Source organism: Limanda limanda, chromosome 10 (assembly GCF_963576545.1).
Source record: "Limanda limanda chromosome 10, fLimLim1.1, whole genome shotgun sequence".
Classification (NCBI taxonomy): Eukaryota; Metazoa; Chordata; class Actinopteri; order Pleuronectiformes; family Pleuronectidae; genus Limanda; species Limanda limanda.
Genome location: NC_083645.1, coordinates 11,841,815 through 11,985,993, shown reverse-complemented (window position 1 = coordinate 11,985,993; position 144,179 = coordinate 11,841,815). Strand labels below are relative to the sequence as shown.

General features: G+C 41.5%; 1 protein-coding gene across 2 annotated transcripts; it reads left to right on the top strand.

Moving 5' to 3' along the window:
* Positions 1-56,855: 56,855 nt before the first annotated feature.
* Positions 56,856-137,850, top strand: gria3b (glutamate receptor, ionotropic, AMPA 3b). Of its 2 annotated transcripts, none has more exons than XM_061079365.1 (15): positions 56,856-56,934; positions 57,335-57,493; positions 81,448-81,687; positions 101,626-101,813; positions 113,161-113,214; positions 114,129-114,290; positions 115,435-115,602; positions 115,980-116,084; positions 118,109-118,213; positions 120,041-120,247; positions 122,517-122,890; positions 124,174-124,372; positions 132,106-132,353; positions 136,071-136,185; positions 137,605-137,850. In XM_061079365.1, the coding sequence occupies exons 1-15, from the start codon at positions 56,856-56,858 to the stop codon at positions 137,848-137,850; spliced, it is 2,649 nt and encodes an 882-aa protein (XP_060935348.1). The 2 variants fall into 2 exon arrangements, with proteins under 2 accessions (XP_060935348.1, XP_060935349.1); XM_061079366.1 differs by lacking the exon at positions 136,071-136,185 and adding an exon at positions 133,110-133,224.
* The last annotated feature ends 6,329 nt before the right edge of the window (positions 137,851-144,179 follow it).

The window sequence follows — 144,179 nt, the reverse complement described above, 5'->3', positions numbered from 1 at the left end:
AAAGCTACTGAGCTCACATATGTATTTTCTTTCAAAAATGTACAGTAAAAAATAAACGAGTTACTGTGTTGACACAAGCTCATTACTGGGTCGGAAAATGTCCTTGTGGCACCACCACCACCACAAATACACAGAGCAAGCAGAGGAAGAAGAAGAAGGAGGCCCCTCTCAGTGCCTGTTTTTACCCCTTGCCTTTTAATAACTAACAACCAAACACTGCACATCCAAAGCCTTCTAGCAATTTCACTGCAGACACAAAACAAATGTGAGCTGGCAAGTGATGAATGGCTGGACTTTGTGTGGACCCTGTGGTGTTATCATCTCCCTAGCGCATCAAGTGAAACTACTACAGACCAGAGGAGCTGTAGGTGTTCTTTTTCCCTTTTTTTTTTTTTTTTTTACAGTTGAGATGGATGTTAATAAACAGCCGCACCTGAGCACATTCACCAATCCAGTTTCACATGTAGTGATTAGGCAGGCTTAGCTGGTTAAGCCTAATCCTCAGCGTTGTAATCCTCACTGTATTTCGACACATCAAACATTTAATTTCCAGCATAGTGCAAAATGTTATGGTGCAGTAACAGACGATGTAGAGGAAATTATAGTTAAGAGAATGTTGGTAGAATAAGCCTGTACTCAGTAAATGTTTAGTCATCTTTGCAATGCACAATAGCATACTTTGCAAAGCTAAGAAAGTGTAAATGGGTAACTAATTTCTATATTTATGATTTAATAAAAAAAAAAAATCCTCTGCCTCATTAATGGACCAATATAACAAATGCAGTCACATCAGTAAGTAATTAGAGTTTCATCGACCTGCAATATATGCTCTCTAAAGAACAATGAACAAAAGTAAACATTTCAGTATGTGGCTGTGAAACCAGTACAGTGAGTACAGTGAGTACAGTGAGGCACACCAGTGTTGCCTTTCAAATTCACCAATATGTAGACTTGGCTGTAGGCACTCCTCGTCCATTTAATCAGACATGAGAAAGCTTCAAAGACGGTTTAGAAGGCCCAACATGAAGAGCCTGAAATCTCACTCAGCTTTTATACCTGCTTCTGGCAATCAAACGAACAGTAGCACCTACAGCACACCATATTGACTACCCCTTTAATAGAGCAACCCAGAGAATTGTGATAAAAAAAAATTCTCACATAATGTCTGAAAAACAGCCAACTATAAAATAGCCGATCCTGTGGCTTCTCAAGTTTCCATCCAGCAGTTCAGACAAGGCATTGTAGCGAAACAGCAGTCATGATTTAATTGGTCAACGGACCAAACTGGCTTAAACCAAGATCTTCAGAAAAACTATTTTGCTGCCAATCAAGTCATCAATGGAGCACATGTCCCGTTCTGAAATGAAACATTCACTTAATCATTCAAACACAGAATTAACTGAGGCTGAATGGCAATGTTTTGCATGAAATGACCTGCTCCCCACTATAGAGAATCAATATACAGAAAAGAAGCGGAGTACTACTGCTTTAGCAACAGTATACAATATTTCATTAGAATACACTGTTTTGAGAAAGTATTTTGTATGTATTGGTTCAGTAGGTTGACCAACTGTGAAGGACATCTGGGGTTTCCAGCTTGCCGTTATTTGAGCTACAGTGAATTTACTCGTGCTTTTTTTCCAAAAATCACATCTACTTCCAACAAAAATTCTTTGTTTTCACTCCTTCCTACTTCATCCATTGTCCCTGCTTAGCTTAGGAAGCTGTTTTGGCACAACTTACTGTTTTCTTTACTGTATTGGAATCTCTGCCAATTCCTTCTATTGTGTGGCTGTTTCTTTGTTTTACTCTGGTTTGCTTATGCCAAGACCAAGACCTTCACCACCTTGCAGCACATGCTCTAATATACCATGTCTTAGTGCCAATTGTGCTCACTGAGCCGCTTCTTATGGGTTCATTTCCCTCTCCGTTGAGAGAATGGCTGCTACTCGTTGTGGCTGTATGCAGTGCGTGCAATACAGAGAGGTTTTTCTGCAGCTGCACATCTGTTTATAAAAAAAACATGTGGCCGTCCCTTCAAGCGGAAAGTCAAAGTCAATCCGTTACTTCTGATGGCAATGGCCTAGCTGTCGTTGATTTATCTTGGAACTGTGAAGTAGTTAAAAGAGCATGCCAACCTACATGTCAGTAAATATTAACAATCTTTTTTGTCAAAGCAGATTACTTCAACTCACGTCCCATGCTATCAGGGGAGTCCATCTTTCATTGTGTTTGATTCAGCAATCTGAGCTTTGAAGATAAACATCAGTAATAGACCAACAGGCAAGAGTATAACGCCGCATTCTTGAACTCTTATCAGAGAAAGAGGGTGTCATAATAAATGTGAAATTAATTTATTGGAAATTACATCCCTCAGTATCACATTAAGTCATGTAGGTGAGGATTATAATTCAGAAAGTGTTTCCAACCTTGGTTTAAATTTATGCTGGATTTCTAGTGATGAAAGGGAAGTATTGACTAGTTTTCAGCGGATGGATGATGCTGTGATGTTGAGCCCAGCATCATTATGCCTATATCTCACATACAATGTTTTTGTAAGCTTCTTGTTCCAGATATGAATTTCATGGTTTACAATAGAAAACTTATTTATTGATTGTATTTCAATGAAGGTCATGGTTCACAATGTAACGCTTATTTATTGATTGTATCTCAATGTCAGTTCATTGTGGGGAATGCTAAGATGTCTCATTCAGTTGGATTTGTTGGAACAGAAACACTGTGTTCAGTCCTGGTTGTACAGTGGTGTTCGAGTGGCAGTTCCTCTCTCACAAACTATCTTTTACAAGACTGCTGTGTCTAAAAAGCAAACAAACCGATAACAGCCAAATGCAATTTGGACCTGTCATCAAGTTAATTAGTTAAAGCTGTTTTGATGTACCAGCAGCACATTTGTTTTTTTAAACTGACGACAGTGAAGCTCAGCATCAGCTAAAAATTAGAAATTGCAGCAGGCTGTCTTCTACACGTCTCTGCTAATGTTAATAACTTTGCTAATGATTAATAGCATTGAGGTTAAGTAAACCTGTATGTGCCTCCATCCCAGTGTGGACTTATCTAATGCATTGATCCATTGTTTGACTACTATCAAGATAATACAGTACAGTCGTAGTAGTATAATAGACTGTGAAGAACACTATGTAGTGGATGTTGTAGGAAGATCAGTTGGGTAGATCATAATCATGGCTGATAAAACACAACTGCTTTGCTTGCCTCTTTTAATCATTACATTTTGTATTTGAAGGTTTTGGAAAACATATTACTGCTATAACTTTTGCACCAACATTTCTATCCAGCTGTACTAGTGCCAGCAACTAGCTTTTTTTTGGTGGAAATGCATAGAACCAGTTCTAGATAAGGCACCAGGTCTGTGGAAATGGGATAGGTGAGAGTGGCTATGAGGAGCCGCAGTAGCGATGTAAATAAGCAGTCGACGAAGAAGAAGACTTTGTGTCTTCGACAAAACACGTTACTCCGCCTAGTGTTCTGGCGGGGAATTAACATGCGCAACCCTTGGGGAACCATAAACCAAAACGAGTCCGTCGATGCAACTGCGTGGCCAGCCACAGTTGCAGTCGCAGTAGTATAAATCGGCCTTAAGTTATCGACCCAGTGGGTATAATGAGCCATCCACTGTATCCAGGTACCAGTAACCACAAGTAATCACAAAATGGTGGTATTGTTCAAATTGCTCAATCCCTCTTGGATTTACACACACAGGGAGAGTGGCAAGCAAATCAGAGAGGAAATTGATTTATCTCATGAAAAGTGAACGAATTCTGTTATTAAGTTATCAGTCTTGTATCTTAATTAAAATAGATACGTTTTAGACGTTACTACATGTTTAAGTTATTGTAAGCTACACACAGAGGTGGAAAGGCAGCAACAAAGAATAGAATAGCTCTCTCTGATGATATAAAGAGAACAACAAAGCTTGTGTCAAAGGGGATTTTGATTTGTTAGATTGACAGAATGATGCTGAAGAGGCGTATCAGCAGAGCAAGTAAAGGCAAATTTGTTAGAAAAGGTTGTGTCAGATGAGCAAAAGCTCATCAGAGTTTTGATGATACCAGTTTTAGCTTGCTAGCTACATCACAAAACGTTCAAACCAGCATTAAAGGCATTTCTGTTCCTGAAACTGGATGCAACAAAAGGTTACTTTTTTTTGAAAAGGTTAATTTCTGTTAATTTTGTCCCGATACTCATTGTACACTTGTAAATAATTGGGTCTCTGTTCTAGAATCATCACAACATCCATGGGTAAACAACAATGTGAGATATATAAGGAAATTAACATGTTCATACATTTTCTCCATTTAAATCGAAGACTTTCTTTGCACTTTATTCAAAATAAGTGCAAAGAAAATAAGAATCCAGCGGTATAATTGACACCACGACCGTCTTACCTATCAACGTATAGGTAGACCCAGCCCACATGGGTGATGATGATAAGATGTATGTTTGTCATTCAACATTCTCTAGTCCACTCCCTAAATTGCAACGTGAAACCAAAACTAACTGGATCTATTGCAAACAATGTGACAAAGACCTAATTTTCAACATAAAGATGTCAAGACGACACAATGAATCAGAATTACAATCCAGTGATGTCTTGAGAGGCCGACACCATTCAGCCAAGTCTACCATGTTTATCAAACAGATGTGTGCCCCACATGTTCACATTCCGTGTTTGGGGGATTGTAACGGTGATGAGGTAAATATCAATTGTTTAAAACTCTGCATTGTCGAAACACAGATGACTCCGATGACTAAACTATGGCAATGGGATGGGATCTCCATCAAACAAGACAGAAGGCAAGCCAAAGAGAACCCTTCATTCACCAAACTGCTGTTCCTTCAAATAAACCCTCCCAGCCACTGACCATAGAGGAACTTCCATCTGTCGCCTTTTGTGTTTTCGATTATAGTTTTGCACTTCTCTCACCACCCACCCATTCCGTCAGACATACACTCTTTCAGCGAGATTGCTGCCTGTTGATTCACGCAAGATATGATGCAATTTCCTGTACCATGCCTGAACATGTTTCTCAGATACAGCTACGAAACCCTTCTAACCAGTTCTGCAGTATTATGAGTCGTGCTGAAGTCTGCACCACCACGCTGTGCATGTCTGCCTCAGCACACTGATAGCACTGTAAAAGCACTGTGGTAATTGAAATAAGTAAAACCACGCCATTGGAAGTCGTAATCTGTGCAGTATGTACATCACTGTTGCCTTAATATTAGATTTAATCTGATTTGCAAAGCATTCTGTGTTTGATGTTATGAAACTAAGAAACAGAAACGGAATTAAAACTCCCGCAAGAGAAGCTGATAAATGTGCTTTACTTTTACGCCCCGCTTAATTCCTATAAAATATAATTGACCACTGCTGCGTGGTTTATTTTTGTGAAAAGAGACTGATACCACTGGGCGGCACACAAGGGCTTGCAGCTGAATAACCCCCTCACACACACACACCCCCCCAAATGCCTTAATGCTCATTCTTATAGAAACACTGCAAAGCCAGGGTGGGGGTGCACTGCAGCATAGAAGACTCAACTCACCAGTGGTGACTCAGATATCCCTAAATTATCTTTGAGGAAGGACATTGCTTTTGTTTCAGGCTTTTCTTTGACATTGGATGAAAGTCTGTAGCACTGAACCTATTAGATAAGAATTTGACAGCTAAATAAATTGACGTGAGACACGTTATCTGGAAATAGTCGTTATTCTGTAACCATCCGTCTGTAAGTCTATCTGTGTATGTCAATACAGATATCTGGGGTGACACATGTCTGTCTGCTATCAAAAAAAATCATATTGCCTCTCCTGCGAGACATAAAGTTCCCCATGCAGCTTTCTGCAGAAAGGGGTCCTCCTGCTTGGAGGTTAATCTCGGATTTGTGCAGCTGTATGAATCAGCATTAAGCCCCTGACATTGACATAATAGTGAGGTTGCACTCTCAGACACAGTTAAATAGGGTAAAGGAGATTTCATTGCTGATGTCCATGGAGCCCGTCTGGAGGAGGCCAGATTGCTGCGGCACTCAGTCTGCTGTCCTCATCAGTCCTGCTATCACGCCGGGCTGCTGCAGCTGACCTCCATGCCATCCCAGCCCCACACCTACTTCTCCTTTAGCATTTCCCCAGTAATCTGGAGTGGAGGAGAAACACTAATTTCTGCTTCACAATAAAAATATAAATACATTTGACAAAGTTGTTCTATATTATTCTCAAAGAAAGATTTATGCATTGTTTAAAAATCTACCATTACAGCAAAGAAATTGCAAAGTGATTTACTTGGCAATAAATAGTGACCGAACGTACATTTTGTCTTGGTATCCTAAAACGTACAAGTTCACCTTTCCTTGTTTATAATTTACTATCTCTACTGCTCTTATGATAAGATTTATCATTCATGCAGTGAGAGAAATATGGATTTTTACAGCCACGACACTGCTGTGTGTATTTGGAAGAAACTCCATCTAAAAATGATGAACCAGCGTGACTGGAAAGGTCTTTTCTGGGAGGGAGTGCTCAAAGCCAGAAGTGAGAGTGGGCAGGTTCAGTTGGTTGGTGCTGTGTGGGAGCTGCAGCAACTTTTATTTCCAGACTCAATTCAGTCTGCACTTTTGAGAGATCATGAACTTGTGGACAATTATCTCGTTGATGACAAGAAGAGTCCAATCATGGGTAATAGCGTTTCGTTTTCACTCTCCGTGAGAAGCTTCCAAATAAAAGCTATAATCACTCTCGAGCAATTACAGCCCAGCCCCTAATATCCCTGAATGCACATCTAAATATACCAACAAGGTTTACCTGGACATTCGCCCTCTCATTGTTTTTGCTCGTCATAACCATTCAATTATCTGTGAGAGGAAAATGGATAATTTTTTTAATGGAGAGACTCTAGCATTTACAGGCTCAAACAATTCCAAAGTATAGGCAGATATAAACTGCTGTATCCTGTATTGTGACTGACTGAAAAACATGCTCAGCCTGAAATTATGTGACAGTGGGAAGAGATAAGGGAACAGACCAGATACAATTTTCTGCCCCTCTACACAGTTTTCTATCTTTTTTTTTATATAATTAAATTAAATGGTGACTTATTACTGTAATTTAAACAGTTATTCATCAAAACATGCAATTCAATATGTAGACAGTGTGTGTGTGTAGTACCTGCATGAGTTTGTGGCTTGAATGGTTTGCCAGGAGGAAGCAATTTGTGCGTTTGAGATTCAAATTAAAAGGATTAAGTAGATGACTTGAAAAAATGGCCACTGGTAGTGTTGTGTTTTAATTGTGTGCCCAGAATGAGTCCATTTGCTGCAGTTTAATCTGCCGTTTGCACATATCCGACAGTCTGCATGCATCTGTTTTGGTAACTCTGCCAGTTTATATCACTGCAGGCTGTGTGACTGTTATGCAGTCTGTATAACCGGGAAGTCTTTCTTTTTCAGGCTATAAAGTTAAATATCTACTACTAGCTGTGATATCCAAATTACGACATTCTGCTTGTCCAGCAGAGCGGAATAATGGCCATTAGTTTTTTATCACATTTGAAAGTCACATTTTAAAATTGTGACTGAGAAAACAGGGAGAAAATGTCATTCAAAGACCAAAATTCCTCAATTATATATCTGTTGCCCAACAATATTGTCCGATATGAGCCTTTCACAGATATATTGGTCTCACCGTTTATGTTTGTTTGTATGAAAACGGTACTCATATTAGCCTGGCTCTAAAACCAATGTTCCTTTTTCATTTTTTTTTATTTTTAATTTCAGTGTTTCAATGTCATTTAAACTTTTGATATTTAATTCAACATTTGTTGTTGTCCCCAAATCACACTGACAACATGTCAACCCCTAGAGTATGAATCCTTCTGTGTAAATAACAGTTAGATGTCATTTTATAAAACAGAGTAAAAAACACGAACTTTATGACTTTTTTGGTAGACCAGTGGACATCTGCAGTGGAGCCTGTGAGATCTGATAGCCAATGCCCCCAGCTTTAATTAGCTCACAACACTGGGCATGAACATTACACCAATTATCTTTCTCCGAGCATCCACTGGGAGGAAACGTTACCCATGGCAGGTTCTCTATAGGGGATGCTTTGGCAGCTGCACATCTAATTATACCTATAGGGAGAATCTCTTGGATATCTGAATAGTCCACTTTATGTTCATACTGGCCAATTAACAGTCCCTGTATGCCCACGGCACAGCGTTTAGTTTTGTTAAAAATACTCAAACTAGTGTACATGCTTTGGTGTGTTTTCTGCGGTGAGCTACGCCTCCTGTAGGAAGGTTTCTGCAGACGTGTGACTGATGCCTATGAGGATTAACCTCCTCTCAACCCTACTCTCATGTTGCGTTTAATTTCATGAATATTTAAACCTTTACTGCAAGTCCTCTCACATGTCGAATCAGCAAGATCGCTAATTTTTTTTAGACACCCTGTTGAATTATTCATTTTAACACACACTTTTCTTATATTGACTTTGTGTAGAACTTGCATATTGCATAAAGCACGAGTCCAATCAATGGGCTTTTCCTGTATTAATACCTCATGGAATCCAAATTCGATCAATGGAGTCTTTCCTTTGATTTCTCTTTGTAAAATATGAAACAGAGTCTAGATAAACACAAGCACTCATGCAAACTCCTGGCTGGGCCATTCACAGACATACTCTCCCAAAGGTCAGAGGAAGAAGACTTGTTTTCAAATTACAATGTGGAAAATGAGAAACAGCATTTCACATTTCCATACACCACATGTAAAGATGCAAGGTAAAATGTGAGCGGCAGATTAGGCCTGTGCGCTGTTTTCATTATTTCTTTCCATTGAAAGTAATCAGACTTTAAATTTTCCAAAAGGTCAGCGAGAGGAACACTGCCCAAGGCAAACTTGAGGCACTGTGTTTCAGGAGGATCTTTGTTCAATAATGTATGAAGGCCTGCTGTTTCATTTAAATATATCCTAATTCAGAGATGTCTTTGATAAATATCTTACTAAACCTTTTCGGCTGGTTGGCTTCGAGACAATGTTGCACCATACTGTTCGACTCTTCAGTTAGAGACATGGGATCAGCATTACTTATATTATATTGAGCTTTGTCATGCACCTACCTGCAAGATTAGAACATTCTCTAATTTAAAATAAAGGTAATACACAACATACACATGTTTCTCTTTGATATAAGAGATGGCCGTCTAGCTACATTTACTGCTGGTCATATGAGTATGTGGTGATAATGTTAAATTTGGTCTGAAACGTTTGGTTTTATATGGTTATAGAATAACGTACTTTTTCACAGTGCAGTGTTTATTGCCCTTAAGATATTGATGTTTACCATTTCTCCAAGAAAATATTTTCCAGTGTACTTAGCTTTAGGTCCAATGCTATGTCAGTTTACCGGTATGGATAAGCCTCATTTTTATTTAGCCTCTCAGCTGCCACGCTTGGATGAATGGAAAGAAAAGCCAGTGGGAACTCAGACTACAAATGAGACTGAAAATGCTTTGACACATGCAATGTCAAAATACTGATAAGTTTTAATACTTTCCCCTTCCAGTTTCTTGGTGCCCTCCCAGACTTGAGAATACTGACAGGCCACTTCATATTTTTAGATTTCCAGCAAGAGCTAGGTTACTGACCTCACCTGTGGCGGATGACTTCGGGTGACATCCTTTTAATAGAGGGTCATGGTCTCACCTGTTTACCCCTGGCCCCTTGGCAGCCTGCCTTCTTCGGGGGCACACTGTTGTTTCTTTACACTCTGTCCTGTCGACACTGAGGCTACCGGCCCTCTCTAGCTTGTTTTTAAAGCTGTTGAAAAACTGAAGTTAAATCATCTGGATCACCCCCTGGTGGCTGGCTGCGGTATAGGTCCTAATCCTCGCTGACCAAATGAAGGTCAACGTACAAATTTCTATTAGAGGGTTTCAGTAATGTTTTGGTAGTTCTTATCCAACTGAACTATTCGAGAATTTTTTTTTACATTGAGTTTGGAATTTCAATACTGGTTTTGACACTATCAAAAGGAGTGAGATGTCATGAGTGACTGAGTTGGGATTGGTTTAGCTCATGTTAATACAGGACCTTGATCCCGAGGCTTCTTTCCCAGATCGTTACTGTGCAAACTTTGGCTCCAAATGATGCCAAAAGAACAATTTCCCGGGACCAGTAACCAAGATGTTTCAGCTACGTTTTGACAGAAAAGAATGAAGTGTAGATCTGTTATCTATTTTTATATATAAGCTATGCTAATAACGTAATAACACTATCAGTAAAAAAAAGCGACTGGCATATATTAGCGTACACGTGTTGATAAAAGTCATTTCTCCTTTGTACTATGTTCACCTCTTGGATGCATGAGAACTAACCTGGAGTTAGTCTAGGTAACTTTCTTGATTGGTCAACAAGGAATTGAAAAAGCAAACTATACAATACCTGATTGCTTCACGGTCAATTATGGCTTAGAGCAAAGCAGATGAGATCAATGCCGTCCTTCCAGAGGATTTAATGGAGAATTAAGACATGTTAGGCAATGTCCAACATCTCACAGCATTAAAAACTTTAGGGCTTGTGCACAAGTCTGAGTGTAAATAAAAGAGGGCAATAATAAGCTCCCGAGTCCTGATAATTGCAGTCAATTTAGCTATGAGTAGATGTGAGGGTGAATGGAATTGTTATCTACATGGGACCAGCCTGTGATAGTAACGCAGAGTCCCAGGGTCCTGGGAGACTAATAAAACAGTAGGATTACTGAGCGCTCACTCTGCTGGCACCAAGGACATTTGCCAATAACAACTTTATCTGCCTCCTCCATGCGCCTTGGGTTCTGGCATTTGTAACTGCTGGAAATTAAGAATCGCTTTGTTTTGTCTCCAAGCTGGCGTTTGCTGACTGGGGCTGTAATCAAGAGAGAGAGGAAGAGGATTCTTTTTAAAAAACGTTTTGATCAAACCTGAGAGCAATTTCATCATGTCACTGTCATTTTGCCATGTCCCCTATCAGTTGATTAATCAGGGAGAGTTGTCAGTCGAAGACAGCCATTTGAAGATTTGGAGAGAGGTTTTCCCTATGTGTTTCCTTGTGTCGACTGCGCTCCTCTTCCTTTACAGTGACGTTCTTATTACAGCATCTAATCAGGCATTAACAGAGGCTGACAAAGGCCTCAAGATTTTGTTTTGCATAGATTAACCTTCATTATCGAACGCTTGTGCTGTAACCATTCCGCATTTCCTCAAAATCTCCAACTATAATCTACAATAGGGGGTAATGATTTGGTGTGAATATGTTTTACTATTGCAAAAATAAACATAGTTTGACCTGAACAAGGAGTTGATTTACTTGATTTAGATACCTTATTTGGAAATATTTTGATAACCAGTAAAGCACCATTCACAAAACTATAAAATGCTCTGCGCTCTTTTAGAGTAAATCTATCACATACCTTTGGACTGTCAAGAGGCCCACTTCAGGTACCTGACATGGTAAAGACAAAAACAAAGAATTGATGTATATGTATTTTATGTATTTATTGTATCTGATAGGCACAGTGGTCATTAATCAACAGACGAAAAACATGGAATGAGCCAGAGTTAGTTTTATGGGCAAATTTGCATCTGTTATCCCAAGCCAGTTCTTAAAAGACAACATAATATAAATGTAATGACCCGTTTTATATAATTACAGGGAGGCATGGTGGTGCAGTGGTTAGCACTGTCCCCTAAAGATGATGGATGGATGCATATATAATTAAAAATATCAATGGATAACATGTAGTACAATGCACACAATCGAAACAACAGCAAACCTATGATTAAAACACTACATGTGAACCCAAGCTGTGGGATGCATTGCTAGCCTTCCGCTGGCTTTCATCAGATCCATAAGGTTTATTCAGAATAAATAACCAAAGGCACCAGCTTCATTCTTATTCACCTGAAATCCAACAAATATAAACAGAACGATTATGGAAATCGGACAACGCTGTTAACCACACAGATACAATATTAAGTAAACTAACACACAAAATAAATGTTGTGTTAACACATGATCACATGGCAAGTTTCCTATACGTCATGTTTGAAGTCAGTATTTAAAGATTAGATAATTACTACTGTCTATTTAAATCAATAGGTAAATTATAATGACGAAGATGGTTTCTCAAAACATTGTCGTGCACAGTCCCCTGTGGTGATCGTCCTTGTTGTCCTAAAACAATGCTGTTTTTCTGATCAATTATTAAAGAAAGTAATGTTGGTTAATTGATAATGAAAATATCCCCCAGTTGCAGCCCTAGAGTCTATCTGAGATATTCAGCAACCCGAAGTAGCACTGTAGCAGCTCTACACTGGTGGTATTCATTTGATTTAATCACAGTGAACTTTTGACTACATGGCAATAACCTGATAAAATTTCGAAAAAAAATACGAGGTCATGGACAGTTTCTTTGCTCTTTTTGTAAAGCATGTTTTTATCTAACCAGCAGGATCCATGTTTCGTACTGGTGCCAAAGAACAAGTGCCGCTCCCTCTCCGTCTCATACATGACGTAACAATGCAGATGTTCCCCTTTTAATTTGTGCCTTTGTGTTTCACCACATGTTAAAAACAATGTTGCCCCTCTTCCCTGAAATGAGCCAGCTGCTGCTGACATTGCTGCACCGTGGGGAGCACCTGACATTAACATAGTGCTCTTCAGGGCTGTTTTTAATATGTATTTGAGCCCTTTTTGTCGCAGCAGACAGACCCCCTCGCCGGTGTGTGCCTCCTGTCTCGCTGGGCTGAAGAGAGGAATTCAAACAAGGACCCCAATCCTGATGCTAGCGTGCTCGATCCCAGGGTGCTGAAGTGCGGCACAGGCGGGAATGTTTTTGAAATGCCGTCACTGTGGTTTAAATTTGTTTAAACATATTCATCTCTCAAATGCCAATTGTTGGTGGGGAGTTCAAACCACATGCCCAGCTTCAGTCCTCCCAGGCTAAGCTAGTTTTCAATTTAACTGCTGCCCAGGGCTAATCTTCTCAAGCTAAGAGATAAGAAAGTGGATCAGGACTCAGATTTTTGTGCTCAGGTGCTGTGGCCCGGCACTAAATAGTCAAAAACAATTATTTTTCAATATTCCAGCCTGTCAAACTTATACCAAAGAGTCCAACAGCTCATGTATCACAAACATAAATTGGACTGTGAGGTGATTTATCTAAGTTGTTTTTAGTGGCTTAAAATGGTCTTTACCATTGGATTTCAGCAAATAGAATGAGGTTTGCTATGATGTACTAAATTACCACATTGGCGGCCACATGTGAAAGACAGGAGCAATCCATTATTCCTATGGATTTGTCTGTTGGCTCGTTATAAACTGTGTGGCAGTGAAAAATTTAGAGTACAATTCGATTACAGCAGTTTTCCCGAAAGGCACCGTACTAATTTGCAGTTAAGTCCATTGCACGTACACAGCTGCCATAAATGATTGTAAGGGTGCACTAGATGTGAGTTTAGTGTGTGGTTAGACTTCCTCGTCAGTGGCTGAGCAAGTTCCTTTCAATTATGGTGACGTAATAAAAAAAAAAGACAGTCTCAGAGACGATGAGAACCTGAGCGTATGCTGCAGAGTGAAGTGCCGGAGGTTCACGCAGTAATGTGTAAGCCATTCTGTGTCTTGCAGCTATCAGGCAGCGCAGTGACAAGTGGAGTGTTTCCATCATGTTTGATATGAACCTTGTGTGCATTGTTTTTTTCATAATCAGGCCATGTTTGATACTGCAGACCACTTTCAGCTCTGTGCTAAATAGCCTAACATGAGAGAGCATGATAATAACAATTGAAAGTTGGCATTAATACAACGTGTTGGTACCTGCTTCAGACTAAAACTCCCCTCCCTCCCTCCCTCCCAGACAATGTGGTGGTTCACTAAATAAACCAGAATCTAGTCGTGAGCGTAACCCCCCGACCTGCTGCAACATCAGCAATTAAAAATAGACAGCATGTGGGTTCAGAGGAGCAGGAGAGGAGGATCGACAGAAGCCGGCATAAAGTGTAAAGCATTGTACAGATGTGTTGCATAACCAGCATGAAAAGGGTTGCATGAAAGAGACGCTGGATGATGGCATGAGATGGAGAAGCACAGTGATGTGAGTTGCGACTCTGTCTCGGAGCTGATGGGGCGGAGGGGGGGGGATGGGGGTTTGAACGCTGGAGCTCGGTGGCTATTTCAGTGCTTGTTCCCATCGGGGATGGGTCTTAGCAACATGCCACAGGACATTATTTCATGCATCACTGAGCTGCCTTGAAACTAATGCAGCCACTTCTTGATTTTTTTTTAGGCTCCTGCAGAGCTGTGTTTTACAGAATGTCGGGATATTCAGTCGCCATGTAACGTTCATGCACCTTGTACCTGTTGAAAAAGAAGGCGAGTCTAGCTATTTATCGTGCTTAGTATCACAAAGGAAAAATTAGCTAAAAGGAAAGTAAAGGAGACTGAAGTTATCATTTGCTGCACGATGCAGGGACAAAGATGTCGGGAATGATCTTTTCACACATCCTTTATTTAAACTGCGATTACCATTACAACTCAAGACAGCAATGGACTTCCAGGAACAATGGTTTGTGCACAGCCGCTACACATAAACTATGTAGAGACCTACAATTTGTGCGTGTAATTGTATGCTGTCTTGTCCAGTAACCATTACTCTATAAGAGCCTGTGATGCTAATCTTCTGGCACTGCCAAAAGACTGGGATATTTATGTTGCACAGGATAATAATGCCTGTTGCAAATTGTAGATATACAATTATTTACTCTGTGACCTGTGTTCATCACGTTAATCATGACTGTCGCTGTGTTCTTTATCTTGACAACAATCATTAGCTCCATCCTTATTAAAGACAGATGGGATGTGTCATGATTGTGTGCGATCGTCACTACATCCTGTATATATGATGGTTAAGAATAAACTAGAGGTTGAGATCATAAGACAAACATATCACAAGGTCAAATAAACACAAATGCTTACTACACTTTGGGGCTTAAAATTCTGAAATTACAATTGCAAAATGTGTTTTTAAAGCACATTTTAATGTGATACATAAAATCCAGTTTAAACATTGAAGATTTGGCTTTAGTTAGTATTCATCTATATATTAGTGCTGCTATTAGTGGATAACTGTTATGAAGCCTCCTCTGAACTTTGCTTATAACCTTTCAAAGTCAAATGGACACTATATGAGAAATTTCATCTATTTTTGTCTCTGTTGTACTTATTCTCCACCAGGCAATATTGAATTGTAATCTACAGCTGTGATGATAAGCTTTCTTCAGTCAGTCTCATCTGTCAATCATGACGTTCCACCCCATTTTTTAATAACTTATCAAAACCAAACTTACTGGGAAATTTGAACAAACATCATTGTGATAAGAAATACCTAAAATGACAGAAACCTTATGGTTAGTTCCTTTTTAGTTTGGTCCATATCCCATTTCCTAACATGTGTTCATGACCTGTACTACAGCTGGACATCAGGGGGCAATTGGGACACTTAGGCTTCACTTTTGGCTAGCAGTCATGTCATCCATCTTTTATATATATATATAAAACTGCTTTATCTTTGCTCCAGATATCTAAACATTAGTGGCATGTATAAGTGGGTTTTAAAACCAAGACATTTACCCACTTACACAAACACAGTTTAACATCACAAATAAAGAAACCCATAAACAGAAAAAAAAACTATCTTCCACCCTTTATGCTCTGCTCTGATGCAACTGTTGCCCTGGCTGCCGAAGATAGTATTTCCCTTCAAATGTTAATCATCGGGCCAACATAATTAGCCGCTGGTCCAGTGTAACATCCCGTGTCAAATGAAGAGCAGGACTTTCGGGGGGAGAGTGATTGCACTTGAAAGTCTGGAAGATTACCACACATAAGCATAGCCTCGGACAAAATTTCCCGCTTGGCAAACTTAATATGTGCTATGCAATTGCCTTGAAGGTCTTGAAGATTTAGCAGAGGAAGTTGTGATTGTTGAACAGAACATCTACTGAGACGTTTGTGTGAAACTCCGCTCACGCACACACACTATCACACACACACAGCTCTGTGGGCTTATTTGAATTTATAGTGAACATTTACATGCCTTACAAGGAGCCTGAAATAGAGAAACTAGCTGAAGTTGGAAATCTTGGATGCTCCTTCCTTGTTTTGTCATTAAACAGTGAACACATCAGCAGATAATGACATCAAAGTGAAACAGGACTACTCTCATTTACGTACTCATCCTTTCCTTCACCATAGATACTCATTCAAGTCTCCTGAGATTTCAAATCTCTGGAGGGCGTTGTTCGTTAAATTAATTGTTCTTTGCCGTGATAAAGGAATTAGCCTGTCATTTGTAATGTCTCCCTATATTGAATTTTTTGGGGGGTTTGAGACTCTGCGACAGATTGCGCCTCTTACTGTGAAACTCAAACTGTCTGAGTCATCTGGGATGCCTTTACCAACTTCTGACTGTTTCACACATTGTTATCTCTGCACAGTACACACATCACTCCCGGGGGAAATCAAAGAAGACGAGAAGAAGAGAAAGATTGGTGGAAAATATTCAATACTAATATTTTTCTACCGAAAGGAAAAATGCTTTAAACTATAACTGAGGACACATTTGCGATGTGATCCATGAGTTGCATTCACAGTCGGTTGACTGTAAGTAGTGCAGAGCCTCGTGACCTGGGTCCAGATTTCTGTCTGGCATAAATATTGATAAAAGCGGCAGGCGTGTTCCCTAGGCTGACAGAGTTCAAAGACAGGACAGGCCAGACAAAGAGAAGTGGACAGCTCTTGGGATGAATATACAAGAGCCCCACAAATACACAAACACACACACATAAACACACACACACACCACACTGCAAGTCCAGCAAGATAAAAAGCACTTCAATTAGTGCAGGAAATATTGATTGCCATGCTTTTCTTCATGTGCCCATTGTAAAACGGGACACGTAGAGCGCCAAGCAGATTCGGCGGAGATGGTCCGGGTATCTGCTCTGGCATCTAAATGTCTTTGTAAGGATTTGTCATTGCCGCACAGCTTGCATCCCACCGGTTTTCATCAGATTCATTAAGTGCAATTAAAACAATTCGCCAAAGTCTCCAGTTTCATTTTTATTCATCTGCAATTGTTTGGGAGTCTGTTTTCCATGGGCCCCATTCTTCTATCGATCATTGTAACGCCGGGTGATTTACCCTCATGAAAAGTGTTCCATGTTCGCCGCCCCTTACATTTTGCCCTGCGTGCTTTTTCCGCGACATTTTTAGCAACACAATTATTAATGTGACAGCAGTATATACACGTGTCAGCATAAATTATTGACATTTGCACACGCTCAGTTATAAATAGTGTTGTGGGAGAGGGTTTGTGCCTTTATCTTGTGACAGCCCTTCCATCGCTGTCACTGGCCACTCACTGGCTTTATACATTCCCTCAGTGAAAGGGCGTGTGGACAAGGAAGTGCTTGTGCCTCACTATTCATCCATGAGGCAGGTCCATCTGTTCGTGTTTCTCACAAACATCAACAGATTACTGTCACATACATAAAAGATAAACTAAACAGATTTTTTCTTCAAATATAGTGTATAACAATAATGCACACGTTTTGTTGAGCAGCGGGTGGAATACAAGGAGAAATTTCCGAATGCTAGAACGATAGGTAGCATGTCAGCTATATATTGTTTATTATTATTTAAATGTTAAAACTGGTTGCATCACTCATATGCTACTAGTTATTTGCTGTATCCATAATTATGAATGTAATGCTGTATTTTTCAACGTGCCTTGCAACTGTAAAATGATGCACATTTGTATTTATATATGTGTATCTGTGGGATTATGTAGAGACAATTTTGTGGAGTTTCTACTTTTATTAATATATTTATTTACCATTTATATTTCTTATTTTTTGCCTAGCTCTATATGTATAACATTTGTTTTGTAACATCCATCATAATGAATTTAAAAAGGTTGAAAAAAAAATACTCTTATCAAAAATATATTCATATGATATAGATAATTATAGTAATTGCTACAATTAAATGTGTATGGAGCAAAACAATTTATACAACATACTTTAACATACAATATGAGGCCTTATCATAGATGCTGTACAGGTGCACAGGCATAGGCTGGCTGTAAGTTCACATGGGGTGCAGTGATTATCAGTGTTCTTATTATCATAAATTTCAGAATTTGTCCACCAGAGCGCACTGACAAGTTTATGTTGGAAACATCCCACACAGCTCATCTCTCGGTCACAGCTCAGTAATAACCAGCAGATCAAAAATGATGTGGTGGAAAGGCAAAAAAAGGTGCAGTTGAAGAGTTAGCACATAAATCTTTTAAAATGAAAAAATCCATAATCTACGAATATTCACTCAAATTTTTGTTGTCCATTGTCAGTGTGTGTGTGTGTGTGTGTGTGTCAAATTTCCACATCACTCACCTGTAACTTATACTTGTGGTGTCACACAATCCTACACAAACGTAACCACATTAACCTGAGATTTAAGGTGAGCGCAGAGAGACTTTTACTCCTGAATTTTAAAACAACCTTCTAAGTGTCTGACGTGCACATACATCATTCTCTACAGTGGAAGCCAAAGTTCCAAGTAAATATAAGCCAAACACGGAATTGTGTTGCTAGGAACTGTCGAACTATGAATGACAAAGTGATGAGATGGAATAAAAACGTCAACGTGCATCTGCATATCTGTGCACCGTGAAATGCAGCGTTTGATTCCAGATGAGGGGAGAAGGGGTATTCAGACGAATACAGCTGCGAGGATGAGAAATTGAAATCGCTTGTTCTCTCTTTCTTTATCTTTCCTCCCTCCATCTAACCCTTCCTGCCTCCCTCTAATAATGATCTCCCCTTATCATCCATCATCATATCATTTATTTGTCTCCTCCTTCCTTTATCTCTCCGTACTTGTTTCACTCCCCTGCGTTTGCCTCCGACTCACTTCTGCAGACATGTTGAGTGAAGTCAGTCAAAGCCGCCGAATCCAAACAGATTAGAGCGTAAGAACTTCGACTTGAGGAATCCCAACTTTTACTTCTTGTTGAGGTGATAAATGTCAGCCTTGGTTTTTGCCTTGACAATGATGGGGCATTCCATCAGACTTGTTCATCCACTGCAGATCACAGAAACCATATTTGAGACATTTATCGCAACTGCTATTGCTTTTCCAAACAGGTCACACCAAACCCAGGCAATCCTCCCCAAAAAATGTTAACAAGCCCTATCATCCCCCCCCGACTACAATTACAGGTCTACCGGCGAGGATGGATGCCGAATCAGTGGCCGCAGTGGCAGGCGGTGCTGAGGAGCTGCATGTTGTAATGGTCTACCATTGCTCAGTGTCTGCTTGAATGAGAGAGCGTACCATTAGCGCCACAGGCTACTCTATGCTGGTGTCTCCAATAATGGGCCAATCAATGGGAACACAGGGCTAGAGAGCACAAAAACAAGGAATTGTCGGCATTAATGATGTCCATCCGAGGCTCTGAGACAAGAAGTGGGCTCCATGTTTTCACCCTGTAAATATGTAAATGACACTTAAGTGCACAGACTACTGTCGTGAGATCCAAATCTGCACCCATAAAAATAAGAGCAATTCTGCATTGCGGCATTCGCACTTTTGAAAAACAGCACCGTCTTCTTTTGAGAGGGCCAGACAGAAGCTGAAATCTGAAAAGATGCTTCAATACACTCCTCTCCCATTAGACAGAGAAAGGTTTTTTTGGGAGGATAGGCGTTCGAGAACTTTCCACATCCAAGAACAGATTCCAATTATAGATCTGGGCCGTGCCCGTCTCAATCTACTTTCCTTCAGATCATACTCGGGAGTGCATGCATTTTCCGCCTCGACAAAACAAACACAGAAACACTTTTGCATTCTAAACTGCTCGCGGTCAGGACGGCAGCAGCCAGAGAGAGCGAGAGAGGACCTTTTGAAATCATGTCAGTATGTTCTCGTTGGGAGACGGAGAGTTTTTACCCTGCGCTCTTTGGCATAGGGAGGGAGAGGCCCACTGTGAAGATGCAGCTTCAAAGTGAATAACTCTGTGAAACTACCATCTGTTTACTCAGACATGTGAATTCAGGGCTGTAAAACTGATTATTTTCAGAGCGGGGTGTTGTAGGCTTTGATGTCGATAACATGCTTATAATGCTTTAAATTTGGAGTAAATATAGATGTTTTGCCTGAGAGATCTATTCTTGGGCAACGCCTGTCCGCAGAATCGTTTTCTTTAAATAATTTAGATAGTTTCCGGATTCAAATCTTTCCCGCATGAAATCCAGTGGTCATCCTTGTTACCGATCAATGCTGCGTTGGTGCAGCGGGAGCTAAGTTAATTTGGAACGTAGTGTGAGAGCACTCTGGTGTGATGAACAAGTCTTTTTTTTGCATCCCACCCCCCAGTTTGGAAACATTGCAGATCACTGTCACCTCCCACTGATCGGAGTGGACAGCAAATATGATTATCTGTGTTGGTCTATTTACATAACTGACAGAAACACAGACTCATAAATTAATCTATTCGCCAAATAGAGCTGAAACAGAATATTATTTCTAATGTGGATGAATCCAGAGTTTTATTCTTCTGTTGTCTACAAAATGAAATGACCTTCAGAAGTCACCAGCATCCTGAGGTGGCTGATGTTTAAAATCAATCTTGTCAAAGAGTGGCAAGAGCACGAGTGCCTGTTCTGTGGTATCGTCCAGGAGCTGATCCAAGCTTCAGAGATCAGAAAGAAATAGGAAATCTCAAAGGCTGTATCAGCAAATATTACGCAGTTTTGCTTGTCAAACGATTTACCGATTTTTCAAAATTGAAAAAGAATATGGTGGTGGTAGAGGGGGAGTACTGCGCCACATGTAAATATTGATCCAGGATAAATTATTTGCCTATTTCTTAATAAATTTGCCTCGGAGCAACACAGATTACTAAGTGAGGCTGCATGAATTTGTCACTTGAGGGTTTTTGAATGGAGTGTCAAGCAAACAGTTTTACTAAATACGACACTTTTTTCCATGGGCTGGGGAGAAGATCAAATGAACTGCACAGTTTGTCTCTCTGAATTAATAGGCATTACACTCTGGATCTCCCTCGTGATGCCAGCAGCGCAATGCCGCTGCAACACCTCTGCTATGACTAATCACTCTTTTCTTGTGGCAACAGTCTTAAAAGCTTTAAGCAAGCATCAGCAATCCATGGCAACACTATGGAAAATGGAAAGATAAGACCAGGCAGTGTACACTGTATGATGTACAAGAAGCACAGATGCTTGTTTTTATCTGGCAAAGCAAAAAAAGACCAAAGCATTCAATGAAGTTTGTCATGATGATTTTTACTTATTTCTTTTGAGTGCTTCTAAGGAGACCAGGCTCTTTTACATTGTGCTGGTAAACAAACACATTTTCATTATTTTTTCTGAAGCACAATTTCAGTGTCACAGTGAGCTGGAAAAAGGGCATTAATGCTAAAATTATCAATAGTGCAGAAAGCAGCGGGGGAGGCTTGAAATAGCTGTGGCCAGCCTGGAAACCTCCGTCTATCCTAATGAAAGTGTCAATCAGTCAGGGGAGGATGAATGCCCCCACGCTGCTGAATGTTTAATTTATATTCAGAAAAGACAGATAACAAAGCGCGTAAATGGTGAGTGTTTTTTTCTTTTCTTTAGGGAAATACAGCAGCTTATTTCATTGTATACTCAATATCCCCACTATTGTAGTGTTGCTACCACGGGTTGGCTCTGTCGTACGGTTGATTAAAATGTAATATGTAATTCATTAAAATGTCTAAACCTATGTTTTATATTTTGGTAAGTTGTGTATACTTACATTATCAAAAATTTAGTAATGCTCCAACCCAGACAAATCCCCAATTTTATAAAAAGATTTGTTTTGGTCTCCTTTTAATTACGCCATATCCTCTTTACCTTTGACTTTTGCCGTCTCTGCTATAACTTCCTTGGCAAATGATGTATGCAAGGGAAAAACACGCTGCTAGCAAGTTAGCTGTATTTTCTTTATACTGTTTGTTTTGGTCACTCATAATGGATCAAAGTTATTCATTGCGTTTTTCCGCGTAACGCGAATAAAACGTATGCTCATCCGTGAACAGGAGTCGCGCCTCAGGTAGACTATTATTCCCATGATTCCAAGCTGCTTGGAGACGTCATCCAACTAGTAGAGGAGAGATGTTGAGGGAAACAAGGCTGCGATAAAGCTGATTCTGCTGATAACTAATCCTGCTACTGACAGAAACCAATAATGAAGCAATCGACTGACCAGATAACATGACTACTGCTCCTCTGTGACCCTTGTCCTGGAAGTTGGGATGTATTAACTGAAATGAGCCAAATCTTCATGATGCCCAGTCTGGTTGTGGATTCTTCTCCAGAGTACGACAAACACTCTCCTTATATGTTCAAAGAGAGAAGACAGTGTTTATCAATGTTTATTGTGTATTAATGTGTGCGAATAAGGCCTATCACATTTTTACACTCATGCAATGTTGAATGATACCTGTGTATTTCTATTAATTCTATTCTATTCTATTCTCCATCTCTTATTTGAGCACCTATTGTAATTCTTTCACTGGAATGCGAGACAGTCAAAGTCTGCTGCCAGTCGCGTAAAGATGAATAAAATGTGGAAATTGACAGTTCAGCTCAGTATGATCAATTCAGATCTCACTAATTTGGCTTTGGGGAAAATTATGTTTCATTTAGACCTTTTCGAGCTTTTTGCATTTCTGTCTGTTCAGTGTCAATTATAGCATTATTAAACCCACCTCAAAGGTCAATGCTGACAGCTTCTGAAAGAACACGGTGTTTATACTTGTCTGTGATGAGATGACTCACTGCTGCAGATAAAGGAGCAGGGGGCCTATAGATCAGTCTTGGAGGCAATGAGGCCTCTTTTAGTCGAGTCTTAAGTGTTGAAAACAGTGAAACTGATAGTATAATAATATGAGTTATGTGCTGTTATTATATGAGGCAGGCATCTTGTGCACCATCTCATGCCTGCTATTGTACTTAAAGTATAAAAACACTGACGTGTGCCAGTTGAGATGCTTTGTTTGCAGCCCCAGCTCTTCATTTCTAATTATAAAATGCCAAACTTCATTCTGTCTGGTTCTCCTTGGTCGACGGCTTGGCTTGTTCATGCTTCATAGCACTTCCCCCTCTCAAGCTGTTTCCCCCCATAGCCTAACCTAAAATTGACTTGAATAGGAAATTCAAAGCTGCTGTAAACATTCAAAAGCAGGGCCGGGTCTAGGCAGGGGCAAGAGGGGGCCTGGCCCCCTCAAATAAATGTTGTGCCCCCTCAAACTAAATCCCAATTTATAATAATAATAATATAATAAAGCACAATGCCCCCTCAAGATTTGTGGCTGCCCCCTCATACATGCCTGTCTAGACCCGGCCCTGTTCAAAAGTCTGACAAGCCAACTTCCAATTTCACAGATCCAGGGCGGGTGAGTTATTATGGCAAAAACAAACCGCAATCTTGCTGTGCATTAAAAAGAAAAGGGACAACACTGTTTTCCTTTCAGTGCTGTGTCTCCTGTTCCTCGCCATGAAAGAAGGAATCATTTTAATGCGGAGAAGCTATATCAAAAAATCTGGGTGATTTGTAATTTCTCAATAACACACATTTGTACAGGTTAGTGTACTGCTCCTGCGGGGAGTTTGTTGAAAATTATGGCAATAATTGCCATTTAAGGAGCCAGTGTTTACATTTAAGGCTTATCTCAACAAGGGGTCAACCCCCGTGCCTCGCTATAACTTGAGTGAGTCTGCCCCTCCTGTACGTGCAGGTCTTGCAGGGGTCAGAAAACCATGTCAATGTGTCTTTCAGTTTAATTCTATTAAGCACAGGTTCAAGCTCCAAATTAAAATGCAAATTACCTCCTGTAATAAAAGCAAGCGAGAGCACAGGCAGAGATAAGGTACATCCTTCCCCCTCTATTGCCGGCGCTTATGAAGTACAAACCTCTTTTTATGTAAAACTTAATTTAATTCTTGAAGAATAAAGTGTGTCAAAACACATTGTCTCAACAGCTTCTGTCCAACGTGTCATGTTTCAAACATAAAGGACTGATGGCTCTGAAGTGTGTTTTCTCTCTTCCCTCTTTTTTCTGTCTCAAGGTGACATGGACAGCTTCTGAGGAATTCCCTTGGTAGCGCTTGTTTCTACTACATTTAAATAAAGTGTACCTGTTATCAGAATTAAGGTAAAATATACAACAATGTCTTACTCAGTCTAGATAATCTAAAAGCTGAGTCACATGGCCTGAACCGCCCTAGAGTTACCTATGAGACCTGAGTTAAGGCCACCTCTCTACACGATAACTGTACTTATGAAAAGAGATACGTGTGTTTCAACAGTAAAACTGTTATCGCTCACATACCTCCATGCATCCTTTATGTTGGCATGGTTGTTAAGTATACCTCCACTAGAGGGCAGCACAGAGTCGAGAGTTTCCGACTACGATAATGTTCCTCTTTAGAAAGTGACAAAAGAGGCTTTTTGTCCCCGTTATATCCTATAAATCACTCTTACAAACTGACAGAGTTCCGCATTTCCTCCTCATATCCTATGACCCTCTTTATTGGCATAATGGCTATCCTGCACCTACATGATTTCTGTGTGTAGTGCTACATAATGTCTCTTTTGTCCGTATCCGTACGCTAGGATAGAGGGAATAGGGATACGATTAACGCAGAGAACAGTCTGAGCCGTCAGTCCGTGTCCGTATATATATCTAACATCAACCATAAATAAGCCTTTAGACGGACTAACCGTTTTTCTTGCACACCAGCGTTCAACAATATTAAGTAGCCTAAGATGTGGTGGTACTGTTATATCAAGGATTGTCAAAAACAGATATCTGTACTAAGGTGGATGTAGTTAACTCTGTTTGCATTTCATGTGTAATTGTCAGTATATGTGCCATCTTTTTTCCCTGTTTTTGCCTCTTCAGTTCCCTGGAGCATTCTCAGCAAGCACACTGTACCTTTTGGGCACATGTTACCAAGTATATGAGGTGAATGTCAGCATCAAGGAGATAACAGCTTGACGTCTCGCTGGTCTGTTATCACTGTGCAATGCTTCAAAGCAGCACAGCTGCAGGAGCAGAAGTCTTATCAATTCCTGAGTTAAGGTGAGAGAGCAGCAGAGGGATGAGTCTCCAAGAACGACGAGCACGGCGCCTCAGGTTCCCCCCAGCGACACCCTCTGACTCCCCACACGCAGATAGTCGTACTAATATTCTGAAGGGCCAACCTTTGCATTCCTATGAGGCGGGGAAAAAAGGAGGAAAAACAGTGTCATAATCCGAGCTCTTTAGTCATCCAAAGACGATTAATACGTTGCCCTACGACACAGCAGGTGACACAGACTCTTTGACGGATCAGTGCATGCAAATAAGGGATTTTGCTGTGCAAGGTAGACAAACTGTCAATTACAGTTCCTATCTGGGCTTAAAAAGAAAGTAATTAGAAACTGTGAAAAATAGCAGGCAAAGAAAGAGAGACATTATAAAAGTTACAGAAAGACAGTAATCAACTGTGAATGAAACACGCATCAGTATCTTCAGTATGACTCTTGGTTATCTCAAAGATGGCATTACCCTGGTTGTCTCATCCTCCCCAAAATACAAGACGGCTTCATATATTGTTCCCAGTCATGATGAGTTGTTGAAAAATTTAGTAGAGGTGTGCTGAATGCAGTCGAGGCGTCTAAAGTGAATACATTTTGTTTTATAAATGAACATCTGGTAAATGCCTCCGGGCTATTATTCACCTTTCTCGTGGATATATTGCTTCAGATGAGCGGTAAACAATACATAATAGATAACTCTTGTACTCTGAAGTGCTTTTGACTATATCAAGGCCACGTGTACTTGCAGCTGTATGTCACCGGCTGCAGTATGTAGGATGACAGTGAAACAAGCCAAGAAAGTATTTGTGCCCCTTCACTGCCTCTTTCTTTCTTAAAACACTGGTGTGACGCTGTAGCTCCACCAAGATGATATGAATTCATCTACCATCAGGATTTCAGCATTACAGTTTATGCAGCTATCTCTATAATCTGGGCCATTTTAATTAGGCCATTGTGGACATGATTTTTTCATCAAGTTTATCTTTTTTTGGGGGATTTTTTTTTTTCTGGGGTTGATTTGCCATAAGCAGTTCCACAATAGATTTGAGAGAGAACTGAATGTTCCACATTACAAATTGATATTGTGTCATTGTAAAATTCCATAGGCCTTATGACACGATAGAAGGTTATAAATATGACATGTGATCTTGTCGTATGTTGTTTTTTAGCGATTATATTTGTAGTCTCCTAAAACTTGCTTGGTCTCAGACAGTGAGAGTACGCCAAAAGTGAAGCCAAATTGAAGCCAAATTGTCTGATTTCCACCTGGTGGCTGGCTGCAGTAAATGTCATGAAACCACCTCCTCCATGTTAATGGAAGGACGTAGCAAACTAGAAAGTAATAACAAAATTAACTTTGAACTTTTCCCAAAAATGGGTAATGTCATTTTAGGTTGTTCTTATCATACTGATGTATGTCCAAATGCTCATTTTGGTTGTAATTAGTTAATTGATGCTATGAAAACTGAAACGCCGTGATTGACAGCTGAGATCGAACCCACGTATTTGCTACAGCTGCTCCTTTTCCTGATTGCTATTGCACAAACTGTGGCATTTGTATTCATTGGAAGTGCAGGTGGTTCGTACATGCAGTCTATGGCTACCCAAGGAAAGAATCATGTTAACATACAAACTACTAGCCAAGTTAGCAAGGCTTTGCTATGTACGTTATCTTTTTGTCGTACAAATAATTGGTTAGCAAATTCAAACGTTATCCCGTCAGTGCTTCAAACTACCTCTACTTGTTATCCATCTCCCATTATCCTCTTCATATTGATCCTTGAAGACTCAGTTTGCTCGTGTTTTTAAAGATGGAATAGCAGCATTTGCTTTTATAGTTAAAAGAATAGTCCACTGATTTAGCATCTCACTACCATACCATTGAGGAACTCATAGAAAGAAGAAACAATGTTTTTGAACTCTTCTTCTTGCTAAAACCAAAGGCCTTCTTTACCCACAATGCAACTCGGCTGCTGATAGTTTGAGTGGAGATTCAGGTGTGTGATGCTAGTAAGGGCGAATGTAGCGGAGTGGAGTCTCAAGTAGGACCAGGCCACAGAGGTCTGTTATGATCACTTTCTCCTTACCTCACACCAGTCTGTTTTCTTTTTTCCAAACTTATAGCCTTCAGCCCTGGAAGAAAGTGACTCATGTGACATCAGTTGAGTCACTTTATCAGATTTGACACAGCTCCCCCTGGGGCCAAAAAAAGCTTAATACAACTCTTATGTCCCTCCACCATGATACATGGTACACAAGACATCTTAATGATGGTACCTGTTCACAAGAATGATAGATAGAATAAACTTCTTACCTACACTATAGATACCTCATAGAGAAGATGTTCTGATAAGAACCCAGAGCACCTTACTGTATACATTTGCATATATGAGGAAATACTAGTTTCCAAGAAATGTCACTTTGAGCGATATAAAACTGATCTAAGATATTGTATATGGTACTTAAAGTAACCACATTAACTTAAGTAATGAGCTGGATTAATTATGAGGACCTTGTTTTATGTTTCTTTCCATTGCCTGGGGGAAGAAACCATGACAACTTGGCAGAGACAGACCTCAGTGCTCTGGTCAGGTTAGTGGTGACATAGTTTACTGGTGGTAAATATACACTGTATATATTCAGCTTTGGTTGACACATAGCCCCTTTAAAAATATTTTGATTTTAGTTTCATTTTAAATTTGAGTAACACCACAAGATAATTTGCCTAATTTAATCACTTTGCCAAAAAATTTTGCAAGCTCCCTTGACCAAGAATAATTACCCTAAAAACCTCTAATCCAGTCAGTGGCACTTCACATGGCTCCCACCCATTACAGTACCCAGTGCAAAATAATTAGACTGATCTAAATTAAAGGTTTTTTTCTGAATGAGATTTCAGCTGTGGCGTTAACCTTAGCGCCACATGACCTTCCATTTGGATTTTAGCACTTAGTGTGAAAGGCTAGGGGATGTGCTTGCTCATAGGCCTCTTGTATTACATAAGTGACTGTGCACATGTTGAGGACGAGCCAAAAATTAATCGGCACTATTAATTACGAGAGCCATATGGTCAGCAGCGTCTCTGTGCCATTTCCAGTTAGACTGCTTCGGAGGTGCTGGGAGGCCTGCTGACATTTTCAGATACAGTGTCTCCCTCTCTCTCTTGTGAGGACAAATATGCACACTCACACTTAACATATAAATATAGTATTACTGCATTCCATTGTTGCTAATGTTCAGTCAACACTTCCCCCATTCAGCCTGAAAGTGTGTGATGTTGCTGCGATTTTTAAAAACATTGCCGAGCATCCAGAAAGAGACAAGTCATTAGAGACCAGACTTCAAAACGGGTCACAGTATTTTTCACTCTTCTCCATCTAGCCTCGGCGTTCGAGTATCTTTGGGGGGGAAAAATGGAAATTGAAGTTAATAACAGCAGAGAAGATTCAAGAGCTTACTTAATCAAACTGACAGGTGATCGCGCACCGTTTAAACCGACAAAGGAGAGGATGGCACCATCACACTCCTCAGAAAAGAAATGGATATTCTCCCATTCGCCAAGGGCTCTGTGAGTCATGGTAGACACTGGTTACATAGTGAATGTACTGTATACACACAGGCGCTATTAATCATGCATACATTCCCATAGGGAGTTTGTGGGGCTTTCAGCTGAACTTCCTATCTTTCTGATGATAAGCATTTTGCATGGCCAGAAGTGCAACATATAGGAAAGTCTGAATAATTATACAAGCTGTGCAGCTGCCAGAAGCCTCATCAAGCCTACGTTTGCAAATACCTGTAAAAATCCTGTACTCTTGTATAATTGGAAAAATTGTATAAATAATAACTGTGTGTTATGAGTTTTTTTTTTCATGTAATCACATAAAATGAAAAATCAAGAATTTCGTTGAAAGAATAGTTTTTGGGTGGAAATTGTTGCTGCCACTGATATATTATTTTCTCTTGTGAGAAGGCCAGGCTGCCCGTCAGTGAGTGGTGACGTCCATATCTGCAGCCTTGGCAATGTTCAGTCCTGGTTCTCATTCATCAGGTTATAAGCATGATGCACACAATACTGAAGCTGTTTTATAATGGGCCCAGTGTGTTTCATTTGTTCACATGGAGCTTTATGTGTTTTAATATTTAATGATTGAATAATTTTGGTTTTCTGTCTATACTCAGCTAATTGAATGAATAACAATGAATGTAACGTTGTGAAGCTCCCAACTGCTTTTACTCTGTATTGAGCTAATTGTTGACTGTGCTTATCAGAGGCTCATGTAGTTTTGCAAATTAAGCTTCGTCTCCAGTGTTGCGTGTTGTTTACTGTGAGATGTTTTCTATAGGGTCCCCAAGAGAAAGAGCTGAGGGAGGCAGTGATAAAAGAAATGTCTGGTTTCAAAACCAACTGAAATACTGTCATATAAAATAAATTAACAATTTCTGAAATACTTTATAAGATCTTATCATATTTAATATAAGATTGAATACAAATACTTTATATTACCAATATTGCTTTATTTTGTAAATAAAGTCCTTTTCTATGACATCAATGTAGGTAGACAGTTAGTCTAATGTATAAGGTGATAGGGAAATACTTGTGAAATATTCCTATTAATTTTAATCCAGGTGCATAGTTAACTGTGTGTGTGTGTGTGTGTGTGTGTGTGTGTGTGTGTGTGTGTGTGTGTGTGTGTGTTTGTGTGTGTGTGTGTGTGTGTGTGTCTGTGTGTTTGTGTGTGTGTGTGGGTGTGTGTCTATGTATGCATACTTACTTATGCTATCTATTCAGGACCTTGTCAGGACCAGTACACCTCTTGGGGACTTAAGCTTGGTCTACATTTGTGTTTCTTTGTGTTTCTTTGTGTTTGTGTGAGTTTGACTGTGTTTGTGTGTACCCAGCCTATGTAAGATGAGTGTATACATGGTAGGGCATACAATTTGATGTAATGAATAGAATATAGTGAGTGGACAAGAGGGGAATTAAAGGTGAATCCTTCATAAATTAGTGGAGGAACAACAGATGCCTCTATACCGGTCACAAGAGGTCACTCAGTTCTCTAATGAGATGGTGAACAGGATGTGATTCAGAGGAGGAGAAAATTATTTTAGACAAAGAGTGTTTATCCCTCCAGTAGTTTCCAGTAAATACAAATCTGAAATAATTTAGCTGTGTGTACTGCTTGGCACTCTCTTTGTTAATCCAGTTATTAGTTGTTCTGTTTGTGTTAACTCTTATGACATTGGTGGACAGAGTTTGAACTGTTCTGACCTTCTGCTTCAGCCTGATCCTACGAATAAAAAATAAACTGAGTTAACATTTACTGGTTGTTTTTAAATGTTTTCCTGTCATTTTCTGCCCCATTATTTAGTATTTGTTGCCCACAAATTGTGATGAGATTAATGATTAATGTATGTACAAGAAGGTACTGCACAAATACATCTTTATTCGCCCATATGGATCAGACATGGTACTACACAATCATTGAGGTTAAACAGAAAAGGAAATGTGCAAACTTAATTAGTTCTCATAGGAACCACTGGTTTAAACCAAATCAATTAACACACGTCATACATCAAGTTAACTCAAATCAAATTTGAAATGCAAAGCCAACTAAGAAGAAAATCCCTGCAGATAATCCACTATGGTTGCAGTGATAGCAGCCCTGGTGCACAGTGCTGCACTGATGTAAACTCATCTTTAGGAACTACCATCCCTTATAATTTATCTTATTCGAGCGAGTTGTGGACATAGTCCAAACAGATGAGGACTTGTCAGACTAGATCCAAATATGGCTGATTTTGCTGCAGTGATTGACAACAGCTCCTAACGCCCTGGGATATTCTGTCATCCTACCAGTCCAGGCAGATAGGATTGAATGACGGCTTTTCTCTCTCTTCAACAGCATTTTACTTATTAATCACATTGAGAGTATGAACCGTGAAATGAAAGCCATCCCGCTAAACTACTCTGGCCTTGACTAAATAAATGGTCGTCCAAGGGAAATAACTTTTCATGGGATTGGTTTGTTGGCAATATTCCGAGACTATTCAAAATACCCAAAGTACGCTGTAAATCAGACGCCGACAGAAACCTCAAAAAGTATTAAACAAGCTGCTTCTCTTCCAGAGTTTGCAGACAACTTGAGATTACTGGAGATAATTTCCTAACTAAACTGAAGCTACCAAAATGAGTATGAACTGCTACACGTGAATTATTTATTTTCAATGAGAATGGGGCCTTCTGCTAAAATGTTAAACTCCTATTCTGTACTTTCTGTGCAGAGATGTGTGCAGACAGAATAAATAATACTCTTGTTTTTTTGGATCGTAGGCAAGCTGAAAATAGACTTCATGTCACATCTCGTCACATCAGTCTTCGTCACCTGCATGCCGAAGTGTCCTTGGGCAAGAAACTGAAGCCTGAATTGCACCTCATAGAAAATGTGCTGGCCACAGATGCACTGTATGAATCTCTGTCTGAATGGGTGAATTTAAAGCGACCTGAACCTGAATTTGAGGCCAAATGTTTAACTTTTGTTAAAAAACAAACAAACATTAAATCCAAATCTTTCACAACAATATAAAATAGAGGCAAATGCTGAGCAGTGCTTGGCATCAGCTTTGCCACATAAAAAGTGAGTCAGTTGCATCTTTTGATTCATTTAAATGAGCTCAACGAACTGTGAAAAATGTTAATTTTCTTCACGGGGGCCTTTTGTGTTCCACATCCCTAAGGAAATGGCAAGAATACATTTCAGAAGTTGGACCGAGTCTGACTTGGTTCGAATTCAGAAACGATGTCACTCACTCAGCTCGGCAGAGCGTGTCCTTATTTTCGGTGAGTTTTGCTTCGATGATCTTACATGGCAATTTGAGTGCAACATAAAGGCAGTTAACTTTGTCTATTGAACACCGGGTGATGATGAAGATATAATGGGTGAGCACAGAACCTTGTATTTAACAAACCCGAGTCTTATAGTGAAAACACAGTCTGAAAGTACATATGTCCACCGGCTAATTAGGTGGTTATTTAAAAATAACCCTGGCAGTGTTATACATCACCATATGTTGTGCATGTAGGCTGATCCGTGTATGTTACTGCAGATCCGACTCGATACACAACACCCATCACAATTGAGTTGCCTGTGTAGGTTGGCAAAAGATTAAATTTGAAAAATGACTGTAATCGAATAATGTCACAGTGTTTTGTTAAGACTTGATTTGAATTTAAACTCTACACCCATATGCAATATGGTGCATGGTTTTACAGGGCTAAAAGACTAATTTCCTGACACAAGATTCAGGATACTGTATATGCCCCCTGGTATAAGCAGACATTGAAATGCACAAAGTGTGCTTAAGCTGTGATAATAAACTATGGATGTTCATGATCAACTCTGCCTTTCATAATTATCTTTATTTAATCCATCAAAGAAAATGTGACTCTTCTAAGACCTTTCATCATTAAGTTCAAAGAAACCACGTCAGCCCCACTTGATATGTCTTCCAATTTTATCTGATGACTCCGTTTGTAAGAGGCTTTAAAGCTATGCAAAACTCACTTCAGTGTTAATGACACTGCTTCTCACTTAAGGCTCTCTTCTCATCGCAGGCCCTGTTCAACACTATTGTGCTCTTTCAGACAAATACAGTTCACACTCTTCACCCTGTAAAAGTCACTTTTTACTAGAACAGTGTAGCACATACAATAAGCTCCAGGGCAACCCAAATGGTTGAATGGATTAATTATTCTGGTGAATATGTGTGATCATTTTATTTCGGCAGGAACTGATAGTCAAGTGGTAACAGGTCATTAGAAATAGCTAGGTACATTAATACCATGGCATGTGTGGTTAAAAAAAAAAAATCCTGAGCAAAAATACAAGTCAAACCAGCCACGCCAAACAATGGTTACCGCTGTCACTCCCTTTGTTCCCCAACAGGCATTGCATGTTTTACTTAAACTACATGATGTACTGTTGACCAAGACTACAACTGGGGACCAGGAAAAGGCTTGATGCTGACATACTCAGGTCAGGGACAGACCTGGGAACTGCCTTGACATCAGGGTGACTGACCTAAGAAAAGCTTTTGAAACAGGTAGGATGTTGGCCTGGATGTCAGACTTAGGAAAAGACTAAGACTTTGGTTGGGATGGCCAACTCAGGGTCTAGCTTGATTAATATGTGGTCACGACATGGTGAACTTAGCCTGTGGGCAGCAGTGGATCTGAGGGGACACCCATTTGGGACCCAAGCTTTCTCCCTTTGGGACTTCCTGGAAATGGCAATGTGAGTCTCCAAGGAAAAGGAACTGCTCAAGTTCTCAAGGTGGCCTGCCAACTGGGATGAAGCTAAGCTGGAAGCTATAAAAGGCTTGAGAAGATAATAGTCTCAATGATTTATCATCACACAACACAAAGGGTACATCACTGACTCTGCATCTAAACTCTAAAATTAGCCACAACCAAAGAGCATTTTCTCTAAATCTTCTAAAACCCAAATAACCCGTTGTATCTATGTTTCTATATTTCACACCAAAACAGCTGGAATTAATGGTAATTCATGAATTTTTTGAGACAGTTAGTTTCCTTTTATAGAAAAAAGACAAATCTCTTTCTTCTCTAATGGAGATTTCTACCTTTGGGTAACTTTGAGTCCGGTAGTCTTGATGAATGTACATCAGAAAGCAATGCAGGAAGCCGATATAAAGGTCTCAGGTTTGTGATCTTTCAGACTCCTGTCGCTGAAGATGAGAGTGGGCTCATGTGGTGCGGTCTGTGACAAGGCAAGGCATTGATGAAGGAAGCAGCAGGGGCCACACACTCTACGTCCCATCTCCATGGTGCAACATATTAAACTCTCATTTACTGACAAAAGACATTCAGCCCTGCTGTTAGTCCCACTAGTGCTACAACAAGTAGTGGCAGAATGAGAGATGGCCTCTCTTTGTCTTAATCACCATTCAACATATCTGTTCTCTACTTTTAGCTTTTCGGTGTCTTGAATCCTACAATATTCAGTGCAGGTAAACACAACATATCACGCCTTTCTTAACTGAAATGCTAGAAATAACCAGCAGAAAGATACAGTTTGCTGCTGAGCGCTGATTGTTTATTTTTTTTAGGGTTTACGTTCAGGAAATGCAAATTTGCTCCACACATTTATGCTCTTAGGGTTTCTGTTTTCCATTCAACTTGGAATTAGAGAGAGGAATCCTTTCAACACAGCCGTCTGAATTCCTACAGTAGTGATTTAAAAGCTGTGGATGGGGATAAAAAGTAACTGTCTGTTTAATGGGTGGATTTTGACACAGAAACACCCTAATCTGCTGTTGCTCCTGTTGTAAACAGAAGTGCTCAAGACAGCTCTGTCAAAGGAAGAGCCATCATTTGATGATGCTGCGTCCATAACTGATCAAAATGTGTCTGGTGTTTCCCTAAATGCATTTTCTCAGTGTGCAGTCGTGCTAATGGCAGAGGTTATTCGTATATTCGAGGAAATTCAAATCTCAGTTAAACTGTTATTAATTCTGAAAGGGGATGTGCAAGGCTTATGTCATGCTCTTCAAATATATGCTACAAACCTGATTCCTTTCATATTTTGCCAGCTTTATAAAACATACTGCAGACACCAACTTATGAAGGAGATTTTGTTGTATTCCACTACAGTCATGCAAAGTATGAACATGCAGTATAAGAAAAATGAAATTGCACTGAATCCGACTATAATTGAAAATAAAACTCACTTGAAAATGTTGAGCTTTGATTTGATTTGTATTTTTGTTGTTAAATAGTTTTAAAAAGATATTATGAAAGTTTTCTTATAAGGCAGAAGTTCAAATTGTATAATGTTCACTATAAATTAAACTGTATAATTGTTTACGTGTGGAATTTCACTCATAAAACAGACATAAAGGTATGCAGTTGATAAATTAATAATGTAGGATATAAATATATATTACACACATTCTAATGCTGTACATTGCAGCTTGGGAAGTTAAAACTACTTTTACCTTTACTACTTTCCATCGAGTTTACCTCATAAATAATCATATTTGGTGATGTCAATTCCTAAAATTGCTATGTATTGTTGATGGTGACTTCGTCGTGCTGAGCGTCTTAAAAATTATAAACTTTCCTATATAAATGCTAGGGGGACAATTTATCACTGTCAAGTAATATGCAAATAGTTTATACAGTACAGGTTATGTGGTCCCTCTATTTGGTTGATTGCAGCATGAAAGTGTACAGGCCTAAGAAAACAACCCCAAAACCGATATAATACATCTGACAAGAGTTTATCTTATCTCTCCTCATGCAGCCGAAAGTCTGCAAGGTCTCTAAAATTTTGCAGAATAGTGGAACGTCAGTGCTTTTGAGAATGGTTCAACTGAGTGTAAAGCGTTCTGCCAGATGACCAGAAACTCTGCAGAAACAAATGTTTCAGCCAGATAAACCCGAACAATTGTCAAGTTCCACAATAACAGGCACCAGTTTCCTCACAATACCAAATGAGTACTTCTGCCTAATCAGGAAGGAGGCTGTAAAGAAAAAAATCACAATGGCAAAAATCCAGGCGCACAAGGACAAAGCTGCCAGAGAGAGAAGACAATATGAAGACACATTTCTTGGCTGATGATAATGTAAAAGTTTGCCCTCATGTCCTTCAAACATTACAAATCAGTGAGAAAAAAAGATCTGCTTTAAACAAACTTAAAATCGATTGCTCTCTAAATCACACTAGGGTTAATAGTGACAGCGGAGGGAATAGTAAGAGTTTCTTTATTGCATCGAAATAAATTAGATTTCAACACTTCCTTGACTCAAAGCCTGGTGTAATCTGTGTTCCAGGTTGCAGTGGTTTTGTGCTATTGCCTTGTCTTTACTCATTCACCATGTTCACAGCAGCTTTGGGTGAGAAACCCAAACAGAGCATAACATGCTGAGGAGTGTTCCAGGGAGACGGATCAGTGGCCAGGGAGAGAAAGATGTTCAGTTCAGACAAGCTCATGTCAATGAGCTGTGATCTCTTAAAGACAGCGAGATCCCAGTGGACACGCTTTCAACCGTGTGACATCTCAGGGGGGAGCCGAGCCGGATGGTCAGAGTGCTCCTCTGCCAATTGTCATTTCAAAGGCTATGTTAAATTCATATACATGGATGTTTTACTGATTTAATTGACCGAACACAGACTAGGATTTGCCCTTTAAATTCTGAAAACCACCACATTTTAATCCATTTTCCCAGTAAAGGATTTTCTTTACACAACTAATTAAAGACCACATCAATAATTGATTTGGAGCTAATAGGGTTCAGCAAATGGACAAATATATTGTCCATCAATGATTGGCTGGTTGTTTTTGTGGGGATTCTTTGGGCAATATGTGATCTTATTAAGCTACTAAAATGGTATGGCTATAAACAATGAACCTCTAACTGGCATTATAATATATATACTGTATGAATTCATTCTGTTGGTCCTTGACTCCGCTTGCTCACATTTAGTCTCTTTCTCCACGATATTGATCGTCACATAATGATTGATGCTCTTGTTAAATGAGTGTGAAATTCATTCATTCAGCCCCACCTGCCTCTGCTGACTATATATATATATGACTTAAAAATAGTGTCACCAGAGAACACTGACTAGTTTTTTTCAGCTGTAAAATGTCCAACTCAGTGCACGGTTCTATCATATTGTAATGAAGGAGAAATATATAGTATTAATTAAAAGGGTCTAGGTTGTTTTCACTCCTTTTTCTAGTCTTCATGCAGAGCTAACCAGTAACTCTCGTGTACACACGAAAAGAATAATTGCAGAAAATATGACACTCCTCTTAACTATGTGTTTATTATTGCAACCATGAAAAGCAACATCCTATATGTAATTACTAGATATGGAGGATGCTCTCAGCTTAATGGAAATAGTTTCCACCACGTTAGGTCTTTCACATTGCATCAGCAATCCTTATTAATCTTGAGATTATTTATTGCACTTCTGTCAGGGCATTTCTCAATTGTACGTGAACACAACGTGTCTTTTTCATCTCCTCACACTATGCGTGTGTTAAACTTTTTAGACAGGAACACATATTTCTGTATTTCTTTCACATTTTAAATAATGACAAAGCTCCACAGTGACATGACGCAGGAAGTCATTTTAGAAAGAATTTGTCCTTGCACCTCTCGTTAACTGGAGATGTAACTCACCTAACCCAACTGCCCCGACTGATTTAATGGCCCTAAATCTGGTCATTTAGACTCCTATATTATTTCAGTGCACAGCTGTAGGTGACTTTGTGTCATGCCATTTTGAGCTAAGTAATTCTGTGGAATAACAAAGGCGTTGCATTTCAGGGACCGTGTAGAAATAAATCATTTTATAGTACATTGATGTTGTGACTCTGCCTTCAGAGCTCAGTGAAAATCCCATTACCAATTATTGTAGCGGCCTGACAAGTCACCACAAGAGATTAAAGCTTTTGTTTTAACGCAGGTTCATTTTTTAGACGAAACACTGTGCAGCGACCAGAGGCGCAGCCGACTACTGATACAATTTATATGACTTATTAGCTTTGTTGGTGCATGTAAATGACGGCCAATGTTTGAGCTCATAGCGACACTGTTTGTGAGCATGTGTATAGAGGTGCTGTGTTGGCAGGAGCGGCTGTAAAACTGCAGGAATCTGAAGCAGGAACACATTGACCAATCTGATCAGCCTTTTTGTATTAAGAGGTAAACCCATGTTGTTCTCTCTTTGTCCTCATTATCCTGTAGTTGCGGTTCAAAGTTACAAAACTAATTGTGTACTTTTTGTTTTCAAACACAAACGTGATCCAGTTTCTGCCTGCACGTGAATGCCCCAATTCATATTTAAGTTTACTATATTCATTGTGTAGCATCCAGTGATGGATGTAATAGGACAGTTAGGTTATATTGTGTGTCTGAGTCTACAAAAACAAACTAAAAAGGCAGGAAAACCTTCAACACTGATTATATAAAGGTCCTTCATGCCTTGTAGACGTATCTTTGCCCCGTTTCACATAAATACAGCCAACGCACTGTGGTCCGTCTGTGAGAAATGCTTGTGACTGAGAGGTAATTGCCTGTATATTCTGCTCTACCTGTTTCAGATTTCATCTAGATAGACAGATTTGCTGTGGCGAGGCTGTGTATTTATAGCAAAGGGAGAAAAAATAACCTTAGTCATCCCTCAAAAAAGCAACAGCACAGATGAAAATATCCTCATGTTGAAAAAACTTTACAAGCTTGTATAAAATAATAAATTATACACTGTATGAAACATTTATCTGCTGAATCAACCCCATGCAGGGGTTACCTGATTCAAGAGGAAGAAAAAGGTCTTCAGAGATTATAACGTTTTAAATTCCGCTCTGGTGTGGAAGTGAGGGCACAAGGTTCACATTATATTGTTTACTCTGCCACTGCACTGTTAATATGAATTTATATGAAGTAGTTTGACCCAATTAACATTAAAAAATAATATAACTTACTTTGTGCCAGCGAAACCAAGTTGTTTTTATCTTTAAAACTACTTATTCAAGTTTTAAATTTTGAATGCTCATTAATGTCACTATAAGCTCGAAGCAACCTGCAACCTTCTCGGTGTCTCTCGACGACATCAGAAGGCTGAGCTGAGCAAAAGAGTGTCTCCTTTCAAGTCCAGGACATTTTCTGCAGCAAGCACATTGAATTTCCACCAGAGGCCTCATTGATACTCAGGGCGACTGCATGGACAGATTATATAATGTCCTGTACAGCGAGGGCGAGGCAGATGTATTCTCTCAGTGATGGTGTCTGTTTCTCGGTGTAGGTGCAATATGATAACTAATAAAGATGGACAAACAACTGAGAGCAAAATATCTAAACAAGAATAATGTCTACAGCTCACACAATAATGTTATGTGACTTTTGAGTTTAATGAATTGTACAGAAAACTAAACAAACTAAATTGTATTTTCACATATCTAATGGCAAATGTCTGGGGCCACTGGTAACAGCAAATGATTCTTTATTTCATCCTGCAGAGCAGGGTATCATACTCATACATACACACACACACACACACACACAAACACACACACATGTACACAAACAACCACAGATCTCCTCCACTCCTGTGCTGCGAATAGTCAACCACCAGCAGTCTGCAAGGTGACAAATGAATACTGTCACTTGGCTAAACACCTACCTTTTATTACAGGTATGTACTGTAGTTCTGTGTGTGCCTGTGTGTCGAGAGAGTTTTATTTTTTTCCCACATTTTCTGTGTCTCCTATACCCAAGATTGTTTATGAGCCAATGTGAGGTTTTTTTCGAAAAAATATGGAAAACGTTGCACCAGAACCATCGGTTTCTGAATCTTAGCTGTATTCCTACGCTGTATAAAGCAGAACTTGGCTGACCTCATTAGTTTGGCACTAAAACACACAGAAAAGGAATGTATTTACCAGACATTTACATTTGACTGTGTGACATTTAAAGAGAAATTATTATTCAGTGTTAAACTAGGATTCCAGCTTTCCACGTTCATCATTTCTTCAAGTATGGATACCAGGTGAGAATTATATGACAAAAGGTTGGACTACAGTTATAAGTGTAAGTTCAGTTTTAGTCTTATACTTGAGTATGAACTGCAGAACATCATCTCTAATCTGAATGTTTTTTAATAAGATGGATCAATATCTGCAGTGAGTTGTTAAGATGAAGAAAAATAAATGGTCCTAATATATACATATCTTGTAATGTCTGAATTGCTGCTGTTTAGATGTGAGAGATTTAGCAGGACATAACAGGGCTACACGGGAAGCAATCTTTAGTAGCCATTAATGAGAGTCAGTTGATGATTAAAAAAGACAAATCCTTCTTCTGTCTTGAGTTTGCAGAAGCAGATCTTTATTTTTTAGTGTGTGATGGTTGTTGTTCCAGATAACTTGAGTCATGATGTTTAATTAAACAGGACTTTTGCTAAACAGATTGTGAGATTTCAGAACAGGTAGATCAGTCAAGGTAAACATATTGTTCTATTTGTGTTCGCTCTGCCAATAAGGGAAAGAGGCCTGTGTTTTTACATATAACTTGTAATTTAAAGGAGGGACATATTCTCTAAATCAGAGGTCTTCAACAGGGGGTCCGCGGAGGTACTGCAGGGGGGCCGCGAAATCTTTGGTTGATTAGACAATTTTTTAAATTTTTTTCACAAATTTAATTGTCTTTCAATACACATTAACATGCATCCAACATATTGTGAGGCTGATTTGACCCTCTGCCTGACAACCTCCATCCATCCAAGATTAGATAAGTTGTGTGCTACCTATCAGGGTCCGACATCTCACTAATGTGGGAGTATGTGTGCCATCCACAGATGAGGATTCACTGTCTCTTCTACATGTATGTTTAAAATAAAAACAGGAATCTGTGAATTACTTTAATAGCTCAGTGTTGTATGCAAGATGTACAGTGGGTACGGGAAGTATTCAGACCCCTATAAATATTTCACTCTTTGTTTCATTGCAGCAATTTGCAAAAATCAAAAATGTTCATTTTATTTCTCATCAATGTACACGCAGCACCCAATCTTGACAGAAAAAAAACAGAAATGTAGAAATTTTTGCAAATTTATTAAAAAAGAAAAACTGAAATATCACATGGTCATAAGTATTCAGACCTTTTGCTGTGACACTCATATTTAACTCACATGCTGTCCATTTCTTCTGATCCTCCTTGAGATGGTTCTACTCCTTCAGTGGAGTCCAGCTGTGTTTAATTAAACTGATTGGACTCGATTAGGAAAGGCACACACCTGTCTCTATAAGACCTTACAGCTCACAGTGCATGTCAGAGTAAATGAGAATCATGAGGTTGAAGGAACTGCCCAAGGAGCTCAGAGACAGAATTGTGGCAAGGCACAGATCTGGCCAAGGTTACAAAAGAATTTCTGCAGCACTCAAGGTTCCTAAGAGCACAGTGGCCTCCATAATCTTTAAATGGAAGAAGTTTGGGACGACCAGAACTCTTCCTAGACCTGGCCGTCCAGCCAAACTGAGCAATCGTGGGAGAAGAGCCTTGGTGAGAGAGGTAAAGAAGAACCCAAAGATCACTGTGGCTGAGCTCCAGAGATGCAGTAGGGAGATGGGAGAAAGTTCCACAAAGTCAACTATCACTGCAGCCCTCCACCAGTCGGGGCTTTATGGCAGAGTGGCCCGACGGAAGCTTCTCCTCAGTGCAAGACATATGAAAGCCCGCAGAGAGTTTGTCAAAAAACACATGAAGGACTCCCAGACTATGAGAAATAAGATTCTCTGGTCTGATGGGACCAAGATTGAACTTGTTGGCGTTAATTCTAAGCGGTATGTGTGGAGAAAACCAGGCACTGCTCATCACCTGCCCAATACAATCCCAACAGTGAAACATGGTGGTGGCAGCATCATGCTATGGGGGGGGGGGTTTCTGCTGCCGGGACAGGACGACTGGTTGCAATTGAAGGAAAGATGAATGCGGCCAAGTACAGAGATATCCTGGAAGATATCTGTCAAGATGGGGTGCTAAGTGTACATTGATGAGAAATAAAATGAACTTTTTTAGATTTTAGCAAATGGCTGCAATGAAACAGAGTGAAAATTTAAAGGGGTCTAAATACCTTCCGTACCCACTGTATGTTTATAAATGGCAGTGGCATGGCCACCCTGTACCTTGCACATGTTTAAATTAAAAACATGAATATATGAACCCGTGTATTATTTGAATAGCTTAGTATTGAATGCACAATATCAGGGTAGTTATGTTGAACATGGCACTAGGTCCAGTTTAATATAAAACACAATTTTATGCAATATATATAGTAGGGGGTCCCTGCTCCATCTCTCCACCTGTTTGGGGGTCCTTGGCCTGAAAAACGTTGAAGACCTCTGCTCTAAATAACTATATAGGTAAATTAGTTCAGGCTCACTTTAGATGGAAAGGGTGTGTAATATATCTGGATCATGCATTCCGAATGGCATGAGCTCACTCTTCACTCCATTTTATATGGCTTCTAGAAGAAAATATCCAAACAGCAATTTTTTCTGAAATTTCTTCTCCAGAAAATACTGAATCGTTCACATATAAAGATCATGTTTTATCCTGTGTTTCTATGTCATGACAAGTGATACAATGTTTGGTTATATATTCTTGGGATCTGATTCTATCTCAAGTGCAAATAGCATTGTTGTGTGTGTACAACCTTGTATTGGATTTGAATTTGTGGCTCTCGCCAAGAGATAAATTCCACTTGACCCGTGTAAACACATATCTGCAACTATCAGGTCTTTATAATATTATACATCGAAGAGACACCTAAAAAATGAGTGCAGATTTTGAATGAATCCTGTCTGCCTCGAACACTGTTTGTGTGAGTTCTTCTTCCTCCAGTGAATAGATAAACATTCTATGCAGGTGAGGAAGAATATATATGAACATCTTTTTTTTGCAGTGTTGGTATCAGGCCCCAGGCCATTGTCATTCTTCAGTCCTTTTAATGGAAGTTTTATTTCTTCTCAAGTTACAGCTTTATTTAAAAAAATATATATATTCTTGGTGGAAACCAGGGAGATTGCAGTCATTTGAAATGTTTTGACTGGTAATAAGGTATTTTTCAGACCTTGAGCATTCAGATTCTTCTTCCTCAAAGAAAAAAAAAATCCTTACACAAGAAAAAAGAAAAATATGATAAAAAAAAAAAAAAAATCTTGCCCGTAGCCACATGAAGAAGGGATTTTATTTTTAAATAACAGTGGTAGCTTTCCTGTCCTTGGTATCAAAATGGGAGCACTGCAATAATAGAATACATTTGACTAGATAGATAAGTGGCTGAATAGACCTGTAACCCAGTGCCCTTCACGCCACCCAGCTTTGTGTGTCTATCTGAAGGCCATTAGTGGAGCCGCTGAGAGACCGTGTGTCACTCTGCATTAGTCTGCTGCTCTCGTCCATCCATTCCATCCTGTCTGATAGGATACAGTCTTGTATCATAACCTGCTGTGTCAAATCTGAAATCGCAGAGTCCGCACAGAGCATTATCGAGCCTGCTCTGATCCTAATCACGCAAATGCTTTCTTTTATGCAAAGGCTCGGACATAATGTCTGTGTGAAAATTTCAAGATGACAACATAGATAAGGATCCTGGTAAATCACTCTGCAGCTGGTCGCTGGTTGCTCTTGTCCAGACAGAAGCAACACGAACGCTATCTCTGGAAATCACTATTTATCTCAGTCGGAGCGAGGGGTGAATGAGTCTGGCTCTCCCCCCCCGATAGACCAAGAAAGAAACAATATAAAAATATACCAGTTTACTGTCAAAATGCTGCATGTTTGAGAGTTAGAGGGAAGGTTTCATTGTGGGCTGCGTCTCGGAGGCCATGATTAGTGGGCTTTGTCTGTGTGGGTGTCAGTGTAGAGGGCACAAGGACACTTAGATACATGTGATGGGTTTTCCATTTAGTCAAGAACTAATGTCTAATATCCAGACAATCAGCTGAAACCACCTCTTGAGCCTGTCACTGCAGTGCATTGTGGGGGTGTGCTTTCAGTGATGGGATTATTATGTAAGATCCTATCGCTGCATTTAGATCCTCCGGAGCTGCAGGGATGATATGCACAATCTCAACAACAAGAAGTCTTGTGTTGATGTTTTTCTCGAGACTGTAAAAAAGTACAAATTTCAAATTGACTGTTAATGTTCGCACAATGCAGTCTGCAGTGATATTCATAATAATGTTTCAAACAGCAGGTCTTTTAATTTACAGAAGTAGAAAAAGCAGGGTTCACATTTTTAGCATTTTAAATTAAACCGTCATTAGCAGACTATATCAGCTGTAGCTAATATTTAAGCTGTTCTTTGTTTGAAAATGTTTTATCTCGTGATGTTAATTCGTTTTGACTTAATTGTTTTCAAACTAATATCACAAGGGGTGTTCAAATTGCATTTTGCATTCAAAGCATTGTTACCAGTTGAATTATGTATAAAACAGTGTTTTTGAATTGCAGGGTTAGTTTTGTAATAATAATAATAAGGGTGAATTAAGGTGATTGGGAAATCTTTTGTTAATTTAAGCCTTGTGTGCGTTTCTTGCCACCCAAAAAAATATATCTACAATACTTAAGATGTGACCAGTGCATTTAAGGAGAAAACAGGGTTATATCATATTCCCAGCAGCTGCAGAGGCTTTAATGTAAACTAAGTCTAAACCTGTCTTGGGGACAGAGACCCTGGGTGTTTGAACACTTATAATAGATGTCAAGAACTTTTTACATATAACTTGAACTAGTTTTTATTAAATAAATATGTATCAAATAAACAAATATATTACAAAAAGTAAAAATATTTAAATACAACTATCTGAAGTAAAAAAAGAAGGTCTCAGGTTCATTAAGCCCCAGCCCCCATCCCCACAAATCAGAATCTACACAATATCTGGCTACCCCATGTTAGACCATGAACCTGTCTGTGGTCTATTTTGGGTCTGCATGAATTACGGCCCTCTACCACTAATCCAGAGTTTACAACATTTCAACATTGGAAAGCTTGATAGTTTGCATTGTCGTCCCAATCACCCACAATCATGCTGTCACCATCCCCCTAAACAGTGTTTGGGGTTCAATGGACAAAGTATAAACAAACTAAATGAAAAAGTGAAATCGTTTCCAATAATTCATCCAAAGAGAGTTTAGGTTAGATTTATGTATTATTATTAATATTTTTAAAACAGTGTCAAAACAAAACAGAGACCCCAAGAAATATCATATTGTGTTTGAATCTTTAGCCGGGGTTACTGGAATAACCTCACAACATATTGAAGTATGAGGTGGTCTTGGCTACGGAACACTTTGTAGTTATTTAACCTTTTATTGCACAAATGGAACAGTTATGCTTGGCACTGACGGCTCCATTCTTTTGATGTGCCCTGGATTAGCCACGCAGCATGCTAAGATTAAACAGGGAACACACACAAACCCCCCCGAGTGGGAGTAGCAGGCAAAATACATTTGTTCAAGATGCATACAATTTACCACAACCATGTTTATACTCAGAGCTACAGGGTGAAGGCTGGGGTGGTGGAGGGAAGATGTATTTGAGTGGAGCGCTTTGTGGAGAGGATGGATTGTGATTGGTGGGTGACTGACGAGCTCCCATTCACCAGACGCTGACAGCTTGTGACAGCTGAGCACATGACTCCGTGTCCTGCATGAACTAACGCGATGCTTCATTTAACTTATGACATTTGCACCTTATGTAAGAGCACAAAAAATAACCTCACAAATTTTGCTCTTGCATTTTGGGTTTTGGAGAGTGGACAAACCACTATCCAAACTAGGGAGTTGGTATTACTCCATTTACAGTGGTTAGTAGGGTTTGGGTTAGTAACAGTTATGTATATGGAGCAGTACACTTCTTCATAGAAATCCAAAGCTTGAATTGAAAATGGTATTCTGCAAAATACATGGTAATGTTTGGCCCACAGTATTTTCTCCCTTTACTCCCAACACATCAGTCTGACTGGCTGCCACTGCTTCCACTAAAGTGCCTCTAAATGATGATCTAATATTTGTGAGATACGTCTCCACAGCGATTAGCTGATATCTTTTCTCTTTGAGAAAAAATTATTTAATTAGCTTGCCCTTTCTGGGGAGCTTAACCTTTCGAAATGTCAGGTGGGTTTAAAATAAGTGTGCCATATTTTCTGAAAATTCCTCTTTTAGGGGGCTCGTCATGACCTATACAAGTGTGGCAAAAAGGAAGGTCTGACAGTGATGAATCTTACAGCTCAGAGCAATTTGTTTCAGTTCAGAATTGTTCCTGAAAACCCCCTTTTAAAGCTTAACTCCCTGTGAGCCGGACTAACCTGCCTTTGGGCCTGAATAATAACCATTTCAACCAGGGTTGTGCTCAATAAGTTCTTGAATTCATACGTAACGTTGAACAAAAGTCGGGGATTACTTGACGGGCAATACGTGATACATATAACCGTTTTCCTTTTCGACAGGGCTATTAGTTTGTTCTGCGGCGGATCAATCCAACTCTATCTCCTCTGGATTTCCTCTGCCTTTGTTGTCACCACTCGAGCTGTCTTAAGCAATCATCAGCTCTCATGTCAAATAAATGAGCTGTTTTATTGCTCCGAACCGCCGCAGCTCCATCACTGGTCGAAATAAATGGGAATGAAAAAAAGAGTGTTATTTTGCTAGGACACACAAAGAGAACATGTAGAGTAAACGTGGCCGTGCAATAAAGGCTCCTGTCGGGGGGGATCGGATCACACGGATGACACGCCGAGTGCACTTTACCTCTGGAAAGTCAAAACTAAAATATGTGAAATTTTAATGACTCTAAGAGGAATATGGTGTTCAGGAAAAGTGATGTGAGAGATGTGATAAACTGCAGCATGTCAAAGAGATGTCACAGGCGCAGAGTGGTAAAAATAAAATGTGTCGTGTTTTAGGTCAGCGATCGTAATATGATTTCAGGAAAATACTGTATCTCAAACATATAATCTCATAAAAAACACACAAACTCCATCCTTAGCGTATCTGTATCAGTACTCTGTATCGTTTTAAGAGCCATCATTATTCTTAATCTTCATGAACACTTCAAGTGACTTAAGTGCTTATGGAATAACCCCTCCATCTGCAAGGTGTACACTGTATGTCCTAGACATACAGTCGAGCATCTGTGTTTCCTCTGCTGCCGTCAGTAAATAATGCACTCCTGTGCATCTGCAGCCCGACTTAATATTTAATTCACACAACGTATGCAGGGAGGCAGCCCTGGTGCTGTACACAGCGGAGATGGAGACACTGCATAGACCTACCATAGTATGTCTGTGGCAAGTCTGTTTTTGTCAATAAAGCTATTATCACCCTCTTTAACCCATCTCTGATCAATCTTTACATGACATCCGAATACAAATTACTTATAATGTTACATTGGGTGCACATTATGAATTTTAACGCTGTATTTCTGGTACTCACTGTATTTGTTTTGGTCGTCACCATCTAACTTCTTCTGCTGCATCGCATTGAATTCATCTTGTATGAATCGGAATCGATGGAAGCCTTGTTGAGGCGGCTGTAACCCTGATCCTCAGTAATTTATAGAGTCACACCAGCGTGCTGAGAGGCTCTTGAAGGCCTTGTATTCCTCAGGTGGTGTTTATAGGCCCGGCAGTGGCCTTGCAGATGTCCTAATATAATTATAGCAATAGTTGTCTGCCAAACTGAGCAAACACCGAAGCCTGTCTGCGCTCCGCCATGCACCACCCGCTGACGCCACTGACAGCACACCACATGAGAATATGCAAATATACATCAAAATGTAGAGAATTTACATTAAACTTAATACTATTCCAAGGTGATATTTTCTGGGTGATTTGTATTTTGAAAGAAGAAAAAAAAGCTTCATTCTCATTCGGGTGCAGGCGATTCGCCCAGCTTCATTCTCATTCGGGTGCAGGCGATTCGCCCGGTCTCGGCCTTGTCAAGCACTCGTCACTATCGCAGATGAGAGAATGCTGCAGTGGAGACTTGTTGGGTTCTGTTCAGTCGTGCAAAAATGAAAAACTGGCTTCATTTCAACTCGGGCCGCTAAACTATTCTACTGAGAGCGTTGCATTAGCTTGATTACAGTTTTATCTGTCAAACGAATGCACAGAAATAGCTGACAAAACATTATGTTGCAAATCCAATTTCGTATTGATTGACAGCGCGAGATTCACCCGGCCCCGCGTTATGGCTTCCTGCACTATTAGAGCATATTGCTGTGTTATTTGCCCTGGAAAGAGGGGCCATTTGCTGGGTGTAATTAGTTAAGCTCCTCTGACTTTGGAAATTTAATTGCAGGTACAGTAGAACTGGCGAACAACGGGATAACTGAAGCATTACCGACTGTGAGGGACTAACAAACAGCAGGAGCATCCCCCTCTGACAAAATACACACACACACACACAGGATGACACACAAACACACCAGCACAGACACACACTGACGTATATGTGCATTTAAAAAATAATATTAATAAGAAGCATACATGGGCTCCTGACCTCTTGATTCTTTGATCCATTAATGACATGCAATATTCATACTCCCTGCTCCTGAATGTTTCATTATAACTGCAGAGATGTGGAGTGCCTTATTAAAAAGTATGGCCCAGACTATCTACAGTATGTTTATCATTCATCATGTGCTGTTAGCTCGGTGTTTCTCCTCCGAGGAAATGCTTCCTGTGACCTTGAATGCTGCTTTCCTGCGTCCCGGTATGTAGGAAATCAAAGCATAAGAGGGTTCCATTAGGTTAATATCATGTACTAAATGTGCCTGAAGACCTGGATGTCTGCTTTACAAAGATAAATATTTTACTTGTGCTCCTAATATGCTCGTTATCATTACTTCCCACAATTTATGCACATTTAGTGCTACTCATCATGTTTGCTGTTCAGCCGACATAAAACCTTGTGTAAGGCTGTTGTTAAAGGACCTCAAACTCTAGTATTTGTTCAGAGAAATTTATCATATACCATAATAAGTAAGATTGATTCCTCTTTATATTAGCCGGTTTATCTGAACACCCATAATAGCCAGGAGATCAATCATGGGAACACTGGTAACGTGCCACAGTGGACACTGGTAATTATTTAAAAAGGATCACTAGCTATTAATGGTATTTCTCCTCACCTTTCCCATTATCTGTAGCAACCAGTTTGTTTTCCTCTCAATTAGGCACGCAGGCAGTGAGCAACACCCATCTCCCGTTACTGGGATATGGCAACAGAGGCCATGGGGGGGAAGGGAAAATAATAGGCTGCTGTTGTTGTTCCCACTGCTGCTGCTGAGGGATTGTTTTGAGCATTTTCTTGGCTGCATTTCATTTCTTTATCCTCTCCCACCATAACTCGCCGACACCATTACACCTCTGTCCCTCCTGTTTGGTGGTCTGAAATGACTGGGTCACTGAAACCTGAGCTGAGTCAGAGCGCGGGACATTATGTAGTAATAGGAGAAAAAAATACAATAAAAAAACAAAAAACAAGCCAATAATAGACAAGTGGGATCTGTTCCTTTCCTGTAACAACTGCTTTTACAGGAGGATCTGTTCGGGAAATGGACAAGGACATTCACAAATTGGGTGAATTGAGTTTTTAGAGACCGGATGAGTGTGTGTATATATATAAATATAAATATATGTGTGTGTGTTAAAGAACAGAGCAAACTAATAAAAGCACACATAATCATGTGTGTGTATGTACAGTATATAAATACATATATATACATATATGTATTATGTATGTATGTATGTATATATTATGTATGTGTGTATTCATATGCATACATATCTGTTATATATGTACAAATGTATTTGTTGTTGTTGTTATAATCAGCTGATCATTTCTTTAATCAGCCACTTAATCAATAATCTGACATTACAAACATTGACTTTTCACCCAACAAATAATCAAACCTTACAGGCTTTTACTTTATAATAAAGAGGTAATTTTCAGAAGCTCAAATCAGGATTGATCGGTTTACCGATTAGCGTCAGTACTTTTTCTGTTGATCCACTCACTGTGTAATCAGCTATTTCAGTCATTTCAGCAACCAACCACGTGTATGCACTGCTGTACGATTTACCTTGTGCCCACATGTAGACATGCATAACTGTGTTTGTCCACCACATGTTTGTGTGTAAGCGGGGAGGGGGTTCACTCCCGCACGCAGACGGCCTCGACCATGGAGCTCAACAACGCACGGTGAAGATGTCTACCCGCCACGCTGGGCTGACTGCTGTGGTCGCACGGCTGTGACTGTGCAAAGCCCGAGGCGAGAGAGTGAAATGTGTCAGCCTGTGCAGCTGATAACGCCGCCTCTGTCACACTCGGGCCAAAGAGTGTTTTCTGGGGGAGCCAAAGCTCATGATGGGTTTGTGACGCAGCACGCAGTGGCATTCGAATAGTGCGAGTGGGTTAGGCACTTTTTCCTCATCCCTTGAACTGTGTCAGGTCTTATGCCTCATGATGCGTTTTCATTTTCCTCATGGAGCCTTCATCCAGACTCCTCCCGAACATCTTTTCCATTACAGTGTTCTGCCGCTTGACATATGCCGAGTTTTATCCAACTGGAGATTTTTTTTCACTTTGTTAACCAAATGTGATTTTCGAGTTGTACAGTGTTTGTACAAAATGTTTTATTCAAGTAGAGTTGTTGTTTCCTTACATCTGTGTGACTCCCTACCACAATGGCAAGTGCTTCTCTATCTCCTTAGGCCATGGCTCCCCACACTCTCTTTCATGGTGAGAGGCCCTGACAGAATAAAGAAGAGCTCCTTGAGAGCAGAGTCTCTTATCAGCCTCCAACATCTGGCCAAGACTGATAGCTCCTTGGAATAGCTCTTCAAATATCATTGAGTTGGAGCTGCATAATGCTTGTTTAACTGCATCCTTCCTACAATACTAATTCACCCCCTCTCATTATGTATCTTTCACCAGAGGAAGCCATTTCTATGATTAGTCATTTTAGTTCCTCAGCAGGGTAGGATTGATGTGTGGCACCGCATTAAATCGTTGGAAAAAGAGAGATTGAAAGGTGAGTCAAGTCATTTGCGAGCAAAGGAAATAAAAAACGATGTGACCGTTCTGTTCACACATTACAGGAAAGGGAAATATTGAATTTTCAAGCTGTTAAGTGTTTAAATATTTTGGCATGAAAAGCTGCTTTTCTCTTGAAATGCACAAACTTTCTGCAGAGAGGAGTCTTTCTTAATCTGAGTAATTATCACTGATTCCAGACGTATGGCCTTGATGCATTGCAACTCATTAAATGAAAGCTCTGAGGTAATCTGCACCAGATTTAAGAATTTATCCGAGCACCTGGTTCTGTATGAAGTCACAGGATGCCAGTTTTAAACAGATGTGTGGTCACAACAGTGCGACACGAGCAGGATATTGTTTTCAAGAATTATAATTAATATTTTGGTCGGCTGCAGCCAGGCCCGGATCTAGACTGCCCAGAATTGGGGGGGGAATAAGAAATTTGGGGTGGGCACCTTATCACACAATGGCCTTAGTGTTGAGAGTTTTTCCAAGTTTTTAAGAATGCATCACAATAAGTAATTCAACCTAGACGTGGTATAATAATAATAACAATACTAATAATAAGTGTTTTTATTTCATTATAATTTGTTCCCACGCCACGCACGGACTAGCACCACCGAACTTTTTATCCCTGCCCAGCAGCACATATGCAGGTGATGAGTTCCAGTGAGGAAGCTGTGAGGGATGACTCTGCAATTAAACACAACAATGAAGATTATTTTTAGTGATACAGGTGTAATTAATCTGAAATATGTTTATTCAACAGCCCGGTTTTATTTAGTAAAGCAAAATATTGTCTTATGTCGCAACATTTTGTTAATTCCCGGACGTTAAAATGCGATTGAGACGAAAACTTTTCTACAAAATACTCCAAGTATTATTCTTTTCAGTATGACCTTATTCAGGTTAAGGTAATGAGACAATGCTGTTTTTATGGCAGTATCTTATTCAGACTCTTGACCTAATCATGTTAATATCAGAATATCGGTGTCCCTGTAAACATGCTATTGTTTTGGCATTTGCTCTTTCTACTCCCATTCATAAAGGCCAAAACCACACGTACCACAGAAACCACCGAGCTAACCCCCACCGATCACCTGGGGAGGGTGTAGACAGCCATGTGCTTCCTCCAATGCACACAGAGTCACCAGCTGCTTCTTCTCACCTGACAGTGAGGAACTCCACCACAAGGATGTCGCGTACCCGGTGGTTCAAAGAAGCTCCTGCAGATCTGAACCCAACGCCCTGACCTAACCCTGTCCATTAAAAATGACTTAATCTTCGCTTCATATGAAATTGGCATTTTAAACAAGCCTAATCAGGATATGTTGATGATTTATGTATGTTAACCCCGGCAATCTCTCCCTAATCAGAGTGTTGTTTTTGCCTAATCCCAACCACACATGAGACCCTGTGGTCTGACAGTCATGTGCTTTGTGTCTCTGGCCTCTCCGCTGCCATCAAAGGGATAGTTCACTGATTCGTATTGGACTCGAAAAAGAGTCATTTCCACCCTGTTTTAAGCCTAAATGTCTCCTGATGTCTTCTGACGAAGTGTGATTAGGGACCATCGGAAATGTCACTGTCCGCTAGCTTAGCCACTTTTGCTGGACTATTTTTTTTCTGTTGTTTTATTACTGCTGAAGATTTGGTCACTAGTTACTTCAGTTGCATTGGATCCTGCTCTAACCCTATTGAGACTCATAAAGTGTTTTGTTGACTAAGAACACTTCACCCACCCCTCCATCGGCATAGTGGTGAATAGATAATGAGGGAGTTATCATTTCTGGGTGAACTATCTCTTTAATACAATATTTGCTTAATTCAGTAAAAAATAAGTTACAACTGGACATAATGTCACCGGTGACTATGTTTCCTATAAGGTATTTATTTGATGCCTCCGCACCGACGATAGCCAGTAGCCAGAGGCATTATGTTTTTGAGTTGTCGGTCCGTCCCTTGAGGGAATGTTCTCAAATCTCCAAAGTGCTTGAGGGAACTTCTTCAACTTTTGATAAGTTGTGACTTGCACTCACAGATAAAGTGATTACGTTTCAGTTGTCAAAGGCAAAGGTTACGTTGACCTTTATATGAATCTGGAACAAAAGTATGTAGAAATATATTCACAGAAACTGCACTGGTTGGTGGAGGCATACAACCGCAAAGCAGTAATTCTAGTTATACAGTATAATTAGGCATGTTTCCTTATTAGACAGTGTTGCCTGACCAGCCAGTCGGAGTCACTATAGCAGCTACACGCAACATTGAGATATTGATGAATTGAACCCAAACACAGCTGTGTTTGGACGACTATTTTAACTGTCCTGATAGAGAGGGCTTTTTGCTTCCTTAGGACTTGCATCACTCAACGAACATTTTTAGAGAATTCTTTGTGCCCAAATTTTCTCTTCGTCATGTTTAGAGTTGTTTGTCAGCCTTCAGTAAACACTCGGCTCCAGTCTAATTGTTATTGTGCAAACAACATTGTTCAACACCCATATTTGTTTTTAGGTGAAAATTTGATATTTTCACTTCATAGGATCACAACTAGAGCTAATGAAGAGGACATTTTTCAAGTTAATTATTTAGGTACATAGGTATAATGTGGCCCCTTTGTAACAACAATATTATATTTCAAAACGAACATGTTCAGCGTATGATGGTAATTCTTGCATAACCAAATGGACCTGTATTTAAAATGGTGATGCATAATAATTGAATGAGTGAAACTGTATCGGAATCAGTGTCGGCCTCAAATATCCAGAGTCAGAGTCAGTCACTAAAGTCACAAAACAAACACAGACACTGACTGAAACTAATGGATTACACCAGCTGAAAATAGATCATTTTGCACACTACAGGGTTTTATCTTATGATTGTAACAAGGCACTTTGGTGTTGAGTTTGATCGTGAGAAAGTTCCTTGAAATGTCTGGAGAACAGAATCCAGTCATGAGCAAATCAAATGTAAAACTAAATTCATGGTCCCGAATAGAGACAGATCGAGAAATATAGAGAGACAGAAAATGTTGTTTTATAAAATAAATGTTGTCGTCTCCAACTTACACGCTCACGTATCCTCAAAGAGGCAGAGATGAGGATCTTATCCTGTTTAGTTTGCAGGAGAACACAGAGAGAAAATTAATAATTCTTGCTGGTGAGGCTCACACTGCTCTGAGCTATAGCCTGTGAATCATCATTATCATCACAAGATAAAAGAGAACATCTTTTCATCTATTTTTCAGGCCTTTCATTTCGCCAGCTCCAGTAACACTCCTGTGAGTGTTTTCAAATCCAAAAAGGCGTATCGTATAATTATTTGTTTTCATACCGATGGTATCTGTGAATTTCTACAGTGGTGACAAAAATTGAATTCCAACAGAGGCTGAGCCCAGGGGATAATGCGGCATGGCCAAAATGTCTTAATTGCAAATAATGCAGCACAATCATCATCATTTAATATCAATTATATCAAGGCCTTATCTCAAATATTTGGCTCCCCTTGTAGCGAATAATATATTTTTCTTTATGGGGATTATTTGAAATGATGCGTGATTAGCTCAGTTCACACTGAGAACCAGCATGCACTGTAAATGACCAATTAAATGGCTCCTTTGGTATTCTTCAGTTAATTATTTTGTACGGCAGCTTAGCAACGCAGCATCACAGGTGGCCTCTCTCTCTTCCACCAAAACAAGCAGCAACATCTCGGATTCAGTGGCGATGTGATGCAGGGTCTGTGGCAGCGTCGGACCAGAGGAGTCAGCGGTTCAGCAGTTTGACACCGCTCATTATGACTTTAGCCATTGAGGTCACGCAGCTGACGTCCTGTGACTTTGACACTGACGCTGCGGAGTCTCGAGAATCAATGTGATGTAATCGTGGATTCATCCCAGCAGGCTCTGATGAGTTGTGGGAACAGAGATCAACTCTGACCCCTTTTGGAAAGGAAATATCTCCGTCCGAAGACAAGGTCGCGTCACGTCATTACTTTATTGACACAATTGATTCACAGCAAACCTTCAATCACGCGATCCCAGTTACACTGAATATAAACGTGAAAATGAGTCATATCGTCATCATGAACTTGAACGCAGCAGGTCGATGTTGAGTGACAAGTCCTTATCTTTCTGTTCAATTAGACATAAACTCTTGATGACACAGCTCTGCGTTCATGTATTTACGTGGCTTTTAGTGATGCTTCATCAGCTGCATAGTAGCGAAGCCTCATTAGATGCTATTCATTCATAATTCTCTGAAATCAGCTTCCAAAGCGTCACTGCACTGCACTTCTAATGCTAAACAGGACACACAGTATCTCCCTGTGTTTAAAAGCAACTCAGTGCATTCCAGTATCAATAGCCGGAGCATCAGCCATTTGCAGTGCAATTAAAAACTCAATTTTCAAAGGCTTAGCTGAGGGTGATAAATGGGCCAGTAATCCCCTAATTGTTCTCTCTTAGGCAGAATCATATGAATGATGGATGTTTCATTAGAGACAGCGTCAAACTTAAAGTAAATAAAAAGAGGTAGATTTAACACCCTAATTCTAACTACTACTATTATAAATATTAGAAGTATTGTTGTTTTTATTATTATTATTATTGTTATTATTATTGTTTCACATTCAAATAAGGTTAAATGCTTTTTGCATATGTTCATGGTTGCAGAAACCGAGAATCAGAGTCGCTTATTAATGACCACACAACCGAGATGGTGGAATTCCTTTTCATCACAGCATGGAACATAAAAACGTAGACAGCGGTGACACGTGAGTAGACATGTGGACAGGACAGCATCACACACAGTAACATAACAGTGTGTTAAAGTGCATGTGCATCATAATTGTTGCAGAGAGGATGAGAAAAAACAGTGCTCCACTACCGTTCACTTATTTTCCTGCTCAGTTTCAGGACCATAGACAGCTCTGCTGCCTGTGTTTCCCTCTGCCACAGTACAACATGTGTAGGCCTCTGTGTGTGTGTGTGTGTTTAGAGGCCTCTGTGTGTGTGTGTGTGTGTGTGTGTGTGTGTGTGTGTGTGTGTGTCCAGGCATGACGTGTTTTCAACTTCCCATCACTTCAGCTGCTGCTGTTGTTGAGCCTCTCTCCAACCTTAAGAAAAAATGTCACTGTTTCTTGAGTCGAGCTGAGAAAACAAGGACAGTGTACTCGACTGCAGAGTGAGTGGAGTGGAGAGAGAGAGAGAGAGAGAGAGAGAGAGAGAGAGAGAGAGAAAGACCGATGCACAGTGCAATGCAAACTTTGGGGGAAATAACCGCAGCTCTCGGCTTCAATGGGGCAAACGCAGCTGCTGCGAACGTGGAGAAGCGTCGAGCTCCTGCAGCGGCTGCATGCGGCAGCTGGATGTGTCCGGGCTCGCTCTCCATCGCTGGCCACATGAGACTGCGGTGTTTCATACTGATTCCAGCGGCCCGGTGCTAATATTGAAAAGTGCCGCACTTATGCCAAACAGTCGTAATCAGGCTTTTATATCATTTCATTCTAGCGTCAGATCAAGTTTGACCAACACCGGCCAGCACCGCCACTGGTCCAATCGGAGTTCAGATCAGCTCCTTCCTCCCCTCCCCTCCCCGCATCTCCCTCTCTCTCTCTCTCTCTCCCTCCGTCTCTCTCTCTCTCTCTCTCTCTCTCTCTCTCTCTCTCTCTCTCTCTCTCTCTCTCTCTCTCTCTCTCTCTCTCTCTCTCTCTCTCTCTCTCTCTCTCTCTCTCTCTCTTAGTTGCAAGGGGGGGAAAGCAATGCTCTGCAGCTGCTCGGGCTGCACCTCAATGAACCTAATTGGTGCGCTGTGAGCGACCATCATCACCACATCCACTGGATTTTCCTCATCGCGCCCGGCTCCCCATCCAGAACACAGCCTCCTATATGAATGTGCCCAGACAGACGCTTTTTGAGGAGTTGAACAGATCATAGGTCGGAGGGAAAGAAAATGGCACAGCGCGTGGTTTTGTTTCTGCTCTGGCTCTGTGACAGATCGATCGCAGGGTTCCCCAATCAGATTAATATCGGTAAGTGCTGTTTTAATTGATAAGGAGCCCGCGGGTTTGTGTGGGGGGGGAATCGAACGCAACGTTGCATGCTTTGAATGTTGTGTGCCGTACGGAGCGCGGAGCTGTGCGCAGTGATGTGGCGGAGACGAACTTGATTATGCTGCAAGCTCAAAGCCGCTGATTGTTGAAAACTAGATTAAAGCGACGTGTGTGTTGTGTGGAGAGAAGTGAGAGTTAGTGACGGGCGCAATGGCCAAAGACGCAGTATAGTAACATGCTTTAAAATCACCATGGGACGTATAGAGTCTCCCCACCTCACTGAATAAAATCGAGTCTCCGCTGCCTCCACATTAAAATGCACGGGTGAGATGTGGAAGTTTGTCTCATCTTCATGTTTTTTTTTTCCCATCTCTTCAAGGGGGACTTTTCATGCGCTCCACGGTGCAGGAGCACAGCGCGTTCAGGTTCGCTGTCCAACTCTACAACACCAACCAAAACACCACCGAGAAGCCTTTCCACCTCAACTACAACGTGGACAACCTCGAGTCCTCCAACAGCTTCTCGGTCACCCACGCGTGTAAGTCTGCTTTTATTCGGTTCCTTTTCCAGATCCTCTCCACCGCTGTCCCGAGCAGAATTATTTATGTCCACACTCATATGGAGCTCATAGGGGGGGGGGGGGGGGGGGAAGCCAAGTCAAGTTCATACCACTCCGCTCTGGCTCCTGGAGTCTCAGTGGGAATAACAAACACATCCACAAACAGAATTTTTTAGAGCGTACACACTGTTCCTGCTGCATTTCTTTGGGTTTACCACAATATATCTAGTATTCTGTCCCTCTGGAGTTGTGCAGAGGTGACACTTCACCAACCCTCACATCCCACCATGAAAAATAAGTTGCTGCTGGGAGAGTTTATATGGAACACAATTGGATGTTAGTGCATGTGCTGCAAATATCTTTTAACTTTCTTCACACACACAATTCACTCTTCAAGAAGAAAGGACATAAAGGAATACGGTGCACTATCTTGATTTGTCCGTGCTTTTTTTATGGGCGCTTTTATGTGGACACCTCATGGTGCAACTGGTGCACATAGCCCTTTTTGATTTGTAGCTGATCTAACATCATTTCTCTACACCCCCTTGGCAGCCGTTTCTCGAAATCAGCAGAAACAGAGTGGATGAAAAGGGGGAAGAGATAGAGCCGAGATTGCCATTTTGTGATGTCATTTTAAATGATGGGTTCAGTTTGGCTGAATGGCCGACTCCGGAGAGACACACAGCTCGGTGTGAGCTGTCCAGTCTGTCTAACCCCTGTGTGGCACGGTCATAATGGCCCCTCTGACTTCCTACGTGCCAGAGCATCTCTGCCGGCTCCCTCCTCTGACTCCCCCCCACCCCCCACCCCCTGTGTTACAGAGCATCTCCCCCAGCATTGCAGAGTCAGCTCATTAGCACCCAGCCCTCATAGCACCTCACCGTGCTGTCATTGGGTGAAAGGAAGAAAAAAAAAATCCATAGCTCCCTAACCAACGCCAGCAAATGAGTTAGGCTCAGACCTGCAGAGGAGGTGGGTCTGAGCAGTGAGGGAGACCAAGCAGAGCGTCGTATCACAAGAAGCAGAGCTGCCGCTGCCCGAACCAATGCATCCATAAGAAACAATAAGCAAATGAGAGGGAATAAATAATAGATAGTCCTTTGCAATTTCACGCATGTTGAAGAGGAAGGGAAGCATAGGAGGAAAAAAGCTTGATATCAGAATCTAATTAAATTCAGGGGCAGACAGAGCTTTAGTCAGAGGAAGTGGCTCCTGTGGGAGCCGTGGCCCCGTTTCTTGTTTCTTGCTGCCACGTCTCAGCATCTCTCTCCATCAAGAGCACTGTCTCAGGACTGCCTTGAACTTCACATACAAGAAAACGATGAACCTTTAATAACGCAAAAAAAATTAATGCATGGAAGAAATGCATCATTTAATGATGCAAAGATAAGAGGCTGACTGTCAAATGTCATTATACTGTTTGCTGCAAGCAGAGAGCTTTGATTTGCTTATTAAAAATCTGCCCGTGTGTTTAGCCTGCTACATTATACCGAAAAGAAGTTTTATACCTAACACATTAAAGGTTATCTGCTTGATTATAAAATATTCAGGTAAATAATAAAAAAAACCTTTGAGCAAAGACTGTTTTAAAAGCAGCCTGAGATGTAGCATTCTTTTAATATCAGAGTTTTTTCAAGGTAGTGCCCTCAGAGTCTTGTCAAGCTCGGCTGGCAAACGACAGACAGCTCATGCTGAGCTCACAACAGTCCACAAGCACCTCAGATTGTCTGGACCGATGCCGTGAAAAAAATAGAGATGATGGTTATTAAATATCACTTATCTCCTGACTTCCAGGCCTTTGAGGCTTAGCCCCGAGCGAGCGAGGACCTCCCGTGTTCTGTGTTTTACATTTGTCAGCGCTGTTGTTTGTTCTGCAAGCTGTCACAATTATTTAGTGGACGTTTCGAATTCCCTTTGTCATCAATAGCCCCGCGTGGATGACTCAGACCTTTTGTGAGCGATAGCACACATCTACTTTATGATTGGGACAATGTGAAACAAGGTTTTACAATAGTGGCATTTATGCGGGTTTGGGGAGTAAATCTATTTCGAGGCGAGCTTCATTGCTTTGATCAAGATGAGATGTGGCTGCCTTAGGCCTTGAAGGGTCGTTGAGATGACAGCCTTTATTTTATTTTGTTTTTGTCCGGACCTTTTTATCTCGCAGCTGATGTGGTTGTGCTTTAGTGTTTATTCTGTCTTTACCCTGGGACAGAGAGTGCCAAAGCCCTGTTCTCTGACTCATCATGTAGATCACTCCCCCTCATTTGCTCTACATCCTTTAAAAGTCATATAATAGAGGGAGAGGAGGGAGAGGAGCAAGAGGATGCGAGCACAGGAATCCAAATGAAACTTGCCGTAGTTTATTTTGCTTTCTAGTAACAAAATATGGAAATCCTTAGGTATAATTAAGTCGAGTCCTTGTGTCAGAACCATTTCTTTCAAGTCAGTTTTAAGCCTTATGCTATTAATTGAATTAGAGACCGGCAGCAAAACAATGTTTGGCTTCAGTAATCCTTAAGGCTCGGCTTTGTACTGCAGAGGGATGGTATGTGCTTTGGTGGCAAGACTGTTGTTGCTTTGAAGTGACATCAGAAAAAGTGAAATGTGTAATTACCAGTGCAGGGTCCATAATAGCAGTGGAAGCTCGGAGTCAGGTATGCTCACAGAGGCGTAGTTCAAAGCAAAGGGTAGCGGCCTGAAGAAAGCAGAGCAGGCAGCATTAATGTTCCTGATGGTCACGGCCAGCCAACTTAATGACGCTGCCATCCCTTTTTCTCCTGTTTACCCTTCATCTTCTTCCTTTTTTACCTGAGGCAGGGGAAAAGAAAGGCACCGAGCGCCCCTCCGTCTCTCTGTGCTGCGCTATTTATTAGATTACTGGCCTTGATTCCTGTTAAAGGGAAATTTTGCAATGCATGGCTTTTGAATTTCATCTCTCTGTTCCTCATTCCTCATTCTGTCATTAAGCTAATGGTCTGTGTCCTCTCTGCCAGCCTTTTTACATGTGCCTACCCCTGTTTTATTAAATCCTTCGGGTTCTTAAACCCTGGCAAGCAGCTGCTTCTTTGGCTGAACCGTTCAGCTACCTTCTCCGACCGCCTATAGCTACTGTCGTCAGAACCGCCTCGCTACCAAGAGGATGGAATTACATTTGTCTCTCCAGAAGGCAAAAGAAAAGACGGGAGAGGGACAAGAGAGAAAAACAGAGGGCATGCGAGATGCAATATGTCTTATTGTAAAAGGAGGGATAATGAAGGAATAGTCTGACATTTTGAGAAAATGTGCTTTCATGCTTTTGTGCCAAGGCTCGGATCAGAAGATTGATTGGCTGCCACTCTCATGTCTGTACGTTGAAAAGTTGGAACAAGAGCACATTTTTTGTTTTTGTGATTAAGGATTTTTCACAGATGAAACAAACAGTGGTAGAATGTGTTATTTATTAAGCCAAAGCCAGTGTTTTCCACTGGTCAAAGGTGCAATATTGGCAATGTCAGTGTGAGGAGATGTGCAGAAAAATGAATGATCACATAGTATTTATGTGCTGCACACTTGCACTGAATGTTGCATTGCACATAATGATGGGGATCATCATATACACTCACCAGCGCTGAACTCAAGTCAAATATTTGTCTAGACACAACACATTCTTCGAAGCCTCTTCTTCACCGACCTTTACGCCCACCCAGAGCTAGCTCTGCACATGTTGCCAGAAAACCACCAGCATTCTCTTTCCACTGGCAGCCTACACTTTGACTGAACACTTGTGGCAAATGGCATATGTTGTGAGGCACGGACCGATGAGAAAAAAACAGACCTTACCCAATCTTTGCATGTATTGTTGGAAGTAGCTTTAGGGGCTGTGGTTGGTGTTGGTTGGTGTGTGAAGGGACAGGGCGACAGGGAGACGTGTTGCCGAAGCTCATGGCCTGACAGAGACAGGCTATGGTCGAGAGAAGCTCCTCAGGTGATTGTAGTAAGCACCACACTTCTTGTCCTTGCAGCTTGTAACTCAACTTGAAGGGTGTGACCAGGCAAACATGGCAGGGGAAGCTGGGAAAGAGAGAAGGGGCTGACGACTGAGTGGTGGGAGGATAGAGATAGAGACTGCAGTAGGAGAAAGCAAGAGGAGAAAGGATTTGATTGGAAAATGTTTTAGAGGTTGCTTATCTCTGAGAGTATGTGTGAATGTTTGAGTGTTTGTGTGTGTGTGTGAGAGAGAGAGAGAGAGAGAGAAGGAGAGAGGGAGGGGAAGAGAGCGAGCGACTTCTTCGGGCTATGGGGGTTGTACTGGGACATGGCATCACATTCCAGCTGTGTTGGAGGCACAGATGGAGGTTTGTGTATGGATGCACATGCTCATATGTACGCATGTGTGTGCACATATGCACGGAGCCGGCACACACAGTCACAGACAGTAGGTGTGTGCAGTCACATATGCACAGACGGGCACGTCCTGTCTCCCTCTTCACATTTGTTACTGAGCAAATCTCACTGCTATGTACTGAAGCTCCCGTGACACGCTTCACTGTTCCTGAAGTAAAGTTTACGTTTAGAATATTCCTTGACCCTCCCTGAGTGGAAAAAAGTCCACACATTTTAAAAATATGCAAATTAAGAAAAAAAAGTGTATGGACTTTTTTATTAAGGACCATGATTGTGCAGAAATCTCTGAGAGGACCATGTATGGTAACATAACAGAGTGTTTTTGAGGCCAGCAGGCCAGGCGGTCTCAGAGGCCTGCTGAGGAGGCTGCATGTGGGTCTCAGGCAGATGAGCGGTACAGTAACGGCTCGGGATGAGGTTACATGCTGTGGGAGCTGCGGGTCCCTGAGAGGGGAGCGGGGCCAACTGCAGAGGGGGGGTGAGTGACAGCACGGTTCACATAGCAGAGGATGGGGCGGAGGAAGGGCGCAGCTATACTCTCACATTTTTACGATCTGACTGACACTTTTTGGCATTATACCTCTTAGCAACCCTAAGACTAAATATAAATTATTACTATAAGTGCTTTAAAAGGACTCATGCAAGCCAAAATAAACTGCTGAATAAAGAATAATATGATGTTACTGCATAAGGGCAGATTTACAGTTTTGCAACTGCAAGGACTTTGTATTACGGTCACTGCAGTTCCGCAGCTGACCACAGATTTGCCTGAGGGAAATGGGTTGAGCTGTGGGTTCCTGTAATGTTCTTCCCCACGTGAAAACCATCCAGCTGTGCCGGCCCTTCATATTCTAATTTGTTCCGCCACAGTTTCGTTATGAACCCCAATATAATGTGTTTTCCGACTCATAATAACATAAGATCCTCAACTTGGTGGTTAGCGCTGTTGCTGCATTGTAAAGCTATGTGCAGCGTTATTTGTTTCCCTTTTCGCTGCATGCGTTCTTGTGAGCTCGTACTATTGTCCATGAAGTCCATGTGTTGCATGTGAGAGCGGCATTTGCGCGCGTGTATGTGCTTCTCAGCTGGCGCCTTAGATTGAATGACTTGTGGGAGAAATGCTGCAGAGAAAGTAGAACTAAATTCCTGGATCCGCCCATTTGTTCAGATCTGCACCAAAAGGGAATGGGTTCTTCCTTGACCAATTCCACATCCTCTCACCAAGTTTCATGGTAATCCGTCAAGCAGGGTTTATGTAATCCTGCTAACAGACAAACAAAACAAACAAACAAAATAAATGAAAAAAATACCCTAGGGAAAGGGTCAGACAAGGTGTTTGATTTCAGGGTATGATTTATTTTGTGAGTCAAATAAACTTGACACCTATGATAATTATCAATTGTTTAAAAAAAACAATCTGACCCAGCGTCAATGGGCTCGACGCCACAGAGTGCTTATAGTAGGGCAACACACAACATGCTGAGTCTGCTGAGTACTGATGAAACAGTTTCCTTTAATACAATTTTCTTGAAGTTTCCCTGGCATGAATACAATGACTGGTCCTGTTTGCTGTGGTCGAATGAGGTTAAAGCTTTCTCATACAGCAAATACAGAAAGAGCTGGCGAGATCCCAAAGGCCAAACCTCCAAAGGGAATGTTGTTTTGACCTAATTTTCTGGCCATGAGATGCCCTCCGCTGTATTTATATATTTTTTGTTTTATTTTTTTATTAAGCCAGGCATATCGCTGAAGCCGTAATGAGATTCAGAATAGAAAACACAGAACACACTCCGAGGCAGATTCAACGCAATGAATTTTTAATCAGAATTTCAAAAGATCCTCTTTAACCCAACCTGAGGAGAAGTGTTGCTGTCGGAGTGCTATTTGTCTTGGAATCAATGATGCTGGCAGATGTTGTTTGATAAAACAACAGCTTTCCTCCCTCGCCGCCGTGGTTCCTTCAAATCTCCATATATCTTTCACAAACACTGGGCATTTGGCCATTTCCACAGCGATGGAATATAAAGAAGCACAAAGTGCAGGGACAGATTTTTCATTCGGAAGACCAGTAAATCACACAGTGGATTTACAGGCTACTTTTAAAGAGCTCCTCAGCCCTGACAGTCTGTTGTGGTGTGTTCTGTGGGGGCATGTTGAGATCTTTGGATTTCCTATTGATTTCCTTTAGCTATCAGCTCAATATTCTGTGGCAAATGTGATAAATTATAAGCAAGCGGGGGGGATTATTGTGAAATGAGTACGGGTGGACTGTCATGGCAACCTGACGATATCATCACCCCACAACCCACAGTTACGGGTGGTAACATGACAACTGATGCTCTTAATATAATTCATAACACAGTGATTCCGGACCGTGAGAAGTGCTTTGAACGTGTCCGTGGACATATGGAGTTGCTCATAAAGCTTTAACATTTTGATGGATTTTGTTGACAGTAAAATGTCCACATCTGTAAAAACACAGCTGAGCAGTAAAAACCCTGATGTTTCCAGTAACCATTAACTAGAATAAATGTATGAATAATTTGTGGGACACTGACCCATATCTGAGCTTTATGGCACAGCCATGAATGCGAGGAGTAGATCAAGCCCTCGTTTTTTCCCCAATAGAAGACATGATGCAATATGACAGCCCATCTATGCTCCGCACATCTGCTCAGCACTGTTCGAATAATAGGGTGGTCTCTGAACTATAAGTCAACAATGACACGCTAGGTCTGTGTTCCCTTATTGAAGATGTTATCAGCGCTGCGCCGTGATGAGCAAGAGGAGGCTTACCGTATATAAAGCAGTGGTAAACACTGTGAGGAATCTTACTGGTGCACTAAATATATTTGCCGTTGTGCTGCATGCAAGGGAAACTGTTTATGATAAGAAAACCCCTATACATGTGGAGCATGTAAAGTAAAAAGGGAACGGCTGCTATGTTGTGAACTATTCATCTCAGGTGCATCGGGGATATGTCTGCCAGCAGCCCAGCTTCATGTAATGGCTGCTTTCCATTTTGTTTTGTCAGTGAGCGAAATCTCTCAAGGAGAGTTGGCTATGTCGTTTGTGGCAGGGATTATTTTTCATTTCAAAATGTCATTTATCCTCATGCACTAGTTGTGAGAAGGCAGGGATGGAGTAGGTAAAGAAGAAGAAGAGAGGAAGCGCATTTTTCAAAACTTGTCACGATTAAAGATCTCTGACATTGCAGTGAGAATTTTTATTTATTTACTTCCACCCCCCCTTTCTGTCTTTCACATTTCTCTTTCTCTCTCTTTATATTTATTTAATCTCTCCCACAAAGCCCATTACAGCTATGTTCCCGCAGCCATCGCAGTCACACTCAGCTGGCTATTGGCCATTCACTATGCTCCCCTACAATACCCATAATCACTGAATCAGTAATCCTCTTCTTCAGCTGGAATAGCACATCGTGCCTCATCGAAGTTGCTGCATTGCTCTGCGTTCGCTGGGCTCAGAAGAAAGAGAAACTCCGGCAGCCCCCCCCTCAAAAGGAGCTTCCGACTGCATTGTCCTAACCAAGGTCACTCGGCTTAGGAAAGAATACACTTCTGAGCCTTTTCATTATTCTTCAAGAAACCCAGAGAAGAGCATTAATTGGCACCTACATGCTGCCTAATCTTGGCTGTCCGCTTGGGCTGCACGATCAGCTGTTGTTGTTTTGGTTCCTCTGTGTGTGTGTGTGTGTGTGTGTGTGTGTGTGTGTTCAGTGTTGTGTAGTTTTTGCACTAAAGACAGTCAGATAGGAAGAAGACATCAGGGCGGTGTTGTTGTGAATACAAAACACCAACAGGCAGGGTCACGATGTACTCTCCCAAACTAGTAAATATTGGATCACAGTGCAAAGGGGCTTCTAGCTTCCATCGCTCCGTCTGCCGTCTGAGCAGATTGATCCGCACGTTTCTGGCCCGTTTCAGAGGAGACAGTCGCTAGCAGGGCCCTGCCAAAGCTGCATGTCTGTGCAGAAACAAGGGCTCCATCATAACTGATTGCTTGTGACAGTTCACAGTCGCCGGGCCACTGAAGCATCATAACCTTGTGAAACTAGTGTATGGGCAGTCTAGCATGCAGGCTGAAGGAGAGGAGAGGAGGGGAGGAGGAAAGGTATTAGCATATTCCTTGCAGTGATACGGAGATGCAAATAAGACATGTCGGGCCATGAATAGCCTCTGTGGTTAATATTAAACACATCTTATCTAATGAAAGACATAATGCACACCAACACCTCTGGGGACGGGGGTGAATTTATAGACAATTACTACAACTGTGATTGCAGGGGAAGATTGAAGAGCTGAGCGATGTCAGCGCAGAGTCTGTTGATGCGCTGCTGATGACACTGACACGGAAATACAGTATCTTCCGGCACGCCCGAGGAACAGAACCCGAGCCTCTCAAATCACTTTAGTTGTGTTGTCATCATAATGTGCGCCAATGTATTTCTGAAGACTCACTTATTCACGTTGAATGCACAAGTTTAATCAAACCTGCGCCGATTAAAATGATAAATAACAGGCTGGGAGTGATTTGGTCGGTTGTAGCGGTGACTTTACGAGGTAGGAGACAGATCCCAGAGAACGCTGAACAGAACGGTCTGCAGCACCGGAGGTGGCAGATGTATGACACACATTCCACCCCCTGTCCCCAATAGGCCGATTGTCTGTTTTATAACGGCTGAACTGGGAAACATATCCAGCCAATCATATTGCTGCACTGATGCAAGTGCACAGTTGAGGTTCAGGTGTCCACTTCAGTCGTAAGTCCATGTTTACAACTACTCATTTTGTCAACTGAATCTGATTTGATGGTAAAACACAAAGATTCCATGATTTCTCTCTTTTTTTATTTCAAGCAAAACTTTATTGAGCTGAATTTTTTTTTAAGACATTTAGTAGAATTCTCGGGGTAACAGGACATTAATGTGATAAAATAAAAAAGCCAAGAGAACCCTCTGAGCTAATGCATTTTAGCTATACTAACAATATATTGAATAGTATTGAGCAATAAAGTTCTGCTTAAGGCAGAAAATAAAGTTTCTCTTGACCCTGACTGACTTAGATTAACCCAATGTCCAGGTCTGTGCCTGTACCTGTCGCAGACAACTTCAAAAAGTGGACATGATGACTTCAGGTAGTGGAATGATTTGACCACAGCGAGTCCTTAGAGAGGACTTGAACAAAAATACTCCGTACACTCACAGTAAAAAAAAAGTCTTCTTGACCTGAAGAATCTCAGGAGAGTGAGGGGTCTCTGACGGATGACTTGAATCAGCGATTTTCAGGGGGTCACTCCTGGTTTACTGTCTTGGTGGTACCCACAATCTAGCTCTCTTTCCATTCTTTTAGATAGGTGCCCGGTTTTGTCATCCTTAAATAACTGCCTGGGGGCACTGCAGTGACACCTCCCTAAGAGGACGAGGGTGATAGGTGACTTTAAACCTCCAACAGGCTCAATGGCTCCTTCGCCATTTAGGAGGTAGGGGCCACTGCTGTCCGTTCATCTGTAGATTGAGATGCATTTATGGCCGTTAAAGAGAAAAACATTTACATGTGACGCAGCGGTGTGGCCTTAGTTTACATGCTTCTTGCTGCTGTTCTCCTGTCCTTAGTGCTCACTATCCCCATGAGTGAGAATTAAGTGAACACGATGTGCTCACTCAACCATGACCCTCCTCTGTTTCTCCCTCCAATGGTTAATTCGGAGAGTGCTGTTGTGTGGCTCTTGCCATTTCACACATGGCTACGTAAAACCTGTGGGCGGTTGCTTCCATGCCGCTGTTAATGTTTGTGTGTCCATGCATGACTGTGTGATGAAATATTGAAGTGTTCTATCATCGACCATTGGGTAGCCGCCGGCGCGATAGCTGTCCTTTAATTTAATTTTTCCTGCCTTCTTTATCTCGGTGGTGGTGTGGCTTTATTTTCCGCAGCGTGGCGCGATGATCAGGAAGGCAAACCTCATCTGGACCAATGACAGAGCTAATCCATCGCAGCTGCGGAATGAAAAGGCCGTTTGGAGTGATTCCATTCCAGAGGCCTCAATAGAAAGCTCCTCTCAGATGCTGGTGCCCTTTGCAGCCCTGGAACTGCTAGAATATGATGAAAAAGGACTCGGAAGAGCTCAGTGGCTTAGCCATGTTTACGATAGGAGGGACTGGTGGAGGAGAGAGGCACAGTGTGAGGACAGAGAGATGAAGTGACCAACCACTGTGGTTTTGTACGCCTGACTGTGTGAGCTTGATTGTGAAGTTGCTTTACCATCATCTCTCCTGTTCGCTACACTGAACGGAAGCCAGCTAAACGCTGTTGGTCGATGTGTCAGGATTGATTCACTTCGAGTGATGAGCTGGACTCATTCAATAGCTGACAAACGGCTGTGAAACGTAAATTAGCCAAAAGCATCACATTGTCAACTTTGACATTGTTAACATACCACAATTAATATAAAGATACTTACAATTTGTGTGGATGAGGTGAAATGGCACCTTAATCATTCTGGTGTATCTGGACGTTTAGTCTGAATAACAAACCTTTCTTTAATATGTCAAGGGCACAGAGAAGTCACAGGAGCTTGCTTTATGTTCTCTTGCTTTCTTCCCTGAGACTTTGGGCTCTGTATTTTTCTCCTGCCAATTGTAGTGCCGCCACCACTGCTACTGCTACCGCTACCCCTCTACAAGTCTTCTCCCTAAGCCGTAAAGGGATAGACTTTGGGTATTCAACGCATAAAGAAGCTTAAGTTTGGGAAATTGCTCTCAAGTGGCCGAAGTTTGTGAAAAGTCAGTGAACATTTCACTCCCAATTTCTCGGGTTTCGTCTCAGAGTAAAGCTTTTTAGTCCTTGGACACCCTGAGGCTGAATGAAATATTAGGGACTAATCAAGACTTTTGTTGCATGACCACTTTCCAATGGCCGTTGTGTAGCAGCCATGTTCTTTTTTCTCAATCCATCAAAGTCTGTGATTGGATCAAAATGTTAGACAATCCAGAGCTTGTAGCGTCAACTTGCCCCATGGCTAACCACTCGTGGGGTCTAATGTAGCAATGCAGCTGGATTTAATTTACCCAGATATTGAAGTGTCCTTTGTAATTTCTGCCTCCATGCCAGTTTAATGGAGATTAATGGAACGTCGCAGAATGAATGTAATGAAAACGTGTTTTATTACAATATCAGTTGGAGCATTTTGTTGTAATAGCATTGTACTCGTGAAGTTGAGTACTGAGCTCTCCTAGTTAATCGAGAAAAAAAGCTAAAGTGGTCGATAAACTAGAGAGGTTTTGGAAATGCAACTGACTCTGGACCAAATTTGATCAGAAAAGAGAACAGACATGTTTTCCAGCATTACAAGGGTTCTCACTTTTAATATGTGTGAAACTTTTGTGTGTGTTTCCTTAGTAGAGCCATTTACAGATGGTGTATAATGGTGTGTTGTGGGTGTCAGTAGTTACATTGGACCAACAGCCAACGGGATTGTAATAAATCTTATTTCCCTTCAGCCATGTTTACAGGGGCTATTTCTTTGGTGAAAAAAATTTCTAACGGTAACAAAAAATTACAGTAACAAAGTAACAAATTACAGTGTTTGAGGAAAAGATGTAAATGTGTGGATTTATTTAGTGCAGTGAAGACCACACTTTGTTTTTTATTGAGGATATAAGGGGGCAACATTTGGAAAACATTGGCCAATAAAAAACAGAAGCATCTTCAGGGCCGAGAGACCGATTGAGGAATCGTGAAAAAAGCTTTTATAAGAATTTGGATGAACTGACAGTGACACTATAAACTCTCTTTGTCAGGTTATCCTTGTACTTTAAAACCTCTGGTGACAGACAGTGTATCACACTGCCGCCACTTTACACAGAATGTTTCTCATTGGCATTACCCGCATATGTCCAGTCAATAAAAAGGTCGACTGAGAATAAAATGGAGCACATCGTTCATCTAATGCAGCAAACTTTGTTCTCTCTTTTCTCTCTTTTCTCTCTTTTCTCTTTTTTCTCTCTTTTCTCGAAGTGACGACATTGATTTGTGTGAAGGGAATCTTTATTGTTTTATGTGGGGAAATTTGCTTTAGAAATACAAGGTGAGTATGGCATATTTTAAGGGGCCGCATCACAGGCTCTGGAATATATAGGATTACAGCTGACTTACTGTCACAGCCCTCTGTTTTCCATCTCTCTCTGTCTCCTGCTACCTCGAGCATTATCATTCAGGGACAGAGCACCGTCTCAGCAAGGGCACTAATAAGATGAAAACTGGTGCCGGACTGTACATACTTAACCAGGCCTGGACTCAGGCGGAGAAGGGGGGGGGAATTCTTTAAGTGATCTCTTCAAGGTTAAACAACTAGTCCCATCTCCCGTCCTCATTGACTTATTCCATTATTCTTCACAAAGAGAGCGAATAGCTGCCGCTGGAGAAGCTCTGTTTTAAAATTCAGCTCAGTAATCAGGCTTCACAATGCAAATCCCCCAATAGCTCGACTCGGTATGTTTCATCGCCATTGGATATGAATTGTGACGTGTAATTTGATTAGCGACACCGGGGGCAAAGGCTTAGTTTACACGTGCAGGAAGTGGACCTCGTGAGACTGACTGATAGTCATCTCCTCTCGGTGGCCCCTGTGTGGAACACTCATGGCTTTGCATGTGTGGATAAGCCACACACAAGACTGAGAGTTCTGAAAATCCCCCTGAAGGACAGAAACGACCAGTCAGGAAGCATTAAACTCAGATGGTTTGCACTCTAACTGGAATATGGAAATTTCAAGACTTCTTGCTGTCCTGTCATGCAGATGAGAGGGAGAGAAAATGACAAACACAAACTGCTTAAGAAAGCAACGCACAGGAACGGAGAGAACTGATGAACAGAATCGAGGTGGGCAGGCAAAACAATCGGCTGTTTTTGACATTGATGGAAAAATATACGTGCCTGCCAGACATCCGCAAAAAGTTTATTGTGTTTCTTTTTTTCTTTTCAATCATCCAAAATACGAACAGGAACAGGGGAAGTTTGCAGCTGCCAGGTTATCCCCCCTCCTGTGTAGAATTGGATTCAAAACAAGTCAGTCAGGTGCCGCACGCTGTACCAGAAATATCAGCACCAATCTTCCACCCAGCCCTCCTGAAGTCAAGTCGAATAATTTAAAGGCATTGTCTCGAACCAAGTGTAATCTCCGTGATGGAGCTGAGCGTTTTCTCCTCGCGTCTTCTTCTCCTCACAGAATCTGTCATGGAGTCCGAAAGTGAACTGTTTTCTCTTGATTCAGCGAAGCTAATCTGCTTAGTTTGTTGTGAAGCAGAGGTCCATGACCGCTTAAGACGGCGACAGTACGAATGTTTGCCGATGTGGTCGGACACGTTGAACTCCCACATGTCTCCCCCCCTGCCCTGCCCCCCCCGACCTCGTCTCGCTCCCAGCCCGGAGATGTTGATTAGGCCGAGCGCGTCGGGACATGCGGCACCGCCCTCTGCGGCCGCTTGCTCCGATGCAGCCGCGGCGCCATCCACACCCACCTCACGATCCCCGCGTTCGCCTTCCTGCCTCCTTCTCCTCCCTTCCTCCATATTCATCTGCAGAGGAGAGCACGCTTTAGGCCTGCAGTGCTGATTGGGAGGATTAGTGGTGTGTGAGGGACTTTGTCACCAGCTTTCTGGGAAATCCAATTACAGAATATCATAAGCCTTACATGTTTCATACTCCGCTGAATCCTCCTTAAAATGCACACATCCATACTCAAAGGGTCAGTGTTTAGCTGCTGTCCTTGCTTTGTACTGTATTGACATATTCCCGGAGGTAGGGGATGTTAGAGAGGATAAGTCAGGTCCTGTAGCACTCCTCTCACCTCTGCATTGCAGCAAATGGTGGACTGCATGAGTCTGCCGAAGAAGGGATTGTTATTTGTTCAACGTGATGGGCTGGGATCTCGGAGCACGGCTCTCGAACTGAAGCAAGGGCCAAGGGTTTAGGTCTGTTATCTGCTTGCATAGATAGTCCTTAATTGCAGATGTCAAAGAAAGGGTATTCAGCAGACGGGGGGCATGCAAAGCAAGATTTCTGCATGTATCGGTTGAGTCCTGTCAAACCGATTGTCCCTGAATTATTCAGCCAACGGTCTGTTCTCACAGCTGCCATCACAACACTGTTATCTGAACTTCCGAAATGGCCAGCGTGTTGAAGATTTGAACAGCATTCTTGTTCAACCCCCCTGCTCTTTTGCGATGCATAATGATTTGTATTTGTCAAACAGAGGGCAACACCACGATGATGAAGACACCGTGGCGTGTAGGAGTCCTCTGCGACACAGGGGTCTGCGTGACCCCTGGAGAGCTTTCAACCACATCTGCTGCACTGTGGTCAAACGAAAAGCAGGATAGTTGAACCCTGTAGGTGAAACTTTCGGTCACAGGGAGATGGAGCTGAGAGTCATGGACTCCCTTGAGGATTGCTTACCAGCCACTCTCACGAGCACAGTTTTATATCATCAAGATGGCAGGTGAAGAGGAGAAGGAAGCTGTGGTTGAAACGCTGCAGAGGAAACTAGAGAGGAGAGAGAATAGCTAATGAAGCCCAGTGATGGGGAAGCATGTGCATGTGTGTCTCTTCTGACCTCAGCAGCTGTGGTCCTCGGGCCTTTTTCTTTACATCTTCACTGCACCATGTACATGTCACCAGTCAAACCTACTTATTAAGAGAGTTTGAATGCTGTAGGATGCGATTAAATCCTTTGAATTATTATGTTTTAGTTGCATCCCTGTTCCCAAAAATGACCCTCGATTAAATCCTTATGGTATGATAACCTTTTATCTACTGTTAAAAACACTATTTTAGAAACTACATAGTATCTCTTCTTTGAACATTTAATACTTTCTCTACAGTTCTAGAGAGTCCTAGGTTTATTCATTATATTTAAAATACAGGAAATGATATAATTTCTTGCCAATAATTATATTTTACTCACATCTATATATTGTTTTCAATTATACTTTTACATATGAACTATTAGTTGAAAGCAGACAACTTTGGATGAGGAATCCTCCCCTTTTCTCACTTTAGAACGGTATTGACGAACCGATTCATATCGAATAAATTTGCAGAAGTCCAGTAACATTTAAACAAGACTAAAGATTTGCATGAGCCTTCCACCTGAATGCTCAGGTGCAGTCTGGTCTAGGTCTAATTCTTGAATAGCACCATACCTCCACACATATTCAATACATATAATATTAATGTATTATTTTAATCAATCTGATCAGTGAAATGGGAGAATTTATTTAAAATGTTAAGTAAAACACTGAGAGACATAAATTCAGCACAGATCAAAGTAAATTGTCTTACTTGGTTTTAATTCAAACCTAATGCCTGTGCCATACAGTAAGTGTATAAATGCTGTTCAGTCTATATTCAACATAATGTTTTAGTTTGCTCCCTCTCACAAATGACTCCTGTCATATTCTAAAGTGCTGTGCCATGTGGTGGGCTTCATCTGCTACACTCAAAATGTGAGCAGCAGGGGTGTCAAAAATGCACTTTACACTCGTCAATTTAACATAACATGTCCATATCATTTTACGGAAATAAGCCTCCTGTTATTTCTCACTTTAGATTTGGATCAAAGAACGTGTGAATAAGAAACTTGACAAAATCACACACGAGAGATTGCCATGTTGGAATACTTATATTTGACATGTTTGCTGTATTATATGATTTTCTTTGTCTAGGACCAGTAGCATTACAGGCAGCAATTCCAGTGTCGTCTTTGATAGAAACACTAATGCGCCTATTACACTGGTCAAAAAACCCACTAACATTTGACTTTTGTCTGTGATGTGAATGGATAGAATCGACATTCAGTATCGGGTCAAATGACTCTGAAATGCGGCTCTATCGGCTTCGGCCCTGATCGGCAATGTTGGAAACATAACACCCGGGTTTCGCTTATTTCTTCTTCATCTTCTTAATTTTGGCAGTCTAGACACTGACACTGCACCTTGGCGTCGGCACGTAAATAGACATGAACACTTGAGTACTTGATTTTTATGTCTCGGGAACAAAATACAACAACGATTTCTTCTTTCTTCATATCGTGCAAGATGCAACACTAGAAAGACATTGATTTTTTCTGACGTGGTGGTTTCCAGCACATTGGTGACGTTGAATATGACTCACTGCGGTAAAAAAAGAGCAGACAATCATTTCCTCGCCTGCCAATGGGAAAAGAGTCAATCATCTTTCTTTGCAGGTTTACTCATGCTTAAAAAAAAAAAAAATTCATATACCCGTTAACTTCGGTGGAAAAGATGTGTCATTCAAGCCATTACAGTTACTGGACCCTTTTTCAATGTGACGTTTTCTAAACTGTCAAGCAGATAAGGGAATGGCATAAACGACTTAGATTCATAATAACTTACAGATTCTTTTTCTATTAATAAATCAATGGTCAAAGCATAATAAATACAAAAATTACATGATAGCTAAAGAAGAGTACATGCACAACATAAAGTTTGTATTGAGGTGAGAGTTTATCCAGTCAACAACCTCTGGAGGAAGTTAGAAACCTGCGACTGTCATGTCGGGCTGCTGATGTGCTGCTGGGTGAGCAGCAGGCAAACAGGCCTAAGTGACAGAGCATCCCCAGACCCACTATCATCCATCATGCACTGCAGCAGTCAAACAGACATGTACAATTCATAGAGACACACAGGCAGATACACCCCTGACCTCACCAGTGGATTGCCTGTACTTTGTTTGTTCTTTTTTGTTCATACCCAAACAGCAGATAAGGGACAACTCGCTGGGGATTTCCAACCCGGCAGGGGGAGCACAAGGCAGGAGAGAAACTCGCAGGTCACTCACAAAGAGCTGCTCTGTGAAAAAAATATTTTTTTATCATCTTTTTAAACAGCTGCTCTGCTTATCATTCAATTATTTGTATAAAATTCGAAATAATGTTTTGTGTTATAGCTTGTGACAGCCTAGGTACCGCTGACATTAGGGGGTTTGCATTTGTTTCTGATTTAAATGATTTCTGTCTTTTCTTTGGAAAGCCGGTGGTGCTTAATCTTGGAAACGGCTATATACACAAACATTATTATTATCATTATTATTTTTTCCATTATTTATGATAACTATAATGTATAATTGAATAACAGATGCAGGCAAAACCTAATTAAAACCTATACCATTGCAGACTGAACTGATGTCCATTGTTACATATATCATTAGAAAGAAGCCTTCGTATTGAATATATAATTTTGTTAGTCTTTTAACGACAGTTTGCATTAAATTAAACAACGTTTCATAAAATGATAACATGACCATTATGTCATGATGTGATTCCACTGGAAACGAGAACACGCTTATATTGATTTATAGTTCTGCTTCAAATTTATTGTATGCAGTAATTGTGTGTTTTTCTTCATGTGTAGTCACTGGTGCGGTTTAACCAAGCAGATAAAATGAAACTCAAACAGACGATAAATGTTGATGCATGAGGACGACTAACAGCCTCCTTCTCTAACGTTCAGTCATGGCACCGTTGCCATTGAGGTGATCTTGAATCTGGTTCTGCCATTTGAGTTCGCAGTTTGAAGCACTTCACATTTCTATATGACAAGAGCTGACGCTATCCCCCCCGGGGCGCTAGCAAGCTATCTCCCCGTGACAGCATCCCATCTTCAGAGCAGGACAGGCCGGGCCTGATGAAGGCTGGTGAAAACTGAGGGGGGTGAGGGAGGGAGGTGGGTACCAGCAGGAGGATCTATGAAGACCAGAGGGAGAAGGAAGCCGCGAGACAGGCAGGAAATGGAGGACGTGTGACTGAGAAACAACGGAGCCAAAGAGAGAAAACGAGAATGTGGGTTTTGTGAAATAAAAAAAAAAAAAGATGAGGAAAACAGCTAAAGAGATACAATCATCGTTGACATTTACTGTTCAAGGCCCCCTACCCAAGGCTCTGCAAGGCTCTGGCTCATGGGCTACAAAAGAGCATGGAAATCCAAATACTTTGAGTAAAAGGATTTTTTTTTTTAGTTGAATTATCCCGGCTTGTCTGCAGGATACCACACATCCCTCTGAACTAGCATTCCAGGCCAGCCATCTCAAGTGATGCATCGGAAATGTAACATCCCCGTAGCACTGCCGAGTGTCCTGATTATAGAAGGGAATGAGGGCGGCACACTGTGTGTGTTTGACCAGTCAACTGGAGATAGGATGCATGGTTCCCTGCAGCAGGATGGGGGAGGAGGAGGAGGAGGAGGAGGAGGAGGAGGAGGAGGAGGAGGAGGAGGAGGAGGAGGAGGAGGAGGAGGAGGAGGAGGAGGAGGAGGAGGAGGAGGAGGAGGAGGCACGGTTAGCTGCAGAGGAGGAAAGAAAGATAAAGGAAAATGAGATTAAAGAAGAATCAAAAAGAGAAAGAGCTGATGAGAGAGAATTATCTCTGTGTGGTTTACCACTCTTCATCCAAGCTCCTCAAACGACTGCGCATGTGCATGTGGCTGTTTGAAGACTTGTGAGTAAATGAACATTGCTGTAATTCAAGGTGACACTCACAGACTCATTGAATTCTATTAAACAATGTGTTATTTCTTAAGATTCAGAGGCAGCTTTGAACCACCTCATTTCCACCTACAGCAGATTTACTTTGTAGCAATCCCCCAAAGGATGGTCAAGACTTTACTGATGTTCTTGGTCGTTTATTAAATCGTCCTTATCCATGTACACGTTAATAAAATAAAACAACTCAGACACACCGTAAGAAAATTGTCCTTTTTTGGAGGTTGCTAAAAACATAGCGTCTTCCGTCGCAACGCTGACGTCATCACCGGGCGACTCTGCCGGAACCCTTTCAAAATAAAATCATCTAACATGTTTACAAAATAAAATAAAAGAGACGCTTCTGTGATATATAAACAATAACACACAGTTGGTTAGTTACATACTTCATTTTGATTTGATTACCAAGAGGGATGAAGTCATGCTCGGGCTATTTCTTCACAGCAGCTCCCGCTCCCCTGACTCTACAGTACCCATTTCTCTTTTTTGTCCTTTACTCGAGTCAACCACCAATCTCTGGTCCACTGATGGAGCAGGGCAATATTACAGGGGAAACAATCTGAGAGGAGAAAGAGTAAGAGTGAGGGGCACTCAGGTGGAGATAGATACTGCCACGCTTGAAGAGGATGTATGCTTTGGGGGCTGACCAGATGGCTGAGGCGAAAGACAGGCAACAAAAGGAGAGGTCAAATAGAGTGGTGAGGACAGAGGAGAGGGGAGGAGGAGGAAGGGATCAGTCCTGCATGGAGAGGCAGAGAGTGAGTGAGGGAATACATACATACACACAGTAGGACTCTTAATCCACAACTTTCAATATGCTGAACTTTGCAGATGAGTGTCGGCTCTGAGTTTGACTTTTGAAAAACACTCCAAGCATTTTTTATTTTCTCACTTCTCACAGCTTGTCCCTATTTAAGGACAGCACTTGTTTGTTCTTCGTTTGAAGGTGGACGACTCCTCTTCACTTCGTCCCTCCATCCAAAAATGAGGCCAAAACATCTGTCTCACTTTGTTTTTCATCTTCAATTAACTAATTAAAACAATTTTATCAAGCATCAGTGCGAGAAGAACTACCTTATACCAACTCTGAGGAACAATTAATTCAATGTTTTGTAAATTTTTAATCTGGACCATGTCCCGTCCACTAACACGGAGGAGATGGGGTGTATGTCCTATACTGCATCCAGTCACCAGGTGGCGATATAGCTGATTTGGCTTCACTTTTGCCATATATACACACAGTTTATGTTTTTTTCTCCGCTAACACCGGGTCAAACAGCAAATGGTTTTCTGCTGTTTGTATAAATGGTAATTGCAGCCGCCTGCTACTGTAGCTCAGATTTACTCTGAACTCCAGGCTGGAGTATGTAAACACCTTGAAAACCATAAGCCTCTACCTGTGATGTGGCTTGTTATCTCCTGACCATGGAAATGAGCCAGAGCTTTATGCACAGCACAGCTCATGGCACTCTCCTGAAAAATCAATAACACTGCCTCCATTAATTGTATGTTGTGTTATTCTACCTGCACTTTATATACTGGCATTCACACCCACATGCATAGAGACCTGTGTTTGTGGCACTGCATGCATGCATTTGTCTGCACACTGTACGTATAAACATATCTCCTGTCAGAAGTGATGCTCATGGGGTCAGACTCTGCAGAGGGGGGTGGGTTGCGGGGGAAAGGAGTGAGTGCTTCTTGAGGCGGGATGAGTTCAGGATGAGTCGTGTCTGAGAGGGCAGAGTTACACGATGCTGGCAGATCTGGTGCAGTGAGAGTGGCTGGTGCCCTCCAAACAAAACCGGTCACTCCTGGTCTACAACATCCTTAGAAACCTCAGGAGAAGACTATGCCCACACCTCGAATGGCTCACGGGATCCATGCAACGTGGAAACTTTCCCAGTACAATAAGGTGGCAGCACAAGGAAACTGTTATCCTTAATGGGGGCAAGAGTGGATATTTGGAGGGGAAGAAGGAGGTGGTATAGCGGACATATATCTGTTATTGTAGAATGGGCTCAAGCTAATAAGCAGAGGGCAGCTGAGCAGAGAGGAACATGCTGGCAGATCTGTTCCCAGAGGACTGGTTCTGTGTCAGTACTGGCCCAAATTAAGAGGGAGCGCAGAGAAAACTGGGCCTCGACGAGGTCTGGAACTCCTGCTGTCTCCCATTCAGAGGAGGACATTGCACCATTCAACCTGCAGCGCTTACCCACAATGCTGCTGTCCAGCTGTTGATTCACCTTTCAAACGCTCTGTGTACCTGCGTGTGTGTGAGTGTGTGTCTATTCTTGCATGTGTGTGTGTGTGTGTGTGTGTGTGTGTGTGTGTGTGTGTGTGTGTGTGTGGGTGTGTGTGTGTGTGTGTTGCCGAGGACTGGAGAAGTGTCTGTGCCAGGACAGATAGGGTAGGGAGAGAATTAAAAAAAGGAGGAGGTGAATCCCAGCAGTCACTAGATCTCTCATTCACACAGCAGTTGTGCTTAAAAGTCGTGTTCGCGTCCTTTGAGAATCAGAGAGGTTTTCGTGCCGTAACACCGTTCACACAGGGAGGAAGAGAAAAAAAAAAGAAACATGGTTATTGCATGTGCATACGCTTGTGTGATTTCATTTTATGCCTGACTTGATTTGGATGAAATTTTTATTTTTCAGCTTTGAAAAAATTCTGCATGCTCGATCTACAGCATGTCCGGTTTATGAAACCACACACACTTGAATATGTATCCGTCAGCCAGTCTGAAACTAATATTTGTTGCATGAGACGGGATCGCGCCTTCCCCCTCGTGTCAGCCGCAGAGCCACTGTACCGGAATGCTCTCAGTGTTGGGAGGAAGTTAGCAATGCTTGATTACCCAGCGGGAACACTTGAGAGTCAATCAGAATAAGTGAACAGCCACTCATGATAGGGTAATAAAAGCAAAACACACCTGTGGTCGTGAATATTAGTTTACACATTAATGGCCTCGGACTGAATGGAATCGGATCCTGACAATTGACACTGTCGCACCGGAGCGTACAGTGAATACACAAACAAATGGAAACAACTCGTAAGAAAGTGCACACTAAATAAGACTGGATAAGAAAAACAAAACAGTTTGTATTACTGTGGTGTTTATTCCCCCTAGTTGTTGTTATTGATTTGTTACAGTAAAAAACATTCAATTGATTGTGTAGCTCTTTATTCTCCGACACCTTTGGTCAGACTCATACATTTTTGTGCAGCTTTTAAAAGGGTTAAGCATTCCGTGTCTTCCTCTGTCTTCATACCTCAGCACAATTTGTTTCTCCAAAGATACAACACACGAGTTGTCTGCCATTGTGTTGTCAACAAAGACTGTGGCTACTGTACGCATGAGGTCACTGACAGTGAGTCTGTGCTCACGTTTCCTTCAAGGCGGAAAGACTTGTCTTTGTCAGCTCCTTCGTGGGAAGCAACCGAAGCAGCTGCGGTGAACGCCGCAGTGAGTCGTTCGCCGTTCGCCGTGGATGAGGGAACTGAGCAATAACTGGTTGGAGCTGCAGACTCTCAGTGAACAACGTGACGTTTCCCTGCTCTGGCTGCCACTTTCCTACTGAAGCAAACACGCTGTACCCACTTGTATTTAAACCTGCAGGATTCTCCCTGACATCTTGTCGCAGTATTAGCATTTTTATTTGACTTTCTGACGCAGTGCATGAAGATTTTCTTTCACGGATGAGAACAGGCTGTTCGAGAACAACAACCATTTATTTTCATAATTAATCAGTCGATCCAAGGCGTACTGAAACAATGCTGATGACATCATCAGGGTTATTGCTTTGGAAATCTCTCTTTTTACAATTCAGCTTAAGTTAATGTTTAAAATGAAGAATGTCCCTTTACAAACAAATAATTTAGTCTTAAAAATGTAAGAAAAGTGTAAAAAAAAAAAGAAAGAATGCTCATTACAGCCTCTGGACAGCTTGACAGTTTTCTGTCACAGAAAATGGGGAAAACCAGCAATTCCCTCCAATAAAGAAGCTTGTTTTGCTATTTCTTCTGCATGTAGTTGTTTTTTCTTTAACGTGACATAAATGATGAAAAGCTGTTGCTGAAGATTCTTCCGCTGACTTGTCAATTTAAGATCTCTTGTCCCCGAAAATGGTCGGATGTTGTGAAATGCAAGTTTAAAATGTTGGTAAAGATACAAAAACGTTTTTTTTGTGCCTTACACTCTGGACTATGAACATGTATTCATAAAAAACATTCTAACATGTAAAATTGCAGCTTGGTCTTTGTTTTCCATTAAAATTAAGAATCACACTTTCTGGTCAAGCACTAATCAATCAAAAACTACCAATCTGATTGAACAGAAGACTAGACCACAACTGATTTATGATCTGGCTGATAAAATCTACAGATATGAGTCTTTCACAGACATATTGGTATCAGTGTTTATGTTTGATATGAAAACATTTATATTGCAGAATAAACAATGCCGTCAAATGTTTATATTTTTTAACAAGATTTGTTTATTTTCCTCATTCAATATTCTCTCTCTATATTTGGTTGTTTTTGTGATTTCTTTATATTTATTTCTGATAAATGTTAGTCTGTAAAAAATCAATAACATTTATTGGTCATAAGGAAATCTTAGGAGTCACTGCCAATTAATTATTGTATACATATATATCGGAAGTTCTTCACTCCCTTATATTGGTATCGGCCCCCCAAAAAATCCATATGAGTCTGTCTCTGCAGATCACATCAGTAGTTTTATGTTATCATGTATATTTATTGTTTTATATGCAGGATGCTGTCAGTGCTTCATCAACTGCACTGTGGATACTTAGAGTCACATAAACTCTTAATTGCTTGTTAGTGTTGGGTCAAAAGACCCAATCGATCCATCGCTGCCCAAAGTGATGAAGCACACATTTGTGAATGTGCACACACATAATCTGCTGACTAATCTTAACACTGTCCTCTTGTCCTCTACTGTCCCTGCAGTTTGCTCCCAGTTCGCCCGCGGGGTGTACGCTATCTTCGGATTCTACGACAAGAAGTCCATGAACACCTTGACCTCCTTCTGCGGCGCCCTGCACACCTCCTTCGTCACGCCCAGTTACCCCACCGATAATGAGGTGCAGTTTGTCATCCAGATGCGCCCCGCCCTCCGGGGGGCCGTCCTCAGCCTGCTCTCTCACTACAAGTGGCAGAAGTTTGTCTACCTCTACGACACCGACCGAGGTAGGTGACAGCGTGGGCCTCGAGTCAGCGCTTAGATTACAGCATGCAACCACAGGAAATGTCTCAGCGCCTCAAAATAGCAGCCGCACACCGGGGTTAGCAAAGGACAGATTTAGCCTGTAATGCTTTATGAAAGCCGTGTAAATGCTCCCACTGTAAACGCTGCACTATTTAATACAGTAGTTTGGTGTAAATGTAAAATACACTTTCTAGCAGCTCGTAATACTTGTAATAAGACATTACACTTTAGGAAACAGAATATCTTATTCTAACAGTGGGCTGGTTGGTGCCAGTTAATCTTCTGTTAAATCATGTTGTTGATATTGGCCCATCTTTCATCTGAAATGAGGTATGTCACAGCTGCTACTGAAACATTTTCTACAGAAATCACAGTCTCTCTCTCTCTCTGCCTGGGGGGGCTGATTATTGTGGGATTTCATTTTTTTTTTTGTTGGGTTTCTCAGATTGCATTGCCTAGTTGACAATAAACACTGGTTTAATGTAGCCGTTCGCCGCGTGCATGACGACCTGTCAACGCGGCAAATTGCTCATTTCTGGAATTTCTAATGTCAAATGAGAAAATGGGCTCATTATCTCTGAATAGAATGATGATGCCCTCCTCCTTCAGAAACTCCAATTTGCTCAAACAACACCTGGACTGAAGGGAAAGATATGTTCAACATTTTACAGACAAATAGAACAATACGTCTTCTTCTTTGTTGAGGTGCCAAACCGTGTCGTTACATATTCCTACCGCAACGGACAGGGAAGTTTACGATTTGCTTTGTTTATTTGCTTATTATAGAGAGGTCCTGACCTGCAGATAGTCTTCGAGCAACCTGTCTTCTCTGCAGTTTGCTCTCACCTCTCCGTGTTCGGTTCTTTTTATGGTCCAGCCTCTCCTGCTCTCCCTGTCTCGCTCTGAGGCAGAATGTGAAGTGTGTTTTAGTGTGCAGTCCTCGTTCTTTGGGTCTCTGTGCCTGTAGGGTCCAGAGCTGAGGGCCTTAATCCTCCACACAGCCCACAGATAATATGCGGTTAATTAGGGTCACGCTGACTCCAAAACTCATTGGATCTTCCCTGCAGATGCTCACAACCCATAGCACAACCAGTACCGCCTGACTACCCACACCCATCTCTCTGCTTTTCCTCTCATGTCCGGAAAGTGAGACGGTTTAGGGCGGAGTGGGGGGGGGGAGGGCCAGTTATTCTAAAAGACAAGAGGAAAGTGATGACAACCTGAACACGTATCCTTTAAAAGAGTAAAAACAAGGACAGAAGGCAAAGGAGGAGGAGGAGGAGGGAATCAAACCAATTCAGTCCAGCAATTAAAGCAGCGGCAGGTGTGTGTGTGATTTACAGCCCGGTTCCTGCGTTCAGACAGTTCCCCGTGTGCTGTACATCCCCGTGCCGAGGCCCATGCCAAGCCTCTTCTACCTCCCTCCCCACTGCCAGGGGTGTAAGACGATCCCTTATTAGTAGGAGGACATTGGCCCCAGGAGGGGATTAAAGTCGTTTATTGATGCACTCCATCCAGCACTTTGGGGGGCTTTGACACTTGGCTCATCAAGCAGACAGATGTGTCAGGGAGCCTCTACCTCTGCTTATCAGGTAGTGCAGCTCCCCTGGCAATATGGACACTGACTGCCGGCTAAACCAGGAGGAGTGACAAGGGAAAATAGTCTTCAAGGGTGCAGGTTTTTTACCCTGTGGCTCTGAAGCAAAAGGAAAGACAACTTGGTTTTGTCTGTATTATGTTGAGCTTTGTTTTTGTCTGTCATTCCCCCACAAGCCCATCACCGATAGCACCCGTCACCGCCCAAGTACTGTATCTCCAAAATGTACAATTTAATCATCAATCTAACTGTTTCCCTCCAATATCAGAATCAGAATCAGAAGTATTTTATTGCCAAGTACGTTCACACATACAAGGAATTTGCTCTGGTTATTGGTGCAAACAATGAACATAGAAACATAAAAACGCAATAAATACAACATGCATAGGAGAGCAATAAAAAATGGGAAACCAGTAATATATTTACTCACTGTTTACTTCTTATTTACTCACTTTTTACCAATATTTTTACAAAGTAACATTTATTTTGAGATAAACATTTCTGAATAAAAATATATAAAAAATATAAAAAGTGAAGTAAAAAGTGAAATGCTAAATTCAAAACAGTTAACAGTGTCACAAAACAGTTAACAGTGTGACTATTTTACTCGTTTATTTTAACTGTTACTATTTAAAAAACGTTAATATTGATTTAAATTGCCTATGTGTCAATTCAGACTAACTATAATATTTCATTGATTGTGTGCTAACTTCCTTGCACTTTCTTATTAGCATATCTGGCTAACCAGCTTGCTACCCACAGGGTTAACTGAGCATTAGCACGTATGTTGGTCTACACCAAAGATTGTATAATCCTCCCATGATCCAGAATCGCAGCCAAATTATCCGGGATACAAACGCTGCCATCTTGAGCATTCGGAGCCAGAGTCTGTGCAGTAGCGATCTGAGGACGAGCCGCATTAGCAAGGTCTTGCTGATAGGCTTGAAAAAACATCAGTTTGATAAGAACTACCTAAAACAACCAAAAACATTCTTAAGAAAACATTTATTTGTGGTGTGCTTCTACTTTTTTCTGTAGTTTATGTCCCAACAACGAACATGGAGGTTAAAAAAATGGGGTTCAATTACCCCATTTTAACACAGAGCATATCTTTGAGAACGCTTTGAGAACTGGAAGCTCAAAGAGTTTAGGTTACGTCAGCAGGTCTGTCAGATGGGGGGGCGGGCTTAGCGAATTGTCAGGTGGAGTCATTTGATATTGAGTTAAATGCTTCAGGTCGAATACAGACTGAATATTAACTCATATTAGTTTTCAGTTCTAAAACTAAAACAAAGCTTTTTTAGGAGTTGTTTCCCAACTTAATTTTTGGGACAAATTTGGGACCAAGATTGTTTCGATTTAAGGAAAGAATAGTTGGTTGTGACGACTGTACTATAACCGTGAACTCAGACTCTCAGGGAGAAGAATACTGGAAACCTAAAAGCATATAAGGAAAAGGTATGGAGAGAGAGAGTGAAAGAGAGCAACTCATAAATCAGGTTGAGGTGAAATTGCTGAATCAGGGTTGATTGTGCCTGGGAGAGACAATAAATCCTGTAATCATCTGTCTCTGCTGCACAGACCCGGCAATTATCTGCCCATACCTGACCGCCAGAACAGAAAGGGCGAGATCCATCTACCTCCCGCCTGCGCACCCCCACTTTTTTAAGGGAGAAATTTGTCTGCTGACGTAAACTGAAAGGAAAGAAATAAGAATATTCACTATTGGAGACATAAGACTTGGGGGAACAGAGTATAAGGTGGAAGGAGTGATGCAGGGATTGTCAGCTTTTTTTCTTCTGGTTTTCTGATGTTCGGGGATGAATCAAAAAGAAAGAGCAGTAATATCTGTTTGGATCTTTCATCTCTCTCTCAACCCACACGTGTATTAGCACTCGCACTCACACACCCACCCACGCGAAGTAGCCCGTCAATATAATACCTGAGATAAAAGAAGAGTGGCCACTCATTATGCTGATAACACAGAGCGCGCGGAGGCTCCATTTGCTTCCAGTGCAGCTCCTCCATCATAACGTCTGCTTTCAAACAGCTGTGTGATATCGGTATTTAGGGCACAAATTTCCCTCCAATACATCGGAGCCTGAAGCATATGGACCGTCGCTCTCTGGACTGAAAGCACTGCGATCTGGCCTAAAAGCTTTTTAAGCCAGCCCCAATAACCGAGCCAAATGAAAAGTGAGGCTGCAATTAATCTTTTCAATTGACTGAATAAAGCCTCATGGTGGAGCTCAGCTGAATGCTTGTTTTTTAGTAGCGCTGTGTTTTCCACCGCTAATAGGAGAGTTTGGAGAATAATTGCGAAGTTGCCTCCAGTATTGTGGATGATCAATGCTTTTATCAAACATGCATTAAAAAGGGAAATAGGAACTAAGGAAAAGAGTGCGTTGATGTATAATGTTGTGCTTTGCGTTGCATGAGCATGAGGTCAATATTCATTAGTATATATTATGTTCAAATCTGCGACATGTATGCAGGGCACTATTGTTATATATGGTATCTTTTATTCTTTTATCTGTACACAATGATGTTTCACTGATCCTCAGTAAGAGCAAATCTGCATCACAGAGTGCAAACAAAGAATTCAATAAATCGCTGAGGTAAATGTAAAAACCTTGAATTAGCTCAACTTACCTTAGAAAAACAAACCTACAGCATAATAGATATACACATCCATATATTTGTGATTAGGAGGAACAAGAAATACGGAAAGGATTTAAAAATTTGATAAGATGTAATGTGCGACTATATGGCTGTGGTGTGTTCATACAGGAATGTAAATGTTCGGATAAATGGGACACTCCATGAGATCGTGTGGGTCAGACGTGTTCACAACAACAGGAACACGTACAGAGCATGCATGAGACTGGTGGCGCCTGCCTGAAGCGTGCAGGAGGCAGTACTTATCTTTCCAAGGAGACATCTTTGTCACCATCTTCTTTATGTGTGGCACTTCTTTTTCTTCCTGAGATATGGGTATTCTTTGTGCTTTCCGTTTTGCGCCAGTCCCATGCTAGACACGTTGTCAAGGCGCCCTCTCACTCACTGTTAATATAAATAAATAAAGTCGAATGAATCGGACATTCTCCTGACATTTTACTAGCTGGCAGTGGCTGGCGGGAAAAGTTTTGGAAGAAGTCTGGAGCAACAGAGACGGACATCTCCGCTCTCACATGGAGCCCCTCTGGAAATGTTCTGTTAAATGTCAGTGCAGTGAGTTCAGTGCATGTCTTGAAAGCAGCTCCAGTCATGCCCACGTAAATTATCTTCAGAAGCAGCTGCAGGAGGCTCATTCCTTCGTAAAATGCCCAGAAAGAAAATGCTGAGTGTGTGGCATCCATGATGTCAAAAGGTTACATAGACTGTGGTCACCCTGAGCTTCCTGTATGACACAGCAACTCTACCACTAGTTGGTTTGCTTTTGTTTCTGGTTTTGGAATAAATCACTGCACTATCCAAACACTTAATTTGCAGAGTATAGAGTTAAAGTCAAAGCTTTGCAGTTCTTGCTGTGCCTCACAGTTGCTAGGTTATAATGGAACAATCACTGTTCAGGGGGGGGGTATGACAAAGGGTCAGTTGTGTGTGTATTCTCTCCTCACTACTCTCTCACTGCTCCAACAGTGTTTACGTATCCCACCCACCTCTCTGCATCACCCTGATTTTGTCAGTTTTGAACAATTATATTTTTATTTACTTAGCCATGAAACCATGGAAAGTATTTTTTTTTGTATCTCACCACTGATGGTTTTCAAATGGACTATTCCAAAGTAGGACACAGATAAACACAAACCTGTCACATATAATCCAGTTACTGGGGTTAATGTTATTTCCTGTATAACTGTGCTGTTCACATTGACATTTAGTGAACATCAGCCTGCTGAGAGCAAATATAAGTGATATCTTGTGGTAGGACATGGAGCTACCTCCTCTGTAAATCTGCAGTGATGTTGTGAGAAACAGGATTTCACCCGGACTCAAAGTATCCATCCTCACACTGAGGCGTTGATGACACATGAAGAACAATGCTGGGCCTCCTGTCGTCTCCTTCCATCATCTCCTCTGCAGATCAATATTCTGAATGTGATACAGTTAAAGGGAAAACGATCGCGGGGCGCGGCTGTAGACAGTTGAAAGAACAGTTGAAATAGTGTTCGATATTAAAGCCGTCATTATTGCACCGGGGAGTCAAATGTACTTTGAACAGAAATGTGCCAGTTGCAGTCTGGCAGTCAGTCCAACAGAATCTCCGGGGCGCTTCTTTCATTCAGCCTGTCAATGAATGCAGCTGAATCAATTCAGCAAACATCTCTGAAGCAATAAGGTCCATGTTCAGTATTGATGACTGGACTTGGTTTTTCTGACCACGATGGGAACAGATTCTTGCTAAACACACAGATATGTGGGAAATGTAATAAACTTTTGGGCTTGTGATGTGTTTGCAGGCTTTCAAACAGTGTTTATCTGTCTGTCACATTTATTGTTAAAGGTCTTACAATGTCAATATTTAATTCAGAGGTACTTAACTACTGAAAATATGTATAAAATAGCACGTACAACCCCTTATAGTGCTGCCGTGTTAACACAGGGACCAAGAGAAATATTACAATTTTCTTACACTTTCATTAGCGCCAGCAGCTGTCGCCCAGACGATGGTCTGAACCTAAACCCAAATCAAACAGGCCAATTTTTTGTTTCCAATGATGAAAGTAATGATGTGATTCTGTTGAAGGCAAACACACAAAAAAGATTTTTAAAAAACATGTCCCTCATAAAAACACACGAGGCCAATGAAATATAAGGTTCTTTTTTATACATTTCTTTGCCACTTAGTGCACATTCAAGCCATTTCAATACACTTATTTTAAAAAGACAAAGCCTTTTATGCACAAATGATTTTACACCCTTTCACTTCATGTATCTGCTGTAATCTACAATACGGAGTTTTAACAAAACCACAATAACTTGAAAGAAGAACACTTTTTATTTCTTGTGTGTGTATTTACGTGATGCTTAGAGGATCCTAACTGTGTGTGGCACAAATGACTGAGTGGGACCAGTGCGACGCTGACAGGGGTCATGCCCGCTTTGCTGACGTGCCGTCTGTGCGATGTGTAAAACTTGAGGCACGTGTAGAATCAGTGTAACCAATGTCTCAAACAGCACAATTGGTTCGAGCCTTTCAGCAGATTTGAAACAAAGCACAGCGATAGTGAAATCCATAATGATTTTTGACAGGCTAATGTGCAGCTACCGTGAATCCCCACCCGACAGTTTCTCCTTATTCATTGGGCATTCGAAATAAAGCGTCTTCATATTCAGGCTTTTGTTGTATTTCATTTTCAGTTAATAAGTGATGGATGAGTGATTGAAGGGCCCTCCAGAGTTTGTTTTTTCATTTTCAATCTATTGGCTAAGCTATAATATCCCAGCCATTACAGCTGCTTGTATGTGTCCAGGCAGAGTTGTAAAGTACCAACACGTGTTCTACACTAACACTTGTTCACTTCTACCTAATAAACCACGCAGACTGGATTAAAGTCTCTATTAAATACAGATGTATCAAGGACACGTATCCTGTGTTTGTGCACATGCACTTGATACGAATGAGGACGTGGGTGAGAATCCTCAGCGTTAGATTACAGCTGCTAATGTTGGTTAGTGAAACGATTTGCGCGCACGTCAAAACATTCAAAAGGAAATAACGTATCAGACTGATGGCTGCATCAATCAAAGCCTACTTGGCTTTGTTTTAAACCCTCATAACTCACCGCAGACACTGTTAGATCAGCCGCTCACAGCAGCCTGGCACAATTGGCAGAGCGACGTGCCAACATGGCCACCAGACTTGTGAATGGGAGGATTTGATGACCCCCACGTAGCCGCATCTCTTCTAAACCCTGCCAAGTGACTGTAGATGGAAGGACAGATATGAAGAGTGGGGGGGCAATCAGGCAGTGTCAGATACACTACAGCTACAGCGAACCTTGCTCCCTGTTCTTCCAGCAATCCCTCTAATTGGCCACCGGGAGACAGTTGCCTTTGTTCCCCCCCTAAAAGAGGGAAACAATAAATGCCTCCCGCTGCTCGACTCGATGTCTTTGATGGCAAACCAAATCAAGTCCCTCCTTTAATTTGATTGTTAGTGGTCTGGCGTCACCGTGGACAACAACAAAACAAATCAAGCCGTGTGATACAGCAGCAGTCGCATTACTTTTGCTCCAAACTCCAGTAATTACACACAGAGACAGACATGAAATGACTGTTTCCTTTTGATTCGGTATTACCTGTTCACAAACATAGTGACATGTTTTCATGTGCACTTTTATTTGATGGGGACAGTGCTGACTGATCAACAAATAAAACACTGTGAATGAATTATGTGTATAGGCTAATTTTCATTTGTTGTCTGCAAGCCAGTTTTTTGATAGGCGACCAAAAATAAAAAGACATATCATATGTTATTATAAATATGTATGGAGAATATATTTGTTCCCAGAAAAGTGTTATTCATACCATCCATTTGTAACGTAGAAAGAAAACCACTAAAAGGAAACAATAAAGTCATAAATACACATGTAAACTCGAATGGCAGTTCACTATTTAATTAAATTTAAGCTGCATCCATTTTCTTTCACTCTGTTCCAAATGCCTGGATCCAACCTGACGATTTACCAAAATCTTTTTCTGACCGATTCCCCATCCTTCCACCAAGTTTCCTGGTGATCAAAAACAAACAAACGCAGGCGAACACATAACCTCCTTGGCGGATGTAACCAAAACACATGAAGTCAAGTGGAATGATTACCGACCATCACTAATTTGGTTTGCAGCAGCCCTGAGGTTTGCACTTTAATCACCGTGGTAAACCAAAAAAACTATATTTACAACAAACCATCAGCTGCTGTTCTTCTTTCAATTTGTTATATGAGCCATATTCATGCCATACCCACACATTCATCACGAAAAGTGTCCAGTCAAGTGCAGTATGGACGCCCATAATTGTTGATTTATCCTCTCTGCTCGCTTTGTGAGATAATAAGTGTGAAAACCAGCTCCCGACTGCAACCATGTCTATATCATACACCGCAGCTTGTTTCCTTGGCTTTGTGGTCTCATCACAGCCGCTATAATGGCACATCAGCTGCACCCAGCTGAGACTTTTATACACACACACATGCCTCTTGTGCTTTAGTGGGCCCTCTCCTTCACACCGTCTTCATAGCGACTAAATTATGCATGCATCAGGAGAGTAAATCAGCTTGGACACGCTGACAAGAAAGGGCACATCAGAGAAGCCGTAAAAAGCAGGAGAAAAATAATAATAAAGCAATGTGGATGGAGCCGTGCACCACTGGCCTTTTCTCTGCCTTTTTTATTTTGCACACATAAACCGGTATCAGCGCCAAAGTGACATCCCGATATACAGATAGTCCAACCTGCAGCGGCAACCTCTGTAACTCAGAAACCCCTTGAAAACTACAAGTCAAGCACCTGTGCCTTTAAAAAAAAAAAAGGAAAAAAAGAAAACCCAGTGATGAGAGCCATCGTCTGTCACAATAAGCACACAATAAACCTCTGTGCTCTCTCAGTGTCCCTCTTTTAACTCAACCTGGAAAAAAGCCATTTCACCACCTACCCACTGGTAGCTTCAGCAGCCATGAAATTGCTGCTGGGAGCTTCTTCTTTTCTTTTCATTACCACAGAATGCCCTGGCCTTTGGTTAGAGCAGTGAGAGTAGAGGTTGGATGCTTTGATCTTTCAGGGACAATTTATTGGTTTGAAATAACAAATAAATACTATATATGTCGTCGTGTAGAGGCAACATGAGCAGAATTAAATATCTGGTCCTTTTGTCATGAGAGGTAACGCTCTCTCTTTCCCAGTTTGAGCTCATTAGCCAAAGCTGCCCAGTGACATTTGTGCAGCACTTGATCAATCCCTTCTGGCACACACACACACACACACACACACACACACACACACACACACACACACACACACACACACACACACACACACACACACACACACACACACACACACACACACACACACACACACACACACACACACACACACACACACAAACACACACACACACACACACACTGTAACACACATGTTCATCAGTGTGTGTTACAGTGTATATGGGAGTGAGAGACAACAGAACAAAGACAGGCCAAGGGAGATGGAGCAGCTCTGAAAAAGTCTGTGGGTGGATTTTTCAAAGTGGAAAAGCGCCACTCTCCTCCCTCGTCCATGTATGCACTTTTGAAGATATAAAGACAGCATGCTGCTTCTGTTTGATTTGTCATGCACTATATTTTTGATTAGGACAACACTTGGCAGCAAAACTGTTTCGGTTATAGCCCTACTGTAAACCCCACTTCAAAGTCTTGGCTACACACTTTTCGGGCTACTTTGGCATTCACTTCACGGTGAACGCTGCAGTTCACTGGAGAAGTGGAGGAGCTCACACTGTGTCTCTCGCTGATTTAAAATCGACTACAACATTTATTTCCTCTCACATACGGGGAATGCCCAGGTTTCTTATTATATATTTTTGTCTAAATTCAAGTTCATAGTTTATGTATATAGCATGTTTGGAACAACCGCAGTTGATCAAAGTGCTGAACAGGCTTCAAATATGTAAATAAAATAGTGTTAAGATATATATTAAATAATAATAATAATAATAAATGGAGAATACGAGTGCATAACTCAGCTGAGGCTAAATAGTCCACATAATTTCATTCAAGCTGCACCAAATTTCAAACACAGATAGCAGTTCCCTATATATGTTTGAATAGGTTAATCAAATCGTGACACGATTGAACATGTTATTAAATCCACCCCCTGATCTGGATCCGCATAAAAATGTAATGGTTTTTCCATGATCTATACCACATCCTTCCTCCAAGTTTTGTGGTATTCCGTCCAGTAGTTTTTGTGTAATCCTGCAAACTAACAGACAAACATACAAACATATAATGTGTATTTGGATCTGATCTTTGATCTAAGCATTCTAATTATTTGACAATTGAAATATATTGAAATAGTAAATTATTTGAAATATTGCTCAATGATAGTTTAATTCTTGATTTAAAACTCAATTGAATTTAAAGCCTGTGAGAAGAATTGGGTCTTTATCTATGCGTTTCCAGGGTCTGAGCGATTCTGATGTGAAAAGTTAATCTGTTCCGGAGATTAGGTTCAGCCAGTGCCAAATCCTGGTCACCTTTATTTGATCCTAGACCTCGGGACATTTAGAAGCATCAGGTTGGTCGAACTCAGTGCTGCTTAATTTGACTCCTGTTTGCTGAGACTGTATCTCGTTGGCAGGAGGAATCTAGAGTTTCGGTCACACAAGTACAAAAAAACGCAGCTTATTTTAAACTGATTGTGAACCTTTGCCAGATGATCAATGAAAGGAAATATAAAGCTTTGTATTTTGATCTCCACTGCACCAACACTGTTGGGATCCTCAGAGCCCAGCTAGCATACTTACACATGCCAGGCCTTAACTGTGAGTACTTAGTTTGTCTTCCTCAACTGTAACATTGATACAAAGCATCTCTGAGGATATTTATGGATTTTTATACATATAGAGATGTAGTTAATGAAGAGTGAGGCTTTGACGTCTGGAGGAATATAAATAGGCATTTGCAGAATCCTCACAGTGAAGGCAGCTCTTGTTACGTGATGTCTCCAAGGCCACGTCGTCTGCAGGGATTTACTGAAAAGTATCAGTATTTTGTGAATCAATCCATTGTACTTATAAGTGACGACATCAGAAGAGCGGAATCTGATCCCGATGTTATACATTACACTCAGCCGTTATTATTAATAATAATAATTTTATCGTTATTGTTATAAAACAAATTATAATAGTCATGTTTATTTATATAGCACCTTTAAAAAGAAAACAAAAAAGCAGAGACAAGGGAAATAACAATCTGCAAGATGCTATGTGACAAGAAAGTCCAGCAACAACATTGATGTTGTCGAAAACAAAGTAGTGCTAAACTCAATAAATAAATGTAGGACTGTGTCAGTTGAAAAAGTGATCACATAAAAGCAGTAAAAAGAGGATAAAAATAATTTTATAAATAAAATGTGATTAGTAAACGGTAAAAAGACGACATCACATGAAAGAAGGTCTACAAAAATGGGGTTTAAGAAGTGATTTCAAAGAAGTCACTGACTCTGCAAGCCTTATCTCCTCAGGTGTAGGACACTCCAGAGCTCAGGGGCCCTGATGACAAAAGCACGGTCACCTTCACTTTTCAGCCTCGACTTTGCAACACCTGAGAAGCTGAGGCTGCGAACAGGCGCTTAAGGGGTCAACATTTCTATGATGTTATCTAGGGGCAAGACGCCCAGCATGCTTCGGAGTAATACCAAATTTAAACATAACTTTAGCTTTAATCTTTTTTACTTCAGAAGTGCTTTTCTATCTTCCTGTGCTATCAGAGCAGACCAAACACTGGATAAACAAAATTTGGTGTAATTGGCTCCAACCTTCATCTAAACTCGGCTCTGCTCTGTGGTAAATGTGATGCTTTTCCAATTAGTGCTTGTTTAAGTGGCGCCACCTGATGTTCAAGGAAAGATTTATGTAGTACCAGGCGTCCAATCAGTCTCAAACCAGATGCTGTGACTTCCCAATTCAATGGATGTCCAGGATCAACCCCATGGGCAACAACTGGGTCCTAATCAAGGAAAATATATTGAGTTTTATCCTGGTACAAAGGATAAATGCGATGGCTGATAATCAAGTTAAGTCACAATCAGCGGCTGGAAAATCGAGCAATGTGATAAATTCGACAATGATGGGTGAGGATATTTTTTATCTTGGAAGGCTATACTACTGAATTACACTAAGATATTTGGACTAATAAGCAATCAACCCACTCATAATCAAAAGACATTTGTTTGTCAGAATTTAGGAGAACTCTAAAGCAGGCTCTCCCAGCGGACTCTGGGTGGATCAGTCGCGGATTCTTTAAGAAACTGGTTCAGCCAGAGTCTCTCATCTGTTTCAGCTTTTTCTAATCAGCAGACCCCCCCCTCCTCCAGCACTGTTGAGTTGATGCATTGGTCCTGAGTAGGCGTGCAGCCGGTGTATAGCTGCTGGGTTGATGATTAATCACTGTACTTATCACCTTAGAAGGCATTGGTGTTGGACAAACACGAAAACCTTCAGAAACCATCAAAGCTACACGGCGGCAATACATAATTATTCTAAGGCTCCTCTGACTGAATTGGTTGTTTACTGGGTTTGTAGAATCGATTAATTTAATAACACATATAGGGGAAATAATTTGGAAAACATGGCAAGGAAAGAACAAAACAGCCATGGGCAAAAATGACAGAAGAGCAGCATGGAAATAAAAAGAAATGCACTATGTTAAAATAGTACAAAAAAAAAGAGGCACTCAACGATCCCTGTGGTTTTGTTCCCCCAGAAGATGCTGCCAATCTTCTCTCTATGTTTACACTACAGACAGGAAGAGCTTCTTTATACTTTATATACGGTTTATTTGTTTAAGCCCCACATCCAACCACGATCCATTAACATTAGATAAACACAACTTATAAAAGCAACAGGCCTAATGATGACGGAAAATTAAAAATAGCATGGATTGATCGAAGTCATTTAAAACTGTCAACATCATACGAATGATTCATTTGACCAATCAAATATTAGTCAACAGTTTCTCAAATTACAATGTTTGGAGGATGGTGGCAGTAGGTGGTCACAAGGTAGAAGTTGCCTTAAACCCCATTAATTTGTATTCATTCTGCCATTTAAAAGGGTAAATGTAGGTGTTTCTTAAAAACAGTGTAAGACATTTAATGAGTAGTATTGACACTATTCCTGGTGTATCAGATATTTCAGTTTAATTCAGACAAGCGTTTAAAAAGGAGAAGTCTCCTCTTACACGGCTTCAACAATGTGAGTCGTGATTTATGAGTGTTATCTAAAGAGGAAAGGAGAAAGAGAGAGAGAGTGTGTGTGTGTGTGTGTGTGTGTGTGTGTCTCTGCTGATGAGAACAGTTCTTTTGATGTTTTCCTCCCTGGAGAAACAAAGCAGTCAATATTAATCAGAGATGAGGTCTCACTGAACTCATTTTCATTCTGTGGAGATCGTGTTTGTTTGTTCCCATTTGCCTTGTGTCCAATCGGTCCTGTTTTGATCCACCAGGCTTCTGTCGTAAATCTCTCTTACGTGCCCAAATCCAGTCTTTCCTGGGGGTGCACTGGTTTCGTCTCGGTTCCGTATCAGCGTGATGGTTTAATTGTGGGAGAGAGGGAGGATGAATCCTTGAGTCCATAAACAAACTAAATGTCCCCACTTTGAACTCTTTAGTGCCAGTGAGGCTGCCATGTCCCGGCAAACTGTAATAAAATTGCAAACAAACTTCAGAAATGCAAGTGTTGTTTATGGTTAAGGTATTAAGTGGCGTCACGATGCAGAGTTGAAGTACCCACTTTACAAAAAAAAACATTTAAAGTACTATTTTCCCTTCCGCTATGTGGCCCATACACTTATATACAGATGTCCATAAATAAAGCTAAAATATATCAGATATGAATGCTGGTATCTTGCACATTTTAAGCCAGAGTCTGCAGTAGCTCTCAGGGGATGAAGCTTTTATATCGAGGTCCAACCACTACATGCTCTTGACCAATCAGGAGTCAGTCTCAGCTGTCAAACATGGCTTTTCCTAAAACAAGCTTACCAGAAAAAAAAACATTTGAACTCAGATTATTGTGATGTTAACTATATAAAATGTCAGTAACTCTCCTTGAGAAAAATGTATTTGACATGTACTTTGATGATTTTTATTCTGGTCCAAGTCCCATCTGCTAACATAGAGCCTCAGCCAGCCACCAGGGGGCAATCAAGATGCTTTGGCTTCACTTTTTTGGGAGATGTTACGTTCTCCATCTTTAGATACAATCCCTGACCCTTCATGGAGAAATTGTCAGTGTTTCCTCTGCAAAGTTCACTTTCCATCTTTCTCTTCTTATCAAGCCAGCCCCACAATTATGAGTTGAGGCCATTATCTTTGTGGTTTCAGCTCAGTTGTTTCCGATGCCCTCTGAGACCCTGGGCAGCGCTCAGCGGGGCGTTGCGGCCTGCCAAAGACCCTCATTTACCAGAGGATTGGCGAGTTAGGGAGGAGAGCGTCCACATTTACTGTCGGCTCAACAAGCGCTGCCTCGTGTGTGTGCCTTCGATTCTGATCCCTTCACTGATGAGTTCAGATGGTATTGTTGTTGTTGTAAAGCCGTCATTCCTCTCGTGCAGATCCCCTTATTTATCGTTATTTATTCTTTTCTAATGTGTCATTATTTGATCAGATTGCCAGATTAGATTTTGGATTGATGTGGATTAGTGTAACGCCAGTGAGGACACACTGTAATGACAGGGTGATACGAGCTAATGGTGTAGCTGGTTCTCTAAGAGTGACAGTGAGTTGAGACTAACGCTGAGTTGTATTCCTGGAGAAATATGGTTCCTGTGATTGGTCTAGTTAGCCTGGATGTGTTGTGAGATATGAGCAAGGGGTTGTGAGTGAGAGGCAGAGACGAAAGCCCCGTGACACTCTGCACCGAACCCTAATGAGAGGCAGGGAACCAAAGGAGCCGGGCAATGAGATTAGATGCAACTCAATTCAATTACTGCTGAGCCGCCACGGGTGACGCTTCAAAACTCATCCTGTTAAGATCCGGTTCACAGACGAGGAAGAAGACTGCAGCTCTCACTGAGCCGCTGTACGCTACGCTGCCACAACATCTTATTCGCAAAAGCAAATGATTTATAAGCACGCGGATGTCATCGGGCTCCGCTGGGATTTGATAGCAGACTCTGCAATTTAATGATATAGATGTAAAGGAAAAAATACTCAAATAATTCAGTGTTCACCCATCTCAGCTTTAAAAGAGCGCTTCACAAACCACACAGTTGTTTCAAGTGTGTGTTCTGGATTTTCCCGTTTTAGCTGGAACAGTTTCCCCATGTTTAAAAAAGAAACTAGATTCAGACCTGCCCTCCTCTCAGTTATCCTTCTACCTCCGGTGCTCCCACTCTCTCCACAGCTCTCTCACACCCTTTGTCCAGAGTACTGTGTTCTGCGAATACTAACTCTTCAGATGAAGCCTGTGAAACCGAGGCTGAATGTATGCTTCTCTGAAGATAGACACACACGTCTCCTGGGGCTCAACGCAGACAGGGGATTTATGGGTAATCATAGGTCACACCGGCTCCAGATGAAAAAGGGAATAAATCTAATTATTACAATTTATATGCATAAAGGTATAAAGCAAACAACCACGGGCATCTCTGAACAATCTGTATTTGTCTCTATGTGCAACTCAGCCATATAAAACTCAACTGTTATTTTCGTGTCCAATATTACACCAGGTGACGGAAAACCAGAACTGATATGGATTTTAGGAGCCATTGAGATGACTGACATCAGGGAGTAAAAAATGTTCTATATTAGAGCAATTTTTTTTCTAGTAAATTAGATATAACATTTTCATTAGATCTGTAAACGGTTTGAAACTTCATGATTGAGAGCTGAGACTAACTCGCAGGTGTTTCGATAATACTACGTCACTGGAGTTTTATCCCATGGTTTACTGAGCAGACTCTGGCTACAAATATGCAACATGACAACTATCATGTCCAGGATATTTTATAAAAATAAATTGACAATATAACAATATAACAATACGCTGTACTAAAAACAAGGTGAAGATAAGCTTAAGTATGAAATAGAAATAAATACATCAATATCAACACATAAATGCCATGGACACTATACCATCTGTGTACAAATATATACACTGTATGGATGGATGTCTTCATGATATGTGACTGGCTCCAGAGTATAAGAGCATCTCGCAGTTCTACGTTGTGTCGATGGCATGATGAGCACTGAGGAGCATGATCAGCAGAAACTGCTCCACGTCGTCACTTGGTTCATACCACAGGGATTTATAGGGCGTGATAAGGAAATCGTGTTGTTGTCTTCTATAATTTATGTAGTAGACTGTATTACAATTTTAGATGCGACGCAGCTGTGGGGCCCATGGAGGCGAGGAGGTGAACGGGATTTATTGCTTCTCTCAGTGTTGGAAATAAAGATCACTTGCTAAAGCATTTATGAGGGTCTGTTGAGGTGGTTGAGTCCATTGATTGGCTGAAGCCGGAGTGGAGTCTGGTCCCAGGAAGTGAACTGGCAGACCCAGAAGCATGCAGAGAAGCATGGAATAACAAAATGATATTTTTATTTTGACTTGTTCGAGGTGATGAGGAAGATAAAAATATTGGTTTTGCCATTGCTGTCAGATTAAATTCTGCTGAAAGGATTTAGTCCGTTTTGATTTTGAAGTCTAAATCAGGGAACACAAACTTTTCTGCTGACGTTCTAAAAAAAGAGGGAAGAAAAAACAGGAGCAGAAGTAATCCATTTCTGGACAGACTATTTACCACCACCCGATTCCATCTCTTAATTTCCATACAAATGTAAAACTAGGCAGCCATGGAATCTTGTGTGAATCTTAAATGAATCCAATTGTTCCCACACAGTTCAGGGGACGCCCGAGGCACAGGGAGACGAACACTGCACAAATCAGCAATTTCAAAATAAAAGCCCTCTGCGATTCTAATCTGATTGACAGGACTTTGTTTCCCTCTTTCACATAAGATTTGACATTATTCATGATTTTTTTTTTCTCCTTTTGCACTTCAGAAATGGAAATAGGAAATGCACAGATATATATATATTTTTTAGAGCACTGTAGATACTGACATATGAGGCCCAAGTCCCTGGGGCTTTCCCCAGTGAGCATTCGTATTTTCTTTTGCTATTTAAAAAATCATCTAACACGTGTGTTTCAAGCAGCACAGGAAAATAAGTGGTTGACAACAAGATAGCTGCAGCCCTGAACCAAATATCCACCCCATCATTTCAACCCATAAGCCTGGCATGTCCCCACTGCCACTGTGAATACGTTCAGTTAAAAGGCTCATTGGCATTTTTACCTTCACCAGTCATAATCTGTGACACTGCAAAACCAACAGAGAGCGTTTGGACCCAGTTAATCGACATGACATCTCTCAGAGTGAGGAGCTTTTATTGCCGGGAACACTGCCATGTTATCCAGGTGGCTTGTGGTCGACGAGGTTCTGAGCATATGCTTCTGGAAATATGAATAATGCATCCGTGTTATTCCAACCTTCATTCTGTATAACTTTTCCTTTAAGTAAAGGGGGAAGATAAAGTGCACAAGAGACGGTGCTCATTTAAAAATGATGATACTGCTGATGTTCTCACCTCAGGTTTTTTTTTTCTCTCTCTCCGGAGTAAAACTGTGGCTTTTGTCCAGGTAAAAAATTCAGCTCCATTTGACAGTGTAGTGCCTTCAGACTTCACTGCCTTCCAGGGGCAGATCCAGGGGCGAGACCAGGAGGGCGCTGGCCCCAGAGGAAATCTGTCTGGCTCCTGAAGTGCCCCTGTCTTTTTTTTTTATAAACTAGTCACTTAGCAAGAATACTCACCATGAATATGACAACTTTTTAATAATTTAGATTTTCTGCCCTTTTTTTTTAATGGATTTAGAAACATCCCGACTGCTGCCTTCTTATTCTTATTGTCCAGTCTTATTTCCCTTTAGATGTAGCAGGTGTTGACATAGCTTTCACTAGGTCTGTGACCTAGAATCCACAGAGGGACGTGTGCCTCTACATGCCCTCAACACATCTCGTGAACTCTTGCTTCATGCGACAAGTTACATTCACAAACTATAGTAAACTACAGACTCGACTCCTCAGAGATGTGACCTGGTAAGCGGGTTGCCAGATAACCTTGAGGTCTGGCATGTTGATGTCTCCAGGCGGTACGCCATTGCTCCTCTGGACAGATGACACACCGTGCGTCAGCCTGCACTGCTCGCTGTGCGGCTCGCCAAAAGGTCATCCGTTGAAGATGCGGCTGTGAGCTGCAGTGGTGGCGTCACAGCGGGGGTGCAGACGCACACGGAGCTGCCGTCTCAGAGCATTTTCACAAGTCGAGGGAAAAAACAAAACAGAAAAAAACCACAAGGCTGCTTGACCATTCAGATGGAATGGAAAAGAAGGAAAATGCAAAACCAGAGAAATGAACAGAAAGTGGTTTTCTTGTTAGAGCTGTTCTTGTTTCTTTGCTCTCTGTGCTGGCTTTGTTGGTTGTCTGCAGCCGTTTTATGGAGATAAGGCTGTAGAGGGAAATGGCTCACAGTAAAAAAAATATATGACAAATGTTTATTTTGCCCGCTGCTGCTCAGACTGTGTCAGACAATTTACATAATACCCAATCACTCGCAACTATTTTAATCGTCATATCAAATCTGTGTGTGTGTGCCTGAATTTGCAGTCACTGGACGTTTCTTTTTTTTTTTCTCTGTATCAGTTAAACACACAACGGACGATGAAAAATGAATGGAGATATTGAAAAGAAGCTTATTGTACATACAGCTTGCAATTGCATTGTCCGAGGCTTAATGAAATACCAGCATATGTGCTTGGTTTTCATTAATAACCTTCGTGTTCCCTTTCACCCACTGTAAATTAGAGCAGAGTTGAGCAAATTTTATTTCAGCGTATGCTACATGCAATCTATCCCTCCAGATATAGGACTACATTATTCATCCCGTGGCGTGTGATTTGACCGTATGTGTTTCCGAGCGCTTTGTTAAATGAAAATATTTCACATGTGAATTAATCATTACAAGGGCTTGTCGCCATTCTTCTGGTCGCATAATCATCTCTTTCCACCACTGGCCTGGATGAATCTTTCATTGTCTTTATCTTCAAATCCTCCGAGGGGACAGGGGGCCGCCGTGAGTCTCACCGACCCGTCAAAGTGAACAAGTGGCTGAGCTAAATGCTGTGATTTAATCGATATCCAGCACAATAACATCACCCACTCATCTTTTAATAAGATGGAGATACAATTCCATGTTCTTTCACTTCATTAAGATTTTACCTGCTCAGTATGTAAATGTATATTCAGGCACACCGGCACATTAAGTGCAGACTCCAGACAACATATTCCTTGACCTGCGGCCTTCAGACTCTTATTTAAGATTGTAATGAGATGCCCTTTAACCTTTGGATTCGAGCAAAAGATCTTCACAGAATAATGTAAATTTGCAGCCACTCAGTTCTTGTATAAAAACCTTCGGCGCTCTCTTTGGTTTCTAATCCTCTCGGCCTGTCTCTGCCTCTCCCCCTCTCTTTAGGCTTCTCCATACTGCAGGCCATCATGGAGGCAGCGGTGGCCAACAACTGGCAGGTGACGGCTCGCTCGGTCAGCAGCACAACGGACGCGGGCGAGTTCAGGCGCATCATCGAGGAGATGGACAGGAGACAGGAGAAGCGCTTTGTGATCGACTGCGAGGTGTCCAGGATCAACACCATCTTAGAGCAGGTGAGCCTCAGACCCGGGGTGCATGTGGTCACACCTGTAGGATGATGCAAGCAAACACCTGCTCCGTTCACTTACCTTCCTGCTCCCGTCACCTAATTGCCAAGGACAATTAGCAAAATAACATATTAAAGGGCCACTCCAGCTAATTTTACAGGCCAAGGTCAATTTGGTCGTCACATTGAATAGTAGTCAGACTGTGAGAACATTTGATCGGTTGTGGCTCTAGAGGAGCTTTTGTCAAGTTCAAGAAAATTACTCCAATCACATAGCTTCAGTTAGTTCCAGGTCTATTAAAAAGAAACTAGTGAATCGCATCAAAAGAGACATATTTTAGTTTGATTCATAAAAGTAAGTGAATGTCAGGATGTCTCAGCCTCAGTAGCATCAACATTGACAATTCCCTTTTCAAGATTCTTCAATATTTGTTGACTGAATTTTTAAAAAATAAATAAATTAACTACTAATGGTTATTAGATGTAAATCATTTTACTTTTGAAGGTGACAATGGTCCTGTGAAGAACTGAAGTTAACATCTGTCTCAGGTGATCTGATCACAGGTGCTTAGCTCTAAATTTATCAGTTCACACCTGGTATTAGAATGATCACTTTTATATGGATCTCAGGCCACATAATAAGATTTATTTGTCTTTAACCACTAACACACCTGAAAACGCATCTCACATGAACAACATGCACTGGGCATGTGTTTGCTAAACAGGAAGCTGATTGTCTACTCGGCCGTTTGTTGCTTAGTGACAGAAAATTCTACAAATGAGAAACAACAATGCTAAAAAGTAGAACACTGTTAGTTGGACCAACTATCTTTTAATGTTCTGTAATCATCACTGGTAATTGAGTTGAAATAATAAGAACCAGGACGCACATGCGAGTGAGTCATCTTTTCCAAACATTGTGGATGTAGTCTCAATCCTCAGCTCTTTATGCAAATGAACATGTACATCATTTTTTTTTCACAGAGACCAAATTATATTTTTCTAACCAGTCTTATATACGCGTCTCTGTTCATTGTGTTGGTGGTGTGAGAGAGAGAAATAGAGAGGGTGGGTGAATCAGTGGGTTGTGCGCAGCTCCACTTTGAAATAAGATTTTACCCATTAAAAAAAAAATGTGTATGTTCTTTGGGTTCATTGTAAAACTGTAGCAGGTGGAAGGACAGTTGACTAGGTGGCCCTTCATATATGGACCAGGACGCCTTTAGAGAATGTGACCACCTCTGGTTTGATTTCAAGCCCCAAACATCGGTCGCACCGCCATGATGTCACACATGTCCTGCTGGCCACATCACAAAGTGTCCTAGGGCGAGACACTGAACCCCATTTCCATCTAAACTTAGATCTGCCCATCTGTGGTTGTATCACTCACTACATTCATTTATAATACCAGGTCTGAACAGAGCAAATATATCAGCATTTTCCCCCAAATGCCCAAAAGAAGCAAATGTAACATTTGCCTCACATATAGAAGTGCAATACTGAATTGATGGTGTCTTTGCTGTGAATCATCCTGAACATGATTGAGCGGCCTATCATATCTTAGACAGGATGATGTCAATGAAAATGTCAGTATCCTTTGTACTGCTTGTTTTACTTCTCATGATTTACAAGAAGGTAAAATCTATTCCCAGAGCTAAATAAGATATGTTTGACACAATTTTGTAGATTCCAATGTGGGCAGCTTAACGTGAGGCGTATCAGTATTCCGTCATGTCGGGGGGGCTCAGTGTGACGTCATCTGGTTGCTAAGGCCGTCTTGTTTGGAAACCAGCGCTGCCCCCCCGAGAGCCTGTGGTTGAGGGGTCTCGAGCGCGTGAAGCCATTTGGAGAAGCCACTGACGATGCATCCGTTTTAATCCTCCTCTAACAACCCCTCCAATAACCCCCCCTCTGTTCCTCAATCACGTCCACGGCCTGAAGAGGAAATGAAAGGTCCACCAGTCCTTGTAGTTGTGGGAAACACAATTACCATGAATAGATGAGTGGCTATTATGCCGTGCATCTCCTGTGTTGGCTTGGCCCGCATCGCCCGCACCTCTGCGCTCGCCGCCGCCTGCTTATAAGGCAATCAGCTCCCGAATTGGATTCTGCTCGTTAACATTCATTTAGGTATTGGCTCCTCTCCGCCTCACCATATCCCCTCAACGACTGTTAGTTTCACTTGTTTTTTTTTGTCGGTGTTTTTTTATGAATCTAATTTGATCCCAGAGTTCTAGTTTAAAGCACAATTGCTTTTAGGATTAATTTGCTGTGTCTAATTTAATTCTTGGGCTGAAAATGTGCTCCCTTTACAATTCAGGGACACGGATTCTTCGTGTTAAGGAGATGCATCAGCTTTGAAAAGAGGAAGTTGGAATATTTATTACAAATCACATGAGCGGCATATTCATAGTTGTCAAGGGCGGTAATATGCGATGATGTTCCCCTCTTTCGGTCTCTGTCCCCTTCGATGACTCATCTTCTAGCGGGAGCTCTGTCCCCTTCTCAACCTCCATATATATCCCTGTCATATCTTCTTCTGTTTAAACTTTGTTTAAGTGCAGAAGGGGAATAAAGCCTTCACAATCGCTAACCTTCAAAGCAGCAGCGTGCTCAGTTTAGCCCCTTGTTTTAATGACAACCCCGGTCTGGGAGTTTTTTGTTGTCGGAGTAAATTGAAATAATCTGGCCGGCCTTGCCAATAAATATTAGTCACAGGCATTCTGCTGGATGTCACTCCCCAGCCGCCCCCTACCAGGCCGTACCATTATCCACTGACACGGGGATGGACTGTCCCCTATAAGGGCTATCACACCAAACACAGCGCCTAGTGGCAGCTGTATGGAAACCCGCTGCTTCTACCTGCTGCTGTTGTTCTAGTAAGCAATGATTGTACACAGATACATGTGGGGTGTCATCTCTGGAGGACAGGAGGGAGACTCTGTGTGTGCCGAGGCCGCCGCCGGCTTGTTGCAATGTCGACGTGTCGCTTAAATCTGTCAAGGTCACTGCCCGTCGAGAGAGAGGAGTCGTGAGGCGGGACAGATCCAGGTAGCTGATCGCTGATGGGGGGTGGGGAATGGGAATCAGCTCAGTGGTTTACTTTTGTGATTCCAATCGAGGTAATCCCGCCACAGAATGAACGTCTGTGTACCAGGCGGTGAAGTGGAGTTATCTCGAAAATGAAACAGTTGAGCTTCATCAATTTGTTGCATGAAAAAAAAAGAAACGGCTCGGTGCTGCTCTTCTGATCTGGTCCCTGCTTTTCTTTGGGCCTGTGTGTCTCTACTCGTTCACTGAACTGATAATTTCTCTCATTAATCTTCCTAAAATGGAAAAAGTATATCCAGCGGTAATGTATTTCCCCAAGTATTGTATTTATGTACAATTTACAAGTATTTCCTTACTTTACACTTCATATCACTGAATTTCAGAGGGAAGGTTTTTGTTTTTAAATCACCAACATTTACAGAAATAATTTGTTATTTTTTCTTTCTAACAAATTAACGTTTAAGACAACACTATATATATGAAACAGGTCAAATTGGCTCTACTTTTCCCAGTGACAACACCTCCATGTTAATGCATCAATAATAATAACAAAAACAACAATAACACATTATATTATACAGTATGTTAGAGCAGTATTATGGATCTGAGAGCCTCTGACAGCACTGGACTCGTCCTGAAAAAAGGATTGATTCATATATTGATTATATATTCAATCACTCGATAGGCGACTTGTGAAAATTCAAAATCCATAATGTGTTTTGAGTCTCATTTCCAGATGCCTTGTTACATGAAGCACCTTTTAACATCAAGGCAACTCATCACTGTGCAGTGCAGACAATGTAAAAAAAAAGAAATAGAAATTCAAACAGTGGAATGCAAGATTAAAGAAGCATATATTATTTGTTTTTCTTTTTAAATAGTAGGGAAAGTTAAATGATTGATACGGTAGCTGCTGATACATTTTCTGCTGATCCACTAATACATAGTTTTAGTCCTAATCCTTGTCCGAACAGTGGATCAAAGTTTCCTCACACATGCCACGAGACTCTGAATGTGCTTCTTCTTCAGTCATAGACACACACTCAGCTGAATGTCACTTTTATTAGCTTCATTCATCACTTGTCTGATGTAGAGGAACCATAAGACAAGTATTTGCATAATGCTGCATCAGGCGCGGCTTGTTTGCTCCTAAGAGCAGAGTGACTCTCCCAACAAATTTGTTTTGGGATGCTGAGGAGAATACTACACCCGGGCCATTATCATTTTATGCTGTAACAACCACTCAGGATTTATCACCCATAGGACTTTTCCATCAATACACTGCACTGCAGATAAATTAAACCAATGGCAATCCTTCCCTTATGACAAAAAATGGGAGAGCCTCTGCCGGCTCTGCTCTCTGAATCATATCCAACAAATGTGTTTCACTGGACCATCCAGGTTTATGATGGGGTGTGCTGGGAGAGGTGTGTGCAACATTAAAGAAAAGACACTTTAAACTAAAACTATGATTGAATATAAGTTAATAGTGTTTGCATTGGACCACATGTCATAATGATGGTATTTTCAGAGCATAAATGCATGAGTTATATATACTGATACATATATATATATATAAATATTTATATATATATATATATATATATATACCGATATATATACCCATGTCTAATCTGATCCCTCTTTATGTGCCTCTGTGCTTCTTCCTGGCCCTCTTCCCTCCTGGGATCCCGGTGCTGGAGTCTGCTCAGAGGCAACAACCTGCTCATCACTAGTGTAAAGAGAGTGCAGGCAAAAAAAAAAAAGGAAAAGAAGAACGTCTGGGACAGGCCCAGGGCACGCAAGCTGTTCAAAGACAGGCAGGCAATGAGCACTCCGCCAGGTGCAACACTGGAGAAGAAAAAAATACAATAAAAAGTGAAAACGGATTCACAGAAAGAGGGAGAAAAAGAGAGGCGCATCTGGGGATTTGTGAGGACAACATTCTGCCTCCTGTAGAGGCGTGAAGAGGCCGTACCGCTTCGCCACGGAGAACTGGAGATCCTCCATGTTCCCTCTGTCTGATTGTGAATGGAGAAAATCCATAGTTGGGTGTTGTATTGAATGGGATATTTGTGTTGTCATGAAAGGGGAAGAAAGATGATCATGGGAGATGAGAGGTCGTGGGAGCGGTCGACGGATTTCAAGCAGCTGTTGGAAAAATGTGAGCAATGACAAGAAGGTCCTCAGTCAGTGATGTGGATGACACAATGAAAAAAAGGCAGCGAGTGTCGTAGCTCTGAAAACCAGGAGACACATTGAGAACATATTGGCAAACGCAGATGTTATTAACATAACATCTGGATGAATCTCTCTCCAACCGTGATGACATAAATGCATCTTCCAGATCCAAAATTAGTAGGGCTACATATTGTTGATTTTTTTGTGGGTAAACTGGCTAAAAAAGGCAATCGACTTCTTATTTATTCATATAAAGGAGTTTGCCTGTTTTTTCTTGCCCGGTTCATCAAGTTCGACGTCACAAATGCACTAAAAACCGAGGCCGTCTCCCACCTCATGCACTGTCTTGCCAAATGAGCACATTCATATCGTTTCCATCACTAATGATCGGAGCCAGAGCCAATTAAAAACCTGTGTCTGCTGCAGGGCAATTTCACCCGCGAGTGAATGACGATTGTTTTCATTCCCATTCAGCACAAAAGCCAGATGTCAGCGGGTGTTCGTTGGTTTTTCAACCCGTTAAAAAGCGGATTTCGTTTCTCATATTTAGTCCTCCCAGTCGTTTAAAGCTTCTTGGAGAAACTTGTCTCAGAGAAGGGAGAGGAGGAAAGTCCGGAACAGGCTGTTCTTACAGTTTACTGATATGAAAGGTGATGTTGATCTAAGGCTGTGGAGAGGACCGGTTCCGGCTTGATGTTAAGATGTTCAAAGCCCTGGATCCAACCTGGACTGTTTAAGGCCTTTTTTTTTAAAACAGTGATTATAGAATTAAATGGGATTAAAGTGTTATCATCGACGAGAGTGTGACCGGTGGACTCAGTGACTGAAAGAGAGGCTGAGACGCGCGTATCGAGAACAGTCGGTAAATCCGATATACTTCAAATCATGTGAAATGACCCTGATCGTCTTCGGTGAAAACAAAGTGAAGACGTTTCAAAGTGTTGGCACCAGCAGGAGGACGTCTCCGCTGCGGTGACAGCCATCCCTTCCTCCCGAGGTATCCGGTCTCAAAACTGCTCTGCTATCTCAGAGCAATATCATAATCGCCTGAATGTGAGTCAGGTGTTTCTGAAATGTTTCTGCGTTTTGGGGGGAGGCCAGCGCTCTCTTGAGGGTTCAGATATGGCCACTGCCAAGAAAATCATCTCAGCCACAGCCTCCACTGGCTGTTAATTAGAGAGTGCTAGAGCGGGAGCACTTCTACCGAGAGCAGAGCTGGAGACGGAAGAAGGGAGAAAGTCCTTCTGTATCAAAGCATCTAGAGGTCAAATTCACCCTTATGTCACCTCCTGAGAGAAGTGGAGCGACTGATCGAGTCATGATAACCCTTCTCATCATTAAATTACACGTGGCTGTTAATGTAGCTTGTTATTAACATGCTGGTTAATAATGAAAAGATGATTTATATGTTTGGCTCAAAGGCTTTGAGCCCAATTATGACAATGACCCCCCCACCCCCTTCAAACATAAATTGTTCTGTGCCAATTTATCTCCCATAAAATACAGACAAAGATCTTTGACGTAAGAAGTCTTCTATGAACTTTTTTACAACATAAACTACAAAATGAAAGATTGGCTGTCACCTTGTTAATGTGTCTTATTGTTTCTGTACGATGAGATAAACAGAGAGAGATGTGTTGTATGGACTGTCTTGTGTTGGCAGTGGAGTTACAGCAAAGATAAATTGATGATTGATAGATAATACACAGACTCTCTCAGTCATAGTTTATATTTTGAAGCAAATCAGCAGCAGCTTCCCAGTCTTTGGATTTATGATGTGAGCTGATGTGAGTTCAGCAGCTGATAGAGAATCTGAGAACTGAGATTTGCAGCTTTAACCGTATGTGGCAATAAATCAATGATAATCATTGCAATACAATTTTCATCAATAGGAACAAAGAAGAAGTCCAATATATAGATATACCTTAGGCATTGTATGTAAATATTGCTAAACATATTTTTCTGGTGTTTATCATGTTTCAGTCTCTGCTCATTAAAAAGAGTTTAAAATCACAACCTTCACTCAGGAACAAAAATCATGCTTTAAATTTAACAGAACTAATAACAGTGAAATTTATCACGATAATTATCGATATAGACAGTTCTTATCCTGATTCACTACTGCCCAGTTCTAATCTGATTTATTTACTAGAGTAAACTGTTACCAAAACTGAGGATGCTTCTCGGCATGGAGAGTAAAACTGCGTTTCTGTCATTTTCTGATTTAACCCTAAATTTTAGTAACCTTTCTAGAAACAGATGGATTTTTATTAATCGATAAATATTTTACTTTTAATAATGATAGATAAATTTGCCTGGTGATTATTGATTTACAATCAATTTTACAATCATATGTAAATGTACCGAAATGTCTTTCTGATTAATGTATTGGGAATTTAACTAGTTTCATTCTCATAACCTCATATCAATTTAACAGTATGTAATATATATATATATATAAACTGCACAATTACTATATAAATATAGTAATTGTATATAAATATAGTAATTGTGGAGTATTTATATTATATAAATATATATATATACAATTACTTAAGTTCTTATTTGACTGAGGATTACTGTCATTCACCACTCGACTAAACTGAATTGATATGGATTATAAATTGGACAAAATAAGGAATTTAAACCTAATTTTTAAAGTCGATTTTGTATATTTTGTAAACCTAAAAGTTAGTAAATTATAGTTGAACAAAATGATTTGTTCCATGCAGCGCTGATGCCAGCACTACCCCTCACCAGTTTAGTTTGTGGTCTCCGGGCTTTAGACAGGGTTTCCATGGTTCAGGAGGAGGATGAAAATAATTGCATCATTTGCTCTTTTATATGCCTCTGTAAATGGTATGATATTTACAAACTCTGGGGAACCTGTCATTTTAAGTCTGCCTCTTCCTGTGCTGTGGCAAACTCCACAGTGGAAAGGTCAAACTTGGAAGAAAACAGTCTGGCATTTATTGAATATGTGTAGCTGCAGTTTTACATTTAAGGCTCTCTGACTGGCGAGGGCGAGGCCGGGGGTGGCAGGATGGGGGGGAGTCAAGGTCATCCTGGTTGTCTGTTCCCATCGGTTGTTTAAAAGAAAAACACACGGTCTCCTGTAGCAGCAGAACAAAAGGTGGTGGAGCCGGCGAGCGGATCGATGAGCAAAAGGGGAAACTGTTGGCTATAAAAAGGAATCACATTATTGAAGCGGTAAACATGCTCTACACCCTTTTTGACACAGGGAAAAAGAACAATTGCTTGTATGTACAGCACGTCACTTGTACACTTTGTTTGGTTAACAAAATAAAGCAAATATATTTGACAGAAAAAGCGATGTCACACACGTAAGACACAGAGCGTTTGTGGTGATTAAAACACATAATCTCTGCAGCTCAATTGAAACGTTACATCCTGCCTCTGTCTGGTGCACCAACCGCCACCTGAATTCACGTCTGAGCAGAGAACCCCCCCCCTCTTGTGCATGTATGTGAAAGGCAAACCTAAGAGAAAGTCCGGACCCAATTCTCCAGAGATCCTCTGCAGGACATGTCTGAAAACAGCTAAAGTCTGTGGTTGAGCAGACATAGTGTTTGGAATCCTGCTCAAATAGTAGATTTTTGTGTCATCGAATCAAAGACCTAAACCACCCTTTTTGAAAAAGGCCTGATTGATATAAGGCTCTGATATGATGACCATTGGGTTGTTGGTCAGTTTGGCCTCAGAGCCAAATCTAGGAGGAGTCCTGGTGACTACAAACTTTCTTTCATTTATTCCAACTTCCAAGTGCACAGTGTGTACCATTGTCCTCTGTGCTTCACCACAATTCTGTCATGGAGCTCCACAGAGACACAGAGCTGCATTTCATGACTTTTGTTTTTTGCGGTGACATGCAGTGAGAACTTTGGGACCTAATATAGACAACTGTAATTCGAGTCAATTCAATTTGGACTATGGAGGGAACCAAGTGATTTTCACTTTAATCATGAGAACAGCAAATGATTGTATTTCACACACTTTTAACTGCTGCTTAATCGAATCAGGGTATTAATGCTTCTGATATTAGTGTGGCATTGCTCAAATAATATTGGATTTGGAATGAAATACAAGAGAATCAAATCTCATTAACATCATTAAAAGATAGTTATCGGTGTCTGCAGGATCTGAGGATTTCACAGGCAGGGCGGTCAGCGGTGCATCACAGCTCGCCACAATGAAATCTGTCCATCTCAGCTGGAGTCAGGTCTTGCCGTCTGCCTAATTAAAGAGGCTGAGGGGAGAGGTTGTTGTGTTCTGGCCGGAGGTTCGTGTCCGTGTCATCACCGCCTCGCTGCGCTGCATCCCAAGGTTGCAGCTTGCAGCCAGTGCCAGGCTGGCTGTGAGCTGCAGGCCACGGGACGAGGGGGGGTTTGGGTAGGGGGGGGTTTCTCTTCCTGCCCCAGCTCCAGGGCAGGTGTGAGGAGGACGGCTCGAAGTCCGAGTCAAGGTTAGCGCACGGTGAAGGAAGGTGGAATGAGGAACATAGGCAGGGGTTTATCCAGGAAAAAACAGCAGGGCTGGAAAGTCTGAAAGTCCTACAGAGGAAGTAGCCGTGAAGTGTCTGGCTCTGATATCACCACAGTAGAATTTGTCGGCTTGTGTTAGTTGTGTTGTTATAAATAAAGCGTATTTATTGTTATCATTAGAAATGCTGCAGCGATTTCTTTTCCTGGAACTTTCCGTCACTCGCTCATTAGATGCAGATTGATGGATTCTAAAAGCCAGCTCCTGCTATTCCTGCATCCTAATCAGCTCATTTCCCCCTCTGTGTGTTTTTTTATTTCACTTTCGTGGTTTGTTCTCTCCGCCTGACGCCCTGCAGTGTTGAGAGTTTAAAGCCTTAATGATGGGGAAGCTGTCAGAGAACGCTGACCCACCCAAGCAGCTTGATAGCGTGAGCAGCAAGGCTTTGTGTGTTTGCGCTCCCCAGAGTGCTCTTTTTGAAAAGCAGCACCAGCGTCCGTACACAACCTTCAGATGTCCACCAAGGGGAGAGAAGCCGGCGATGGGAGGTGTAGATGAGTGGTTTATTTAATTTGTATGCAGTCCAAGCAAGGGGGATAGTTTTATTGCTGTGTGCTACTGTGCGCTCAGGTCAGTTAAAGTTCAGCCCCGCTAAATGAAATACTGTCATTGAAGTCTAAACGGGTGAAACCGAAAACGTGCTTCCCAGATTTTTGTGTTTATTTTTTGCAGCCGGAGATGTGAAGATACAAGTTTGTTTTTCATCACTCTCTCCTGCTCAGCGGGAATGTGGTAAACGATCCGCGGTAACAAATATCCCACGTCCCCGGCACTAACATGCACACACAAACAGATGGTAAACTGACAGTTTGTTTTTGAGACAGAGCCAGAGCCAGGACATGTGCAAACATGCTGATTTTGCTGTAAACTCATGTGTGGCTGTGTTTGTTAGACCGCAGATGAAAACCAACACACGGTTGACGAGTGTCCGCATGGCAGCAGATCAGAAGTCCAAAACATAACCATAACAAACGTCACGAGGCCCGGTCGAGAATCCACGTCCAGCAGGAGTGAAGCACAAAAAAAGAAGAATGAGGAAAACAATTTAGAGTTTAACAACTGGGTTTATCTGCAGGCCCAGAACGAAAGGAAGTAAATGTAGAATAAAAGGCAACATATGGTTCATACCACAGTGAGTGGATGACTTACAACACCACTTACTATTTTCAGGCTGCGTGGGTTGAAACATGTTGTTGTGCTCCAAAGGTGTGATATTTTTCAAAGCAGAGCGAGATCTACATCTTACTGTCTCCTTTGAAATATCTTTTCCCCGTATCTCTACCTTCTGTCCAGCACTTGCTAAGGACTCACATCCTCGGCACCGTGAATTATTTCAAAGCCTGCGGAATATTCGAGGGCAGTTCCTCGTTCCTGTTTCTACTTAACGAACACGTCCTCAAACCTCTCCCTCTCTCTGGTTGTTCTTCAGGCCACTCTTCCTTTGTTTTCGGGCCAGACTACCGGACGTCCCCATGTTCACAGAGATTGTCGCGGCCTGCTTAAACGAGCCGCGGCTCTCATCTCATGGGTGGTTTACTGTATTGATGTTTTTTCTCCCGTAGGTTGTGACCCTGGGGAAGAACAGCCGTGGTTACCACTACATTCTGGCCAATCTTGTGAGTAATAACCCTGCCGCTCTCCTGGGAGCGAGCGGAATCCACTTTTTCCTGCATTTGATGTGGCTTAGTCTCAGGCATGGTCACAAATGTGCATGTACATATATATATTTATATATATAAGGTTTATTGGAATTTGTATTAATCAAAAATGCCTGTATCTTTTTTTGTACATATATTTTTGTTGCAATCAGACGACTTTGTATTTTTGTGTAAATTAATATAAAAGTAAAAATTATAGTTGAGCTCAACACACACACACACACACACACACACACACACACTGGGGACAGGAACCGTTAATCTAGCCTTGATATTAACATGAAAGTTTGAGAGTGCCTCGCTCTCATTGGCTGATCCCCTGCTGCTTTTTAGCGCAATGTCAGAAGAAATTTTTATGCATCAGTCAAACACACGTCCTTGCACACTGTGACACAGTCTTGCATTTTTTAAATACTGCAATTTGACCATAAAAAATACATAAGTCCGTGTCATGGCTGCAGGGTGAAGAAAGAAAATTGAAAGGCAGCCCAAGTAGCAAAGGTTAGGGAAATGCATTAGGATTTTTTTTTTCTATGTCAAAGCCTCCTGAAGCTTTCTCTGGTTCAAGTAAAATAGTTTGGCCTCGACTTGATCTGAAACAAACTCTGTCTATCTAACTTCAGGTTGTTTATCTGCCAATGAATTCAGGTTGTACCACAAAGTGTAGAGAGGAACGTTTGCCTCAGTGTAATGAAAAACACATGTTTCTTTCTCATACAATGCAGTTCATTATAAAATGCACACTGCCAGAAAAAGCTTTTAATATTTTGTGGTGCTCAGCCCCAAGTTAGATTAGAAGAAAGAAAAACCTCAAAGAAAAACTGGAAACTATGAGTTTTCTCCTCTCCTTTTTTCCTCCTGTCTCATCTCAGGGGTTTACTAATGTGAGCTTGGACAAAGTCTTTGCTGGTGGAGCCAACATTTCAGGGTTTCAGATTGTCAACCCTGAGAACCCGATCGTGCAGCAGTTTATGCAGCGCTGGGAGCGGCTGGATGAAAGAGAATTCCCAGAAGCCAGAAACACTCCTCTGAAGGTACTGTGCTCGCGAGGTCCTTTTCATTACACATGCAGAACACACCGATCATCCCTCTCTGAAGTGCTCTCTAAAGGCTCCTCTCCTCCTCCGTTTGCCTTTGTCATCCTGTCATTCCTCCCACCCCTCGCTTCCTCCTCTTTGCTTTGCATCTTTCCCGGCGATCGATATATCGATGGGCGGTGCGAGGCAAGGTTATATCGCAGCTTCAATTTACATCTAATTAAACAATGATCGAGAAAGAAATGGATTTTGAATGGCATTTAATTAGATTTTGTCATGGTGCGCTGGTCAACAAACAAGTGGCTCAGCCCTCGCTGGTGAAAAGGTCAGATGAAGTTGGAGGAGAAGTGCGTGGGAGATAATATCACACATTAATGCTCAAGTGTCTCTCAAAACTCTGCGCTAAAAGTTTTGGAAGAGGTCCTGACCATCAGACATGCCCTGGCTTTTCAAATCAGATCTGTCCAATCAATTTAATTTTATCATACGGGCAGAGTCCGAGCAACCCAATCATCAATCCGCCCACGCTGATCTGACCTGGTGGCAGCGACGTGCATCGGCAAGAAGCAACACAGACACTTTTACTGCAAAGAGTAACTGCAAACAGATTTATTTTAAAATATGACATATTTATATGAAAGCTCCATACATAGCCGTTTAAAAGTGATGGACTGAGTCTTTGACCTCACCAAGATTTCTACCACTGACTTTTATTGGTTGTTCCCGGTCTCCAAAAACAGTTCAGTTTTTATATTTGTTGAACTGAATACAATTTTGACACATCCCATCCTTATGTTATTCAATGGCAGAATATATTCCCCTGGTGCTATGCAATTTTGTGTCAATTGCATAACTGTGTTAAGATTTTTTTTTGTTTTCCATTATCTGAGTGAGTGGCAGCATGTAGATGTAGAACAGAAGAGGCCCCAAAATGGAGCCCTGAGGAACCTCACGTGCTATTTTTGTCTGTTCAGATATGTTATTACCAATTGAAACAAAATAATCCCTTTGCTGTAAACTATTTATTTTTAGTCTTACAAATTGTCTTAAAGTCACTACACAGAGTTTTATATAAACCTGTTAAGACTTCATCTAATCGTCTGCCACGGGATCTTGTCTCACTGGTTTTTTTTTTGTACAGTACACTTCAGCACTTACCCATGACGCCATCCTGGTGATAGCTGAGGCATTCCGGTACCTGCGGCGCCAACGTGTGGATGTCAATCGCCGGGGCAGCGCTGGAGACTGTCTTGCCAATCCCGCTGTACCTTGGAGCCAAGGCATCGACATCGAGAGAGCTCTCAAAACGGTAGGGGGGGGAAAGGGAGGCAGAAAGAGAGAGAGAGGGGGAAGCTGATAACCAAAGAAAAGGCCAGAAGAAGTGAAGCAGAGATAGCGAGTTAGAGTGTGATAAAGATGGAAATTGACAGAGAGAAGGGAAGAGAGCGCCGGGCTGTTCTCCTCCCTCTGCCTCCAGATATCTCTGCACGGAGCTCACCCAAATCCGGGCCCTCATTACCATAAAACTACATATTTTATGAAAGCGTATCCAGTTCATCATTTGATTAACAGACTCTGTGCCCCACTCCAGTAGCTGCATGGACACAAGCACCTTAATAACAGCATAATATGGGGAAAGTGATGACTGCTACACATCTCCCTGTGTCTCCCTGTGTCTCATGCCAGGTCCAAGTGCACGGCATGACCGGGAACATCCAGTTCGACAACTACGGCCGCAGGACCAACTACACCATAGATGTTTATGAGATGAAAACTGGCGGGCCGAAGAAGGTAAGACAGAGCGGTGACCCCTGTCGGGTTCCATTCATCAAGTGTCAAATAAGACCTGATCTAAAAAAAACCTGGTCTTTGTCAGAACACGGCTAACACCTGGCACACCTCCAGGTTTCGGTTCGTGACTTGTCAGATGGAGTCTGGCCAAATTGTAATTTCAAATGATTGATTGATCATCTGTACTTGAAAATAAAACTCTTAAGGGATGGTGGCCACATGTTTAGGTATGACAAACCCGTGGTGTGAGCTCAGCGATTGTGTTCCAGTTGAATTAATTTCCCAACAAGACTCTACCTCCGTTTATCAAAGGGCTTTTTCAGTCACGTGGACCGGCAGGGCCGAGAGGACACTGCAGAAGAATGTCAACTGCCTCTCCCCACCTCTGTTGGGTCAACGTGCCATGCCAAGAATTAAAAGCCCCACAAATCACACACAGCCCGCGATCTGATCTGTAAAACTGTCCTATCAAAAGAATGATATAAGGCTTTTTCCATGCCGTGGGGACAGTGCAGATATGATATTTGGTCCTCTCCTGACAGTAATTACCATTCAAATAACCAATTACTGCAAAGGGGATCCAAGAATTCCTCTGGCTCCGCTTCAAAACGGTAATTCCCAGCGGTACATTCACGTTTTAACCAGTACCAAATGAGAAACTCTGGTTTTATTCCATAACCTCACCGGGTTCGAAAGAGACAGCTGTGAATTTCTCGTTAGCTGGGTAAGTGTGGGCTCAGCCTGATATGACATGTGATTATGCCGCCTGCCTCCCAGGCCTCTAAAGCCTACACTTCAATTAGCATCACGCAGCCTTTACTGCCGTCCCCGCACTAAAAAGCAGATGGGGGGAGCAGGGAGATGCATGGAGCAAGTGGGAGAAAGGAGGTCAGGGGGGAGAGAGAGTGAGGAAGGGATGGAACATGAGACAAGCCAGGCAGCAGTTTGTCAGGACCTGGAGCCCCCAGTCACCTCAGTGACAGTCAGAGGATGAGGGATCTTAGCTGTGGCTGTCACCAGTGATGTATGGGCTGATCTCTGTCCCAGCTGCTCAGACTGAGATCAGGACTCTGCCTCTGGAGCAGCGCCCCATGACACAGATTCCCACAGTGTTGCTCCCACGAGCAGCGCTCCTCAAATACCACTGTCGGTCAAGAGGCAGGAATAAACATCTGTCTCTGGGTCTGGGGAGAAAGTGCTCCAATCAACATCCACAACTGTAACCACAGTGTGGAGCTCCAGTTTGAGAAGTTCGTTGCTTTCTAGCGCCGCCACTCGGTGTTTCTGTTGTACACCTGTCTGGCCCCAAACATTTAAAGATCTGAGGCGAAAGAAATCAAAATGCGGACCAGATGTGAAGGGGGAATTCGTAGCCAGCAACAGTTAAACTATTGGCAGCCGCAGATACAACATGTTTCATCGAGAGCCAGAACAGCCATTATTTCAGACGGGCAAACAAACACTTGACATTGGTTTGACTCAAGCATCTGTATAGCAGAGAACAGAGCAACTGCAATGGCAGGACTGTGCAGGAGAAACTGTAGAGCCACTGGGATATTATACTAAATTATTTAACATGTATGCAGTACATAGGCCTGAATATTAATTATTTACCGTAAAACCTGGGAAGCTGGAGGTGGGAGGGATTGAAGTCGTCTGGCGTTTGCTCATGCAGCTAACGAGAAATTGCAGCATATTTGCTATTTGAGCCGGTGCAGATAATAAAAAACAGTGTATTTTCATAATATCTTAGATCGTGGCACTAATAACAAGATAAATGTCGTAATATAGAATCAACTCTATTTATTTTGTGCTTAAATAACTGGGTCTCGTCGGCCATTTTAGTATTCTGCTCATTTGCTGATGCTTTGGTCGACTTCTGGACAAAATACAGAATTGTCTTAATAAAACCTGCATCATACCAGGTCCCAGTAATATTTAAATATGTCCGTGCTATGTGTGCTTTTACATCAGCGACGTCAGTGGTTCGGAATGCCCCACTAACCGCCGTTTTCTCTTTGCAGATCGGGTACTGGAACGAGTTCACGCGATTTGTAAATATTATGGACCCGCAGGTCTCCAACGAGTCGTCAGTGGAAAACCGAACCATTGTGGTCACTACTATTATGGTACACTTTCCACGCAGTTTTAAATGTTTCACATATTCTGCCACTCAAGGTCATGGTGTTGATTCCAACGAGTGATACATTCTGTCCTGGGCGGGTAGAACCACATCTTTTTTGTGTTGCTTTCCATCCACTCACTACACGTTGAAACAGTCGATCCGAAGCCGGGGGGAGTGTTTCAACTGTATCAGTGTGGGTGTCAAAGCATTTTGATTTCCCATACTTCAGTGGCCTGTCGTAGCAGTGACATCACAATAATGGTATACTGTATATGATAGTGGTTGACTCCATCAATTACCAAAAAAAAAAAACGCATACAAACGCATACGTAAGTAGACCTGTCTGTCCTCATCAAGTAAATGTTCAATGACACTTGGGATAGACTGGCCGAAGAATGACTAGAGGACGATACTGCAATGGTTTCTCAAGCCGGGCAAAGCAAAATAAACAGCATTGGAGCAGGGATAAGAGGGTGTAGTGTTCTTCCCTTGTTATCGCCTCTCCAATCTATTTTGTATTGCTCCTCCATGTGTTCTGTGTTGAAGTATAACTTCCAGTCAGCGCTTCAGGAGAGAATCATTTTCTGGGCATTTTCCCCAGACCAAAATACAATAAAGAGAGAAATATTTTACATTTATTTGCTTTAAACTGTCTGCACTCAACTAAACGTTTCAAGCTTATTGGATAGCTTCCATTGCGAGTGTATTTACTGACTGTATAATGGCGTTATAATTACCTGATGCAATACCTCACTCTCTGCAAGTGGATGATAAAGAAAAATGTCTGGGAAATGATAAGGATCTCTGGCGTTTGTCCACACTTAGATTCCCTTTGTATTCCAAGGCACAGGAGGGTGTCACTCGGTCGCCAGAGAGGAAGCGTTTAACATCTCTAGATGAGGAATACAGTCGGGAGGTAAAGACGTGTTAACTCGAGGGAAACGCTCAGCAGATCCAACGTGAGGGGATACGTTCAGCACAGAACAAACAAACCATTGCGCTCCTACTTGCACTCTAATTTTGTGTGGCTGTAATGACAATGCCTGCTCTCCTGAGCGGTCCTATTGTTTGATAATGATGATGTGCTCGGTAAAGAGAAAAGACGAGCTGCACCAGCGTTTTTGACAAGGAGAGGAAAGCTAGCACGCTCCCGCACTCCTGATTTAATTATTTTATTTATGAAAGTTTTCTATTTTCCTTTTTCCTTTTGTTTGCACTTTTTCTGGAGAGCAAATAGTGGCTCATTCTGTTTTTAATTTACTTTTCTTTCTGGAATGAAACAGCCTTTAACTTCGCACTGGTGCAAATGTGCTTGAACTTGTTGAGATACTATGGGCACTTTCTGATCCCTCTCCTGTCACTGGCATTTACTTATGAAACCCATCCCCATTCCCATCCCCACCCATCCCTGAGCTGAGCCACACCTTGCCTACCAATGCGTCCCAGCCCTGCTAAATCTCATTCCGGCCTCCTGTTTTATCCCATATAAGATGAAAAACAACTTTCTTTCTCTCTCCCTTCCTCTAACCTTTATTGCGCCCTCGGGCTGAAAACGGGTTGGGTGCATTGGGCTTGGTGTCTGCTGGCTGCCACGGCTTATTGACCGCAGGGTGACAACGCGCTCACGCTGCTGTTATAAGTGCATATTTGTGCATTCGCAGGGCATCATCTTCGTATGCATGCCTGCATGGATGTGGTTATAGCAGCTTATAATGTTGGAAACGTGTGTGTGTGTGTGTGTGCGCATGGGCACATGTATGCATATTTCTGTATAACTGAATGTGTGCCATGGCATGGGAGTGAATAAACCAGCGTGTGTTTGAATCAACAGGAAGCTCCTTATGTGATGTACAAGAAAAATCATAATCACCTTGAGGGGAATGACAGATATGAAGGCTACTGCGTCGATTTAGCATCTGAGATTGCCAAACATGTTGGAATTAAGTACAAACTGTCTATAGTAATGGATGGGAAGTACGGAGCCCGAGACCCCGAGACCAAGACGTGGAACGGGATGGTGGGCGAACTGGTCTATGGGGTGAGTACTGGGAGCCTCGATTTCACTGATTACATGGCAGTTTGCAAGGAACTTCAACATGAGAGGAGACCTCATTTTTCTGTCTTATGGTTATCACCAAGCCGAACTCATCAGCTCTTGCCCAGTTCAAAGTCTGATGCTGTCTCAGGAAGCTCAGCTGCGAGTGAATTTGTTGAATGCAGCCTCAAGCATTGGGGGGTGTTGGTGATCATCTTGAGACGGAGAAAATGAAATCATTTCTCAGTGCTGTTCATTGTAATTAATCCTCCTTGCTTAGCCTAGAAAGCTCTCTCTCTCTATCTCTCTCTCCCTCTCTCTCTCTCTCCTCCCCTACTCTCTCTCTCACTCTCTCTCCCTCTCTCTCCTCTCTCTCTCTCTCTCTCTGGCACAGTCGAAACAGAGGTAGGTACATGAAAACAATGAGTCCATGTGGCAAACACACTGAAACCACTTTGATGAATGAAAGATTGTATGCCTTTGAAGTGATTGTGTAATTACGTCCCATGTTTGATGTGTATGATGAATATGCCACATTGTAAATTCACAGCTGAGAAAATCTGCTGCAGAATCAACAGCTAAATGGTGGCTTGCGGTTTGAAACAACAAGATCCATATGTGTTGCGCTCCATAAAGGTCGAACCCCGGCACATTAGCGAAGGGTCATGCCGTGTTTTACATCTGACAGAGCTCACGGGCTCTCGCAACACCTCGAGCGCTCCAAAGATTATACCCCCCCCCCGTTTCTCGCCTTTCTCCGAGGCCACAATAGTTGAACGGGGGCCAAATGCAAAATGCATGAGGGTTAGGTTTCCTCATCTGTTCAATTTTCCCACTATCAGCCCGAGAGATTGCATGGTTTGATGTGCTATCGCCGCCAAATTATCTCTCAAATGAGAAAAGTCCACTCCCCGCTGATGGAAGGGGGAAAAAAATATCCCAATCATGTCACTGTCAAGTCTTTCCCGGGCCTGTAATTTTTTACAGCAGGTGGCCCGAGACTAATAGTTTTGTACATTTTGACCTTTTGACCAGTAAATTAATTTGATTTTAGTTGTCTTTTTAAAGGTTAGGCCCGGGGCTGCTCTTTATTGCTTTGTTTCCCTCACCATTGATTGAAGGCTGCTTACGCCTGCACAAGGATTAAATGGTTATAGCCCAGCGCAGTGTTGTGTTGACAGCACAAAGAAAACAGTCGTATTTATTGGGTCTATTTGTGTTGCTCCTAGTTTGACCTTGTAAGAAACGTTTTCGGCCTTGCGCTGCCACAGCCCAATGTTTTCTCAATTTCGATATAAAAAAAAGACAATACTGACTGCGCAATACAAAGAACTGCCCTTCACGGAACGGCTCCTTTTGAAGAGCAGCACTTATTTAATTAATCACACACACAAACACACACACACGCACTAGCTGCAGTAACACTGTCTTATGTGATTAATTATTTTCCAAAGAAACCCATTGTGAGTCCTAAAAAGGCAGCGCCACCTCCGTCCATGTGTTTCGATAGCGTAACGCGACTGAAGCAGCGGAGCAAAGGAGGCAGATCAAGAGAAACAGCTTGAAAAAATAAAACAAATAAAGCAAATGCCAGAATAAGCTGTGTAAGCGAAATCTGGAACTGTACGGCATGTGATGGAGTTCACATGGGCCGGGGCCGGCCGTTTCTTTTGTTATTTCTTAACTGACAGCCGTTTATTGAAACGCTAAGACAGATTTGCATTGCTTTGCAGTTTTACTATAATCAACGCGAGTATTGATACAGCTATTATACAGAGTTTCCTTGCAATATGTGGTATGAAATTGAGTTTTTAGGAGCCAGTGAAAAGTTTCTCCCCACTGTTTCTCCTCGGGTTCTGATTAAGGAAGCAGTTGGTCAAATATGACTCAAACTCCCATCTGCCTCTGTGGATTTTTTCCAAGCTGTCTCTCTCAAAGTCTTGCAGGGGCCTTGGGAGCTTTTCTTCCGTCTCACCTCCCAATGTGGACACATTTCACTGAAAATAATCAATTTTAAAGTCTGGATCTGAAATGTATTAACCATCCTAAGTCCTAACACTGTGCAAATGCCACTCTTCTCCTCCTGTGTGTGTTTTTTCCTTTCAGCTGGCCTTCAGTCGTCACAGTGTAAAATATGTGTGATAAAACATTGTTTTAACTTCCCTCTACAGCGCCAGTCATTCACACACACACACACACACACACATGTAAAATGACCTGTTTCTTCATGCAGGTCATAACTAATGCTCACTGTGCATGTCCCTGTTTCCAGAGAGCAGATATAGCTGTTGCACCTCTCACCATTACTCTGGTTCGAGAGGAGATGATAGACTTTTCCAAGCCCTTTATGAGCTTGGGCATCTCCATTATGATAAAGAAGCCCCAAAAGTCCAAGCCCGGTGTTTTCTCCTTCCTGGACCCGCTGGCCTATGAGATCTGGATGTGTATAGTGTTTGCCTATATTGGGGTGAGCGTGGTCCTATTCCTGGTCAGTCGGTTCAGTCCTTATGAGTGGAACCTGGATGAACAGGACGAGACCAAAGACCCTCAGACTCCCCCTGATCCTCCCAATGACTTTGGCATCTTCAATTCCCTCTGGTTCTCACTGGGCGCCTTCATGCAGCAGGGCTGTGACATCTCACCCAGGTAGGTCAATTGCAATAGACACCAGCAGTGGACCGCAGAGCAGAATAGAAAAAGATACTGCTAATTTGTTTGACATTCAGAGATCACAAACATCCCCAGAGACACAACAGTCCCCAATAAATGTCATGGAAATCAGTTGAGCAGTTTTAGCATTATCCTATTAACAAACAAACAAATACAAAAATACAAAGCAGATGAGATGGTTCCTTAACCAAGGTTAATGCCCTATCTTCCCAAAACAGTGTTTTCCATTAGTCATCCAGACTGTGGTGGTCCACCTTATTCTTATTTACCCAGCCAGAGTTTTGTAATGATCCCAAACTTTTCTTTTTTTTTACCCTTCTCATAATGACATAAGAGATCTCTGAAGTGGTTTGTTGCTCCTTTGCCACATTGTATAACTATGGCTGTATGAAGCACTATTCACAGGACTATCTGCCACATGCTTGTGGGTACCATAGTTCTCTCACTCACACAATAATTGGACTTTCCCTCTTTAGTCCATGTGCTTGTCACTGAATCTGCTGTGTAAGAGCCACGTCCCTGCCCTTGCACTTGCACCCCTGCTACCAAACCAGACCAAATCAATTCTGATGCAAACACTGCAGAGAAAGGGAAACAAAATCCTTGGATTCGCCCATTTTTATAAAATCTGCACCAAATTTGTAACAGATTCTTCCCTGACCCATCCTTCCACCGAGTTTCTTGGTCAACCTTCCAGTAATTTTAGCGTGACTCTGCAAACTAACAGAGAAACGAATAAAGTGAAAACATATCCTCCTTGGCGAGGTAACAAGACATTTCACCTGCAAGTGATGAGATGAGCTGTTAATAAGTACATGGAATGAATTATTCAAGCATATTCATTTTACTGCCTTCTTCCTTCAGGTGTTCATTACTTGAAATTAGACTTATTTCAGTTTTATTGCAGCTATTATACTGTAAGTGTTATTGAGTTTGGCACTTTGAATGCTGAAATTGTCGTCAACAAAATGGTTTCATCAATACTCTCTTCAGGCTATTAGGTGATCTTTGACCCAGATTGTTTCACAGCCACTTGGATTAGAGTACATTTAAACAACTGCCGCTAATTTCTTTGAAAGTGCACTGTTTTGGAGTGCTGACACAGTACAGGGTTATTTTAACGATTACCAGGAAATTCTGATGACCGTTGCAACTATGTACATTAAACACAACTGGTAGATCTTAGTGGTTTTATAGGCACCACATGTCACTGTGTAATTACATTCTGTTTTTCCCTGTCATCAACCTTTCTCCTGCAGGTCTCTGTCGGGCCGTATCGTTGGTGGTGTGTGGTGGTTCTTCACCCTCATCATCATCTCCTCTTACACAGCCAACCTGGCTGCTTTCTTGACAGTGGAGAGAATGGTCTCTCCCATAGAAAGTGCAGAGGATCTGGCCAAGCAGACAGAGATAGCATATGGCACTCTAGACTCAGGCTCCACAAAAGAGTTTTTTAGGGTAAGTAGTGCATAAACATACTGTTTCGCACACACACAGCAGCTGACTAATCAAATGCTTTCAGCTCAAATGCCAAATCATGCAAAGGCCTTAACATTGTGCACTCACTCAGAAGAGCTACTTTTGTGTAACATACTCAATAAACTCCTCCTTGCAGCTTTTCCATTTTGTACCTTCAGTGAAGCACTCCTGACCTGCACAAGATTGCTCCAAATGAGGCATGTTGACAGAGAAGCAGATCTTGAACTCTTACGACATGAATATGAAATTGATGCAGCAGTGCTGCAGTGTGCAACCTTGAGGCACTGGGGCTGTCAGCAGAAAGTGTGATAACAACGTAGAAGACTCCGAGGTGATAAAAACAGGAGGCTAATCAAAGCACTCAAACTCAGAAGGGTCAGCTCATGAAATATAATTAGCTAGCCAGCCAGAGCTGGCAAATTGGACCTGATGAAGAAGAGTCCTGCAGGTCAAACAGAGCGCTCTGAAAGATGGTTCAGATGGAATAAGCAATATGTCCATCGGCATGAGGGACAAGCCCGACAATTAGCTCATAAATTAAGTAAAATCTGAAGAGAAGGTGCATTAATCTCTGAAAGGCAACCACATGCAGGAGCTCAGCAGCAGCATGTCTGTAAGGCTGATCAACCTTCTGCTGTGAAATCCATAGATGTCTTAGCTTCTGGCGCTGCTGCTCCATCAGTCCAGTCCTTTTTCATTTGCAGAACAGTAAGTTGAATAATAATTAATAGAAACAACTCTCTGCCTGTGATGACGAAAAGGCAATATGACAGTCTTTTATCTTACACTCCCTCATTACTCATCAGCAGGAGAGAAACAATTCATATGTTTCACAGCTGCAGCCTGTTGGCAGAAAGAGCAATTCATTTGTATTACCCCTGGGTTGAATCGCTCAGCACAACAAAATGCAAAATCAAATCCACGTTTTTTTCTCACAAAGAAGAAAAAGATAGCGTGTTCAAAGCGTTATATTAAAAAGAAGCGTTTGTTTAAAGACTGTAGTCTCCTAGGATTTGATTGTGAAAGGTTCTCTGACAGGATCATATATCTAATGAAACATGGCATTTGACATGTGTGACAGCAACACTTGATTCTCCATAGAAACCCCTGTCATTACTTTCCCTTTCATCAGAGGGGCTGCGCCATATGTCTCTGTGTCGCAGACATGATGGACGACAATTACAGATTAGGCTTTCAACCGGACAATGGAGCTACGCAAAGGGTTTGCTGGTCAAACAATCTGAGAGGTGGTGGTCAGGGAGTCGCAGTTTCCCTGTATTTTTTATAATGAGTGTCCTACCTACATCCCTTTTACAAGTCTTCAAATAGGAAATGTCATGCGTGAACCGCTTTTCCAAGGGACTTTTAATTAAAGCTGGAGAGGGCTGACAAGGAAAAAAATACTGATTAATAAGGGTTCAAGTTCTATCGCAGATCTGCTTTTGAGGAAACACATTCAGGCTTAATTAGACACATACGCCATCAGCCAGCTGGAAATTTTAAATCAAGTCCAACGTTTCAAACAAGACATATGTCATCATCTCTGACACCGCTGGTGTTTAATATTTGATGATATCACCTGGTTGATTCTGCAGAGCGACCTGATGATAGCTATGAGATCAGAAATATGTTGCTAAAGAATATTAAAAAATAAAGAATATTAAAAAAAAAAAAAATATATGTTGCATGTTTAAAAATGTGCAATAGGATGACGATACTGTGATGTGAATATAAAACAAGGACTATAATGAGCTACAAAACCTTCAACTCAAGCTTTTCTGTTTTTCAAATCAGATTCATTGTCTCATTGTCCTCCGTGTTTGACATTATCCCTCAGAGGCTGTTTTTCATAGCTCCTAAAAAACTGACGGTTTGGACATGTGGCTTATTACCTGTCTCAATTTCGGGAATGGGGAATGAGGCTGTAGAGGAATTTTCAAAGAGAATGGTGTTGATTGCCCAGAAATCCCAGATTCTGCTGCTCGCAACAAACTAGGACAGCTGGCCTGGGAGCCCGTCGACAAGCCCAGCAGCAGCCTGAATGGCTGTAGGCGCTTGGCACTGCGGCTCTACCTGCTCTTGGCTCCTCTTCTCCAGACTACCCTGCTTGTTTTGGGCAGCCTCTCCTCCTCTGTCCCCAGCCTGTCTGTTGCTTTACCTTGACACAATGCGAGATAGCTTCAAGCTTTGTGCTGCTCTTCCCCTGACGTAGCAGCTGCCACGCGCCACTGCGATTTGTTTCATCGCTTTAATACCTGTCACGGATCTTTTTATGCCGTCAGTTGAATATTTGTGTTTTGGATGATTAGAAAATGATGAGTTTTACCAGCAGGGCCGTGTTTATCCTCTTGATGAGGTTTTATTCCATCAAAAGGCTTGGCACGGTTGCGTTTTGAAATGAACATTGAAGGAGAAGCCCGGATGGTAATAATGGCTGAGATGATAAAATGGGCTGATGTCGCTGTTTAATTACGTGTAAAGACTGGGGTGAGACCATCAAAGACAACCACACTGCTGTCCCTTTATGCACCTCATTTAACAGTGTAACAATGAAACAATGATAATTGCACAGAGAAATGAGACTGCAGCATTGTTTTCTGTTCCCTTCGAAAGAGATTCTACATTACTCCGAGCCTGGGCAGCCAACATCATGCATCTTACTGATCTGCAGGTGTGGTGGAGATGGGAACAACAGCTTGGTTGCAGTCACCAATACATTTTACTATGCGTGAAAATCAATTTCACGTCTCAGCTATCGCGGCCACCGACACTATAGCTCCTGCATGGTCCAACACAATGTTTAATAAGTAGCTTTTTTTATGCAGAGCAGACCTGCGTTCAGCATGAAGAGAAGCCAGCAAGGATATTTATTCAAGAAATCCTTGTAGGTCGGCCTGCAATCATATACAGCACAGTGTAGCACAACTCCCCGAGCTCTTGTCATTTTATGTTTCAGTACAGTGCTGAGTGAAGGGGAGGCTGCTATAAAGATTAGAGCCTGTTTGCATAAAAGAGAAAGCTGACAAAAGTGATGACAGACTTGTGTGAGATACGCGTAACCTCTGAGGGAAAGTGCTGTCCTCAGTGGGCCTCGGCGAACTTCAGATGAGCAGCAACAGCAGCTATTGGAGTCCAGCAACAAGCATCAAAGACGAGCAATTGGTATTCAGGGCATGGCGTGTGGCACTTCAATGACAAAGCACACCCACGGAGCTTCAACTTTCATTTCTGCATACTTGAGATACAGGTAGTCCTGGCGAACAGGATATTGGGGGAAAGTGGTGATGTCCGCAAACCAAATGGAAGGGAAGTAAAGTTGAAGGAAATGTAGTGGTGGGTGTTTGGAAATGGCATTTAGATATACAAGCAGTGGAGCGTGTGTGTGCGAGAGGCCATAATGAAAGCAGCCCGAGACGCCGCAGCCAGAATAAACAACAGGCTGCGGTTCGAAGGGCAGCGGGCAGAGGTCTGGAAACGCTGCGTAACTCGGAATCAATACAGATTAAGTGGTTATTTAGAATGGAGAGGGCAATTTCTTTGACTTTGGGCTTTAATCACTCGTCCCTTCTCGGACATTTTAATGACACTGTTTATTTCTCGAACAACAAAATACGCAAACGAGAGAATTACTAAAACACAGACCAAATCCGATTTTGTCCATCTCCCATGTCCACTTCAGTGTATCATCCGTAACTACACAGATTTAAAATTTGAGTATACGCATTTCATCTTTAGATTGCTTAGAGATTGCATATATCCCAAAGCTTGTCTGGTAAGAGAGTTAACAGTGGACTGTGAAACAATTGCAGCCATCAAACAAAATACTTAACCCCCTGACAACAGCTAAATGTTTCCTTTAAACATAGTTTTAATTTATTAAAACAAAACATTCTTATCAGATAAATAACAATAATAATACTATTATCCCTCTCATGATGCAAGTATCCCAAAATTCTAAATCAACTTTGCGAGCATAGCTTCATTTCCATTTGCGTAGCCAGAAGATAATTAGCTGCTTGCTGGTAAATATTCTAAAAGCACATTAAATAAATAAGAGCGGGTGTTTCCCTTGGCGGTAGGTGGAGTCTAAAACAGAGATAAAAGGAAGTGAATATTAGACATATAATCATTCACTTTTGAACCTATGGCCTCTCTGCTGCATGTGTGCTTGATAATATTTCCACGTTATGTTTGCAGCTACTTTTTGCTGCACCAAGAAAATCAGCTGTCACAGGTTTAAGAATTAAAAACATGAACTCCTGACCCTCGCTATAAGTAAACCATCTTCTGTATCCGTCTGCTTGGAGTGCATGTCTATTCTCTATGTGGTGCTGTCCTGATTTGACTTTCAGTATTCTCCCTACAAGAATAATGAGCACCCACCACTTTTCCTCTGGCTTTCCCCTAACCTTGTCTTGCTGAAGGCAAGTCCTGTTCTCTTTATACCTCACCTTAGGTCACCAGGCTGGAACAAGAGACCTGAGTTTGTTTGTATGGCTGTTAGAAGACAGCAGGGAACTGCTTCAGACAGAGTTGTAGGAGGAACACCTACACAGATGATGTAACTGTGTCACTTTAGTGGGAGGGCTGGCTGAGATCACCTATGTGGGTACTTTGTTATGAAAACAGCACCATCATGATTGCTTTAGTATAATGTGGAGACACTTAGAGGACGGGAGTTGTGCAGTTTGCAGCATGGACTGGTGTTTCTTTTCACATTATACAGCAGCCATCAAATCCTTGTTAATCGTCTGGAAGGTCATTTAGACCACAGCGGTGCGTCCTCACAGAGCCATTATGTGGTGTGAGGGAGAGCCACATGTATGACGCTGTATTTAGGGGCAGTATATAATTGCTCAGCAAGTTGTCTTTTCATTGATGATGGACTTTCTACAGTCATTATTCCCTAATTGAATTTTAAATGACCACTGTAGACCGGAACGTGAATGATTCGATTTTAAAGGAGATGAGAGTCGACTTTCAATACATCATGGCATCTTTGTGTGTGTGTACTCGTTTTTATACCTCCTTGGGACCTTTTCCAGCATAAACACTGACCATGTCAGGACCAGCTGTCCTCATGGGGACCAGAGCTCCTTCCTAATGAGGCAAATCATTTGAGCTTCCTTATTGAGCTTCTGGTTAAGGTTAGAGGTAAGATTTGAATTGTGTTAAGGTTAAGGCTATAATAAGGTATGAATTGGTTATTGATCAAATTAAGGGATAAGGTTTTGGTTACAATGAATGGAACTCAATGCAAAGGCCTAGCTGCTCAAAGTGCTTGTGTGTGTGTGTGTGTGTGTGTGTGTGGTGTGTGTGTATGTGTGTGTGTGTTTATGCACACTTATGGGCCATCAGTTGATAAACAAATATTTCTTCCTCTCTCCTTATGAATCGGCTTCAAGCATCTTGCTAGTGACTTTAGCTGCGGCAGATTCGGGCCTATTTAGGTTTTGGTTGCACTTTGTCCGAGCTCTGATATTGATCAATTGACTTCATAGAGCACTGAGGCAGCACACTCTGTCACCAGTAATCAATGCCCAGATCCATTCTTTTCTCTTCATTTGAGGAGGCTTCTGCAGCGTTCCCGCTTCAGGCCTTTGGGGGAATCGTCCTCCAAAACGAATGTCCTTTCCACAGTGAACACATTGAGCAAGATTGTAAACAAAAACATCACATCTATCTCTAACTGCCCCCCCCACACACACACACACACACACACACACACACACTCCCAGTCTGCTGTATTTGCATGAGAATACAACGGCCATCGCCCCGGATTCAAGGCTTTTTCATCTGAGCGTGGAACATTCATCATGCAGACTTTTTAATTTGTGTTATGTAGCTGTCACATCTCATCCTAACCCTTGGCCTGATGCTCTATGACAGATGCCTACAAACAAATCGTATATGATTACATGCCGGTGAGGCACTTTCATTGGGTCAAGGTTAATGCTTTTGTTTATTAATAGAAACGCATAAGAGGGTAGATATGCTTTTGCCTGCTCTTATTAAGGAGGCTTTTACCAATTCAGGACTGTGATGAGTCAATTTACTGATAAGTGTGTTTGGATTTTCAAAGAACCAGAGTTCATTCTGTGTTCAAATATCTTTTATCTTCACGTTTAAGTAAAGCTTCAATACATATTCTCTTTTCCAGACTTCCTAAATGACTCTATGACCTGTTAACAAGCACAACAACTAACGTTTTTTTTCATTTTCCATCAGTTTGTATCCAAAATCCAAAGAAGAATTAAATTTGATTCTGAAATGATAGAACTAAGCATCTACAAACATCTAAGTAGCTGAAAGCAGCTACTTTCAGCCTTAAATACCAGCCTGACTAAAAAACAGGTGAAATTATTATTTTTTGCTTTCTTATTTTTATTTCAAACAGGCTACTTATGGTATTATATGATGATGATGATGATTTATGGCACATTATACCCGCTTATATAAATGTAAGCATCGTCATTGTGAAAATTTTAGCATGCAAACAGCTCAAATCATTGCTGTGCAGAGATGCTAGCACGACTAAAGTATTCTTGTTGCTAGATAAATGGCTCATACAATGATTCGAACATCAAAGCTGAATCAAACAATAATTTTTGTACTACATGACATGTGCTACATATGAGATTTAAATCAAACTACAGGGAAGCTTCTCGGACAGATGTTGGTCTATCAACAGCTCGTCCATATTCCATTTCCAAACCCTTTGGCTGCAGTCGATCTTTTGATTCAGCCAGTTCTTGAAACCCATCCAACCGCTTCGTCTTCCTCTGGCCTTTATTAAAAGAAAGTGTCCTTTTTTTATTTAGGATCCAGTTCTGAGTAGCCACAGTGCCACTTAGGAACTGGCTCTTGCTGTTTGGACCAGGATCTGTTCAAAGTATGAAATGCCTATGCCAAAATAAGTCCAGCGGCATTGAATAATTTAATTGATGCTTATTATAGATGGACTCGAGTCCTCCAGAAGTTACAGGCTCGCTAAGTCTGACCCCAGGCACTGGGGAAACGCTCATCTGTGTCACTTTGTGATGGGTTGCCTGTCTGTGAAACCCGCTGTCTTGTACACTTCTATTGCTTCTTCTGCACATCGCCTCTGAGTCACAGCTGAGATTGTACATTAATGGCTGCATTGCTGAATGAACGTAATAGCTTCTAAAGCTAAATTAGGACTATAAACGAAGGCTCTAATTCACTGGGACTGACATTTCATCAAACTGATCCAAACTTCTGCAAGTCTCCATGTAAATGAGCATTACCTGCAGTTCACAGTCACAAAATTTTAATTATTGGAATTTTTCTGCATAATCGAGCCCACAAATGTCAGTATTTCTACTAAAACCCAATTTGCATGACATTACTTGCAGTAGCGGTGATGTGTGATCCTCATTCTCACTCAGTGAATTTGAGCTGCAAGCTGCAACACAGGGACCTAATATTCAAACAGTACATCCATGCTGATAAAGAAAAATGGATTTTGTAAATTCTTGTACTTTATGATCTTGTGAATAAGTTCACCTTCTGTATTTTGTGGAAGTATTTAAAGATATCACACCACTGCTTTCAGTGATGTCTATAAATACTTGTTGATGCCACTTTTAAAGACGTGATCATTAAGCACAAAAATCCTGCAAACTCCATTATGACAAATATAATGCTCATGTTTCTAAACTACTTCTCTTCTCCTGTTCTTCTCCGCACAGCGCTCCAAAATAGCAGTGTATGAGAAGATGTGGTCATACATGAAATCCGCTGAGCCCTCAGTGTTTGTTAAAACCACACCCGATGGCGTAGCCCGGGTACGAAAGTCTAAAGGCAAGTTCGCCTTTCTCCTCGAGTCCACCATGAACGAGTACATCGAGCAGCGGAAGCCATGTGACACCATGAAAGTGGGCGGGAACCTCGACTCGAAAGGCTACGGTGTGGCGACCCCCAAAGGCTCAGCATTAAGGTGGGTGGGATAATATAACAATATCATCAATGTTGTTATAGTATTCCACCTACCCTGATGTCCCCCTGTTGTCATTCTCTTCTCTCCCTCTTCTTTTTGTTGTGGACACAGAGGTAACAGTAGAATGACTTTAAAATGCACTTGGATACAGAGGTTATATAATGATGAATAACGTTTTTTCAATGTTTTTATACATGTGATTAAGAATTTTTTAGAGAAATCCAATCCAGACGTTAAGGCTAAAGTTAACAGTCACCTCATATTTGTGTCTCTCTTACTGTTGCTTTTCTCTCTCCTTCGATCTCTCCCTCTGTCCTGTGTGCTGTCCTACCTGACTGTTGTGTTGTCACTTTTAATTTAACAGTTCAATGGTTTTTCAATTTAGCTTTTAAAAGCTGCGCTGTCACTTGTGACAAATGTTAATTGCATGATGTTTGTTGTTGTTACTTTCTTCTCAATGACAAGTGTCCCCATCCCGCACAGTTCTAAACTACGTAACCCTTCATGCCACCTTTTCCAAGATTTAACACTGTCTTTACCTTATATGAGCCTCTCTTATCTCTCCATACTCCTGAAATTCTTAAACAATTTGTCCTTTCCCAGACCATTCTGATTAACAGTACTCTGTCCCTGCTTTGACACTGGTAGTCTCTCTACCATTCCCTATGATTATTATGCTTCGTACAATTAATACTCTGCATTAGATTTCTCACGGACCTGTGCATTTTCTTACAAGTTATGTTTTATCGTTTCAAGAAATGCTGTTAACCTGGCAGTTTTAAAACTGAATGAGCAAGGCCTCTTGGACAAATTGAAAAACAAATGGTGGTACGACAAGGGAGAGTGCGGCAGCGGGGGAGGTGACTCCAAGGTCAGCCTCGATGTCACCACAATCGGGTACCATAGTGCAGAGTAATCGGCAAGGCTGTTACGACAACCCAACCATAACCGAGCCAACTGTCCATCCCAACCGACCTGCTGCTGCCCGAAGGCAGATTACCAAATTAACTGATCGTCTGACCAGATGGTTTAACAGCTCAGATCGAACTAAGGAGCTCTTGCTTAGCAAACAGGAAATATTATTTGTGGTTATTTAGAATACGATGTTCAAAGACAAATAAGGCCCAATATAGGAGCTTTTTTACCGTTTGACTATTGTAAAGGGAACATGGCTGCCCTACAGTGTGGAAAGGTTGAGCCTTGTTCATCCATCCTTCCACAGCTGTAGGGCAGATCACCTCGTCTCAGCTGTTAGGACATTGTCAAGGTAGCTTAGTTACTTTGAGATATTTCTTAGTAAGTCACACACACAAGTAAGGTAGTTGGCCAAGCAATGTATTGAGAAGGCCGTTACCTCCAGCATTCTGTCACGAAGGTGAAAGTTTGCTAATCCTGTAAGAGATGGCTTTGCAGTACTTCAGCCGCTTCACATCCGTGACACTGACCCAGAGCCCATGAGCGCTGAAGCCAACACGACAGATTCTTCTCGACTGCAAATAAAACTCCAAATGGCCGACAGGGAAGCAAGGGGAACAGCGGCGTCTTGAGGGGAATAAGCATTTCAGGCAAACGTGAGAAGTCTAATTAAACAAAAGACTTATAATTCAATTTTATTGGTTTATCTGATGCACCACCTGTGGTTTGACTCCACTCCATGCTGCTCCTACCCCAACCCATTAATAACCTCGCTGTGACCCTTCCAACCATCAGATCTCTCCCTCTTCTTCTGTGGTTAGATTGTGAATGATTTCTCCATTATGGGCACTTAATGTAGCTGAGTGTGAAACCCACACTTACCCCTGACAAGTTAGGGTAACAATACGTAGGTTATGTGCCATTTAGCACTGGACCATTTTCGCTAAATTACATACAAGGCTGTGACATTATATTCTTTACAATTCACGTCAATTGACAAATGACGCAGTCAGCCCACATGTCATGTTATAGGTCAAATAATTGGCTAAATTACCACACAAGCCTCAAGATCCCTTAGACCTTACGTTGGATAATTACCCCCTCCATGTCATTTGTCATGGATATGGCAGGGCCACAGTGAACTGTTAAGCTGCAGTGACTGCAAAGATAGCCTCACCACAAGAAGCTGCATGAGGCACGGATCAAATAATGTCAAACCAATGCCAGTGGTTCCTATTTTAAAAGGACTCTTTAATGTCATCTTTTTCAATGTTCTCATTGCTAACATTGCTATGTTCTGTAGCGCTCAGGAGGCCTCCCTGTGCTACTGAGAGCAAGCTCAGGAGCCCTGTGAAAGTGTCTGTCTCTTGTGCTGTCATCGATCTTTGTCGTGCACAGGTACGTACCGTCCTGTCTCTGTTTCCTGGCTTGTCGTAGCTCTCCAGGACTCAGTGGAAAGGCCTGATTAGGTGGAATAAAGAGGCCTGGAGCGCTTTTGTTCCAAACAGTGCATTGCTTGGCCCCGTCCCGCTCACAGCTCCGTGTTCCAACAGACAACAGGGGATGCACATAGACGAGCACACGGCATCACACACACACACTCACACGCTCACACACTCACACACAGCTCTCTCATGCCCCCAGGCACAACAGAGTGTAGCCTAGATTGAGTTTCAGACACAGAGCATGTTACAGGGTAATTGCATTGTTAATCAATGTCTCTCTGAGCCAAGACAATGGTCTGGTCTTCACAGTCCGTTTCTCCAGATTGGCTTTGAGGGATATACAGTGGTGTAATCTTCTCTCAGTGCATTATGCATTGCATGGATCCCCTTGGGGGACATTGTTGCCAGGGAGGAGTCAGGTCACTCACTTATCGATGCACAATTTTTCTTTGCATTCAATTTTCCCTTCCACTCTTACTGAGATTGACCCGCACAACAAATGATGATTTATTATGGCATTTACAAAGTGTGATCTTTATCTAGCTTTGCAATTGTTTTTTTTCCTGAAGTAATTCTCATTCTGTAGAATATTATGATAATTTATGTCCACATGCTGTGTTCGGAGGTCATGATGTTGCTTTTTAAGAAATCAAACGGAAAGAAACAGCTGCGTCAGATGTTAGATTATGCTGCTACAGGCAAATATGAGAGGAATTATTCCACAAATACTTCTGAGCTTAGTCCTGCAGCTCTGTGCAGTTTGCTTGAGAAACACTCATCTGACACTAATCTGGTGTAATTTGGAGATAAAACTTTCTTAGCGATATGTTGGAATAGGACACATTAGAATTGAGTAGACTTTCACTTTTGGGCATTTATGAAAATGGTTGTAATGTCCCCCAAACATGTATTGTAGCCTTTGTGGCAACAAAAGTATAAACTAGCGCAGCATTATGCTGATTTAATGTAGATAGAAAGGTAGTATCTGTCAGATCTTTTTTTCTGTTTGTTAAGTCAAAGCTCCTGTTGGACTGAATCTGTTAAATGCTGCTCAGAAGGCCCCTGTCCCCAAACCAGTGTCATCTGATGCTTTTAAGTATTCACAGACCTGCAGATTGTACTTTACAGTACCTGCTCGTCGCCCCGCTAACAGCGTCTGCCGATTACTCAAAGCGATACGAGCAGGCCCTGGCTTTAGACTAGGGGTTATAGAGGTAATAGGTAGAATGCCTGTTCTCTGTGATGTTGACACAGCCAGGGATCCTGCTTTATCGCTTTGTTAAGTATGTAGTAGTTTAAAGTTGAATAACATAAAATAACATAATATAATGTTATTTATGTTATTTCCCACGTGAAGAACTCCTGTAAACCTTGCAGTATTGAAACTCAGTGAACAAGGCATCTTAGACAAGCTGAAAAACAAATGGTGGTACGATAAGGGTGAATGTGGAACCAAGGACTCTGGAAGTAAGGTCAGTCGCTGCAGGTCTTTTGTACTGATTCCAAATTGCATTTTGACGTACTGTTCATATGCAAGACAAAACTTCTATAACATCTATAGAATACATTTTAATTTGCTACACATATTTTTTCTTTTCTTTTTTACTTAGATTTTCTGCCACCAACTGTAACTCGGTGTATGCGTGGCGTTGACACTCGGCACTGCTTCCCCAATTTTTTTTTCTTCTTTTTAATGCAATATAAAAAAGTAGACGCTCTTTTTTTGTTAAAACTGTAATGATAACGCTCAGGGGGGAATCTTCTAAAGTGCCTGGCAGATACACTATTTCAACTGAAATCACAGCAGTTAATAGTTGTTGATAAATGCTATTTTTTTGCTCATTTTCACTCTTGACATTCATGATACTCTGACCATTATGCTGCTGTTTCTATTTACCAAACTGTTAATGAAAATTTGATTTATATGTGTCGTTACTAGTTTGCATTGAGATGTGTCTATTAGATTCTTTGGCCTCCCGTGGTGCGACGGGAAAGCGAAGCCTCTCATTGTGATGAGTTACCCGATTAAACTTCTTTAAAGCGGCGGGAGCTCCATAGGGTGTCCTCCGAATCTTTTGGCTGCTGGGAGTTGCAGTAAGAGGCTCAGTTTGCACATCACAGGAAGTGGAGGAATGTAATAAACCAACTATTTAACCCTCTGAGATACAGTCGAAGCCTCAGATCCCAGGGCAGCCTCGCTAGATAGCTTTATGACACCTCCACGCTCATAGGGTTAAACTGCAAATAGTAAAACTCTAATGAACAAATTTTTAATGAATATGTTTGGTAGGTAAGCAGCAGCAAAATGGTTTGATCTTTAGTCTTTTTTTTTTTAACTTCAATGGAGCTATCATTCATCTATTTTGAATTTGACTGTACTGTATGACAATGTTGCCATGAGAGTTATACGTACATGTCTCTAAGATAGGGATTTTCAGAGCTGTCGACCTGTGCGATACTGACCAGCTTCCTAACATGGTCACGAGCAGAAGCCATTTGACAAAGGAATAGCGCAGGGAAGCGTGAGCTCTACATTCACCAGCAGATAGGCAGAGCATTGAGAGTTGGCTTCTTTTTCCTTAGTGGAGAATGGTTTGACTATGGCAGTCGGAAGTTCCTCGTAACTTTGTGACAACCATAGGAAAATCAGTTCACTCTAAATTATAGCCTTAGCACCTGATTGCATATTAAATGTTATGTTCCTTGTAGCTGTTAGTAGCCTTTTCATAATCTAGTGTCAGTGAGATAGGGTGTCATGATTCAGCAAGGCAATTTTACTGTTGAAAGTCAAGTCTAAGTCAGGCTCAGTGTGAAGGATACAGGCTGCATCTTTGTTCTGCTGCTCTCACTCCACTGCAAAACCCTTAACTATGTCATTCACTTTCCCCCAGGACAAGACAAGTGCTCTCAGTCTAAGCAATGTGGCTGGTGTCTTCTATATTCTGGTCGGAGGGCTGGGGCTGGCCATGATGGTGGCTCTGATAGAGTTCTGTTATAAGTCACGGCAAGAAACCAAACGGCTGAAATTGGCCAAGAATGCCCAGAATTTTAAGCCGGCTCCCCCGACCAACACCCAGAACTTTGCCACATACAGAGAAGGCTACAACGTGTACGGAACCGAGAGCGTTAAGATCTAGAGGTACGCCGCCCGCTCCTCAAGAGCACATCTGTGTGAGATGAATCATTTAGCTCCACGGTCATATCAGTTGGGCTAAATTATTCATTTGTGTGTGTTGCTGCTGCTTGTGAAATTGTTTATGGTTTTCATGTTGAACTCAACAGAACACACGTGTCTTCTCAAACACAAGACATGCTCTTGCCTGGTAACATATATGGAGAGAGCCCCAGGCTATGTGCAGTATATGAGGGCGAGAGCACATCATCCTGCACCTCATGTTTTTTGCAGTGTCAACAAACTGCAGTACACGATTATTTAGTTCAATGTAAACATTTAGTTGATATGAAATTATGACCTTGGATTAAAGCCACACTATGTAACTTTTACTGAGCAACAGCGCCCTCTGCAGCCACTTGCGGCAATTAATTCTGTTGGACTCCATGTACGAGTGATAAAGTGGTTTTTAAGTCGAGAAAAAACAAAGACTATCAATCTGCTGACTGGAGCTCTGACTGCGTATTCCCACTCTCTGAAGTGAAACACAACTGAACGGTGGATATTACCCACGATCCTTGGCTTCCTTAACCACAGGAGCTGCTGCTGTATCAAATACACCAGACTCTGTTTACAATTCTTGATATTTTAAAAGTCTCCTCGCTGAATATCACAGATAAACACAGTTTTTTAATGACTAAGTTCTTTCAACTGATCTATAGTTCAGCGTTACTCTTGAACTTGCTGGGCCTGATTCTGACAATTGAAGCTGCGACTATAAGTCAGTTACAGATTTCTCACAGGAGATTATACCCAATCACCAAAGCTACATAGAGCAAGAACAGACGTTCAGGACGAGGAGTGGGAATTAGAGTCAGTGAAACAGAATGCAGCGATACACACACAGCGTTACAAAAAAAAATTACTTTTAAGGCTTCACTCCCTTTAGTTTGGGCCACTTGGGGACAGTGTAGCAAGACAAACGATACGGAGAGTTTAAAGTACTTCCACTGAAACATATTTACCACTTAAAACCACTTCAGCTCAGGGGACAATTCACAACATAGCTGCAAACTGAATTTTGAATCAAGTATGTACCCTAACAAGAACATCATTAAATAAACTGGTAGTCTTGTGTTTGATTGGATTGATTGTGTGTGTGTTTGTGTGTTGTTTCCTCTTGTTTAACACTAAGTGTGATGTCTGTTTAGAGAAAGTGCAGTTGTACAACAGAGCAACAGAGATTAAAGGCCCTGAAAACATATTTTCTGCATCAACGTCTAACAAACTGATGGAGTTTGTATTATTTACTGTACAAGAGTGACTTATGTCTTATTGTTTTTGTCAGGGCTCTTCTCACTGTATTGAAGTGGGCATGGCTCAGTTGGAAAAACGTGTGACCGCGCATGAGTTTCAAGCCGAGAGCATGCAAAAGATAACATCGTGATTCGTTGTACACACGGTTGTTCCAAATTTATGTTTCCACTGACAGTAACCTTAGCAAGTTGTTAGTTTTGGTGCTTGAATTTAGTAGATTTATCATGTACACTTAACCAAATAGTTTTGAACCTAATCAAGTGAAAATTGTAATAAGTAAGTGCAAACCTCCACCAAGGTCCACCAGTCCTTCGATTAAACACATTTAAATTCACTAGATCTCCATTTATTTATTAACTGAGGATGTTTGATTGTTGTTGATTCAATCAACAATATGTTATGTTAATCAGAGGAAGTCAAGATTTGAAAACGTGTTTTCAGGGGCTTTAAAAAGAAAATTGAAAAAAATACATCCAGCTCCACAACCACATATTTTCAGGTGACATGAGTCACACAATGTGAAGATGTGTGTTTTTCTCTGACAATCCCACAAACCTCATCTCTCCACATGTTTGCTTCTGCTCTATTTGTCCACAACAGGTTTAGGAAACATTTGCATTACCCCACACAACTGTGACTGAACACCTACAGTAACTACTAACTGGATCGCGGAGGGGTTTTGAGCTCCAAACCAAATCCTCCTGCGCGTACAACGGCACGATAATCTGCAATGACGACACGACTGGATTGGTCACGTGAAGAGCCGCTGCGGTTCCCCTCCTCTCTGTGCCTTATGGAACTCCGAGTCCAATCAATGCAACTCATTCACGATGATATTGCTTTTTTGCTTGAAACTCATAAAAAAGAAGAATGGTGATGAAAAAATAAAGACTATATATAGATATATAGATATATATATCTATATATATATTCACAATACATTTGACATTTTAAAGTGAATGAGAGAACTAAAGCCATCATTTGCAACCCTAAGCACATTTCGAAGTGCCAGACAGAAGACAAATCTTATACGACAAGTGTCTAATTGGTTTCCTGTAGTCAATGTGATCAGATTACTCCTCATTGTTCTGAGATTTTCACTGGTCATATGTGTTCCGATAAGTTTCTGAGATCTACTCAGTGCACTGTAAGCCACTGGTTACCAGACAAAAGCTTTTATACTGCTGTATTAGTCACTGACGACGACATCGTACCTGTGTTTAAAATGACAGATTGATCCTTATTGGAGTGAAAATGCCATTCAGCCCAAAACAACGATGAGTGGGGTTTTTTTTTGTACTCTAAACTCTGGTGCTGCTGCCACTGTCTTCTGAACGTTTTGACGGGACTCAGGAAGATGAGAAGATGATCTGGTTCGGTTCTGATGCACTACAGAACCAGGTCATGATTCACACTTCCAATACTGCCAAGAGTGTGTTTTGTATGACAAGAAAAAGTGTACAAAGAAAAGTATTCATGCTTGGTTATAGAGAAAAAAAATTACTAATTACTAATTAGTTTAATCCACAGTTTGTGTAATATCAGCGGAGCACTGACTCACCTAGGGTTTGCTGCTCGGAACAGTCTTTCCCTGAAGTCATTCAAAGTCTCCTGTATATGACAGTAAAACCAAACAAAAAGGGTAATTCAACTGTAGATTCAACTGCAATCCAATGAAAGGATAACAGTAATGGCTTTTAAACTGTAGTATTTTTGGATTACCTTACCGTCTTTTTCTTTTACAATCGCACATTTTTACGATAAGCTGTGGTTTTGCTTTTAAATTTGATTTCCTTTCATGAGCATTACAAGTGTTTGGTGACTTCACTTAGTAAAATGAAAAATATATGAATCCAAGGGAAAATAGATTTATACAAGGTTGTACCAGGGAAAGTCCTGACGCTTAGCACATTTCCCTATTGCTGTAATAATTTCATCTCTCTCAAAAAAGACTGTGATTCCATGAGGTTTAGGAAGTTACTTAAGTAATCAACCTGAAACTATGGGCAGATAGTTTTATACAAAAAGTAGAAAAAGACATGAGAAGAAAAAAATAAAAAATAAGTTTAAAAATGTGTACATTTAGATAAATGAGAATTATTTATATTACATGATGAAAGATTGTTTTTTGTTTTGTTTTTTGTTTTCTAAGAAATTGCATGTGAAATCAGTGATGCTTGACGAGCTCTGCTACTCACCAACTGACCTTAGGTTGACGTTGGGAAATCCAGTCCTGGTTTTTTCTTTTGTAAATGAGTTTCACCCTCTTCTTTAATTCATTTCTTTCTTTTTCGTACACCTCACCTTCTGCAAAAACAAAAGACGCCAGGCATAGTAGTGGGTACAAAGAGTAAGAGATGCATGCATAATTTGCTGAACCTCATTAGTGAGGCGCTGTACAGACAATTTTAATACATTTTGTAAATAAAATGTACAGAAAGGGTCAGTGTGTCTGTGTTTTTGTCATTTCACTCTAATCCAATGTGTGTGTTTTTTTTGTACGGCCTGCGGGGATCACAGTACCACGTCAGGTTAAACACACTTTTTACTTTTTAACCCCGGCATGGTGCTGATGGAGTATCAGTAGCCTGAGCAGCCCCCTGCAGACCAACACACAAACGGAGGAGAATTCCCTGTAACGGTGTGATATTGAACCGTTTGTCATTGGATGTATATGTGCATGTTTTGGATCAATATGAAGCACCATCTGCTGCACTCTGGCGCGCCTGCTGTGCAGCCACTGATTGAAGGCTTCATTGACAGCTTCATCTGGCATGTGATCTTTCTCCCGCTCTCTCTTTATAAGATGCTTTGTGACATAATCAATAATATATTATTATACCCACCCAACTGCTTACAAAGCAAACTGCAACACGGATGCTGCAATTGCTTGCACTGTGTAGCTAGGCCTATCTTTTTTATATTAGTACAAATATAGCTGAAAATTGTATCATAAGTAAATACAGCGCACGGGCAGTGAATCATGTAAAACCCCTGCTCATTCCCACAGTGTCAATTCTCACATATACAGTAAATCAGCACAATGCTCAATAGATTGCCCAGACAATATGTCATTTAACTGGTGTCGGGGTCTGCATTGTGTGGTCAAATGAATTCCTCCCCCCAGATATCCAGCCTGCCACAGCTCAAATAACGAATTCCGACAAACATGGCAAAGGACCAGTGTGTGTTTGTGTGGGTTTTTTTATCTTTCATTTTTGGATGCAGACACTATGATTCTGGATTTATTTACTGCACCAGTCCTGTGGAACAGACTGTCTGTATGAAATGCTACTGTACGTTCCAAACAACCCATTTCTGACAAAGCATGAAAGGATATTGCTTTTTTTTGTTCTTCCTTTGCTTCGCTGCCTCTCCTTTGGTGCTTTTTTTTTCTTTGTTACGCCTGGACTGCTTTCAAACAGGAACAAGACATCGTGGGGGAGTTTGTGCGCAGGGAAGCACTGCAGCACATGAGACAATAGTCTGGAATTAGTTTACTCACCTATTAAACAGGGCGGCATGGTAGCAGTGTTTGTCCTGCAAGAGTAGAAAAACAAAAACGAGAGGCAACAACCAATTGGGATGAGGCCATTTCATTCAGAGAGCCACACGGGGAACGGATCTGTCTAATCACAGGAGCAGGAGAGCACATTTCCTTCCAACAGAGGACGACTAATCATCCCCACTTTGTCCTCGCACACTTCTTGCATGTTGAATCGTGCGAACCACAGGCTTCTGGTGCTGGCTGCCTCTTTGGGCCTGTGGCTGTGAAAGTCAATCAGATCTAGCATGAGCTCTGTCACTAAGGGCGAACGAGGTTATATGTGTGTCAGTGTGTGGGAGAGACAGAAGAAGAGAAAGTGTGTGAGGGTGGGAGAGAGAGAAAACTCAAAAGGCTGAAGAGGACATGTCGTGGGGAGGGTACTTTGATTACCGCCACAGAAAAGAAAGGGGAAAATAACTTTCTGGTTCACTAGCTCCCTCACTTTGCAGCGTACTGCAGTCTTTCACCCTGTGTCTCTCTCTGAGGACACGATGAATAAATCACATTCCAACTCAGTTGTTCCATTTCCCTCTTTTCTCCACTTAAGCTCTTCAGCTATCTTAAGTGCGCCTGCACTTGACTTTCACATTCAGCTGACATCGATCAGCCTTCCAAATGTTTAAAAAAATATGCCATATTATTTAAAAGAAGAGTGTTCAAAGGCTTTATCACGAATAAAGCATTTTTATAGACAAGACGTTTGACATGAGCAGTTATCAATATTTCTGTTTGGCTCTCTTCCATCGTCTTTCTTTTAGAACAAGTCCAAGTATGTTTAGCTGTTGATTGGGTTCTTTGAAGCACATTTTAATGACTGTGAAGACGTAGATAAATGACACATGGAGTTCAGATGTGAAGCCATCAGCATTCATATGGTAAAAAAAACATAATTTGCAGACTCCGGTGAATAAGAGGTCATGATTTACACGGTTCATCATAATAACAGTTAAATATGAGATTTATGTGTGCCATGTTTCGTCTTCCATGTATGCTAATCCTCGCTCCTGCAGATGGCGAGTTATGCAGGTGTGTGACTCACAGAAACCACGCAGATGGCGAGCGGAGATCCTGTTACGCTTTGACTAAACGTGAACGGGCACGACTCACGACTTTGAGCAGTCACTGGCGATAGATGTGCCAGCTCCAGCATCTGCAGAGACAGCTGCCCTCGTGGGAGCTGTGTGCTCTCCCAGAGCTAATAGGGAATGAATGCTGTGATATACAAAACACACAGTCAAAGGCAGTTCCAACAGCAAGACAACCTCAAAGAGAGAGGGGTCAGGTGAGCAGGCAGGCCGCGCAAATAACAGCTCAGGACGTTCGACAAATCCTGCCCTCTGCTGCAACATGCTCAGGGCGGGATCAAACATAAAGATGGTAAACACCTTTGTACTTTATGTGTTAGCTCCAACCAAGAGCTTTTTCACACCTGTCTCTTTGGGGCTTTTCAGTTGAGGGCATTCTCACATCTGAAAGTCCGAACCAAGATT

Bases quoted from the DNA above. Each gene is read 5' to 3' on its own strand.
- gria3b (XM_061079365.1), top strand. From the start codon at position 56,856: ATGGCACAGCGCGTGGTTTTGTTTCTGCTCTGGCTCTGTGACAGATCG. The intron at 132,354-136,070 runs GTGGGTGGGATA...TCCCACGTGAAG, and splicing joins CCCAAAGGCTCAGCATTAAG to AACTCCTGTAAACCTTGCAG. The intron at 136,186-137,604 runs GTCAGTCGCTGC...ACTTTCCCCCAG, and splicing joins CCAAGGACTCTGGAAGTAAG to GACAAGACAAGTGCTCTCAG.